Source organism: Conger conger, chromosome 1 (assembly GCF_963514075.1).
Source record: "Conger conger chromosome 1, fConCon1.1, whole genome shotgun sequence".
Taxonomy (NCBI): domain Eukaryota; kingdom Metazoa; phylum Chordata; class Actinopteri; order Anguilliformes; family Congridae; genus Conger; species Conger conger.
In genome coordinates, this window is record NC_083760.1 from 40710813 (window position 1) to 40848985 (window position 138173).

The window sequence follows — 138173 nt, forward strand, 5'->3', positions numbered from 1 at the left end:
GCGAAGCTCTCGATTTACCGGTCGATCTACGTCCCAAAGGAGCCAATTGAGGTGGTTCGGGCATCTGATCAGGATGCCTCCCGGGCGCCTCCCTTTGAAGGTTTTCCGGGCTCGTCCAACTGGGCGGAGACGCCGAGGTAGACCCACAACCCACTGGAGAGATTATATATCTCTCCTGGCCTGGGAACGCCTCGGGATCCCCCAGGAGGAGCTGGAATGTGTTGCTGGGGAGAGGGACGCCTGGAATACCCAGCTTAGCTTACTGCCACCGCGACCCGACTCCGGATAAGCGGCTGATAATGGAATGGAATGTTTTTGTTATTACTGTATTATTTTGTTATTCTATTAAATGTGCACTTCAGACACAGTCTTGATTTGTGGTCCTGTGATTCATTACTTTTTATTTTTTAACTTGGAGGGTTCATATGGGTCAGTGTTGGGGATGACAGTACTTTTGATATTTGGCTTTAATAATACAAAATGTGTATCTATTGAGAGCTTTAATGCGAGACACCACAGGCAAAACAACATTCTTCCATTCATGATCTTGCTTCTACATGTGCTTTTATTACAATAGCATAACAATGGCAAGACTATTTAATTATGCTATTTTAAATGTCTTGTTTACCTAAAGAAAAAGAGAAATTCTAGTATGTTTTTACTGGATGCTGCTCTGTGATGCTAACCACCATATTCAGACATATGTAGGGAGGGTTTATACGTCAGTGTTGATGGATAAGAGTAATTTATATATTTGTCTTTAAGAATACAAATATTTGAGGTATTTGCATCTGTTTATGATCAGATATTAGGGTAAATCATATTGGAGTTATAGCCACTTTCCAAATTAAGCTACAACCAAGCTAACCATATTGATGACATGTAAGGATATTTTACTGCATAAAAACACATTTACAACACCTTTTTACCGCATTTAAAAATAAAAAAAACTTACGTGTCATCAAATATCTTACTACTATTAGCATCGTCATTGTTATAGTTATTTCAATTTTGATCATAATGAAACATTAAGCATATTCATTCAAGTATAACTTATTTTATCATACATTCTTATTCAATTCTAGAACTTATTCAATTCTAGATTCTAGAGTCCTAGAACTGAGATCCTGTGAGTGCTATCATACTTCAGCTTCGTAGATGGCGCTATTCCAAAAGAGTGTCTAAAAACCGAGCTCCTAAAACTCGTTAAGGTCCTGTGAGCCATCACATTCCAGCTTGGTAGTTTGGCATGCCCAAAAAAGCAATAAAAAACCGCTGTCCAAGAACTGCTCTGTCCTGACAGCGCTGTGACGTCATGGTTATGTGGGGTTGTAGAAATGTGCTTCTCCCCCCCCTCCTGCATCTCGAAGTGAGATGCCTCGCCACACCTGCGTACGTTCAGTCATTCAAGTGAGTTTGCAGCGTACGCTGAGAGAAAATCTTGTTTTTGGTCGTAACAAGTCGCTATCTATCTAGCTAGGTTTATCAAACTATTTCCTTGTTTACCGAGGACGTTTCTTGAAGGAGAACGTCTTTATCAACATTCGAAAGGATTAAAGACACCGTATCCGCTTCACTAAAGTAAGTACTGTTATAACGAATTCCTTTCTATTATAAACAGGGTTAAGATATAGAATTGAGAGAATTGTGAATTGTGGTTTCAGAATAAGACGTGCTCTTTAAAACTCGTTCAGCAGGTTGCTAAATTGGATTGGCGACTTCGGTTCAACTGTAGGACTTTAAGCAACAGAAAATGTATCGAGTGTTCAATTTCCATTTCGGGTTTTTAAAGGCGACCTTTGCTAAGGAGCCTCTTTACAATTTATCACGACGTTCAATAATGTATTATTCTCTATCGAAAACTAAAATGTAAAGTTTAAGCAAACCTGTTATGCTCTCTGTTGCGCTAATGGCTCAGTTAAATGACGTCTGGGTTTAAACCATGGAATGTACCTTTCTTGAGCGTTAAATATTCATCTTCTGTGCTTAGTTATATCAAAAAACATTCAATTGCGGTCAACGGACTGGTGGGGTTATATATTATCCTCAGGTAACTAAGTGTGTTTTGTAATCCTGTTGTGTTTTTCATCAATATAATCAATTGTTTTTATCCACGTTAAATCATTGATGATCAAATCAGACCATACCAGTTAAACTCATTTGTCTAAAATGGTACATGAATGTATTAATTTATAACATTTTCTTGTTAAAACCGTGTGGGAGTTGCAAAACTTCTGCTCGTGCATCACCTTTCACCAAGCAGTCATCTTACATCTTACAGGTTTTTCTATGATGACATGTAGGTCTAAGTTTAGTTTTTTCCTAAGAAAGCAGTTCTGTAGTTGGCATTAATGGTTATTTTGTTTTCATTTTCACATGCTGTTCTTGTGAGTGATAAATGGACAATACAAGCTTTCTTTTCAGCCCCTCCCCACAATTCCTTTTTCATCCTCAACTTTGCTTTGTCGATGAAATCAACTGTAATGCATAGTAGTTGAAGTGCCCTTTCTTGCAGTGTGGCTATACTTTTCTCAGATGATTCACCTGTCCTTTTTGTCTTTACTTGTCAGCCCTGCTGCCATTTCCCCATTGTTGTCAAACCTGAACAGGTTACATTCCTGAACTGATTTGTGGAGTGTCTCAACTGAACCTGTGAAGGAATCTGAAAATGTTTAGAAGGGAAATGGCCAGAGAAAGTAGTCATCTCATACAAGACTAGCTCCAAAACTTGTGAGCCCAGCTGCTTTAATTTTAATTACATTAGCCTACACTAGCCTACTTCCTAATATATTGTGTCCCAAACAGTTGATTGTGACCATTTTGAAATCTCATAATGTAGGCTAACAACAGGAAAATGCTTAAATTGATTCATTAGCATTGAAATCAATGCTATTTGCCAGCCATCTTGAAAGATGACAACAAATGTGTTATGATAAAATTTGATTGGTGAGTACAAACAATGTGCATTTTAGACGTAACGCATCCATAATGCGATGGTGTCAAATCCATAATGTTCAGCCAAGCCTCCGAAATTACATGGATATCAGACTTTCTGCCTTAAATTCAGAGTATTTATAAAATGTATTGTCTGCATAACGCAAGTTATTTATCACATTTTTTCTGACTTAACAATATATATACGTATATTTTTAAAAAATAATTGTAATTTAAAAGCCAATTGTACCTCGTCTGATTCAATTGGAGGTAGTAGTAGTAGTATTAGATACACCGCCCGTACCCCGTCCCACGGCGGCCCGAAGGAGAACGACACGCTTTCTTCAAGCCGTCTCGTCTCATGCCCCTTGCCGTGATTCCGAGGCGCCCGAGGTGCTTGTTGTGCGGCGATCTACTAACCCTGCCAAGTCCCTCCCTCTGGAGCAGCGAGCCAATTATTGCTGCCCCACGTGAGCTGGCCAAACAGGACTGAGAATCGAACCCCGGTGCCCGGTGTGCAACTGCAGCAAACTGCGACCGCGAGTCCGCTGTGTCTTAGCCTGTTGCGCCACCACGGCTCCCCTTAACAATATTTTTTAAATAATGTTTTGGCCCTTTCCCTCAGCCACCGATGGTGTTGGTCTTTACAAAATTTCTCCCATATCCGCTTGTATGAGTCCCATATGAACACTGCAATGTCATTCAACACAGAAAAAAGGTGTTGCACTTTGCATTGTGACCTGTGTGAAGTCTGCCAACACCAGGTTAAGGATGTGTGCCACCAGATTTGACAGCACCTGATTTGACTTCTCTGATGACAATGAGGAGAAGCCCTGGTATTTGCCCTGCATGTTTAGCTCCGTCAGTGGCATTGGCAATACATTTAGTCATGTCTATTTTGACATCTTCCAGAACCTGTGCCAGTAACTTCACAAATTGTTGTTCTATTACAGTCAACGACAGCAATGTCCGTTGAGCCTGATAGTGAAGACCCCGTTTACCAATTACTTTAATAATGTTGATCACATGCCCTCACACTGGATGCCTTTTTCAGATTTGCTTTTGGTGTGCTGACATTGGCTTTGACGTCAGTAAGCTTTCAATATCTGCTTTACTTGCTCCTAAGAAATATGCATTAGCACTTTCTCTGTGCGTGGCAGTTTGTTCATGTTCCTTAATTCTCAAATACATGTGAGACCCGGTATTCATGCTACCATTAGCAAACACACTGGTGTATGAGGATTTGGAAAAGGTTGACAGTAGGTCAACCACTTGTGATTTGACCCGTACTTGTGGTGAAATGTTTTGTGAGATTTCTGCACATCGTGTTTTGGATGTAAATTTAAAAAAATGTAAAAAGCAGTCCGGTTCTTTTGAATGAGGTCGTGTAAAAAAAAAAAAAAAAAAAAAAAAAAAAATTAAAATCTGTCTCTTCATTGCCTTCTGAGGCCTTGTCTCCCTTTTTTCTCTCTCTTTTTTCTTGCCCTCTCCCTTTCTGACTCTGCATCTGAATTTTCCAGATAACCAGTAATTGGCTGTATTCAATCAGTAAGACCATATAAGAGCGAAAAACATATTTATGCTTCAGTTACTTTTAAACTCTCTTGTTCAGTGGCACTGGCTGGTCGTCACACACCCCTGTCGCTGCAAAGACTTCCTCAAAACTACAGTCCCCCTACAGTCTGACTCGGATCAGTATATATTATTCATAGAGTACTGTGCAAAGGTTTTTAGGCAGGTGTTAAAAAAAATAAAGAAAATTCAGTAAAATAAGAATGCTTTCACAATGTTAAGTTATTTTTATCAATTAACAAATTGCATGAGCAGAAGAAGTGAATGAACAGAGAAAAAATCTAAATCAAATCAATATTTGGTGTGACCACCCTTTGCCTTCAGAGCAGCATCAATTCTTCTAGGTATACTTGCACACAATTTTTGAAGGAACTCGGCAGGTAGGTTGTTCCACACATCTTGGAGAACTAGTCACAGTTCTTCTGTGGATTTAGGCAGCCTCAAATGCTTCCGTCTCTTCTTGTAAACATTTTAGCAAATTTATAAAAAAAAAAGAACCTAAGAAATCACATGTACATAAGTATTCACAGCATTTGCCGTGAAGCTCAAAATTGAGCTCAGGTGCATCCTGTTTCCACTGATCAACCTTGAGATGTTTCTACAGCTTAATTGGAGTCCACCTGTGGTAAATTCAGTTGATTGGACATGATTTGAAAAGGCACACACCTGTCTATATAAGGTCACCCAGTTGACAGTGCATTTCGGAGCACAAACCAAGCATGAAGTCAAAGGAATTTTCTGTAGACCTCCGAGACAGGATTGTCTCGAGGCACAAATCTGGGGAAGGGTACAGAAATTTATGCTGCTTTGAAGGTCCCAATGAGCACAGTGGCCTCCATCATCCGTAAATGGAAGAAGTTTGGAACCACCAGGACTCTTCCTAGAGCTGGCCGCCTGTCTAAACTGAGCAATCAGGGGAGAAGGGCCTTAGTCAGGGAGGTGACCAAGAACCCAATGGTCTCTGTCAGAGCTCCAGCGTTCCTCTGTGGAGAGAGGAGAACCTTCCAGAAGGACAACCATCTCTGCAGCAATCCACCAATCAGGCCTGTATGGTACAGTGGCCAGACGGAAGCTACTCCTTAGTAAAAGGCACATGGCAGCCCGCCTGGAGTTTGCCAAAAGGCACATGAAGGACTCTCAGACCATGAGAAACAAAATTCTCTGGTCTGATGAGACAAAGATTGAACTCTGGTGTGAATGCCAGGCATCATGTTTGGAGGAAACCAGGCACCGCTCATCACCTGGCTAATACCATCCCTACAGTGAAGCATGGTGGTGGCAGCATCATGCTGTGGGGATGTTTTTCAGCGGCAGGAAGTGGGAGACTAGTCAGGATTGAGGGAAAGATGAATGCAGCAATGTACAGAGACATCCTGGATGAAAACCTGCTCCAGAGCGCTCTTGACCTCAGACTGGGGGGACGGTTCATCTTTCAGCAGGACAACGACCCGAAGCACAGAGCCAAGATATCAAAGGAGTGGCTTCAGGACAACTCTGTGAATGTCCTTGAGTGGCCCAGCCAGAGCCCATATTAAAGTTATAAGCAATATACTTATTTTGAACTTTTCTAGAGCATGATTTATTTCCTACATGTCAAATATCCTTTTTGGGACCACACATCTTGTATCACTCATCAACATAGCTTGCGCACAAACTCAATTTTGAAACTGGTGTTACGAATGCCTCTGTGCTGGTAAAATTAAGCCTATAAAAGTGCTGGCTGAAACTGTATTGCTCCTAATTAGCCATAATTTCCTAGAGATTCCTAACCTACAGTGTCGTGTGTGCTGTGGGCTAATGGAAAAAGACAAAAAACAAAAAGGGCACAGGAGACATCCACCATTTCCACAGGTGATTCATCTCTGTTGGGAGACGGCCCCCCCTATTCCTGCCAGGGCCAGCCCAATCCTCCTGCCTTCTGCAGCAGTGTGCTCTCCTCGAAAAAACCATGCAAAACAAAATCCTCGGGCGCGGATGAGAACCGTGGGATTCTACATGTAAAAAACCTGCCTCTCAGTCTCTCCCGACATGCGGCAGCATCAAACTATTTCCCCTAAGCAATCTCAACCGGCCTTCACCCAAACCCAATCTCTTTCGCGTTTCTACTCTCTCCCACATCAATTAGGAGGCCAACTTAAATCACCTGTGGAATAGACGTGTGTCTAGCTGCCCGACGCCACAGCAGCAGATGCCGAATCAAACAAAATAAAGGGAAAAACCTAAAGAAAACAAGGAGTCTCAATATTATGTGCAGTTCCTATTCCTAACGTGTGATTAATAGATCCAGATCCAGTCTATATTGTACAGTATAGAGTGTATATTGCTATGACCTCATATAGGTTTACTGTATGTCATTCTGGATAAAAGTATAGCAGCACATATATTGCATACTTTTGCACCAGTGGCGGATACTGGCCAGAATATTTGGTGAAGGAAACCTACCATCACCCCTGGTGAAAATGGAACCCATTGTCATGCTTAACCTGTTGATATTGATATCACACAGCCAGATATTGGCAGCCTGTTAAACAGGTTTAAATTGATAACCAATCACTATGGTCATTCCATTTACATTTAACTGCCTCCTCTTAAATGATCAGCACAAAACTGAATATTTGACAAGTAGTACTCATCACATTTATTAAGATAGATGATGTCATCTCACTGTCCATCACCTATGAATTCAATAGATAAGCAAAATAATGGAACATTGTAATCAGGTGTTGTATTGTAAAACACAAACACAACTGAGAGGACACGTATTGCACATACCTGAGTGCTACAATTGAGAGAAGATGGTTGATATGGACTTCTTACCATTTGTAACAGGATGACAGCATTCGTCTCAGATCCTTATGCTTAAAGTTCTTGGTGCTTTAATAGTATAGAGGATGCTGATTTGAAGTACCAGACATGTCATCTTTCTTGGACATGTTACATCAACATGTTAAATGTTTGTTATGATTTGTTCTGGATTGGACTGGCTAACACAGGGAACACATGGATATTGAGGTTAAATGTATGCATCCATATTACCCAGTAAGAATTTCTTTGGGCCTGGGAAAAGTTCCTACGCCGCATGTTGGAAACAATATTGACAGAATTTTATCTGAATCCTACACAGTGAATATGGCAAATTTGGTTGGCATCAATTAGCAATGTAATGATATGCCTATAAACTAATGTTCCTGGGATGCTAATCTAACCAGTTTCTACCTATTCCTACTTGTGTTATAAGAATTATAAGGACACGTATGGTGTCATCCTGTTACAAATGGTAAAATCTGACTCAACACTGACCTGTTGGGATGGATCATTAAGATTGTATCCATTATTTATATGCCATTATTGATGTGATTTTTTATTGATTCTCTTATTGGTTCTTTTTCATTCCATTTTATGGAAAGAAGACACATTTTTGAACAGAATTGGCATTGCGTCCCAAAAAGAAAAATATTTATTTCTGTAGCAGCAATAGGCTACTGTTTCTTTCAGAACAAATTGGTGGATATTGCCAAACATAGAAATATAATAAAGATAATTAGTTTTTAGTCTAACATTGTTTCTGGTTCTTTTCAACTTGCATCCTTCTACAGTCTTTAAACATGCCAAACTTAACCGTAATAAACTTTCATACACTGGTCGGGTGGCTTTTATTTTTCTATGCTATGCAATTCTTTTTAAATGATAGAAGCTGTCTTTACAGAGTAGGCCTTGAAATACCAGGTAATTGCAGTGCATTGCCAGTAACCAGCCACGTAAACATTCCATAACATCAACCGTTTCAAAAAAGTAACAAAACACTGCATATTTGAAGTCACTGACATTAAAAAAGTAACAAACAAAACAATGTCCACTGAAGGGGGAACGAGGAAATAATTCAACGGAAATAGGAATCATAGAATTTTTAAATGGCATGTAGATGGGAAAGGGACATTTATAAATAAAGTTAGTCGAGTTATAGTCTAATTTAATGTTTACCAAACTATTATGGAAAGACAAAAAGCTAGGGGAGTAATGTGAACAGAAGAGCAAGTTACCTCAAAAATAAAATTGATGAAGACATAGACATGTAATGTAGACTCACCGTGTTCCAAATGCCAAGTTAGCCCATGATGTTACAAACAGTGCAACTTTCATGAAGAATAAATAAGAAATTAGCCTAATTCCAGTGACAGTGTGGTGGGAAAGCTGTTGCTGTTCAGAACACAGCGTGTCTACCTTAGCTCATTTGTTTAACTGACAACTTGGAATTCTGATGTACGCTCAGTAATCCACCGCCGGAAAGTGGCATTCTTTTATCGCCTTTTAACAGTATGTGCTCTTTACACAAGGATCTTCACTTACTCTCACAGATGTCATTTTCTTCCAGTTCCAAAATTCAAATGAAATGCATGTAGCCAAATTAGTTCGCTAATAGGCTAACATTAACGTTGAGTTAGCTAACTTAGCTCAAGTCTTTTTCTAGACTTTGAATGATCTTTGAATTTAAAAATGATAATAATCATAAAAATCTAAGCTGAACTATGTACAATAATATATACAACACAGACAACACCTCAACCAATTGCTATAATAATCACTTTAACTCACTATCTCTCTCAATCTCAATTCTCAATACGATACACAAGCCCTTTACAACCCCCCCCAAAAAAAAAAAAAAAAAAACTAAACAAATGGCGGAGCAAGTGCCGACTGTGTTGTTCTGGTTAGTTAGACTTTGTAAATCATCTTGTCGAGGATGTCCACAAGAGCGCACATGATTAGAAGACATTAGTGAAGAATGCTTCACGGGTGGGCTTAAAAATGTTTCATGAATCCACAAATATCCAATCAATGCCTTTTATGTCTACGTTCATAAAAATGAATTATACACATTGGTAGTAGCTAGACTAGTTAGGCTAGTTGAACAAGACAGACTAATTTGTCATAGTGCTAGCTACCTGGGTAACACAATTTGGATAACACTAATTATGAAATGGGACATATTAGACAATGTTAGGCTTTGCCGTTAGTGTTGGCCATATCAAGCTATAGCTAGTTTTCTAATGTAGCTAGACATGAGTTGGCCACAAAGGTCCTGTTGAAAATATAACCCCAGATCACATCCGATATGAGTTAGCTAGCTAATTTTACATTGAGCTACAGTCCATGAGACTGTCTAAAGTGGACAATACTAGCCTACTATCAGTGTCATCTACTGCCTGCTCGCGATGTTTATGTCCGTTTTATAACAATGTTCAATTATCCCAATTTGTGTTTGCATGTGTCTCTCTTAAGTATATGGGTTGAAATGTAGAATATTGAGGTCTAATAAAAATACTTGTACAGTCCTGAAATTAGTAAAAGCACATATATTTCTGAATTTCCCAGAGAATGAGTGGTCTTGTGACGGGATCTGTTGGATTGAAATTGAGTTATTTGCACAAATCATAATTGTTTAAGAGTATCCATAACAGACAAATTGCGCAACGTATCAATACCGGTAGTTGCCAAGCCTGAAATAGCATTGAGATTGGTTTTGAAACAGATGAGACATTGAGGTTCAAAATGTACTATTTTGAATGGAAGTGCCAACCAACACATACATACTCTGGCTGCTTTATTAGGTAGACCTGTACACCAGCCTTTTAATGCAAATATTTTATCAGCCAATCATGTGGCTTTAACTAAATGCACTAAAGCATGCAGGTCAAGAGGTTCAGCTGTTTTTCAGTCAGAATAGGGAAGGAATGTGATTGAAGTGACTTGATGGAATGATTGTTGGTGCCTGGTGGTTTGAGTATCCCAGATAATCTCCTGGGATTTTCATTCACAACAGTCTCTACAGTTTGCAGAAAATGGTGTGAAAAACAAAAAACATCGAGTGACCTGCAGTTCTGCAGGCAAAAACCCCTTGTTAATGAGAGTGGTTAGAGGAGAGGGGCCAGACAGGTCGAAGCTAACAGAAAGGTAATGCAAATATGCATGCATTACAACAGTGGTATGCAGAAGAAGAGCATCTCTGAACACACAGTGTATTGTCATTGCTCTTTGTGTTTTCAAATGGTACTACTGCTGGTGACAAAACAGCCAAACCTTTGTGAAATATACGCATGGTTTTCATGTCATTTTGACATTTGAGAGTCACAAGTCATCACTATCACTCATTTTCACTCTCCTTTGGTCAGATTTTCTCTCTCCCCAATCTCTGACTCTGTCTTTTTTTTCTAGGTGGTCACAGAATGTGGGCCATTTCTCCAGAGGAGAGGGACAAATATGACAAACAGTTTGGTACCCTCTCGCCAGCTCAGGGTTACGTTTTGGGTACGTACCATATTTCCAATGGGAAAACACTACATTAGGAATCACCTGGGGCAATACTTTGAATTTGCCATGCCGTTTTTGAAGTAAACTACCTATCAATATTCCATCCATCCATCCATTATCTGAACCCGCTTATCCTGATCAGGGTCGCAGGGGGGCTGGAGCCTATCCCAGCATACATTGGGCGAAAGGCAGGAATACACCCTGGACAGGTCGCCAGTCTATCTCAGGGCACACACACCATTCACTCACACACTCATACCTACGGGCAATTTAGACTCTCCAATCAGCCTAACGTGCATGTCTTTGGACTGTGGGAGGAAACCGGAGTACCCAGAGGAAACCCACGCAGACACGGGGAGAACATGCAAACTCCGCACAGAGAGGCCCCGGCCGACGGGGATTCGAACCCAGGACCTCCTTGCTGTGAGGCGGCAGTGCTACCCACTGCACCATCCGTGCCGCCCCTATCAATATTCTTAAGAGACAAATGTATTTAATTAACTTTCTACAATAATATACCTTTCACTGGCTTTCTTTACCAGCTAATCTCATATTTTCAAGCAACCTGCAAGCATTTGTCCAGATTTTCAGCAGTCTGAGGGACTTTGTGTATGTGCCCACATTTGACAGATAGGAGTGCTTTAGAGAAACTGTGATGATGCAGCTGTTCTGATGTTTTTAAACCCATGATGTCCCTGTTCCCACAGGAGACCAGGCACGCAAATTCTTCCTGCTGTCCGGCCTCCCTGCTGATGTTCTGGCCAAAATCTGGTGAACTATTTTTCTTTTTGTGCAGACACCGCCAAATTCAGGTCGCTCACTCAGGCATTCGTGCAGTTGTTCACTCGGAAGCTGTTTCATAAGTTGCTTTCAGCCAAGTGGCACTTACCGACAAGCTCCTGCTACGCGAGTACCGCACCATGTACTGGTTAGAAAAATTGCTTTTAAGGTCATTTAAATTTGCTGTAGCAGCGAGCAAGATAAATGTCACATGGCTGAACACATGTTAAATAATTAATGCCTATTTCTCAAGATGACAACCTAGACTGGAAGCAGGCCAAACTTTCTTCAGTAAATGGTGATTCCAGCAGAGACCCTCCGTTGCCAGTATCTCAACACTGGAAATTATGGATCATTTTTTCCTGGTTCTCCACATCACTCCAAAGTCATGTTGTCCCCAGTGTTGAGTTTCTGGATAATGTGATGCATTCAAAGCTTGATAAGTGCTGCAAGTTATTTTTAGCGATTTATTTATAGTTATGAAGGTAGGCAGTCAGGGGAAAGGCTACCCTGTAGCCTAAGTAGCTATTATGACCAACTAACTAACTATAGCTAACTAAGAAACACTCTTGGCATTTCACAGTGCTTCGGTTTAAACAGCAAGGCATTGAGATTTGCTTTGAGTGATGCAAAAGCCACAGAAAATAGATGGTTAATAAATATTTTACCAATTAAGTCTATCCTTAATTGGTAAAATAAAAACAATAAAATTGGCCCTGGTCCTTATCTTTGTTGTGCAGGTAGCAGTTGAAATTTCCCTCTAGGGTCTTTCTAGCGTCTGCCAAATGCCATTAATGTAATGTAAAATCCTTTGCAAAGAAACGTAGCCTATCCCTTCTCTGCGCAACTCACTGGCTTTAATGTGTTATTTTCAGATGAGAAATGTTACACAAGCACCCATATGCATTTGAATGCTATGTTAGTAACCTAAATACCAAAAATGCTGACATCTGATGAATGTGTTTTCATATTTTATACAGTTGAAGGCATACAATGAAAAATTTCACCTTTAAAATGTTATTAAACAAACATACTCAGTCATTGCTAGGGATGGGGATTGTTGCCTTGTAGCAACCCTAATATAGCAGCTGGCAAGAAGCTGTCACTAGCTTCTGAGCACCATAAGCTTCACAGCTACTTTGTCACATGCTGTTTGTTGGGAGCATGACAGTGTGTTTAGGAGTTAACTATTGTTCGCTATTATTGTACATTATGTCAGCAGAAAGTTGCAGTAGTGCAGGCGGTACAGTACCATTGCTTGGACAACGAGTTGAGTTGGTGGTAGGGTTGCCACCTGTGCTGGTTTAGCCAGGCTTGTCCTTCTTTTTAATATTTTAACCAGCAATCGGTGTGCAAAACACCAGTGTGTTTTTCCTAGATAAGCGAGGCAAATGGCGCACAAAACATGACCGTATAACTCATGTCTGAACAATCATAATAGTTTTCATAATTACTAATTTCTGACTTCTGGAATATGCAAGAAATAATGGTAGGTATCATGATGTTGTGTGCTTTTCAGGGCACTGGCAGACTTGAACAAAGATGGGAAGATGGACCGTCTGGAGTTCTCGATAGCCATGAAGTTAATCAAGCTGAAGTTGCAGGGCCACGGTTTGCCTTCTACTGTGCCACTTATCATGATGCAGTCAACCACAGTGTCCTCCACTGTGCCCTCATCACACATTAGTAAGTCACCATGTTTATGACAATGTCACCTCATGGATCATGGGAGACACAGTAGACTAGATTGGCTTGCAGTCCAAAAAAGGGCCTCACAGTCTGGCGTGAAATGCCAGCTGTGGCTGGCCGCCATGCATAGTGATCTGTAAGCCAAAGATGTTAGTTTCAGTTAGCTGGGATGATGGTGTCTCATCATGCTACAGCAGTCTTCGCTCATCAGTAAGGTGCCGCTGGTCACCTTAAGGTGATCGACCATCTCCCAACACGCAGTCTCCCAACATTGTTCTTGAATGTTTTCAGATGGAGCATAAAACCATTAAACCTTCTTTATCATAACAGAAATACAATATTTTTTAAATTCTATTTTCGGCCCTTCCCCTCAGCCAAGTATGATAATGTGTATGAACATTTTTTTATCATGCAAGAAGAGTAATTTTGTCATTTCGTGTCCAAATGTCACATCGATAATGCTGGAATTGCCCTTAACTTAATCTCTGGGTTTAAAGTCTTCTTGTGTCATCAGCTAGACACAAGCGCTGAAAATAACTGGACTCCCTCCTCATTTTTTAATATCAAAGGCAGTAGGAAAAGAGCTGGGTTATTGCCCACTGAGGCCCAGGGTAGTGTATGTGTGCTCTACACGTAGGACCTGGATCTAACCTGAGTGTGTTTATTGCTTCAGCACCACCCAACTCTTCCTCCTCCTTGCCCCTTGGGATCAATGGAACTGAGATGACCAATCTGCAGCCTCGACTGGACTTGGGGTCAAACAGGTAAGAGTCTGAGTCTTTAAGAGGGTTTTGTTGAGGATATACCTCAATTTCTTACACAGGGCACCAAATTAATTCAAGCAAGTTCAATTAAATTAATTATACATTCACAGTTTATCTTAATATCATAATAATTTCAGTTGATGCCATCTGCTATATCACAAACGTAATATTACTATAGACTACCTTAAAAAATATAAAAGCATGTTTATTGAACATAAAGTACTGAAACGCAAAGCGCAATTCACAACCATAATGTGTTTGTGTGTGTATGCTGGCATTTATGGAATTATTTAATAGCCGTCTTACGGTTTCCATCTGTAATCAAAAGAGAATCCACAAAATCTGATACAAATTATGAATAATGTTTTATATAAATAGGCCAAAAATGTACATGGTATAGCACTTTTCACTGTCACAAACACACTTTACACTTTAGTAACATAGACGATAATTTAATGTATCAGCCCTAAGCCCCCAATAGCATGTGAGGTAAATGACTTGTTTGAGAGAAAAACCCTCAAACAGTTACAAGAAAAAACTTGAAGAAATCTTGGGAGGAACCTGGCTATAGGTGCATGCCCATCCTCCGCTGAAGTTTGATGTGTGAAACTAAGAGGTCAACTAGAAAGTCCATATGGAGGGGTGTAGGGTCTGGAGTTCAGAGGGTAGGGGGATGAATTTGTAGCTCCTGGATATGTTGAAGAATGGGCTGGACCAGGGAGGAAGGCTGCCACAGTCTACAACCTTAGGGCCAATTTGAGTGGTCCATGAGCTCCGGGGGATTTGGGGAGTGGCAGGAAACAAAGAGAAACAAAGGAGGATGTGAGGCACTAAAATGTATTGGTACATAGAGTAAGATTTCCTCATGCGCAGAACAGAATACATGTACCACATGCAGCTACCTGGTGACTATGCTTGTAGTTAACCCATCTGGCACCGTTAAGGCTTACTCATTGCCACCGGTCACGTGTGGATAGTAACCATCTCATCTGGCACCCATCCCCACAACCACCCCACAAAGCTATAACTTATTATGAGCCTGATTGTAAAGGTATGTTTTTAATCTTTATTTAAATATTGAGACTGCGTCTGGCTCCCTTCTATATTTTGGAAGGGTGTTCCACAACAGTGGTGCTCTGTATGTGAGAGCTCTACCATGAAGTGACCTTGTGGGCTTATAGGGTAAAAGCAGGTTAGTTGGGTAAACTGGTGCAAGACCATGCAGAGCTTTAAAACCAGAAGGAGGATCTTGAAATCTATCCTATATTTCATAGGTAGCCAGTGCAGGGACACTATTACTGGAGTGATATGTTCATATTTCTTAGTCCTAGTCAAGATGCCTCCTGCTGCATTCAGCCTGTAGCGTAGTGGTGAAGGTAAATGACTGGGACCCGCAAGGTTGGTGGTTCGATCCCTAGTGTAGCCACAATAATATCTTTTAAGATCGTTGGTCCTTGGGCCCTTGAGCAAGGCCCTTAACTCTGCATTGCTCCAGGGGGGATTGTCTCCTGCTTAGTCTAATCAACTGTGCATCGCTCTATAAGAGTGTCTGCCAAATGCCATTAATGTAATATGTAATGTAATGTCACCAGTTGAAAAATCTAGGCTGCAGTTCTTATTCCTCCAGCCAAAGGCCATGGTGTCAAAGGTGTCTTGCAAAAAAACCTGTAACTTCTAATTCACATTGAAAGCGGTTTCATTATTGGGTCATGGATGAGCTTCAGTCATAAAGACTGCTCAACTGGCGAATGTTTCAATGTGGGACTGTGACTGAAGTGACATCTACATTTCGATCTATGGGAAACACATCAGCAAATAATGTTGAAAATTGTGGTCAAAAGCCCACATTCAATGACCGCAATGCTTGTGCATTAGTGCAATATGTAAGGAAAAACAGGAGAGCAACTCTGAGATCGTCAATGCAGGACATGATCAGACTGTGCTAGCAAAAACAGTCCATTGACAACTAGTTGAGTCTGATTTAAACTTCTGCGTCAAATCTATACTGAGGCTACAGCGTAGCCTACGTGTAGCCGCTTTCCCCAGAAATGTAGCTACGCCATAGCCTCTGCGTAGATTTGACGCAGAAGTTTAAATCAGACTCAACTAGTTGTCAATGGACTGTTTTTGCTAGTGCATAAACTCATTACATTACATTACATTACATTATTGGCATTTGGCAGACGCTCTTATCCAGAGCGACGTACAACAAAGTGCATACCCATAACCAGGGATAAGTTCGCTGAAAGACCCTAGAGGGAAGTACAATTTCAACTGCTACCTGTACAACAAAGATAAGGACAAGGGCCATTTTTTTTTATTTTTTTTTTTTTAATAAACAAACAAACAAACAAACAAACAGAGCAAAAGTGACCAAAGTTAACTATCCAAACACTGCTTACCTAGCCAACTAAAAATACCGATACACAAAGCAAGTCACAGAGACAACAATTAAGGTTCACAGGGAGGTAGGGAGGGATGGGGAGAGGTGCTGCTTGAAGAGGTGTGTCTTCAGCTTGCGCTTGAAGGTGGGGAGAGATTCTATAGTTCTGACCTCAACGGGGAGTTCGTTCCACCACCGTGGAGCCAGAACAGACAGTAGTCGTGAGCGTGAGGTGGAGGTTCTGAGAGGGGGAGGTGCCAAGCGGCCTGTGGAGGCTGAACGAAGAGGTCTGGCAGGGGTGTAGGGTCTGATGATTTTTTGCAGATAAGCTGGGGAAGACCCTTTAACTGCTTGGAAGGCTAGCACCAATGTTTTGAATTTGATGCGAGCCATGACAGGCAGCCAGTGGAGGGAAGTAAGCAAGTAAGGGGGAAGTAAGGGGGGTGACGTGTGAGTATTTGGGAAGGTTGAAGACCAGACGAGCTGCTGCATTCTGGATGAGTTGGAGGGGTCTGATGGCGGACGCTGGGAGGCCAGCCAAGAGGGAATTGCAGTAATCCAGGCGGGACCGAACCATCGCTTGGACCAGGAGCTGGGTCGAGTAGGGGGTGAGAAAGGGGCGGATTCTCCGTATGTTGTATAGGAAGAACCTGCAAGACCGTGTCACCGCCGCAATGTTCTCGGAAAGGGACAGTCCGCTGTCCATCACCACGCCGAGGTTCCTTGCACTGGGTGACGGCGTGAGTGTGGTATCCCCGAGGGAAATGGAGAGATCCAGATGGGGAGAGGTATTAGCGGGGATGAATATCATTTCAGTTTTACCTGGGTTGAGCTTTAGATGGTGGTTGTCCATCCAGCTCTGGATGTCCCTCAGGCAAGCAGAGATACGGGCTGAAACCTGCATATCAGACGGCGGGAACGAGATGAAGAGTTGGGTATCGTCCGCGTAGCAGTGGTAGGATAGCCCATGTGCAGTGATCACAGGGCCAAGGGAGCGAGTGTAAAGAGAAAAAAGAAGCGGGCCAAGGACTGAGCCCTGGGGAACTCCTGTGGCGAGGGGCCGAGGTGTCGATACCGAACCAGCCCAGGCAACCTGGAAGGAGCGACCAGAGAGGTAGGACTCAATCCAGTCCAGGGCTGTGCCACAGATGCCCGTTGCTGACAGGGCAGACAGGAGGATGGAGTGATCCACAGTGTCGAAGGCAGCAGAGAGATCTAGAAGAATGAGGACAGAGGAGAGGGAGGCTGCTCGTGCGGCATGGAGTGACTCACTGACGGAGAGGAGCGCAGTCTCTGTCGAGTGGCCCGATCTGAAGCCAGACTGATGGGGGTCTAGCAGGTTGTTGTTAGAAAAGAAGGAAGAAAGTTGAGTAGAAGCGGCTCGTTCTATAGTTTTAGAAAGGAAAGGAAGAAGAGATACCGGGCGGTAGTTCTGGATGATGGAGGAATCCAGGGTAGGCTTTTTTAGCAGCGGAGTGATGTGGGCCCTCTTGGAGGATGCCGGAAAACAGCCGGAAGACAGGGAGGAGTTGACAAGGGAGGTGACAAATGGGAGAATGTCAGGTGTGATAGTTTGGAGAAGAGAAGAGGGGATAGGGTCAAGGGCACAGGTTGTAGGGCGGTGGCAGAGCAGGAGTTGAGAAACATCAGAGTCTGTAAGGGGGGAGAAAGTGGAAAAGGAAGGGATGGGCCTAGAGGGAGGGGAAGGGCACAGTGAGGGGGGCGGTGGTTGTAAAGGATCTGCGGATGACTGTGACCTTCTCATCGAAGAAATCAGCAAAGTCATCAGCAGTGAAGGAGGACTGAGGAGGAGGAGGCGGTGCGTTGAGGAGAGAGGAGAAAATGGAGAAAAGTTTCCGGGGGTTAGAAGCGGAGTTCTGAATTTGTGTTTGATAGTATTTTGCTTTGGCGGCAGTGACATCGGAAGAGAATGCCGCCAGGAGAGACTGGTAAGTCATGAGGTCTGAAGCGTCTCTGGATTTCCCCCACTTCCTCTCCGCTGCGCGGAGGCTGGCCCTGGAGGTACGGAGGGTGTCAGATATCCAAGGACTGGGAGGGGATGTGCGAGGTGGCTTTGAGACAGGGGGACAGAGAGAGTCAAAGGCGGAGGAGAGAGATGAAAGGAGGGTGGCAGATGCAGAGTCAGCGGGGAGTTTGGAGAAGGATTCGAGAGGGGGGAGTGAGGCGGTGACAGTGCTGGCAAAGGAAGAGGGTGAGAGGGAGCGGAGGTTACGGCGGGCTGAGGAAGTGTGGGTGGGAGGAGGGGGAGGAGGATGGGGAGGAAGAGGGAGGGAGAATGAGATGAAGTGGTGATCAGATGTATGCAGAGGGGTAACCGTGAAATCGGAGCATGAGCAGTTCCTCACAAAGACAAGGTCTAGGACATTGCCCGCCTTGTGGGTTGGAGGAGAGTGTTGCAGGTAGAGGCCGAAGGAGTGGATTAGCGGTAGGAAGGCGGCAGACTGGGAGGCTTCTAGGTGGATGTTGAAGTCTCCAAGGAGAACCAGTGGGGTGCCATCCTCTGGGAAGGAGCTGAGAAGGGTGTCTAGCTCATCAAGGAAGTTTCCCAGGGGCCCTGGAGGACGGTAGATAACTGCAATGAAAAGGTTAGTAGGGTAGGATACTGCAACAGAATGGAATTCAAAAGTGGATATGGACAGGTCAGAGAGGGGGAGAACAGAGAATTTCCATGAGGGGGAAATTAAAAGACCAGTACCACCGCCATGGCCGGAAGGCCGGGGAGTGTGCGAGAAGGAGAAGGAGGATGAGAGGGCAGCGGGAGTGGCGGTGTTGTCAGGTGTGATCCAGGTCTCCGTGAGGGCAAGGAATTGTAGGGACTGGAGGGAAGCATACGCAGGGATGAAGTCAGCCTTCCGAGTGGCAGACTGGCAGTTCCATAGTCCCCCTGTGACAGCAAAGTCCTCACAGGGGGTCAGCGGGGGATAGCTGAGGTTTGAGGGGTTCCGACGCCGTGGAGGCCCACGTCGCAGGAGGGGTCTTCGAGGGAGAGAGCAGACTGGGATGGGGTGAAACATAACATCACAAACTGGGACGGAGGGACGCTAGCGTCGCTCTGACACGCCTATTTAAATGGCCTACAATTGCTCACAAGCAATACCAAATCAAAGCTAATCTACTGATAAATTCCACAGCTATTTAAGTTACTCCTCATTACAAAGACAAATGCTCCTTTGAGAGTTCCAACTAAACATAGGTAAGCATGACATTGTAGTTAATTAACTGGTTGGTTCAGGGTGTAGGCTGAGTACATTATCAGAAGTACTATTATTCAACCAAACATTAATGACACAGTTAAATGTTTGGGTCAAATCCTCAGCTGATTAACGTCCTCCCAATTTTCCTTTGTTGTAGCTCCAGCGCTTTGTCTTCTCTGACAACTAACTCACCAAAAGTGGCCTCTGTGGACTGGGCAGTGCCACAGGCATACCAGCTGAAGTACCACCAGCTCTTCGATAGCCTGGACAAACAGAAGACTGGATTCCTCTCAGGTAGGAGCCTTGTTCTCTCACTCCAGATTCGCTGTTATGGATGTGGTTATGGGGTGATTGCATGGCCCCTGCTAAACCCTATTGAAGTGAATATAACACCTCGGATTTGGTTTGTTTTACAATTCAGTGGGGATACCGCTCCTTCCACTTTTACGGTAACCTCAGTGACAGACTCATCAAAGACTTAAACCTTGCAATGTAGGCTTACTGATAGAAACGTTTGATTTCCCCTGTTGTTCAGTTTGCTACTGAATAGCGGGTCAGACACATTCCCACTATCAACACCTATTGTCAAAGCAATGTTTTAAACATCTTCTGGAATCCATGACCCAAAGAATTGAGGCCGTTTTGAGAGCAAATGGAGGCCCAACCCAGTATTTTGTTCCTAATAAAGTGCTAAGTAAGTATATTGTTGTCATGTCAATGTATCTGTTAAATGCAATATATTTAGGAAAGCTAAATATACTATAGCTGATTCCAAAGTTTTTGCAAGTGTCAAATTTTCCACGAATGCGAGGGTTGTTTGTTTTTCTGTACAATCTGATCATGCAGCATTTCAGTCTCCTTGTTACAAAATTAGCATTGTTTCACAAACTGGCAAAGAGCTGCCATAGTGATTAGTTGACTCAGTCACGACCTGAGCCCGTTGCCCAAAAGCAGTACCTCACTGCGACAACTTTGAGTTTTGGTGTGAAAAACGTTTCCTAAACAGGGGCTCTCTTTCTCTCAGAAAAGTCACTTCTTCCGATAGCAAGCAGGTAGTTATCAAATAACCTTTTCCACGCAGCAAATGTGATTCTTGCTTCACCTGGGCACCCCAGCAAAATGGCAAGAGGTTGTAAAGAAAGCAAAGCCATCTCTTCAGATGCACTGGTATCAGAACTAATTTCACTACTACTCTTGTCGCCACTTTGAGGCTCAGCCAAAAGTGTTCCTTGTAAAATTGTACACGCATCGATTTGTATAAAATTTTTTGGTTTTTAATTAATGGTAAGATTAACCAGATAATGATTTAATAGAGATTTACCTGCATAACTGAGTACAAACCTGTAGTAGTTGTGCTTCAGGTAAAAGTCTTGGTTTAAATGTACTACAAATCGCAATGTAGTTTGTTTAAACGATACCACTTTCGGGTTATGTCATGCCAACTTCCGAGTACGAGTGACAGATACGGATAATTAATTAGTTTAACAGATATGGATACGAGTAATGCAGTACTCGCTTGTAACCTTACTCCCTATGATTTCTCCGATTCATACAGACTCAACTCTGGAAGTTATGCTGCGTTACATTTGAAATTGAAATCCAGCTGAAATTTCCAACTTCCAGTCTCAAAGCGTCCCAGGTGCACGATGCCAAATGTCAACAAAAAACATGGCTGACCATGAAAAACTGGTGGTGTTTATGTGGCAAGCGTATATAACCACATGCATTCTGCATTCTGCACTGACCCAATGGCTGAAATTATACCAGTCATTAACTGTGCTCCAATCTAGCTACATTGGTAGCTAATCTACAAGAGTCAGTAAATGGTATATTTTCAAATGGTTTCACATATTTTTTTGGTATTTTTTACATTTTCCTCAATAATGTTTGTGCAGGGAAGATAACTTTCAGAGAACATTTGCCCTAACCATGCCCTCCATGGGTGCTGCCATTGTTGTGACAGACAACTGCTTCTCGGGAAGCCCCGAGTTCACAAGTACGAATTTCTGACTTTGAGTGACGTTCTATTGCACTTTTCCTCGTAGGAGGTTGGAAAAACTTGACTTCCGAGTTGTCATTAGCTATGATATTGTGATCTCTTCATTACACCGAAAAAGTACATTAAAAAAATACGTATATGATAAGACTGTTAATAAAAGTAAGTGTCAATTGTGACGGGCTAAATTAATTTATGTTGCATTACAAAGAATGAGGCTGACCTTGGGTATTGTTGGCATTGTCTGTTGCAGCTAGCTAACGTTAGCTGCTAACTTTACAGAATTTTACTTGGCTAGCTATGTAACTCATGTTAATGTTAGCTATGTAAGGTTAAAAAAAAATGTGGGTACCCCTGTGAATATGAGGGACTTGGTAACATCATTTGGAGAAAAGTGAGATGAACAAAAGACCTACTGCTTAAATGGTTTTACAATTAAGTCTTTCAATCCAATCTACTGTCATCGCTTGTTTATTATAGGAATACATGCAGACTGATACATTTTACAGCAATTTAACCTGTAAACCTAAAATGCATGGAACAACCCTTCCCAGCTCAGCACCAAATGTATTCAGACCTTGATGCGTGCGCACACTAATTGTGTGCCAGCAGAGCAATTTCTCAGGAGAGGAAGTGCATGTGATACCATTTCAGCTTATTTCCAGTCTGGTCGAAAGTGACAGTAACACAAATAACCATGCATTACAACAGTGGTATGCTGAAGAGCATCTCTGAACACACATGTCAAATGGATAGGCTACAGCAGCAGAAGACTTGAGTCTAAAAAATGTCTAATAAAGTATGTGTACTGTGTAGGTAAGTACTATGACTAAATTCAAGTATGATTCTATAACAAATGTAGTGGTAGTTTCATTCTGTAACCATGCATATGTGAATGTATTTGCATTAGGTGTGTTATTAGGCCTAGAAATTGTGTGTCTGTAACCAACTAACTTTTGGGTTGCAGGTCCCCAAGTCAGGAGTGTTTTGGCAGCCTCACACCTCACCCAAGCTCAACTCGCAACCATTTGGTAAATGCATGTATGAAATTAAGATTTACTGAAATGGCACTTATTTTGATCATCTTACTCAAAAGCAGTTCTGCTTTTTGGTAAAATGTATTCCATGTATACTGGATGATTATAAAAGACAAGTGTGATTATGCTTGTACAATATATCATTTCAAATAGTCCCAGGGTGTGTGTGTTTTCCCATCCCAGGATGTTAGTTGGGGGGCGGCTTGTAGCGTAGTGGCTAAGGTAAATGACTGGGAAAGGTCAGTGGTTCTAATCCCGATGTAGCTGCAATAAGATCCGCAGCTATTGGGCCCTTGAGCAAGGCCCTTAACCCTGCATTGCTCCAGGGGAGGATTGTCTCCTGCTTACAGTAAATCCTCAAATTGTGTCCGGGATTCTATTTGAAGCCGGGCCTCGGATAATAGCCGGGGACGTGGCTGATTCGGACAAATAAAGGCCGGCCCCCAAATACAAGCCGGGGTAATATTGCCTACCAGTAGGGCTATCAGTCCATGAGCACTAGAAGACATTGTTTCGATTTAACTCAATGAAATAAAAGAGGTCTTCTTAATATTTTATATTGTTGGTTGGTTTAATACTGTTGCCAATGAAAAGTCGTTGTACTACACCATGGGTCTCCAACACGTTGCTCTCAAGCTACCAGTCGCTTGCCACCCCCTTCTAAGTAGCTTGCCAAAGGCTGAAGCAGTAGACATTTAAACACAATTGTTGCTGTGAGGCATTCCAGCCTACGAATTTAATAAAAAGTAAATCAGGCAAAATTAAAAATTAACTCAATTCAGGCTACTTGGCTACGCAATAAGGTTTCAATGTATTTACAGCACAGCGCACGTTCAATGAATGAATGGAAGCGGCTACCTTGGCTCGCAATAAACAGACGGGTGGAAATCCCAACACTCTTTCAACGACATAAAACTTAACAGTGAACCATCAAATACCCCCCAGATTTCAGTGCCCATCAGTCCCAACATTTAGCAATTGAATCAAACAGTCCAAAAGTAAATTAAATCCCAAACCAAAGCAAAAATCTTTTGATAGCCTACCAGTATGCTGCTCCAAACGAAACGCATGTCTCACAATAAAACGCACTTTTGGAAAAAAAGATCCATAACTTGCTGTTATCTACGCTAATTTGTTATTGTTCATGAAGGCGTGTCTGGCAAGTTGTTATTTTCCGGATTCTGGACATATGATTTATTGTTTTTGAGAATATTTGCAATAAACTAACTCTGTGAAGACTGACACTATGACTTACCAAACGGTGTTTCCTGATTAGCCTACACTAATTGATTCCTGAACGGTTACATGAAGTGTTGAACAGTGTTGGCCCACTTGAGGTGTAGCCTTTTACTTTATGTCTAAGAATAAAATTCTACACCAGAAGCCTAATAAGAAATAAAGGCCTGCCTCGAATACAAGCCTGCCCGAAATAAAGGCCTGTGCTTTATGCAGCCTAAGTAAATAAAAGACCCCGGACACAATTTGAGGATTTACAGTAGTCTAATCAACTGTACGTCGCTCTGGATAAGAGTCCAAATGCCAGTAATGTAATGTAATGTGTTTTCCACAGGAACCTGGCAGACATAAACAAGGATGGGAGGCTAACGGCTGAGGAATTTATTCTTGCCATGCATCTAGTGGACATGGCAAAGATGGGCCTTTCTCTTCCTCTCACTATACCTGTGAAACTTGTACCCCCTTCTCTCAGGTACTGTACATTTACATTGGAACCTCAGTCTGCCCACAGTTCCAGGCCCTCGTTCCCCTCCCCCCACATCATTACCACTCACTCAGAACCAATGCCCTCGTCAGGTAATCAGATTGCTGACCTGACTTTATAATTATGCATAAAATAAAATAATGCAGTAATTGCATGTCAAAATGTAATATCTACTCACCTAGACATGAACTGAATGGTTAGGAGGATTTTAAAATGAGATAAAAATATAAATCCGCTATTGTAAACCCATCAAGATGACAGTTCATAGCTTACTAATGAATGCGAGTGGTGCACAATGTGGCTCACGCCTGTTTCCTCGCCTGTTATCTGGCCATTATCTTTGGGTATTATATATATATAAGACTCATCATTTTCAGAGTTTTTTTATTTATTTTTTTTAAAGAAAAAAATCTGGGAATTTTTCAGGTTTGATTTTCCATTTCAAATAAAGGGTGAAAATCTGATTTATGATAATGCAAATTTCTGTGATAAATATTTTATTTTAATTGTAAACATTATCCTTTCTTTAAACCATAGGCTTTGTTAATATAATTTCACATTTAATAGGCCTAACATTGCTGTAATGATAAAGTCATTATTATTATTATAATATAAAATACTTGGCAATCCTGTTTAATTTGTTAAACTGCATGGCCAGAGTATGTTTATTTCCATTCAATCATTTTGAACAGTGAAAGCAATAAGCCTAGTGTTTCTATTTGTATGCACTTAGTATGTTATGATACTATTGTTTTAGCAACGTTTTTTTATTTTATAACATAAAAACAAAGTAAAACAAGCATGGTGGGACCTCAACTTCTATGCATTTCAGAACTTCACAGACGACATGAATCAAACTAAAATTGGTATTCTTTTCACGGTGTTGCTTCTTCCTGCTTCTGTCTCCGAACCATAGTTGGGAGACATAGGGGAACCGAACCACTATTCCAGGGCTGAAGCTGCTAATTATATAACACCAAATTTAACAACTTAACCCTTCTATTGTGTTAGGGTCAGATTTGACCTGTTTTCAAGTTGAGGTATTATTTATTGCATATCTTGTTTTTCCGTGACCATTCTCTCGTTCAAAACGCCACACAATTTCAAATGCCACTCACTCACCCAGCGGCCTCACATACACACTGACCAATCAGAACACTCAAAACAAGTGATTCCAACATGATTCCCACTCTTAAAGCTGCATACTTTCATTTTCCAACAATGGCAATGATTCAGAGAACCAAATCCATGGTAGATTTATTTTTTGTAAACATTTGAAAGGTGGACAAACGTCAATAATAAAATCTAAAATCTGAGCGAAAATCGGTTTAATCCGAACTTTAAAAAAAAAAAAGGTTTTCAGGGGAAATTATTTCAGACCAACAATGATGAGCCTCGAATATATATTATATACTATACAGTCCCCTCAAAAAGTATTGGAACAGCAAAACCACTGTTTTGTCTGGATTTCTGACCATTCCTCCATGCAGAACCAATCATCTGTTCATATCCCCCTATAGTGGCTATAAACAACAACACTTTTACTCACTGTGGAATGTTAGGTTATCAACACACCTGTTATCTTTTTGCTTGTATCGGCTACGTAGTTTCCATGCTCGGGAGATAAACAGCGAACATACATACAGTACTGTGCAAAAGTTTTAGGCAGGTGTGAAAAAATGCTGTAAAATGCTTTCAAAAATAGAAATGTTAATACTTTTCATTTTGTTAATTAATAAAAATAAACTGAGTGAACAGAAGATTTGGTGTGACCACCCTTTGCCTTCAAACCAGCATTAATTCTTCTCGGTACTCTTGTACAAAGTAAGAGATTTTGTAGGCATATAGTCAGGTGTGTGATTACCCAATTATACCGAACAGGAGCTAAGGATCATCAATTTAATATGTAGGTTGAGACACAATCATGAACTGAAACAGAAACAGCTGTGTAGGAGGGTTAAAACTGGGTGAGGAACAGTCAAACTGCTTCCAAGGTGAGGTTTCATGTCAGTCATACACCATGGCAAGACTGAGCACAGCAACAGTGCAGCTTTGTGCAGCAGATGAAAGACACATCATGCTTACTTCCCGTCGCAATCGGAAGATGTCTATCACTGCCATCAGTTCAGAATTGGCAGAAACCAGTGGGACCCTGGTACACCCATCTACTCTGCAGAGAAATCTGGTCAGGAGTGGTCTTCATGGAAGAATTGCGCCCAAAAAGCCATATCTCCAACTTTGAGTGGAAACAAGGCCAAGCGACTCAACTATGCATGAAAACACAGGAACTGGGGTGCAGAAAAATTGGCAGCAGGTTCTCTGGACTGATGAGTCAAAATCTTAAATACTTGGCTGTAGCAGAAGGCAGTTTGTTCACCGAAGGCCTGGGGAACTGTACAAGAATGAGTGTCTGCAGGCAACAGTGAAGCATGGTGGAGGTTCCTTGCAAGTTTGGGGCTGCATTTCTGCAAATGGAGTTGGGGATTTGGTCAGAATTAATGGTCTCCTCAATGCTGAGAAGTACAGGCAGATACTTATCCATCATGCAATACCTTCAGAGAGGCATCTGATTGGCCCAAAATATATTCTGCAGCAGGACAATGACCCCTAACAATTAAAATAAAGTATCAAACAAACAAAAGGATCAATACGGATAGAATTGTCAAAGTGCTAACTGTGGTTGAAAAACTGTCTTCCCCCACATCCATTTTTGTTGGGTGTAGTCAACTGGCCAATCAAAAGGAATAATTGCTCAAAGCTCAGGTACAGGCCAAAACTATAACTCAAAAAATGGGTGTTTTCTTTTTATTTTTATCTTTCATTAGATTAATGCTTCATGATACAAACAAATGATTTGGCTCAAACATCCCCTCAGACCACAGGTTTTTCATGGGATGTAAGTCTGGAGACTGAGATGGCCATTGCAGAACATGGTTCTTGTTTTTACTTAGCAGTTCCTGTGTGGATTTTGATGTATGCTTGCAGTCATTGTCCAGCAGGACAATCTAAGTCTCAGCTAGACATGACCAGATTTTCTGCCAATATTCCCTGGTACTCCCAATGTGACAACATAAACTCACTTAGCACTTTTATTAGGAACACCTACTTATTCTTGTGGTCATCTAATCAGCCAATCATGTGGCAGCAGTGCAATGCATAAAATCATGCAGATACGAGTCAGGAGCTTCAGTTAATGTTCATATCAACCATCAGAATGGGGAAAAGATCTCAGTGATTTCAACTGAGGCATGATTGTTGGTGCCAGACGGGCTGGTTTGAGTATTTCTGTATCTGCTGATCTCCTGGGATTTTCATGCACAACAGTCTTACTCAGAATAGTGCAAAAACAAAAACATCCAGTGACCGGCAGTTCTGTGGACGGAAACATCTTTGAGGTGGAAAATGTCCAGTCTGGTTTGAGAAAAGGCTATGGTAATTCAGATAACCACTCTACAATTGTGGTGAGCAGAAACGGAATGCACAACATGTTGTACCTTGAGCACAACAGCAGAAGATCACGTCAGGTTTTACTTCTGTTTGCCAAGAACAGGAGGCTGAGGATGTAGTGGGCACAGGGTCACCAAAAATGGACAGATGGAGAATAGAAAAGCATAGTCTGACCCTACCAGCAGCATGAATCCATGGACCCAACCTGCTTTGTGTCAACAGTCCAGCCTGGTGGCGATGCTGTAATGGTGTGGGGAATGTTTTCTTGGTACACTTTGGGCCTGGTAACACCAATCAATCATCGCTTGAATGCCCCAGCCTATTTGAGTATTGTTGCTGACATGTGCATTCCTGGCGGCACGGATGGCGCAGTGGGTAGCACTGTCGCCTCACAGCAAGGAGGTCCTGGGTTCGAATCCCCGTCGGCCGGGGCCTCTCTGTGCGGAGTTTGCATGTTCTCCCCGTGTCTGCGTGGGTTTCCTCCGGGTACTCCGGTTTCCTCCCACAGTCCAAAGACATGCAGGTTAGGCTGATTGGAGAGTCTAAATTGCCCGTAGGTATGAGTGTGTGAGTGAATGGTGTGTGTGCCCTGTGATGGACTGGCGACCTGTCCAGGGTGTATTCCTGCCTTTCGCCCAATGTATGCTGGGATAGGCTCCAGCCCCCCTGCGACCCTGTTCAGGATAAGCGGGTTCAGATAATGGATGGATGGATGGATGTGCATTCCTTCATGGCCACAATGTACCCATCTTCTAATGGCTACTTCCAACATGATAATGCACCATGTCCCAAAGCAAAAGTAGTCTCAAGCTGATTTCATGAACATGACAATGAGTTCAGTGTTCTTCAGTGGCCTTCCCAGTCACTGGATCTGAATCCAATAGAACACCTTTGGGATGTGGGAGAACGGGAGAATTGCAGCATGAATGTGCAGCTCACAAATCTGCAGAAATTTTGTGATGCAATCATGTGAACGTGGAACAGAATCTAAAAGGAATGTTTTCTTATCTTGTGGGAAAGTGTAGTTTGATGCAAGGTGACTTTGCCTAGTTTTGCAATGTGGCATCCGTCAACAGCATATGCTGCTTTTCCACTTTTTCTGAACAGTGTTGTGCAATTTACACTAACCATTTCATGTTAGTCTAGCCTACTGTTTATCCATGGCGACAACATGTTTATGATTTGCTCGTCTTCTCTCCTCTTTTTCCCTTTTCCGAATCTCCTTCAGTGTCCTTCTAATATCGGTGCATTTTCCGTGCCAATGTTTACCAATTACCCCAACAACAGCCCAGGTTTGATCGCTGAGTATATAATCTTGGGGGTCTATCAGTTCAGCGTCTTCCTATTGGTATAGAATTGGTATTGAAATTCAGAACACATAGTGTTCGTCCTGGCGGCACGGATGGCGCAGTGGGTAGCACTGCCGCCTCACAGCAAGGAGGTCCTGGGTTCGAATCCCCGTCGGCCGGGGCCTCTCTGTGCGGAGTTTGCATGTTCTCCCCGTGTCTGCGTGGGTTTCCTCCGGGTACTCCGGTTTCCTCCCACAGTCCAAAGACATGCAGGTTAGGCTGATTGGAGAGTCTAAATTGCCCGTAGGTATGAGTGTGTGAGTGAATGGTGTGTGTGCCCTGCGATGGACTGGCGACCTGTCCAGGGTGTATTCCTGCCTTTCGCCCAATGTATGCTGGGATAGGCTCCAGCCCCCCTGCGACCCTGTTCAGGATAAGCGGGTTCAGATAATGGATGGATGGATGGATGGATAGTGTTCGTCCTTGTCAAGAGGCTGTGTGGACTCAGGGATGCAAGGAACAGTTGGCTCTCAGGTGTATATGATCAAGTCATTCAAGCTTATCTGCAGTTTCTTCATACTACATTGGTCTTGAATTTAGAATGCGCCAGTGGCCACTGGCTGGCAGCCCCGCAGGGCAATGCAAAATTGGCTCTAGCATCTCCAGTTACAGTTGTGTTCAAAATAATAGCAGTGTGTTTAAAAACGTGAGTAAAGCTCAAAATCCTTATAGTAGTTTTTATTTCGATGCATTGGGAACACTGCACATTATATCCTAAATCAAAACATGAAGAAAAATGTGTCAATTTTTAAATTACTTTACAGAAAATGAAGAAAAATGAATATTGGGCTGTTCAAAAAAATAGCAGTGTCTGCATTTTTCTTTACAAACTCAAATATTTACTGTATAAACTGAAAAATCTTCAGGATTTAGCATTCCTGTGAATCACTAAACTAATATTTAGTTGTATAACCACGGTTTCTGAGAACTGCTTCACATCTGTGTTGCATGGAATCGACCAACTTCTGGCACCTATGAACAGGTATTTCAGCCCACGATGATTTGACAACATTCCACAATTCCTCTGCATTTCTTGGTTTTACCTCAGAAACAGCATTTTTGATGTCAGCCCACAAGTTTTCAATTGGATTAAGGTCCGGGGATTGGGCTGGCCACTCCATAACTTTAATTTTGTTGGTCTGGAACCAAGATGCTGCTCGCTTACTGGTGTGTTTGGGGTCGTTGTCTTGTTGAAACACCCATTTCAAGGGCATTTCCTCTTCGGCATAAGGCAACATGACCTCTTCAAGTATTTTGATATAGGCAAACTGATCCATGATCCCTTGTATGCGATAAATAGGCCGACACCATAGTAAGAGAAACATCCCCATATCATGATGCTTGCACCACCATGCTTCACTGTCTTCAGAGTGTACTGTGGCTTGAATTCAGTGTTTGGTGGTCGTCTGACAAACTGCCTGTGTCCCTTGGACCCAAAAAGAACAATCTTTCATCAGTCCACAAAATGTTTCTCCATTTCTCTTTAGGCCAGTTGATGTGTTCTTTGGCAAATTGTATCCTCTTCAGCACGTGTCTTTTTTTTAACAGTGGGACTTTGCGGGGGCTTCTTGCCGATAGATTAGCTTCACACAGGCGTCTTCTAATTGTCACAGTACTCACCGGTAACTGCAGACTGTCTTTGATCACCCTGGAGCTGATCATTGGCTGAGTCTTTGCCATTCTGGCTATTCTTCGATCCATTCGAATGGTAGTCTTTCGTTTTCTTCCACGTCTCTCTGGTTTTGATTTCCATTTTAAAGCATTGGAGATCATTTTAGCCGAGCAGCCTATTATTTTCTGCACTTCTTTATACGTTTCTCCGTCTCCAATCAACGTTTTAAACAAAATACGCTGTTCTTTTGAACAATGTCTGGAACGACCCATTTTTCTCACGGTTTCAGAGAGAAATGCATGCAAACATGTGCTGGCTTCATCCTTAAATAAGGGCCACCTGATTCACACCTGTTTTTTCACAGAATGAATGACCTCACTAATTGAACTCCACACTGCTATTATTTTGAACACGCCTCTTTCAATTAATTATTCAATTACACAGACTCAGGAGCATATGTATCATGAATGTTGGGTCTGTTGGTTTTCTATGACTCTACTACACCTACTGGTAAATAATTTGCCATGTAGTAATATATTTTCTACCAAAAACAGTGATTGATCTGGTAAGTCATGTTGGACTGCTATTATTTTGAACACAACTGTATAATGAGCCATGCAATTGGCGTGAACATACCAGAATATTATTATTCACTCAGTGAGCACTTTAGTAGGTAATTATTAGACTTATTTTTTAGACTTGAATCTTCAGAGATGCTCTTATGCATACCACTGTTGTAATGTGTGCTTATTTGCATTCCTGTCACCTTCCTATGAGCTTCGACCAGTCTCGCCCTTCTCCTCTGACCCCTCTCATTAACAACGCATTTCTGCCCGCAGAACTACTGCTCACTGAATGTTTTTTGTTTTTCGCACAATTGTCTGCAAACTCTAGAGACTGTTGTGTGCGAAAATCCCAGGTGATCAGCAATTTCTCAGCTACTCAAACCACCCTGTCTGGCACCAATAATCATTCCATGGTCAAAGTCACTAGGATCACATTTCTTCCCCATTCTGAAATTTGGTCTGATAAACAGGTGAACCTCTTGACCATGTCAGCATGCTTTTCTGCTTTTAGTTGCTGCCAAATGTTTGCTTGTATATTTCCATGAGCCATAATGTTTTTGTTTTTGTTTTACAGAGGGCAGGGATCTAGTGGTGGGACAAATGGAACCACTCCCACTAACTTGGGCAATGGTACTCAAATCTATTGGTTACACCATTACAAATCCTACACCACACTGCACATTTAAACCGCATGACAAGTTGTTTTTGTAAATATTAGTAATACAATGGATTCAGAATGTATTCAGACCCCTTCATTTTTTGAACATGTTGTGTTATAGATTGTATTTAAAATGGCCATTTTTATAACATTAGGCAGCAAGTGAACAGTCAGTTCTTGAAGGTGATGTGTTGGAAGCGGGAAAAAATGGGCAAGTGTAAGGATCTGAGCGACTTTGATAATGGCCAAATTTTGATGGCTAGACGACTGGGTCAGAGCATCTCCAAAATTGCAGGTTTTGTGGGGTGTTCCCAGTATGCAGTGGTTAGTACCTACCAAAAGTGGTCCAAGGAAGGACAACCGATGAACCGGCGACAGGGACATGGGCATCCAAGGCTCATTGATGCGCATGGGGACAAAGGCTTTTTGGAAATTTTATCCATTTAAAATTAAATCTACTACAAAAAAGTAAAGTGGTCTGAATACTTTCTGAAGCCACTGTATTCTGAAATTCAAGTAAACCATACAATTCCCTGGTTGGTTTTGGACCCCTGGAATGAGTAGAACATGTCTAAAACATTTCTTGAACTAAATACTGTACCCTCTTCTGTTTCTCAATTGTGCCTTGCCCTGTCTGATACTGTACTGCACACATGCAACTGAGTTTGGCGACTTTATTTCTGCTAAAGTTGAAGAGATGTTGACAGGACACAAAGCTTGTTGTCTGGTCTTTCCCTTCATATTGCAGTGACATCTGAAGACAAACACAATAACACTGACAAGGGCCATGTGGAGCTGGAAAGGCGGAAACAAGCCCTACAAGATCAGCAGCAAAGGGAGGAGGAATGCCGGCTTCAGAAGGTGCAGGACGAGAAAGAGCGACATTTGAGGGAGGCCAGGGAGGAGGTGAGGAAGAGGCAGCTGGAGCAGGAACGGAGGCTGGAACGCCAGCGTCAAATGGAGAGGCAGAAAGAGGAGGAGAAACAAAGACAGCGAGAGAAGGAGCTGGTAAGATGTGGTCCACAACTCACTTGGATTTCAAACAGAAACCGCATAAACTATCTAAATGCAGTATTTTGCAAAAGTATTCAATTTATCTGAGCAGAATGTTTTTGTTTTATTTTTAAAAAAAATTTTGTGACAGTGTAAGAAGAAAAGTGGAATTGCTAGTTTTGTCTCCTCCAAATGTAATATTTGTCTTTTGTGGTATGCAGTAAACCCATTTATGTCAACATGGGTTTGGCGACACAACAGGTTACATGTCAGTGGAAACGTTCGGTGTTCAGTAATTTTCATAATTTCAATTTCACTTTCTTACATTCGTGCTGTTTTCAATGATGCAGTCCTAAGTCAACTTTTACAGCTTTGCACTTTTGCACAAGGAAGTGGCGTTTAAGTAAAATGTTTAATTCTAATCTGAATTACCATAGCCTTTCTAATTCTATAATTTTGTGTTTTATTTGGCGCTCCCCCATCGAGATCTGCCGGGCGAATGCAAATTTGCATGTATTTTTCCACAGTAACTACAGACGTCATCAGCATTTACTGAGATACTCAAACCACAGGGTGGTTTGCTCAAACCAATCATTCCATGGTCAAAGTCACTTAGATCACATTTCTTCCCCATTCCGACATTTGGTCTGAAAAACAGCTGAACCTCTTGACCATGTCTGCATGCTTTTATGCATTAGTTGCTGCCAAATGATTGGCAACTTTATAGCTACGAGAGCTGAGTCTTTTGCTGATTTAACTAGTCTAGTGTTTATGTAGGATGACAAAAACAACTCACTTAGATTTTCTTATTTTATTTTATTTTTCTTATCTTAATGTTTCTTTTTAAAATCTTATGTCTAAAAATGTGCATTGTTTTAAGAAGTTTGCAGAAATTATATCACCAGACTGAAACATGTGTTGAACAAGCTAATTAGAAGCCTATTACTTCACCTAACTTGATCGCAAAAAATTTTAGGTTACCCGTTTTACATTTACATTTACATTTTGGTCATATGGCAGACGCTTTTAATCCTAAGCGACTTACAAGTGCATAGGTTCTTCCACAGGTTAAAAGCATCAAATCCATAACTAGTAAAATACTCATAAAGAGCTATTCTAAATAAAGACATTCATCGTAAGTGCAATTTCTTTTTTCTTTTCTTATTTATTTTATTTATTGAGGGTTAGGGTTAGACAATAGGGATATCAGAAGGGGGGGGGAGGGGGGGAATCAGGACTAAGGTATAGTCTAAAGAGGTGTGTTTTTATTCTGCAAAATTCCAAGTCATTCCACCACTGAGGAACCAGAACGGAAAACGTGTGAACGTGCAGATCGACCGCCAGGTGCTCATAGTGAGGGAACCACAAGGCGACCAGAGCTGGCAGACCGGTGTGGTCTTTCAGGGGAGCAATAGGGAGCAATTAAAGGTTGTATGTAAAGTGGGGCAGTCATCCACGCAGATATATCAGCCAAGCAGGTAGAGATCTGTGTGGTGACCTGGGTATTGGGAGGGAATGAAAGAAAGAGTTGAGTATCATCAGCATAAGAATGGTAAGAAAAGTCATGGGAAGAGAGAACAGAACCAAGAGACATGGTATATAGAGAGAAGAGGAGGGGACCAAGAACTGAGCCCTGTGGGACTCCAGTTTGTAGGGGGGGTGGGTCAGAGGCTGAGCCCCTCCAAGTCTCCTGGTAGGAACGACCAGAGAGGTAGGAAGAAAAGCATGAGAGTGCAGATCCTGTGACACCCATCCCAGTCAGCGATGAGGGGATGAAGATCGTTCTGGAGAAGATAAGTTGACAGTTGGGAGCAGACCACACATTCCAGAGTTTTAGATGAAAGGGAAGAAGAGAGACAGGCTGGTAGTTGTTCGGAGCAGAGGGGTCAAGAGTAGGTTTTTTGAGCGGGGGAGTGACTCTGGCCCTCTTAAGCGAATAGGGTATTGTGCCGGTAGAAACGGAGGTGTTGATGAGAGAGGAGAGAAAAGGGAGATTGTCATTAGAGATGGATTTTCGAAGGGGAGAAGGGATGGGGTCAAGAGGACAGGTGGTTGGGGGGTGGAATGTGAGGAGTTTCAAAGTGTCGGAGTCAGAGAGGGGAGAAAGAGAACAGGGAGTTGGGGAAGGTAGGAGGGTCACAGATAAGAAGATAAACACTGACATAACTTTGTGACAAATTCAACAATTTAACAAGTCGTAACATGGTACTTGCCTAAACAACCACTCGCCATCCTGCATGTTGTGGAAGTGAGATGAGGCAGTCTGACAATGTATAAAACAAAGTAGGCTTCTTTGTAAAGCTTATTAAGGAATTAATTTTCCCAGTTCATTGTACATAATGAAACCTCCATAGCTCATCAGTAGTAAATCAAATTTTGAACATTGCTTGTTTTCTGTCACTTCTTATACAAACTAGCTGAACTTGACAAGAACACACGGGACTGTCACAAGCACGAAAGGAAGCGATGTTGTATTTACTTGTGGATGACTTGGAACATTCGAATTCTGTGGCGTTCCAGGGCTGCGGTTTCCATTGCTGTGCTAAATGCATGAACCACGTCACTTTATGTGCAGTGCTTTTTTATGGTGATTATACATGTATTTGCTATTGCCCAAATAGTGCCAATAATAGACGGCATCAAAAAGAAAATGTTTTTATATGAAGAAATTACACATTATACCTTTAATGTTCGGTACTGATTACCAAACACAAGTGCACAACCGTTAAAACCCTTTACAAAATGTATTTATTTGCTTTAATTCCTTATTGTCAAAATATCAATGAAATCGCCAAATTGAGTTAATTTTGCAATGCTTTTACACCATACAAATGACACAATATGTTGTGTTGCTGCAATTGTAATGGCTACCAAGGAATAAGTTTAATAACTGCGTGAAATGCATGTCACAACCACAACACAGCGGATTGGCAAATTGTAATTAGCTACAAATGTATTTTGTATAGCCTAAATGTGTTGTAGCAGACTGGACAAGATTATTTTTGCCTGCAACAAAAGCGTTCTGTAAAGCAAGAAATGCCTACATTATAAAAAAATGCTTGGATGGTTTTAGCCCAGGCTGTTGGATTGATCATTTGACCCATACATTGAGTGAAAATAATTACATTGCTAGGTTAAATCTGACCCAAACATTGGAATAGTCCACGTCTCATTGCAATCACTGCTTTTATCAAAATAAATTAAGTGATGCATACATGTAAACACAAATGCAAAAGGAGCTGGCCAAAATCTTTTTTATCTGTGTGTACAATTTCTAGACTTTAGATTTAGTTTTCGGAAAACAAATTAATTCTTATTTTCCTCAAAGTAACGCAAGCCCTTGGCAAACATAGCCCCTTAAAGCCAGATCAGAAACATTCAGTCGCGTCAATGGCTCACACTGAAAGAATACAACATTATAAATAATGTGTTGTAACTTGGCAAAGTTCCATAATGAAGGACCGACACAGTGACATTCAGAAAAGCTTTATTAAAGGATTTCACAACATGGCAGCCAGGCCCCCTTTGGATAGCAATCGGATCGAGAGCCCCACCCACGGTGGCACTTACTTACTTACTGCAGCAATACACGATTCTTGTAGCTTAGTTACATTGGTAGAGGCAATAGTTACGCTGTTGAACTAGCATTTAGTCGTTTAACTATTTTAAAAATGAGGAGTAGTCTCTCATGTACTCTGTAGAGTGTCCCATGCGCAACGCATGCCGGGAGTTTCTGACCAATTCGGCCAAAACAGCCCCCGGACGCTACAATATTAACATTATTGGGTAAAAACTAAACTTATATGAATTATATGAATTCACTGTAAACAAAACAAACAAACAAAAAAAAACATCTGGCTTTTCTGTTATAACGTTAGACTAACCGCTTGGTGAAGCTGCCCAGCTCGAGGCACTGGAACGGCAGAAGCGGGAAGAATGACCCAGCAGCTGGGTTCCGATCGACCCAGCAGCTGGGTTCCGATCAACCCAGCCACAGAGTAACGGAAATTTTGGGGGAAATCAACATTAAGTTACCCAGCGAACAGGCTAATTATAACCTAACATGTCAACCCAGCATTACATAGCCTATGGTGTATTTCAAGTTAGGCAAATAAAGCTAGTGCATCCCAGCAGAATATTTCAACAGCTCTTCTGAGTGGCAAAATGGATTGGGCGCACAGGATTACCAGTCACAACGATTGAAGATGAGGATTTTGTTCTAATGATGGAGACAGTAGATAGGAGGCTGACTGTTCCAAAGAAAACTAAAATAAGCAAATCTGATTGACAAACATTATGAAGATGAAAGACAAAAATTCTAAAAGAAACTGGCTGCTGCCCAGAGAGTATCTACTGGCATTGGCTTGTGGACAAAAAAAAAGGACTGAGCTTCATTTCTTGCTATAAGTTCATGCTACTTTTGTGTAGAACAAAATAAACCCGAACACATATTATTGAGACTTGGTTTTATATGGATTAAAATTCATGATAAATAAAGGTATGTTTCATGTAATCACAACAGTTACCTGTGTCTGTATTGCACATTCAATCCGTAATACCATTCCATAATAACAGGTGAATAGATGTTTCCTCCAGGAATATATAATGAGTTTGGAAATTCTAGAGAGATGCTTGAATAATGCATTACACCTTAACTAAACCCATTAGATTTTATTCGACTAAATCTACTGTATTTACTAAAATCTTATGATATTCGGTCGACTAAAACTAGACTAAAACTAAAACAATTCAGATGTCTAAAATATGTCAAAAACTAAATGGCATTTTATTCAAAAGACTGACAAAAACTAAATCAAAATTTGCTGTCAAAATTAACACTGGTTGAGACGGGCCTTAAGTGGCTCAAGTCAGATTCAGATACTTGTGTTTTAAGTTGACTTTGGAAAAGTATTTTTCCTAAACTAGCTTGCTAATATTAATAGTAATTTTCATTTACTATAATCATAGATATGGTGTCCAATTGTGGTTATGCACGTCTGATCGATGTTTCATTTCAGTATACAGTGCTATCTGTATGTATTTGGATAGTTTTTGTTTTTCTAGTGCAGCACATTGGATTTGAAATTAAACCATAAATGTGAGGTTGGAGTGCAGACTTTCCCCATTAATTTGCGGGTATTTACATCCATATAGTGTGATATTGTAGGAATCACATCCCTTTTTATACATATTCCCCTATATTTTATGGGACAAAAGGTAATTGGATGGTTGGTTTCTCAGCTGCTTCTGAACAGTTGGGTGTATTCAGTGCCTTCTTTAGTGCAGGTATAAGAAAGCTTTCAGTATCTAATCTAGGCTTCTAAACTTTTGGAGTCTTATTGGTGTTTGTCAACATGAGGCCCAGAGTTGTGCCAATGGAGTCAAGGAAGCCGGTCAGACATATACAAATATACTGTTTAAAACTATATTTATACTTTATACTGTTTTTTTTATTTGTTCAAGTCATGTAAAACTGTGGAAATGCCATTTATTGATCACACATTGCAAAATCCATCCATCCATCCATCCATCCATCCATCCATTTTCACCTGCTTATCCGGAGTCGGGTCGCGGTGGCAGTAGGCTAAGCTGGGTATTCCAGGTGTCCCTCTCCCCAGCAACGTATTCCAGCTCCTTGTGGGGGATCCCGAGGCGTTCCCAGGCCAGGAGAGATATATAATCTCTCCAGTGGGTTCTGGGTCTACCTCGGGGTCTCCGCCCAGTTGGACGAGCCCGGAAAACCTCCAAAGGGAGGTGCCTGGGAGGCATCCTGATCAGATGCCCGAACCACCTCAATTGGCTCCTTTCAATGCGAAGGAGCAGCGGCTCTACTCCGAGCTCCCTCCGGATGTCCGAGCTCCTCACCCTATCTCTAAGGCTCAGCCCAGCCACCCTATGGAGGAAGCTCATTTTGGCCGCTTGTATACGCAATCTCGTTCTTTCGGTCACTACCCAAAGCTCGTGACCATAGGTGAGGGTTCGGACGTAGATCGACTGGTAAATTGAGCTAGTCGGCTTAGCTCCCTCTTCACCACGACGGTCCGGTGCAACGCCCGCATTACTGCTGACACTGCACCAATCCGCCTGTCGATCTCACGCTCCCTTCTACCCTCACTCGTGAACAAGACCCCGAGATACTTGAACTCCTTCACTTGGGGCAATGACTTGTTCCCAACCCGGAGGGAGCAATCCATCGTTTTCCGGCAGAGAACCATGGCCTCGGACTTGGAGGTGCTGACTCTCATCCCGGCCGCTTCACACGGCTGCAAACCGCTCCAGTGCATGCTAAAGGTCACGGTCCGATGAAGCCAGTAGAACCACGTCACCTGCAAAAGGCAGAGATGCAATTCTGAGGTCACCAAACCGGACACTCTCCTCACCTCGGCTGCGCCTTGAGATCCTGTCCATGAATATCACAAACAGGACCGGTGACAAGGGGCAACCTTGGCGGAGTCCAACACCCACTGGAAACGTGCTTGACTTTGTGCCGAGGATGCGGACACAGCTCTCACTTTTGTTATACAGGGACCGGATGGCCCGTAAAAACGGCCCCGGTACCCCATACTCCCGCAGTACCCCCCACAGTGCTCTTTCCACCGCCCAACAACATCCCCAGTCCGGGTCAGCAGTTCTCCTCCCCTGCTGAAAACAGCCTGAGGCTTTCCCTTTCTGAGTAGTCGGATGGTTTGCCAGAACTTCCTTGAGGCCACCCGAAAGTCCTTCTCCATAGCCTCCCCGAACTCCTCCTATACTCAGGTTTTTGCTTCAGCAACTGCCGAAGCCGCAGCCCTTCTGTCCACCCGGTACCCGTCTGCTGCTTCAGGGGACCCCTGTTTGACGGCCTCCCTCACCGCTGGTGTCCACCAGTGGGTTCTTGGGTTTGCTGCCCCGACAGGCACCGATGACCTTCTGGCCACAGCTCCTGGTTGCCGCCTCTGCAATGGAGGCTTTGAACATGGCTCACTCGGACTCCATGTCCACAGTCTCCCCCGGGATGTGTGAGAACTTCCTCCGGAGGTGGGAGTTGAAGACTTCGTGGACGGGGGCCTAGGCCAGACGTTCCCAGTTCACCCTCACTACACGTTTGTGTTTACCGGGTCTGTCCGGCAGCCTCCCTGGCCATTTGATCCAATTCACCACCAGGTGGTGATCAGTTGACAGCTCTGCTCCTCTCTTCACCCGAGTGTCCAAGATGTACGGCCGCAGGTCTGATGATACGACCACAAAATCGATCATCGATCTTTGGCCTAAGGTGCTCTGGTACCAAGTACACTTATGAGTAACCCTAGGCTCGAACATGGTGTTTGTTATCGACAATCCATGACCAGCACGGAAGTCCAATAACAAGACACCACTCGGGTTAAGATCGGGCAGGCCATTCCTCACAATCACCCCCTTCCAGGTTTCTCCATCATTGCCCCCGTGAATGTTGAAGTCACCCAGCAGAACTATGGAGTTTCCGGGTGGCACCCTTTCCAGGATGCCGCCCAGAGACTCCAAGAAGGCCGGATACTCTGAACTGCCGTTTGGTGCATAAGCACAAATGACAGTCAGAGCTTTCTCCCCAGCAACACGTAGTCGCAGAGAGGCAACCCTCTCATTCCCCGGGTGGAACTCCAGCACAGTGGCGCTCAGCCGATGGCTTGTGAGTATCCCCATTCTCCCAGTCCAGCCCCTCTCCAGGAGTTTGGTTCCGGAACCAGTGCTGTGCGTGGAGGTGAGCCCAACTATATCTAGTTGGTACCGCTCCTCCCCCCACACTAGCTCCGGTTCCTTCCCCACCAGCGAGGTGACGTTCCACGTCCCCAGAACCAGTCTGCGACGCTGAGGATCAGCAAGCCCGGTTCTCCGCCTTTGCCTACTGCCCGTTGGGCAAAGCACCCGACTCGGATGCCGACCCCTGCAGGTGGTGAGCCCACAGGGCGGCACCCCACGTGACCAATTCGGGCTGTGCCCGGCCGGGCCCCATAGGATAAGGCCCGGGCACCAGACACTCGCCAACGAGCTCCCCTCCTGGGTCTGGCTCCAGAAGGGGGCCCCGGTTTCCCTTTTCCGGGCGAGGTATCTTGGTGCTTGTTGGGCCGTGTCCATTTAAAAATAGCTGAGTATAATTTTTTTTTGTGACATTTGCCGGGACCCTGTGAGAGACCCTTTTTGTTTGCCGGACAAAGAGGGAACCCTGAACCCTCACCAACCCACCTTGCTGGAATAGGTTCTGTTTTGGGTAGAAAATATATTCTGTTTAACTCGATGAAATACAAGCCACCTATCATCACCCAATCGTACAGAGAAATATTTAGAGTACAACCAAAATACAGACCAGTAACTTAAAAGGAAATTCAAACCAATTTACCAATGTCTGGAAACCTGTGCTAGATTACCTGCCAAATAAATGTTTAAATTTGATCCAGAGGTGGAGAGAAAGAGGATCCCTGAGAACTCAGTCTAGCAACGCGGTGTAAACCAGCCTTTAATCCTCTCGTTGGGGGAGCTGATTGGTTTTCCTGAGCGGCACCTCTTCCTCCTTCAGGGCAGAAGCAACCAATCCAATTATAGCTGATTGGAACGTACATACATCTATACCATTAATATATTATATTATTTCTGTTAATATTATTATTAATATTAATAATGTTTATTTTACTAAGGGAAGTAAAATTAACATTATTAGGAGCTTCTTTGTCTGCAAATGGGGACAAACAGTACCTTACCCTCCCTCCAATCCTGTATTGGTCTGTGGTGGTACCTATAGCTGCTTTGAGGAAGCCCTGAGCCATGTTGAAATGAAACAGGCTGGTCAAGCCCTCCTGAGATTACCACATCAGCCCAAGCAATATGGTGGCCTGATGGTGACTCTGGAGGTAGGCATGAGTCCTTGCAAAGGTCTTGCAGAAGCATGCCCGGATGTAGCAGCAGCAGCTAATCACCTTTGAGCAGCTCAACCACCCTGATGAGCACCATTGAAAGCACCTGTCAGTGGCAACTGAATGATGTTGTCAGTCCTGGAGGACTCTTTAGAGTCTGACTTGGTGGATGATGCCTCCCAGACTTCTGGTTCCATTCCTCTGGAGCCTTCAGTCAAGGCAGTAAACTTGGGCAGCGGGGAGTGCACAGTTGTCCCCACCAGTCTGCTCCATGTTTTGACAGACTCATGATGTCACTATCCTCTTGGGAGGCCCCTAGCGTTGGTAGCCTCCCAGGGTCACAGCTTGCCAACCTGGATGGAGCCACAACCTATGTGGTTGCCATAGCTCCACTGGTGGGAGCAAAGGCGGAAGCGAATCACATTGCGTGTGTGGGAAATACCTGGCCGCATAAGCACTAGCTAGTTGCGCTACATAGAAAGCTGAAAACAAAGAAACATGCACATCAGTCAAACAGTATCCACATGTATTACTCTACCATCAGTGTACTCTGTTCCATACTGTGCTTCTGAGCTGCATCATATTATGCCTCTCTCTTATCAAAGTGAACAGGCCAAAGTGAGTGTGCTATTGGTGCTTAGTCTAATACGGTTGCCGTTGCACTGTAGAAAGAAGAGAAAGCAGCTCCCTCTTGTTGATGTATTTGGAGGACTTGCTTGGTGCAGCAGACACTGGCCATGGCCATTCCAGCCCAGGTTTCTGCCTCCCTCTTTGTGATGAAGCCTTTGGTTTGGACCCCTTTCATCCTCCTCTCCAGAGGCAGCTAGGCTGTACATCGTCTGCTCAGTCTGGGCACTGAGGAACTACATTGCTCATATCTGCTCGATTAGACAGATGGATCAGCTTTTTGTCTGTTTTGGGAATTCAGTTTGAGCCCCCACCCCCGCCACATTCCCCTCTTGACTAATTTGCAACTACACTTCACCCATAAGGTGGGGTGTTGACCCATATGAAAATAGCACAAAGGGTTATGTCGGGAACCCAGGTTCTATCAATGAATGTGGCAAAATAGAGAATGAGCCAGCAGACTCGCACATGTATTTGTACCACGTAAACCTTTGTTTTGGTGAATATGATGCATGCAGTCATCCATGATGATTCAATGCTAGATTGAAAAAAATAAATCGGAATACACATTTGTCAAACTGATTCTGAATTTAATTCATGAGGTAATTTGATATTATACACATCAAATTCTTCTGGATTGTTTTGGCAGCCTATGGGAAACAGGGCCCAGTTTGTTTTTAGATTTATTAAAGTTAAACAGTGCGAGAATGAGAATTACTATAATCTTGACATTGTTTAACATTAGTTTGTATATCATATGGCTGGGATGCCCTGCATTTCTTGGATGTTTTTATTTCCATGTACCACATGCAATTGCCGGATGTCATGAATGCGACATGAATAGAGCTATTCAAATAAGTTATGTGTTGTTTCTTACCGTTTATGTAACAATTTGAAAGGTACTTGTTATTTATATATGAATAGTGATTTTTTTGTTTTTATCGTGTATTTTTTCAGTCGTTATACACATTCATTTAGTTTAGCTAAGACTGCATCATATTGGTTATGTGAGGTGTATCTCACAATAGTGTGTGTGTGTGTGTCTCTGTACAGGCAGTGAAGCAAGAGCTGGAAATGCAGACTAAGCTGGAGTTGGAACGGAAGAGATGGAAGGAACTGGAAAGCCACAGGAATGAGGAACTGCAGGACATTGCTCAGCTCAAGGCTAAGAGGAGGAGCCTGGAACTGGAGCTGGAAGCTATGGTGAGAATCTCTTTGGCATGCTTGAGTGCCATATGGCACGCTTGGGACTGAAAGGGTTAAAGCCTAATTACTCTCGATTGCAGGGGCATAGCTAAGGGCGGGACTGGCTGTGCGATCTCCTTAGTAACATTACTGTTATCGGTTAGAAGGACTGGCTAGCACTTATCCCTGTTCTTTGTCTACTGTCTGATTCTGAATGGCTGGTATATGCGTGCTGCAAATGTTACAATAAGCCATAAGTGAACCAACAGCTGTAGAACTACTGTAGCTTGTCGATTGCTAGTGTAGAATGTAAACCTCAATAATACGCCTGATGAATGTGCATTTATTTAAAACTGAGCTTACCATTTCAGCTTACGAAAAAAAAAAAACATTTTGTAAACGTTTGACCGTTCACGCCCCTAATTTTCAATGCTTCCAAGTTGGAGGCTACCAACGCAATGAATTTGACCCATAATTGTGGAATCTATGGGGGATAATGATGATTGATTTTAAAAGTCATACGTGTTGTCCCTGGTCGTAATTACTAACAATGTGGGCATTTCTAAATATTTCTGTCTTTGGCCTGTTCCAGGGGGCAGAGCTAAGCATATAAGAGGGGGGCTGGTGTGCTTATTAGAGTAGCAATAACAGCCCTCACTAAGACTTTTTTGCAGTGTAGGGTAGTAGCTATTGTTACTGTATATAATTAGCAAGGGTAGCCTGTAGCGTAGTGGCTAAGGTACATGACTGGGACCCGCAAACCACCTGCAAGGTCGGTGGTTCGATCCTCAGTGTCGCCACAATAAGATCCGCACAGCCATTGGGCCCTTGAGCAAGGCCCTTAACCCTGCATTTTTTTAATCATTATATAGCCAATGATATATAGCCAATATCATTGGCTTCTGGTTCACAGTCATGTAGAGGGCTCTTGGGGAAGTGTAATTTAAGTTAAATATGTATATCTGTATATTGAATGCAAGTGCGTGAGCAGTTAAAACCCTTCACTTATTCAACATGTAAAATGCAGTTCTTTTGTTTTATTTGTTAATTATTATCAAGAATATCAATATCTGCAAATTTGTTGATAGACAGGGCAACCAATGTGATCAACCTTTATGAAAATGGAGGTTGTGGAGATGTGAAGATTTGAGAAATGTGAAAGACGTGTCAGACAAGGACCAGGCAGTTGTAATCTCCACCTTCAGAAAAAAAAATTTTCTGGCTCATTTGGTGCCCAAGGCCAGTTAATTTTCCCCACAGTTTGATATCCTTCTGTGTAATAGAGAATACTGAACTGAATTAAGCATGCTTGAAAATGCAGAACCCAAACACAACCCCTTATGGATCCCTGATGTTACCATTCAGGGCAACAAGCACAAGCAGATTTCAGACTCTCTGTGGGATGTCCAAAACAAGAAAAAGATCCAGAAGACTGAGCTGGACCTGATCAACCAGAAACACAAATGCTGTGTTAATGAAATCAACACCCTTGAACAGCAGTTTGAGGTAGGATTCCCATCCTTCACTGACCAGTCCTGACACCTTTTAGAATCTGTGCGAGATGGCAAATACGTTGAGGCGTACAGGAATGACACATGGCATAGTGTAAACCAGTGAATTATGCAGGAAAAACAAATTATTAGCTTGGTTAGTTTAGTCTTGGAGGATTATTCCAAGGTCAGGATTAACTCACTCATTATGTTAGAAATTATAGCACAGTGCCACAATACACATGCACAGAGTGTTACTACTGCATAGTATTTTCAGTGCTTAAGTGGCATTAATCCCTTAAGTATCTGATGTTTTCTGAAAGTAATAGTAATTTTAAAGTATTACTAAATGAGTTAAAGAAGCTCAGACACAGTGGAAGTGGAAGATTTCTTAATCACTGAAAAGATTTTCTGTTTTTGAGTAGATACAGGTTATTGTGGCAGTGTCTGGCATGTTTAGAAACAAATTAGAGCCTCCCTTTCAGGGGACAATGTCACCAAAAATTAGTATTCTGAGTACTCTGTTTTTTCTCAGCTATGTCTTGGCAGTTTGGAGACACATGGAAACTAAATTATATTGTGGGTCTGATGTGTAAAATACTATTTTTCTTAGTGAAGTATACAACTCTTTTTATTCTCGGGAAAAAAAAGTGTTTGTTGTGTTTGCATTCACCCTCCCCCTACCTCTCCCTCTCCTTGTATAAGTACAATAATCACAATAACATCTTGTATACTAATATATTCATTGAGGTCAATTGATTGACATTTTTGTCAAATAAGCAAATTTATTATTCAAAAGCAGACTTGCTCCTTATTTATAAGCCTACTAAATAATAATACAATATTTTGAAAATGTGTTTAGATGATTACTGATATAAAATGGGGTCACGACAGTGAAAATTCACTCTATTGTGGAGCCAAAAGTGTTTTCACTGTCTTCCTCAGAAATATTCACAAGAATACTCGAGAGGCTAGATAGACGAGAGATTCCTTGAAAGTCCTCTATTTAGATGTAGGCATCGCAAATTTGTTGTAAAACGTCAACCTTTTTGGCCATAAAACGAAGTGTAACCATTTGAGCGTACGTATTGAAAATGCTACCATTTGCAGGAAAGAAATGCTGGCTTTTATGAAAGCCAAGCAAACTATACACTGTTGGAAACGTAATATCATTAGCATACCATACCACTAGCCGCTTCTAGGTTCAACTGAAGTTATACTCTATTTTTTGCTCACGGATGGGGATCACACCTTTACTGTGCAACATACTGGTCAAAGAAGTTTGTACGTGTGTTTGCAGTAGCGAAATGGACAACAATGATATTTCCTCCAGAGAAATTCTAAGTAAACAATGGAAATTCTCTCGATGTTTCTCCAAGTTTGCATATTTTTAGGATTGCATTATTATGCATTTGGTTTGCTGGACCCTTGCCGTGAAAAGGACACTACCATTACCTTATTTTGTGTAGTATATGGATTTCCAAAATGCAAGGCCCCTAACGCCTCCCACATGTTACAAAATAAGGCACTGTTGTTGCTAAAGCAATGGCATCTTAAAATAGGTTATACTGATAGAACCGTGAGTTTTAATGCTTTCAAGTGGCATATCCTGTTACCATAGTGACCATTGCACCATTAAAAGTGGAATGAAACAGGGGGCAGTGAGACTTAAGGGGTTAATTTACATCAAATTATTTGTGATCACTGTACTGTGCTGATTGTTGCTATTTCTTTTTAGGTCAGTATCTAATGTTCAATACTCTTAATTCAGGACTTTCAGAAGAAACTGAATAAGTTAGTTCCAGAACAGCAGAAGCTGAGTGAGAGACTATGCAACACAGGTTTGAGCAACCTAACCAGTAAGTACAATTTATTTGCCATTAATGCACTGTTGGGAGCAATGCTCAACTGTATAGCTGCGTGGGTGTAGGCCTGTGCATTTCTGTTATGCGCCCATAAAATACCCATCATCAATCTCTCTTTCCTAAGTCTATCATTTGTCAAGCTCACATACATCTGTAATGTCGTAAACTATTACGTTGCATTGTAATAGAGAGTAATCATTGCAAGGCTATCATTAATAAATTCAGTCATGGTTAAGCATGGTCCTATTTTTCTCCCTTCCAAATTAGATTGCCTTCTTTCAAATATAAATGATTCAGTTTCAGGCTATTAACTGTCAATCAGTGTTGTGTGCTGGAGCACATCATTTTTAGCATTCATTAAGAATAATTAATTCGGGGATTTGGAAGGAGATAAAACATTGGAATCTCTGCCTACCCCATGCTTTTGTAATATATTACATCAATGAAATTGAGTACACCAAGGCCTGAAAGAATTGCTTGGTGCTGGTGTGAAAGCAGAGCACAAAATAGTTTATTCAGTTATTTCCAGGAGGCCTGTCCTGTTATTGCTTTTAAATTAAGGCACCGCATGTCCCATGCTCAGCTTCAACGATGACCATGCTGAAGAGGAGTGTTGGAGAAAAGGACAAAGCATGTAGGAAGTTAAAGGAGCAGCTGGAAGACGTGGAGACGGTGATCAACTGTAAGCTTTTAGAGATGGACCACAACACACAGGTCATCGAGGTAAGGCAAGGGGGTAGAGCTTTGCTTATGCTAGTTTAATTATTATAGATAGCTCTTAAAGGCCCACACGCATCAGAATTATTTTACTTGGATCAGTATGGAACACAAATCAAAAGCTCAAGGATAAATAATATGCATGTGGGCCTTTATCAATAATTTTGGTAAATGTTCATTTTCACTTAAAAAATAGAGTAGTATATTGAAAATAATATTGTGACTTTCCCAGTTTCAGGATTCTGGGTGACTTTAATTCCTTTTCTTTAATATCTCAGAGCTTCTACTCCTGTACTGTTCAGGGTTGGGGGGTCATTCATGAATTGAATTAAGAATCGTAATTCCAGTTCAGTCTGCGATGGACTGGCGACCTGTCCAGGTTGTATTCCTGCCTTTCGCCCAATGTATGCTGGGATAGGCTCCAGCCCCCCTGCGACCCTGATCAGGATAAGCGGGTTAGGATAATGAATGGATGGAATTCCAGTTCAGTTCCAGGAGCTCTGTGAAAAGAGGTTGTCTTGCTAAACATTATAAATCAAATCAAATGCATTAAATCATAATGTATGTGTTATGATGACATGGTATGCAGGATCAGTTCTCATTTTTTAGGAAATAAAATGTTATTTTCTGCAGGGCCGGCCAATAATCAACCAACTAACCTTGTTGAAACATATGTGCGAGAAGGCTTGTATAAGCATACAGTGAGCACATTTTTGGTTATTTTTGTTCTGTACTCTAGTTTGTCTACCTTGTGTTTGAAAGGATATAATGGCAATGTATTCTCATCCATATTGACTCTGCAGTATGTTTCAGGTCATTGTCTTGTTGCATAATGAAATGCCGTCCAATAAGTTTGGAGACATTTGGTTTTATCTGAGCAGAAAAATCTGTAGACTTCAGAATCCGTTGTTCTACTTCTGTCTGTAGTCACATCATTGATGAAGACAACTGAGCCTGTTCCACTGGCAGCCATACAGGCCCAAGCCATAACACCCTCTCCACCATGTTTCATAGATGAGGTGGTATGCTTTGGATCATGAGCACATGAGCATTTCCTTTGTTCTCCACACTTTCCTCTTTCCATCACTCTGGTACCTGCTAATCTTTGTCTCATCTGTTCCAGAACTCTTGGGGCCCTTTTATGTGCTTTTTTAGCTAACTGTAATCTCGCCTTTATGGGGGGGAGGGGGGCGGAAGTGGCATGTACAAAAGGTGCTGCCATTTCTAAAGGGTTTATCCGATATGGAATGAAAATACCCTGAAATTAAAGCTCACAGTCTGCACTTCAACCACATTGTCATTGTATCCTTTCAAGCACAAAGAGTACAGAACCAAAATAACAAAATATGTGTTACTGTCCAATGAATTATGGTGCTCACTATATATGCATTTACACTCACCGCACACTTTATTAGGAACATTTTTACTTTATTACACCTAGTTATTCATGCAATTAATGACTAATCAGCCAATTGTGTGGCAGCAGTGCAATGTATACACTCATGTAGATACGGGTCAGTAGCTTGAGTTAATGTTCACATCAACCATCAGAATGGGGAAAATGTTTTATCTATGTGACTTTGACCGTGGAATGACTGTTGTTGGCAGACAGGGTGGTTTGAGTATCTCAGAAACTGCTGATCTCCTGGGATTTTCAAGCAGGCTAGTCTCCAGAGTTTGAAAAGAATGGTGAAAAAAAAATCCAGTCAGAATTCCAGTCAGCAGCAGTTTTCCAGACAGAAACACCTTGTTAATGAGAGATGTCAGAGGAGAATGGCTACACTGGTGAGGTGACAGTAACGCAAATAATCACACATTACAACAGTGGTATGCAGAAGAGCATCTCTCAACATACAACACATCATAACTCTTAAGTGGATAGGCTACAGCAGTAGAAGTCTAAAAAATAAGTCGGGTACCTTCATTAGGAATTTATTAGACTTATTTTATATATCCTGCTTTTTCCTCCACAATAATAGTATTATTAGTATTATAATGACATTTGCCTTTTATCTAATGGAAATAGAAAAGCATAGACACTACCTATTTGTTCAGAACTTATACGTTTCACGCTATCAGTCGAGCAAACAAGTCATCAAATAAAAAAGAACACTGCTTCATTACCAGGCCACTTCATGACAGAATAACCTGTGCTCCTAACCTGCCAGTCTGCACTGATATTAGTGCGGTAACAAGTGCAGTGACTTCGCTGCTGGGCTTAAATGACATTTTAGGCGTCATATGCCATCAAAGGGGGGAAATGCAGCATGGAAATATGTCAAATTTCAGGACTGTCATGCACAAATCAGCCTATTGTTGTAACGTTAGCTAGTGTAGGTTCCTCACGCGGGGCGCCAAATAATGTACGGATTTTACACTGTACGAAATAGTGAGGATGACTATTTGATACCTGTAAGTCTCAGGCCTCACTTGGAGTGCACAAATTGTAGGGGAAATTTAATTAACAATGAAATGTACGAATACTAATGTCTAAAAAGACTAATTTGACTCAAAGTATTACACAATGTGGTTTGTGGATTATTAACTACCAGCTACGTTAGTGAGGAGTTCTGAGTGATTGTTAAAGCTAGAGCGACTACATATGTAGCTTCACTCTATACACATGCGCAAACTGATTTACGGAAGTATACCGCTAACAGAATGCATTCTAACTATAAAACTAAAACAAATATAAAGACACAGATTCCCAATATAAGTTAAGGTTAAGCTAAACATTGGCTATGCCTGGAATGTTTGTTTAGTCTTTCATGCATTACTGGCTCCAGGAATGGTGAGGTGCTGTCCTTGTAGAAACAGCGGTTGAGCCGCGAATCAGTGTCCTTTGGGGGTGAGCAAAGCTGGGGTGTTCCCGTGTGCTGCGAGATGTCATCGGGTCCGTTCGGTCACTGAAAGATGTCCACTGGTTCTTTTTCCGTGTGGAAAGGTTTGTTAGCTGCAGTTGGACCTTTCCATGTGGTCAGCTGAGGCAGCAACGTTTCCACTTAATATAGGCCTCTAAGTTACTGTGAGGTAAGCTATGTGTATCTGTGTGGCCTAGTGGTGCGCTGTGGAGAACTCGGCCTCTGTCTGATTGTTGGAAGCAGGGTGAGATGTAGTTGCAGGGGTCGAGGCAAGAGAAAAGAGGGCAGAGAGTGGGCAACGCGATTGTCCTAGCTCTTATACTGTGAAAGGTTGCTCTCAGCATAACAGTAACTAGACGTCACGCTGGGTTGCTGTTCTAGACATCGCAGAAGTGTCCTGTGGAATCATGGGAAGTGTAGTTATGTAGTCCTTACTCTAGCTAGAGACATCAGCACACTACCGATTTTTTGTTATGCTTGTTATAAAGAAAAGGTCTATAATACATGAATGAAATGACATTAATGACATTATGATGGTTATTTTAAAAATCTTTATTAACAAAGAAAATATATTTGGGTTTTCTTTTTTTTTTTCTCTGCTCCATTCGCCTCCATCTTGCCAATGATTTGCATGGCATTTTGGGAGATTTCTCATAACACTCGGTTTGAAGTGTGCCTCTAAAAAAATTTCTGTTTGGAGGGCTATGTAAAGCTACCACTTCGCCCTACCCCTACCCCCAAAGGGAATCGTGAACGCGCAAAATGGAGGGGTAGGGCTAAGTGGTAGGGTGAATTGAGATTGGGCCCACAAGGCTTCATATATATTATGTTATATTGAAGAGAAAATTAGCTTTTGCATACATTAGGGCCTCCTACCAGCAGCAAAATGACCCTCGACTGATCCGAACGATGGCTGCCATTATTGCTATTTTTTTAGTTATAGTGTGGTGTTGGCATTTCAGTTAATTAACATTTGGATGCTTTTATAATTGTTCCTGGTGGACTTTGCAGTATTTGTAGGCAATGGGATTTTCTGAAATTATTTTGTATGTACAGTATGTATGTATGTACCCCTCATCTCCAGCTTTCATGTTCAAAACTTCTTGTTTTGACTAAGCATTTTGAGTAACGGAATTCATATGGGGTTGAGAGGTGTACAGATTTGAAGCCTGTTTTTATTTTCCTTGCAGAAGCTGAAAGAGAGCCAAAGAAGGCAGCAGTCAGCCCTGGACAAGCTCTCTACCATCAGAGAGGAAAAGCTGCAAGAGCTTGAGAGACTAAGGCAACAAGACCTGGAGAATAGGAAGAGGGAGGAGGAGGAGGCTGACAGGTGATGACACCTTTCTCTTTTAATCTATTTGTGCATTCTGTACAGCATTGCTGACCACATCTAGCATGAGGCAAAATGTCAGTGTGAGTCTTGTGATGTCTTTACTGGGATGTTTTGTGTTCAGGCATGTTATGCTGGAGCAGGAACATTGTAGGCATCAGCAGGAGCAGAGGGAGGCATCAGTGCGTGAGGAGGCACGTCAGAAAGATGAGGAGCATCAGAGAAAGGAAACTAAACAACAGAGGCAAGAACAACTGCAGAGAGAGGAGGAGGAACGTAAGAGAGAAGACGAGACTGCTAAGGAAGAGGAGGCAGAACGTCAGAGGCTAGAGAAGCTACAGAGAGATGAGGAACAGCAGGAGCAGAAGGCCAAATGGAAAGAAGCAGCAGAGGAGGAGAGGAAGCAAGAGCAACGCAAGCTAGCAGATGAGCTAAAGAGGAGACAGTTGGAGCTAGAGCAGAAACACAGAGCAGCTGAGGAAGAGCAAAAGAAGCAAGAGGAGCACAAGGTGATAGATGAAGCTAAGAGGAGACAGGAGATGGAGATGCAGAGTGATGGGGATGGAAGACAGCTGGAAGGGGAGAGAAAGGAGGAGGAGACCAGAGAGGAGGCGAGAAGACCAACGCAGAAGGAAGAAGTGCCTACGGCGAAACTGAAGGACGAGGCCGTCAGGCACCATCAACAGCCACAAGCTTCGACAAAGTCGACTATTAAGGGGAAGGTGGCTGCTCTCCTTAAAGGTATCGAGGAGCGAAAAGGTAAAGGGCATCCCTCATTTCACACTATGCATATACTTCAAAATTAAAAGGTGCATTAAATTAACACTAAAAGTCTCAAGCTGCAAGAGAATGCTGAGTGTTTTTTTAAGGGGAAACGGTTTATGTTCTTAATTTTAACAAAACTATTATTTTCCCACCATATTATTTTTAATGTATGACCAGTATTTGTAACGTAGTTTGCCTACGTCTAAATCGCGAACTAAATGGATTTCCAAGGAATCACACGTCGAAGTGAATGTTTCTGAGGAAAACCGTGGAAACACCTTTGACAACATAAGAGGGAATTTTCAGTTCTGAGACCCCATTTTATATATCGGTGAGAATCTAAATACATTCTCAAATTATTGTATTATTCAGTGCTTATAAATAAGGAACTAGTCGGCTTTTGAATAATAAAGTTTTATTATTCAAAAGCAGTTTTCCGTCGTATATATCCTGTTGATGAATGGCATTTGGCAGACACTCTTAGGCATAACAATGTACAACAAAGTGCACATAACAGAATGGTCGCAATCCACCCACCAGACATTTCTTGAAATGATTATTTTAAATAACTATTATGGCAAAAGTCTTCCTTGAGCTGGGGTTTGGAAGAGAGGAGGAAAAATGGATATATGGAATTGTAACGTCAGCGTACAGATAACAAACAACAGGCATGTATTGCTTTAATCATGGAAGTCTATTGGACCTGTCGCTTTACTGTAAGTTGTACATTGACATGTTTTTCTTTTTTTTTGTCAGCGTTAGCCACGTTGGCTATGTCCTGGAATTCTTCAGTAGCAAAAGTCATTAAGCGTTTCAAACAACTGGCTCATGTTGCCATTTTGCTAGCTCCCGATAATACATTAGCCTATATTTATTTTAAATTTTAACCTGATAATATTTGAGAAGAGAGAATTAATGCCTCAGAAGTTCAACCGAGGCTTGTGATGATGAAAAGGCAGTTGTTGTAAGTTTAGATCGTGATATCAAAAACTAAAGGAACTTTAGGTGCATGAGCTCAAAGGCCATTTGCACATTAAAAGTGGCCAATTAGCAACACAATTTGGGACGTTTAATAAAGAAAATTACTGAGCATACAACTATTATCTGTGTTTATTGTATGCAGCACTTTTTCTTCATTTTCATAAAAAAAGTGAAAGTCAGAAGTAACCATACAACATTTTTGGACTGATCAAACGGCTGCCGAGCGAAACCCCGCCATCTGGGTTAAGTCATGCACTTACGAGTACGGATACTGATATACCGTAAATCCTCAAATTTTGGCCGGGGTCTTTTATTTACTTAGGCTGCACAAAGCACAGGCCTTTATTTGGGGCAGGCTTGTATTCGAGGCAGGCCTTTATTTCTTATTAGTCTTCTGTTGTAGAATTTTATTCTTAGAAATAAAGTAAAAGGCTACATTTAAAGTGGGCGAACACTGTTCAACACTTCCTGTAACCGTTCAGAAACGCAACTTGAGTAGCTAAACCATTAATGAAAGCCAAAACAGATGCGTCTTCATAAAACACCAACTTGCCAGACACGCCTTCATGAACAATAACAAATTGGCGTAGATAACAGCAAGTTAAGGATCTCCTAAAGTGCGTTTTATTGTGAGACATGCGTTTCGTTTGGAGCAGCATACCGGTAGGCTATCAAAAGATTTTCGCTTTGGTTTGGGATTTAATTTACTTTTGGACTGTTTGATTCAATTGCTAAATGTTGGGACTGATGGGCACTGAAATCTGGGGGGTATTTGATGGTTCACTGTTAAGTTTTATGTCGTTGAAATAGTGTCGGGATTTCCACCCGTCTGTTTATTGCGAGTCAAGGCAGCCGCTTTCATTCATTCATTGAACGTGCGCTGTGCTGTAAATACATGGAAACCTTATTGCATAGCCAAGTAGCCTAAATTGAGTTAATTTTTAATTTTGCCTGATTTACTTTTTATTAAATTCGTAGGCTGGAATGCATTACATTTACATTACATTATTGGCATTTGGCAGACGCTCTTATCCAGAGCGACGTACAACAAAGTCCATACCCATAACCAGGGATAAGTTTGCTGAAACACCCTAGAGGGAAGTACAATTTGTGTATTTAATGTATACTGCTTCAGCCTTTGGCAAGCTACTCAGAAGGGGGCGGCAAGCTACTGGTAGCTTCAGAGCAACGTGTTGGAGACCCTATAGGACAACGACTTTTCATTGGCAACAGTATTAAACCAACCAACAATATAAAATATTAAGAAGAGCTCTTTTATTTCATTGAGTTAAATCGAAACAATGTCTTCTAGTGCTCATGGACTGATAGCCCTACTGGTAGGCAATATTACCCCAGCTTGTATTTGGGGGCCGGCCTTTATTTGTCCGAATCAGCCACGCCCCCGGCTATTATCCGAGGCCCGGCTTCAAATAGAATGAATGTAAAAATATAAAAAATGTAAAAATATCTCAATGTGGAAATCCGTATTCCCGTATTCTTGGCTAGCCTATATTGAGTTTTAGGTGTGCATGGTTTTGTAATAGGATCTAGCCAGCAAGCAATTAAACAGCTTATGTAGTTTGTATGTAGCCAGTTAAAGTAGCCTAATCAAGCAATAGCTCTACACATTTTTAGAATTGTGTTTTTAAGCATTTATAGGGTTAATGCTTTTATGCATATTAAAAGTTATATATATATATATATATATATATATGTATACGTATACGTATATACCTGTGTGTGTGTGTCACACACACACACTTTTCCAAGAAACTCACTAGTTATGAGCGCCATAAGCTTCACAGCTACTTTGTAACATACGGTTAGATAATGTCCGAACCACACTTGCATGCAAAACACAAAAATTGGCAGCCTCTTTGTTTCGCCATTCTGGGACCAATATACATGAAAAATCTTAAATCTTGAAATTTGAATATTTGATTGGCTATTCCAATCAATCCAGAAAATCTCATAAAAATCTGTTTGGTAGTTTTTATTAAAAAGATGAGTTAAAATATTAGCATTTTCGTAAGAGTTTTTTTGCGCTCTTCTACAAACTTTTTAAAGCGTTTTACAGTTTCTCACCCAATTAGAACATGTCCTACTTTTAAACGGACTAGTGCCTTTTCCTAAAATCGGGTTTTCATGTGCCACGGTTGTTATTAAAATTTATATTTTGAGAACGAAGCCCCGTTGAAAATGAATGGTGGAAAGTTAGTTTGTTTGTTAGCCAGTGACTCTATAATGTAAGGCATTGCGCGACTGCGAGCCACGTGCCTCACGGAACATACGGATTATACATTGTCAGAGCCATATGGACCAAAAATGTAGTGTGAATAGCAGGCAGTGTTTTTTGTGTCAATTCGCTTGTGTGTACTTCAACGGCACACATCTCACATACGCTAATTCAGTACATTAGTGAAAGGTAGCCTATGCCATATGCCGCTTCATATGTCAGTTATCACAAGTGTTCGCATTTTGTACATTCTGTAACAAATGTACAAAGTTATAATTAAGCTAGTCAACTTAAATGAAAATGTTTTTTACACCAACTAATGTGTTACTTCCCTAGCTATCTATCTATACTTCAGGCTTTTGTTGACCTGCTACTCTAGGATCTGATTTCGCAAAATATCTAAGGATCATTATGTCTGACCCTGGCTAAATGGGTAACATACTTTACACCACAAAAAACAGCATCTCTGGTTAGTCTGTAGCTATTCTAGCCATCTAATGTCTATCGGTGTTTCTTTTTGGGATAGCTGGCTAGCTCTATGCTTTTATGCTTAGCTAGCTAGTCTACTTGGTGGTAAAGTAAAGTTAATATTACTAGCTAATTGCGTTAGCTAGCAAACTGTAACATTAAATAGGATAATTTAGCTATAACGGCAACTTCTAGCTAACTAAGTTAAGTCCTGTAAAGCATATACATTAAACTCATAACAGCAGACTAGTTGTCACGGACAAGCTTACAAAACGACATTGCCTTAATGTAACGTTATCTCCGGATTTGCAGCTATCAACAGCTAGCACATCCTGGCATGTGGCATGACATCTTCTCTGTTCATTCTCTTTCACTGCCCACCACTACATTAATTACATGGATAGCTATCAGAGCTAGCAATATAGGCAGAGCTAGCTAGTAACTGTCTTCAATCATGCTGTAACGTTAGCTAGTTTGAACAGTAGAGTTAGCATATGGTTGGTTTAGTGTTTGGATAATTAACTTTGGTCACTTTTGCTCTGTTTGTTTGTTTCTTTGTTCCAAAAAAAATAAAAAATAAAAAATATTGGCCCTCGTCCTTATCTTTGTTGTACAGGTAGCAGTTGAAATTGTACTTCCCTCTAGGGTCTTTCAGCGCACTTATCCCTGGTTATGGGTATGCACTTTGTTGTACGTCACTCTGGATAAGAGCGTCTGCCAAATGCCAATAATGTAATGTAATGTAATGTTGGTTGGTCACGTGGCTAGCTAGCAAACAAATATTTAGCTAACCTGTGGAGTCAGCAGTTATTGAAATGATCTTGTGATGGAGCTCCCCAAATCCTAACCATAACTGCTAGTAAATGAAAAGACCCTCGATCACAAAATCATAATCTGGATTAGATTATGTCCTGGAGCACCTGTTAACACGTGATCATGAACACCACGTAACAACATATTTAAATAACAAAACAAGGCACCCCTCAGCCCAATGAACTTACAAGATTTCCGTTTTCATCTAAAAATGTAACTTTTGAATGCAGTTCACTTATGATTATCTGCTTATATAAGTAAAGATATCATATAATAAAATATGAACTGTTTATCGATGAGTTTATACAGTTTAAAGCATTTTTAATCATGAAAAATCTGGTTTAAGCAGATGTTTTTAATGTTGCGACTGATTAGTGTATGTAGCACACTGTATTTACTTTATATCAGTGACCCTGTGGAAATATCTGAATGTGTTTCTCCATTACATTACATTATTGGCATTTGACAGACGCTCTGGACGTACAGTTGATTAGACTAAGCAGGAGACAATCCTCGCCTGGAGCAATGCAGGGTTAATGGCCTTGCTCAAGGGCCCAACGGCTGTGCAGATCTTATTGTGGCTACACTCGGATTAGAACCACCGACCTTACGTGTCCGTCATTTACCTTATCCACTACACTTCAGGCCGCCCCAGTAAGGGCCATTATGTATTTGATGGGTAACAGTTTTAAACTACTTACGGTTCTCTATTCTTTTTAAATGGTCAAAAAATTGAATTAGTCATTCATAATTCAAGTTATTATGGCAAAATTAGCAGAGTTTATTCTGAAGGCAAAATGCAGATTTTGAAATGGTTTACTTTCTGATAACACAAGATATCATCGGTCAGGGCAACCACTGTTTATATAGATATGATTACGTTACCGTTAAAAAAAAAAAAGGCTGGAAATTCCACACAAAAACTATGTTTAAAGTGAGAGAAAATGTCATAATGGTTGGTGAAAGCCGAAAAAGACAGGAAATTCAACTCAAAAACTACGTTTTAAAGAAGAGATAATTGGCAAAAACCGAAAATCTATTTGGCTGTTGATTCAAAGAGAATATTTGATTGAATCCTCAGCAGCCTGCCCAGTGGTACATGTTGTTTGAAGTAGACCACCATAGTTGCAGTACCGATAGCAGGTATTAATGCATTGTGTGTTTGATGCTTTGTCAGTGCATAGGTCAAGATAATGTTCTTGGTGCTTTTTCGGCTTTTGCCAATCATTATCTCTTCTTTAAAACGTTGTTTTTGCGTTGAATTTGAACATTTACCATGTGTGGTGTAAAATGGGTGTAATTTGTGGTTACATGTAGACTTCCTTGTCCGCACTCAGAGAATAGGCTATTCAGGACAAAGATCTGCAATATGTAGATTTTAAACATTATTACATCATTATTGGCATTTGGCAGACGCTCTTATCCAGAGCGAAGTACAGTTGATTCGATTAAGCAGGAGACAATCCTCCCCAGGAGCAATGCAGGGTTAAGGGCCTTGCTCAAGGGCCCAACGGCTGTGCGGATCTTATTGTGGCTACGCCGGGATTAGAGCCACCTACCTTGCGTGTCCCAGTCATTTACCTTAACCACTACGCTACAGGCCGCCCCACAAACAATCTTGAAACGCTGGTTTAGTTATTGCTTAATGCAAAACGTGGTGGATAACGGCATAATCAAACATATTTTGACTGAAACTGAAAATTATTCAGGTGAAACAACCCTTGAATTCTCTACTGCTTATCTAGTGGCATTGTGGTGTTTGAGGATGGTTTGATGTGTTGACAAATGTGTTCCATACTCTATCATTTACGTCTGTAAAAGAACCTCAATAATGTGGTTGATAGGTCACAGATATCATGGCATGCAAAATGTGTGCAACCATGTACAAAACATGATTATTTTATTTTACATTGTTATTCTGTCCCAAACATTTAAATGAGGGGGCTATGTCTAGTGCTTTATTTTACCTGGTGAAAAAAAAATGTTTTATTATGTTTGTATGTTTGGTGGAGATTATGAGTGCAAAAACCAAGACCTATTTGTGAAACAAGTTTTCTTATTTGTTAACCAATTATTTTTTAAGTTTAGAAAAATATTTATAAATATCATTTTATTTGTATGTGCTTTATATTTATTACATTTTTATCATTCTTAGCTCTGTTAAGTCATTAAATCACTTGCTAAAAATTACCACTAGCCTCTTAAACTGACTGATATTCTTGTCAACCATTGCAGGTCATTGCAATAAATATTTGACTCCATCAACAACTTTTGAAATTGTGGACAACCTTGTTTGTAAGCTTTCCAATAATAAGAGAACCATACTGTTATGTTTATTGAATAAGATATGCGTTTTAGGTAGGGTGGGGTGTTGAATATGGGTTCCCTGTTTCCTGGATGGTTGGTAATTCTGGATAATCAAACCACATTCTAACACTCATGTAGGTTAACATGTATAAAGAAATGTTAAAATCTGAAATGGGTCAGAAAGTGACAAATTTCTGATGGAATGCCCCTGTTGTGATTTTAGGTGCCAAACGCGAAAACCGTAAAGGGAACAGGAAGTCAGCCACCCTGGCCATGTACAGAGGTCTCTATCCCTTCACTGCTCGGAGGCCCGAGGAGATGAGACTTGAGGCTGATGACCAGATCGAGGTATTTGTCCATATGCCCCTCTCACTGGTCCTGGGTCATTCAATTATGACGCACCCGGTGACCTTGGTTGATCTTACAATTTGATTAATTGTTTTTGTCTTGTGAGATTAAGTGTATCCCCTGCCAGTTCCTTGTTTCCAGTGGCTGAAATGTGACTGCCCAAAATTAAATTACTTTCCCCAAAATGGCATGGTCAAAGGCATAACCTCATCAAGCATTGTCCAGGTGGAGAAACATAAAGAGCTGTATGACCCACATAACCGATTGTATAAAGACAACATTTAAAAATATGCTATTTGAGTCGTTGCCATTGGAGCTATTCATATTTTTTTATGTGCCAAAGTAACATCAAAACAATAGTTGCTACAATAATTACTTTGGTTTGCATAGCCTACACAAACTACACTACTCAAAAAAATGTAAGAAACTTGTTTGTGTCATGGCTTATATGGGCTACCATAGGAGCAAGTGATATTGAACTTCCAAACAATCTTCAAATTTCTCCAGACAATCATCAACAATATAAGGTAAAATCATGCATGTCTCCAAACACTTGGACACAGGAGTGTCCATTTTCCCCTATAAAAGGTACTGATTTTGTGAACTTGTCCTCACAAGCTTTTCTTGCAAAAAATTAAGGTTCTTCTAATTCTTTTGCAAGCTGTCTAACTGCTGGTACTCAGTAGTGGTGATCATTTAACTAAAGTTGAGTTTACTAGAACTGTTCCGCTTCTTGAAGATGGCAGTAAATAGTCTGTGAAGATGCTTTCAGGAAGATGGCCTGTACACAAGGTGGCCAGGTCAAGGCAGCAGATACATGACTACCCCTTGTCAGGATCGATACCTGATGACCTTGGCATGTCCAAACTGACAAAGTACTGCTCGATCCCTTAGCGACAGACTTCCAGAGGGCAGTTGGTGTCCATGTATGCAACCAGACAGTGAGAAATCGTCTGCGTGAAGGTGGTATGAGAGCCAGGCGACCAGTCAGAGGCCCCATTTTGACCCCATGACACCGCAGAGCCCGGTTTGATTTTGCCAGAGACCATCAAGCTTGGCAGGTGGACCATTGGGTGCCATTTCTGTTCTGTTGAAGGAATCATAATCATAATCGCTATTTTTTGCAGAGCCCACACATATTCCCATAGCAATTAGAGATTGTACACATGGTCAGCCCATTTAAAGCTACAACATCGCTTGTAAATTTCAAGCAGAAGTTGCATAGCAGGATACAGTGGCCTGTAAAAACACAAATCTGACATTGATAATTGACCACTTTCAGATGTCAGCACCTTATAGACATAGATATGGGGCAGTCAGTGGGTTGCCGATTCGATCCCACCCTGGGTCTGTCGAAGTGTCCTTGAGCAAGACACCTAACCTCCAAATGCTCCTGATGAGCTGGTTGGTGCCCGTGTGGTTGTGTATATGAATGGATGAATGAGAAGCATCAACTGTCCAGCTCTTTCGACAAAAGCACTATAGAAAGGCGCTATATAAATGCCAACCATTACCATTGACCATTTAGATGGGACACTCCTGTGCCCAGGTGTTTGTAACATTGTAACAATGTGAAAATATGCTCCTGACTACTGTTTGGACAACAATTGACAACACTTGCACATAGATTTAATATCTCTTGCTGCAATGGGAGCCCATATTGGCCATGACACAAACATGTTCCTTTAATTTGAAATGAAAGCAGAATGTTTGTAAACAAAGGTTGCTAAGATACTTCCTGGTGACTCAGCCACGGAACGCAGTAATGTTACTTAAAAATCGGCTGAACCACAGCTGTGTTGAAACCGTTAGCTAGTTAACTATGCCAAAATCGTGTTGTGTTTGGGACTGTAATGTCAAATGTAATCTGGCACACAGTGGATTGAGTTTTATCTGATTCTTAAAAGGGAGGATCTCAGGTGCTTGGCACAGACAATGACAGCTGACACAGAGACGCCCAACATAAGTTTCACAGTTTCACATTAGCAAGCATCATATAAATCATATAAATAAAACAATTTTGTTCTGTTTTCATTCATTGTTTTTATATTCCAACATTGACTTTACGTATTCAGACCTTGGTTAAATGACACAGAAAACACTGCTTGCCATTCACCTTCCTCAACCTTATCCCCACGGAAGTTCTTTGCTGTTTTGACGCCATGGTGATTTCATCAATAAAGCTGTTCTGCATGTGGTGTAAAATGAGGGTATTTTTTACGGATACAGGTACGCTTCCTTATTCGCACTCACACTTGGAAAGTAGGCTATTCAGGACAAAGAGTTGCAATCTGTCGATTTTAAACAATCTTGAAGCGCTGGTTTAGTTATTGCTGATTATGCAAAAACACAGTACATATAACAGCATATTTTTTAGCATAGGCAACTTTGTGAATAAAACCTATTTTCAACTGTAAATTATTTTGGAGAAACAACCCTTGAATTTTCTGCATATCTAGTGGCAGCGTGGTGTTTGACATCCCACCAACATCCCACCAACATCCCACCAACATCCCAACATCACACAAGTTGCTGAACTCCCCCTGCTAACCCCCCAGCCTATTCCTACTACTACCTGCCTACGTGTCTCCCTGTGAATATGTTGTCCAGTTTTTATTACTGTGGCTACATGATGCAATATGTTGCTGTTCAAATGTGTGTTGCACATTTTTATCACTGTGGTTACTGTGTGTATTGGTAATATGTCTGATGTTTATCTATCCTCGGCTGGTCAGTCTCATGGGATCGTGCTTGACATCCGTTGCAGGTTTGCTTACATTTAGCTTCCGCCGCACTTTTGAAGTGGAGGAGTATGCCGGAACTATCGTTGAAACTGTGCCTTAAAAAAACATATTGGTGCATCCCTAGCTTGATGAATGTTGGCGAGCCAACTTACCCACGTTAGCTAAAGTACAATGGAGTGCAGCTCAGAATAGGTCATACCAGGCTGCTGTAAGTTCTCACTTTACTGGAACGGACGCATATTAGCATATCTAAAATTGAGTGCTTGCTGCTTTGGACAGTGTTAGCGTGGCTGGATCTGGCTGGCTGGATCTATTATGGTCAGTGGGAATCTGCTGCCTGTGATATGACACCATTGTTATTCTCATGTTGGATTGAATTTAGAATCATTCAAACTCAGAGAAGCTGGTCTGATTTAGATGTTAGCATTCTATCTTCTCATGTTAAGTCTATGGACAATTCATTGTCAAAATTGAGATTTTTCATGTCCAATTAAATGTAATAAATACTACAGCCACAAAGTATAAAGCATTCATGTCTCAAAATGACCGACTGAGCTAGGGGTCTTGTGTTCGGATCCGTTGGAGTTAAATTGAGTAATTTTTATGTTAACTTTTTATGTTGAGTTTGAATAATAATTGGATTACATATATTTACTGAAACAAATGTTTGCAAGCCCATTGCCATTGTCCTGTAAAATAGCATTGAGATTGGTTTTTGATACTAAACATTTCACTGTTCTACATAGGAGAGCTGACCAACACAGCGCGGTACTCATATCCAAGGATTCCCCATATCTGTTTTTTTCATCACTTCTGTACCAGCCTGTCCTTTTCATTTTATGCACCTTTTTTACAGACTATTTTATTGTCCAATTTCTCTCCGTAAACTTGGTCTGTATATTCCCCCCTTGTGATGATTATACAGGTGGATGAGACCAGAGAAGGGGAGAAGGGGTGGCTGTATGGCTATCTGCAGGGATCCGAGGGCTGGTTCCCAGTGAGTTATGTGGAGAAACAAATGCAACCTGAGGCCTCCCCTGCAACAAAGCAATCCATGCCACCTCAGATCATGCCTTCTGCTTCCAGGTACTCTTGAACATTCCATATCTGCTGCACCATAATTTTCCCACGGCACATTTTTGGGGGGCAGCGTAAAGTCATGCGCAGCACCCTGCCCCTTATACGCTATTACGACAAACCTTTCGGCTTTATAGTCAGGCCTACTAAAAAATTATTTCAATTTACAAAAGCCTCCGAACATGTGAAACTTGCAGTGAATGTTGTCTATTGTAAACATTAATGAAATTATTTCTGGTAGGCTACTTCCTTTGAAACCTGTATTGTCATCTTTTGCTGGGAAATGTTGTCTAATGTCTATTTATAATACTGTAATTATACAGAATTATGTAGTTGGCTCCTTTTGGCAGTGAAATTTGAATGTCTGCTAGTCAGGAAGAAAGAAGGCTACAGCCGTGGTCTACAACAAAAGTGGCCAACTTATGAAAATCGGATTGGCTTTTTATGCAGTCGCAAAACTGACAGTGACCACCAACTAACGTGACAGCAGGCTACAGCTGTAGCAGTAGTTAGAGATATATCAGTAACATTCCCTGCTCAACTGCTGTCATTCTGGACCCATTTTAGTACTGATGCCCTTTTAATTAATGAGTAGACAGTGTTTTTCAAGGGGATTGGTGTGAAGTGGGCCACTGCGCTCTAGCCTGCTGCTGCTGTGGGTAGGCTATCAAGGATTGTGTTTCGATTTTTGTGAGCAAGCCACCAGGCACAGTTTCTAAAAGTGAAATCATCTGATAATTTTCAATGTCCAAAACTAAGTAGGGTGTGTTCAGTATATCCTTTTGATCTTGAAAATTGCACGATGGATAAGAAATGGGTTGTACTGTTAGATTTGTATGACCCCCACAAACATTAGCTTACGTTATAGCAATGGCTTCCTTGGCTTTCATTAGCACAATTCTGGTCCTCATGTTCATAAACCCATAACATAACATCATAAGCCCATAACAGACTCCAAAGCCATTATCTAGCACTAGATAATGAATACAAATCAATACAAAACTGGTACATGGTACAGAAAAGGTTGGGGAGCCCGGGTCTAGATTAAGTCACGACAGTCTATCTTCTATATTTTAGCCAAATAACTAAACCCCTATTTTATACTGTCTACACCATTCTAATTTTGTATGAACAACTTTGTGCAAAAAAATAAACATTGTGTGTTAAAAGTTGTAAAAAACAAAAGCAGTACTTTCTTTTTCCAAAAACACAAGGCTGTCCACTTTGATAATGGCAAGGATTGCACTTTTTTATTTACCATATTCCCTGCCAAGGAAAACACTCTACTGTGATGCCTGGGATTCTCAGATATTTCTGCACTAGCTATGCAATGGTGCTCCATTACATGAGATGATTCTGGTACACTGGTAGTGGCCCTTGCTTCCCATAATTCTCCTTCTCTTCCTGCATGACATCAATTGGCTATGGACCAGCTGGAGAAATGGGTAATTCAGAACAAGAACTAATGTTTTGAAATCAGGAACATTTTAGACTTTCTCTATACTTAATGTGAATATATAATTCAGACATCACTGCCAAACCGATTTAGTCCCTTTAGAAATGAAACTGTAATCCTTGCCATTTTACTGTGGCCATCTGTTTGTTATCATGTGTCCTACGTTTTTCTCAGGTACAACAAGCCAGAGGATGAGTCCAGTGTTCTGGAAATGGTTCAGAATGTCCCTGATAACAATGGTAGGCCCTCTGCCCCTACCCCAGAGCCAGCCTCCACAAAGCTAGAACAGGTGGGTTAAATATGGGTCCAGAATAAAATATTTTTTCAAGCAAAATCAGGTCTGGTCTCATAATCAGAATAAAGTATTTTTATGTATTCTTACTCTATTCCTCGTAGATGCTGCATACCAGTTCAGTGCAATATCAAGAAGTGATGCAAATGAGAACAAAAGGGTATTTTTTTTCCCCCCCATTAAATGAACCTACCGTGATACTGACTGTAACGGTCAGGTTCATTTCATGGAAAAAAGAAGAAGAAAAAAGACTACCACTTTTCAGCTTGGAAATGGTTTTGCATTCTTTCAGCAAAATACAAGATATATAGCTATATAGCTCAGTGTACAGTAAACATCAACAAAAATTGCAAGGCATGAGGTCTCTGGTACATCTTGAGAATATTATATTCTCTGTGGGCCTTACCCTTTAAATTACCTTCATTCCCTCTTGACATTCAGATGCCTTGTGACAGCTCAACAAATTATTTAGTAGATGGAGTTTCCCCTTTCCCTTTTAAAAATATTTTTTAAAGATATCAGGATCTGCAAATGCCATCCCTGTTTTTTGTTTTCTACTGTGACTAGTCTTGGTGCCCCTTCACTTCTTGCATCCTGTCACCAATGTGGTTCTCAGTTGTTGAAAGACCATGCTAGACTTTCTCCTCAATTTGATGTCCCTATGTTTAAGGATGCATCAAGTCAGGTGTGTGTGTGTGTGTGTGTGTGTGTGTACAGGCACAGGCACAGGCACTATGCTCTTGGGCAGGAAATACGGAAAGCCATCTGAACTTTGCAAAGGATACGGTGATCACAGTGCTGGAGCAGCAGGAGGAATGGTGGCTGGGGGAGCTGAATGGCAAACACGGCTGGTTCCCAAAGTCCTTCGTCACTCTATTGAGTCCAGATGGGGAACACACAGAGTAAGACCCATCCCCATTTCCTGTTGCTAACAATGTAATTAGACACAGAAGGGTACTTGCTTGCCTGACCTCTTGTGACCAAGTGCTGTGGTCAGGTGGATGGAGGATCCTATCGGTTTTTGGATGCTGAGTTCTATCTTAAAAGGCTCTACACTTAGGGTCTTTACAATACTGGATGATTTGGAGAAAAAAAATCTCCTGGCTGCTAGGACAGAGAAACTTTTCATAGAAAATTAGGTCTTTCAGCCATTTTCTTGCCCTTCAGCAGGGGGTTCAAGAATTGTTTCTCCTGAACAATTCTTCCATTAAGTTCAACAGGAAAATTAGTCAGGAGAAATGTCCCTACAGCATATCTTCCAGCAGCAGGATGGTTTGATGCTCATCTGATACCTTGGACCCTCGATGACATAAAGCCCCATTTTTCCAACAAATATGTTCTATACTGTATCAGCATAATTTACAGCTGAATCTAGTCCCACCCCCCAATTCCCATAGAGATCCATTCAAATTCAAGTTATAGTATTGCTTGTAGGACAACCTGAGAACAAGATATCCAGACGCTGGTGATGTTGATAAGTCACAGACATCAGGAAGTCATGCTAGGCAATGGATATCCATCCATCCATCCATCATCACCCGCTTCTCCGGAGTCGGGTCGCGGTGGCAGTAGGCAAAGCCGGGTATTCCAGGCGTCCCTCTCCCCAGCAACACATTCTAGCTCCTCCTGGGGGATCCCGAGGCGTTCCCTGGCCAGGAGAGATATATAATCTCTCCAGCAGGCTCTGGGTCTCCCACGGGGTCTCCGCCCAGTTGGACGAGCCCGGAAAACCTCCAAAGGGAGGCGCCCGGGAGGCATCCTGATCAGATGCCCGAACCACCTCAATTGGCTCCTTTCGACGCGAAGGAGCAGCGGATCTACTCCGAGCTCCCTCCGGATGTCCGAGCTCCTCACCCTATCTCTAAGGCTGAGCCCGGCCACCCTACGGAGGAAGCTCATTTCGGCCGCTTGTATTACGCGATCTCGTTCTTTCGGTCACTACCCAATGCTCATGACCATAGGTGAGGGTTGGGACGTAGATCGACCAGTCAATCGAGAGCTTCGCCTTCCTCAGCTCCCTCTTCACCACAGCGGTCCGGCGCAACGCCCGCATTACTGCTGACGCTGCACCGATCCGCCTGTTGATCTCATGCTCCCTTCTACCCTCACTCGTGAACAAGACCCTGAGATACTTGAACTCCTTCACTTGGGGCAAAGACTCGTTCCCAACCCATAGGGAGCAATCCACCGTTTTCCGGCAGAGAACCATGGCCTCGGACTTGGAGGTGCTGACTCTCATCCCAGCCGCTTCACACTCGGCTGCAAACCGCTCCAGTGCATGCTGAAGGTCACAGTCCGATGAAGCCAACAGAACCACATCATCCGCAAAAAGCAGAGATGCGATTCTGAGGTCACCAAACCGGACACTCTCCTCACCTCGGCTGCGCCTTGAGATCCTGTCCATGAATACCACAAACAGGACCGGTGACAAGGGGCAACCTTGGCTGAGTCCAACACCCACCGGAAACGTGCTTGACTTTGTGCCGAGAATGCGGACCCAGCTCTCACTTTGGTTATACAGGGACCGGATGGCTCGTAACAACGGCCCCGGTACCCCATACTCCCGCAGTACACCCCACAGGGTTCCCCGGGGGACATGGTCGAAAGCCTTCTCCAAGTCCACAAAGCACATGTGGACTGGATGGACAAACTCCCATGGCCCCCCCAGCAACCCTGCCAAGGTAAAGAGTTGGTCCACTGTTCCACGGCCAGGACGGAAGCCACATTGCTCCTCCTGAATCCGAGGTTCGACCGTCGGTCGGAGCCTCCTTTCCAGTATCCTAGAGTAAGCTTTCCCAGGGAGGCTGAGGAGTGTGATACCCCGGTAATTGGAGCACACCCTCCGGTCCCCCTTCTTGAAAATGGGGACCACCACCCCGGTCTGCCACTCTACAGGTACTGTCCCCGATCTCCACGCGACACTGAAGAGGCGTGTCAGCCAAGACAGCCCAACAATGTCCAGAGCCTTCAGCATCTCAGGGCGAATCTCATCTACACCCGGCGACTTGCCACTGAGGAGCTTTTTGACTACCTCAGCAACTTCCACCAGGGATATAGGTGCAGATTCCCCCGAGTCTTTGGGCTCTGCCTCTTCCACAGAGGACGTGTTGTTCGGGTTCAGGAGCTCCTTGAAGTGCTCTTTCCACCGCCCGACAATATTCCCAGTCCGGGTCAGCAGTTCTCCTCCCCTCCGCCCTGCTTTCCCTTTCTGAGTCGTTGGATGGTTTGCCAGAACTTCCTCGAGGCCAACCGAAAGTCCTTCTCCATAGCCTCCCCGAACTCCTCCCATACCCGCTTGTGAGTATCCCCACACCTGCCTGGTGCCTCTTACCTTGAGCAACTCCAGAAAAGAACAGAGTCCAGCCACTCTCCAGGAGTTTGGTTCCGGAACCAGTACTGTGCGTGGAGGTGAGCCCAACTATATCTAGTTGGTACCGCTCCACCTCCCGCACTAGCTCCGGTTCCTTCCCCACCAGAGAGGTGACGTTCCACGTCCCCAGAACCAGTCTGCGACGCCGAGGATCAGCACGCCCGGATCCCCGCCTTTGCCTACTGCCCGTTGGGCAAAGCACCCGACTCCGATGCCGACCCCTGCAGGTGGTGAGCCCACAGGGCGGCGACCCCACATGACCAGTTCAGGCTGTGCCCGGCCGGGCCCCATGGGATAAGGCCAGGCCACCAGACGCTCGCCGATGAGCTCCCCTCCCGGGTCTGGCTCCGGTTTCCCTTTTCCGTGCGAGGTAACTGGGTCGTTGTGTGGCCGTATCATGGGAGTCTTTGAATCGCTCTTAGTCCGGCCCCTCCCCCGGGACCAATTTGCCTTGGGGGAGACCCTACTGGGGGCTAACAGTGCCCCCGACAACCTAGCTCCCAGGATCACCGGGACACACAAACCCCTCCACCACGTTAAGGTGGCGGAGGGGAATGGATATGCCAAATACAAAAAATTACTATTGTATTTGACATTGTTAAATTGTCTCAAACATTGAAATGGGGGGTGCCGTATAAAAAGTGCTGTAATTACTACATGGTATAACCAAAATGTATAAAAACATGGTTTAATATAATATGAGAATCTGCACTTTGACCACATATGAATTAGTGGAAAACAGTGGAAATAAAACATTAATCAAAAAATCCAGAAAAGGGCAGGGTGTGTCCAAACTTTTGACTGGTACTGTAGGTCTATAATGCTACTGGCAGACACAAATCAACAAACGACGTAGGCTAAATCATTTGCACATTTCATCATCATCATCCATTCATCATCAATCATCATCTAAATGTGCTGAAACGAGAAAATGATTAGTCTTTTTAACAAACTGCAGCAAACTGCATCAATAGTCCTATTAGGCTGGTATGAGGCAGTTCTGGCTTGTTGCTTTGAGACTGGAAATATGTAGCATAAGTAAGTATTTTGGTAAATTGCCTCAGCCAGTCAAAAAATGAAGAGAGTGAAGCAGATATTGAAACATTACATTATTCTCCCTTTTCTCTTCGCTTTTTGTGCCAGATTGATTCCTGCCTGGCTTGTAAGCTGGTAACTCTCCCTGGCTAGCATACACAGCAATGACTGGTCTCACACATTTTGGCGAGTCGATGTGAAAGATACGATAGCCCAAATTTCAGTGTAAACTCTTGCTATTGTTGTTTTTTTTTAAATCAATGTTACTTGTCAACAATCATTCAACAATGTGTTTTGAGAATGAAGCCTAAGTTAATGTTTATGTTCGGGTACTCATGGCACCCATGCTGATTCCTCTTCTGATATAGCCTACCATTGTTTCACAATCTCGTAGCTCATGTTAGCCAATGTTTAGTCTACCTTTAAGATAATACATGTTGTTGTTGTGGTGTTGTCTCAAAAAGGGTCAAGATCACAGAATTATATATGAGTTCTGTATAAGAGAACTGTACAAGAATGCAAAATGCCAGCTGTCCATGATGAAAAAGGCCAGTGCTGCCCCCTGCTGTTGGAAACCTGCAAGTATTTTAGACAGCTATGGATTAGAGTGCTCACTTTTGCCATCTGGTGGCGGTTGTGCAGGCAACAAGTAGTTCCTGTGAGAAAATAATATGTAAATTTGCCTCCACCTAGTAGATCTCTCCAGGCAGCAGTGCCAAATGAAACATGAAACCACTTAGGCCTGTGACTGAGTTGAACGTACTGCAATTCAAACTAATTCTGACTATAAGGTATAAATACAAACTTTTTTCTTTCTTTACAGACATCTGTACCCCTCAGTAGATGGATATGACACATTAGACACTACTCAGCTACAAGGTTTGTAATGTATCCATGTGTCTCCAAACCCCGTGAGAAGGGTACAAATTATTTTGGTGATATCACTATGTATATTTTCTCTTAATTGGAATCCTGAAATGCAAAGCACTTGCCATTATAAAAAGTCATGTATTCCTTCATATCTTCTGCTTTCAGACCAGTATATGTGTGCCTGGGGTTGTCATATTTTCATATTTTTGTGGGCACATCTTCCTGTAAGGAGGTATAATGTTTGCTACAACTGTTACCTAATACAGGGGAGTTAAGGTCAAGTCCTGGAGGGCCACAATGTCTGCAAGTGTTTGTGTTCTTTCAATTAGGATATGGGTTGTTTTCATATTACGGCATACATTTATACATTTATGTGTTCACAAATCATGCCAGGCGATCTTCCTAATTTCTACACTCCCCCAGCTCATCCATTGTCCTTGCTTTGCTTGTGAAGTAGCTTTCATGTACCTGTCTTCCTCCTCCTTCCTCCTCTCTGGCACTGTAGCTTTTGCCCATCATTTTCCATACATCACCTGATCCTAGCCCAGCCCTCCTCTTTTGCATGCTGGGCTGCCTCCCCTAGGTACCACTTCCTCCCTGTTGAAACTACGTGAGCAGCACTCATCACCACTGCATCCTTTGAACCCTCCAGTATCATTTCCAAACATACCTTTGCACAGTTAAATTCCCTTACATGAGTAATCACCGGCACAAATTGGAATTAAAATGAAAACGTCTTGGTTGGGTGTGATTTGTAGTGTGACATTACTATAATAGTGGGTAGGACGCCTGAGGGAAGTAAAATGACGATGGGAACTTTGTTTCCATAAAATTGTGATGTCAGTAAAAAAAAACCCATATGGAAACTCTGAAAGAGATTCAATGAAAACAGTAGTTGGTGAAACCTATAGCCACTGTGGCCTTCCAGGACTGAATGGTCCTTACCCTTGAAGCAGTCTAAGATTCTGCCTGTAACAGGCCAGGTCCCAGAGCCTAATGTTGTTTCCAATCAGAGTATGTGGCCCTGTACACCTACACAAGTCCAGAGCCAGGTGACCTGACATTTGATGAAGGGGACACTATCCTCATAATGGAACAAGGGGGAGACTGGTGGAAGGGCAGAATCGGAGACAGAACTGGAGTCTTCCCATCCAACTACGTCAAGCCAAAGGAAATGGATGTAAATACAATATACCTTAATGCAATATATTGCTATACAAATATCGATGAATTGGCAAGTATTTTATGCTTTCCTGTTCCATGTACATAACATTTTCTGTGATCTAATGATTCAACTCTCCTCTGTGTAAAGTGAATTCAGTCAATTATTTCCCTTTAACGGTCAAACCACTGTAGTCAGTGCTTTCAATTGTGAAGAAGGAAACCCTTTGAATAAGTGCATCATTCCAACCAGGTGTTCTAGTATCGCTGCAGATTTTCCTCTAGACACGGTAACGTTTGATTTTAAATTGCTAATTTGAACAGCAAGGGTTAGGGCTTGAGCCAGTTTGTTTGTCTCGATCGCGGTTAATCAGTTCTACTAGTTGCATACCTGTAGAGTGATTGAACGTTTGTCTTAAATTGCTTAAATAGCTGTGGAATTTATCAGTAGATTACCTTTTTGGTTTGATATTGCTTGTGAGCAATTGTAGGCGATTTAGATAGGCGTGTCGGAGCGACGCTAGCGTCTTCCCAGTTTGTGATGTTATGTTTCACCCCATCCCAGTCTGCTCTCTCCCTGGAAGACCCCCCCTGCGACGTGGGCCTCCACGGCGTCGGAACCCCTCGAACCTCAGCTACCCCCCGCTGACCCCCTGTGAGGACTTTGCTGTCACAGGGGGACTATGGAACTGCCAGTCTGCCACTCGGAAGGCTGACTTCATCCCTGCATATGCCTCCCTCCAGTCCCTACAATTCCTTGCCCTCACGGAGACCTGGATCACACCTGACAACACCGCCACTCCCGCTGCCCTCTCATCCTAAAACCATAGAACGAGCTGCTTCTACTCAACTTTCTTCTTTCTTTTCTAACAACAACCTGCTAGACCCCCATCAGTCTGGCTTCAGATCGGGCCACTCGACAGAGACCACGCTCCTCTCCGTCAGTGAGTCGCTCCATGCCGCACGAGCAGCCTCCCTCTCCTCTGTCCTCATTCTTCTAGATCTCTCTGCTGCCTTCGACACTGTGGATCACTCCGTCCTCCTGTCCGCCCTGTCAGCAACGGGCATCTGTGGCACAGCCCTGGACTGGATTGAGTCCTACCTCTTTGGTCGCTCCTTCCACGTTGCCAAACACTCACACGTCACCCCCCTGCTTACTTCCCTCCACTGGCTGCCTGTCATGGCTTGCATCAAATTCAAAACATTGGTGCTAGCCTTCCAAGCAGTTAAGGGGTCTTCCCCAGCTTACCTACAAAAAATCATCAGACCCTACATCCCTGCCAGACCTCTTCGTTCAGCCTCCACAGGCCGCTTGGCACCTCCCCCTCACCGAACCTCCACCTCACTCTCACGACTACTGTCTGTTCTGGCTCCACGGTGGTGGAACGAACTCCCCGTTGAGGTCAGAACTGTACAATCTCTCCCCGCCTTCAAGCGCAAACTGAAGACGCACCTCTTCAAGCAGCACCTCTCCCCATCCCTCCCTACCTCCCTGTGATCCTTAATTGTTGTCTTTGTGATTTACGTAGTGTTTCGGTATTTTTAGTTGGCTAGGTAAGCAGTATTTGGATAGTTAAGTTTGGTCACTTTTGCTTTGTTGTTTGTTTATTTGTTGTTTAAAAAAAAAATTAAAAAAAAATAAAAATAGGCCCTGGTCCTTATCTTTGTTGTACGGGTAGCAATTGAAATTGGTCTTTCAGCGCACTTAGCCCTGGTTATGGGTAAGCACTTTGTTGTACGTCGCTCTGGATAAGAGCATCTGCCAAATGGCAATAATGTAATAATGTAATGTAATGAATTGTTGGAACACATGAAGAATACTCTCCAGGTATACTGTGCATGATTCTCACCTTGAAAATATAATAAAGCAAACATGCTCAGTCATTACCATGATACACTGACAACCAGTGTCTGTGTTAACTTGTACCCAATACCTTGCTTATCTACTTGTATTTGGTATTCTAAAAACTTCTCCGGCCACTTCTGGATGATTACGCAATGGTTATGACATTTGAGAAAAGTGATCATGCTTCAATGAACACATTTGTTTTCAGTCTTTATCCTTTGCTGGACAGTTGTTGCAGTCCAACTTCATAATCTATATTGGAGTCAATAGAACTGGTAAGCGGAAGCTATCTTGTATATCTTGATGCTGGATGAGAATAGGACATTTAAAAAAGAATGGGAGGAATTATGTGCTTATGTTGAGGTAAATAACAAACCAGTCTTCCTTCTTTGCCCGAGAACAATAGCAGTGCCAAAAAATGCCGGCAGATCCGGCATGGAGTCGCTGGCTATACGGGATTGTCAGATTGCCTACCTGCTTCAACTGGAAACTGCTCCCTGGCAGTTACACTATGGACCTTCTCCACCTCTCATCTATCTTTCTTTTGGTTTATCTTCCCTCAATGCTGGCATGGATTCATGCGTTTTGTGGAAAAGGTTACTGACACGGATGTTACATTATGTTTGCCCGGCTAGCTAACCGGTTCCTGGACTGTCTTTTGTCATTCAGGTAATGACAATCTATAGTGTTTCCCTTGCTCCTATTCTACTGCACATCCGGTTATTGAACCTGTGTATTCTTAAATTTCCAGGGATCCTTTGCCTACTGCCAGACTATATTTCTAAAACACACGTTGCACACACAGGCTCCTGCTATGGCTTTAACTTTAGCTTCATAACCACAACAACACTGTCCATCGTAGTTGGACACCGGGCAAGCTAAAAAACGCGGAGTGGATTCCATTGCTTTACATCTGCTATAGAGCCTAATTGCAGCTCCAGTTCCAACCTCAGATCCTCCATCTTTGAATTTGGAACTTTTAAATGTGCAGTCTCCAGAAATAACCGTTCTTCTCATATCACTCTAACCAATATTTTGGTCCTCTGGGATTCCAATATTCATGTTGACGCCTTCATGTCATTCTCTGGAGTTTCTGAGCCTCCTTGAATGCCTTGACCTGAAACCACATGTCACAGTCCCTACTCATGCTTTTGTTTACTACATTTGTACTACAATACACCACTTAGTCAGGTCCATAAATATTGGGACATCGACACAATTCTCTTTTTGGCGCTATACACCACCACAATGGATTTGAAATGAAACGAACAAGATATGCTTTAACTGACAGCTCTTTGGATCTCATATTGAGAGTTGACAGCAACAGATTCCAAATGCAAATAGCACACTTGAAATGAACTCTAGACCTTTTATCTGCTCCTTGTAAATGAGGTAATGAGGGAATAACACACACCTGGCCATGGAACAGCTGAGCAGCCAATTGTCCCATTACTTTTGGTCCCTTAAAAAGTGGGAGGCACATAAACAAACTGTTGTAATTCCTACACTGTTCACCTGATTTGGATGTAAATACCCTCAAATTAAAGCTGAAAGTCTGCAGTTAAAGCACATCTTGTTAGTTTCATTTCAAATCCATTGTGGTGGTGTATAGAGCCAAAAAGATGAGAATTGTGTCAATGTCCCAATATTTATGGACCTGACTGTACTTGGTCCCCAATCATATCCTACTACTCAGGCAACCGAGGAGCAGTGTAATAGTTGACTTTTGCAACTCTAAATAAACAATATCAGATCTCTTATCAGCAGCTGAACTACTACATCTCCTCTTATCCTTGACCCTCCAGCACTACCCCAGCCTCTCCCGTGCTTTGCTGTAGTCTCCCAAGGGGAAATCGAGGCCTTAATCCGTCAGATGAAACAGTCTTCATGCGTCCTGGATCGTATATTCAATGAAAACCACATAATAAATTTGATTATTACTAGCATTACTCAGAAACGATGGTGTAGTTCCTGACTCTTGCCTATCACTGCATTCTTCATCAGGAAAAGCTTTGTTTCAAGCTTAAGGGCGGTGAACTGAAAACAATGATGGGTGAAGTAGAAGTCTTGCATTGAAGCATCGACAATTCCGAACCTTAGTCGAAGAATAAGAGACGCATTATCAAGACCTGACTTGACCTGACTTCCGATGGTTTGGATGAGTCTCCAGATTTCTTTCATCAGAGACAGCAGACTACATTAGTTATTACAAATTTGCACTTGATGCGGCTTTCCTGGTGGACGAAGCTGAGGACTTCCCTAATTTGAAGCTTCAAGGAAATGACTGAATGCTGCCGACCTTGCTGTGCTGAATGGTGAAGCTCTCTCTTTTTTACCCACTTTCCGAAATTGGCTGTGCAGCTTGTGCATCCAATTCAACCAGCCGATTGTGAAGCAAGGTTTGGTGTTTCACAGGAAAGATTTGCAGAGGAGCTGATTGAATTGAAGAAAAAATTATTTTGGAATCAGAAACATGAAGTTGAATCCTTTGTGGATTTCTGGCTGCATTAATTGCCGGACAAATCATACTGCACTGTCACTCTGTGTGAAGGCCTGACCTGTTTCGGATCAACATGTTCATGCAGAAGTGCCTTTTCATCAATGCCAATCATGTCAAAGCAACGCAATTCTCTCAGTGATTAGCCATGTGGACTAGCACCTCACCGATTGTCTCTGCACAGCAACATGCACATACCAGCCAAAGATGATTAGTGGAAAGAATTGTGACTTGGTTGTCGCATTAAGTAACTATAGCCTACTTGGAACCATAAAAATGTTTGTATTTTTCCTGAAAAGATTACAGTAGCCTAATATGGCACAAATATTGAGAAAGAATGTCACTTTTTGTGATTTTTGTTTCTTGACTGTATTACAAGGCCTGGATGAGCAGCATGTCAGTCAAGCCATATAGTTCACGCCAATCTCTTGTATATCTTTCAGTTTATCTGTTTTTATTTATTTTGTCCCAGACAGGAAAAGAGATATCCTGAATTGAAATCAGAGCATCCTATCTCAGGATATTGCAACAGCAATCTAACACATTTTGTGAAAAAAGCAGAAAAATTATGGTGGTGACAGTAAATATTGCTCTTTGGCCCCTGAGCTATGTGAAGTTGAGTACATGAGAATAGACTGTATGTAGTACATAATACAAATCTGTTTAGCATCAGCTGGATATATGGGGCGGCCTGTAGCGTAGTGGTTAAGGTACATGACTGGGACCTGCAAAGTCGGTGGTTCGATCCCTGTTGTAGCCACAATAAGATCCACACAGCCATTGGGCCCTTAAGCAAGGCCCTTAACCCTGCATTGCTCCAGGGGAGGATTGTCTCCTGCTTAGTCTAATCAACTGTATGTCACTCTGGATAAGAGCATCTGTCAACTGCCATTAATGTAATGTAATATATTCCATAATTATGATTATGAGATGGATCTCTTTCACCCAGGGAGGGGGTGAGAAGCAGCAGAAAGGTCAGTTCCCTTCCTCCCACGTTGAGCTCCTGGGCTCGGATGGAGAGAGGTCCACACTGGCGCCTGTCCAAAGTAAGTGTTCACTAACTCTGCAGGACACCAGCTCCAGTAAGACCTTGGAGTTTCCCTCATTCCTTTATTTAGATCAACTTACTGAGCAAAGTAGCTACAGAGCTGCACTCAAATGCAGCAGTGCTGTATAAAAATGTTTCTGTGATTAGGTTTCAAGGGAGCATTCCTTCTGAAATCAATCACTTTCTGACATTACCCTTTTACCCATTTTCTTTTTTAAAAACCTACAGTGCCCTCCATAATGTTTTGGACATTAATGTTTATTTATTTGCCTCTGCACTCCACGAACAAAATAGAATAGTTAAAATACTTTGTCAACATGAGGACCAGAGTTGCACGAATGCCTGTCACAGAAGCCATTATGAGGCTGAGAAATAAGAAAAAAACAGTCAGATGTATTCCAAACAATATGCCCACAAAAAAAGTTTGGAACCTCATTAAGAGGAAAGAGAGCACTGGTGAGCTCAGTAATTGCAATGGGGCTCGTAGGCCAAGGAAGACCTCTGCAGTTTGTGACAGAAGAATTCTCACCATAATGAAGAAAAAACCCAGAATGCATGTCTGACAAATCAGAAACACTGTTCAGGAGACAGACATGGATGTGTCTGGCATAGACAAAAACAGATCTTCAGCGGCTACACTGCAAGATGCAAACCACCAGGATGCAAAGATGCAAAAACAGGATGGCCAGGTTACAGGCAATTCATTTGATAAGTAGTCCCTAAAAGAGCCTGCATAGTTCTGGAAAAAGGATTTGTAAACCAATGAGACTGACTTGGGTGTGGGGGTGTTTTAGTTAGGGCATGTATGGATGCCACAGGTGCTGGCTCGCCGCCATAATGCTGATAGCAGCAGCAGAATGAATCCTGAATCCTGTACAAAATTATCTGCTCAAGGTCAGTCAAATGCCTCTAATCTCATTGGTCAGTACTTCATTCCACAGCAAGGCAATGATACAACATTTCGCCAAACATGCACCGATCTCTTTTTCTTATTGATGTTCCAGACCATTTGTTTCAGTAAGCCTATTGTTTGGCCTTTGTCTCTGACTGTTTTTTCTTATCCCTCAGCCTCATATAATGGTTTCCTTCCATTAGCACCAACTCTGGTCCGCATGTTGACCAATGGCAATAACAGATGCCAAATGCGATCAAAAGCCAAGAATAAAGACGAGATACTGAAATTTTTCTTATACAGTAACTGCACAAAGGAAGCGATTGAATACACCTGACTAATCAGAAGCCACTGAAGCCAACTGTCAAATTACTTTTGGCCCCCTAAAATGGGGGGACTATCAAAAGGGATGCAATTCCTGCACTGATCACCTGATATGGATGTGAATGATCGTCTCAACTTGAACCTCAAATGCATTATTTAATTTCAAATTTAATGTGCTGGAGTACAGAGCTGAAAGAACAGAAACCACTGTCCAAATACACATGGACTGCACTGTAGGAGCTGAGGGAATTCTGACTTAAGGTAACTGTGATCTGCTGCACAACTGGTTATGCAAATATGAGAAAATGTTTTGCGATGCGTAAAACGTGTGAATTGTGTTTCGCGATTTGCGAAATGCATGTAAATGATACTGCCACTAAATTCACTCCATATTTGTACTGTATTACAGAATTAATAATCCTTTGTATCCTGTGCTACTTCTACTGGAGACGTTGTCCCTGTGTCTGGAACATCCTACTACTGAGCAACCCTGATTGTTAATTTAGACATTCTTCATTCTTCGTTTTCATTTGCATTACTTGACATTGACATTACTTCCACCATGACATTACTTCCACTGTTCTTAACATGTATTTGAAGTGGTCTATAGCAAGTAGTATAACCAGGTGTAATTATAGAATAGTCAGCCATATCTATTATTAAATGAGGTACTAAGATTGTGCAAGAAAAGTATGTTGCATTGAGCATCTTGGGTACCATGTGAAGAGTGAAGAGTTTGTTTTCTGATTTGAGTCAGAAGGCAGTGAGATTATCTCTACAGCTGTAATCCCCATGAGAACCTCACTCCATCATTCTAGCCCTTTCTCAAGCTTGCATGCTTTATCTCTCTTTTCCTTTTCTTTCTCTCCACTCCTCTCTTCTGCAGCCCTAGGTTGCCAAGTTGTGGCCATGTATGACTATCAGGCAGAAAACCAGGATGAGATTAGCTTCTCTAATGGTCAGCTGATAAATGTACTGGAGAAGATTGACCATGATTGGTGGAAAGGAGAAATCAATGACATCAAGGGCCTCTTTCCTGCCAACTATGTCAAAATGACGACTGACACAGACACAAGTCAGCAATGTAAGTCTGAATTATAACTACATACTGGTGGACCAGTATCTTCCCTCTGGTCAAATAAACCCAATTGCCCTATGGCAAGAGGATACTCAATCTTACCCAGAGGGGGCCAGTATTGGTGCAGGCCTTTGTTCCCACCAAGCAGTTGCACACCTGATTCTGCCAATCAAGGTCCTTAGCAAAGACTAATGATTGATTTGTAGAATCTGGCATGGAACTTGGTTGGAACAAAAGCCTGATGGAAAGATTGAGTATCCCTGCCCTAGAGATACTTACATCAGTCAGAAAGAACAGGACTTCCTCCTATTTTTGGAATTTGTCTTTATTTAATATAATAAGACGTTGAGGAAACTGCAACAGATTTTGTTAATGCCTTATTAGCAGAAATGTGTGTAATAAGTAAAAACCACAACCATGTTCTGCGATGGCCATCTCAGTCTCCAGACTTAACTCCCATGAAAACCTGTCGTCTGAACTGAAGGGGGGTATCCCAAGGATATTAATGATTCTGTAGGGAGGAAAATTTGGCCAAAAATCTACCAAATCTTGTTGAAAAAATGCCATAACCTTATCACAAACCATAGGAAAAGACTCATGACTGTCATCTTTGCCAGGGGTCTTAAATCAGGGGTGTGTAGGGGATGCACATACATAATTCCCACACCGCAACTCAACCACAAGACACATTGGCTTATGTCCCTTTAAGAGATGTCAGCACATCGTGTAACGTTATAACGCTCCTTCTGTAACTAGGGTTGCTGATTCTGAAGTTGAAGAGTAAAGACGGCTGCTGCCGATTTCTGCGTACAACAAGCTGCCTCGTTGTTTATTTAGCATGCGCTAAAGGTGCCAATAATTGGGGAACCTGATTTTTGGGGAATTTATTTATTTATTTATTTTTTTTGGAAAAATAAGACTGGCTGGTTCCATTGAATCATTAATAAAGCACACTACTTTACACATGTTGGAAAATAAAGCTTATGTTAATAACTATAATTTATTTAGTTTACGGCACTTTTTATGCATATTTATCAAGGGTGCCAATAATTCTGGAGCCCACTGTATTACTCTCCCTGAGTCCATCCCAGAGCAAATCCAAACAATGAGTAATAAGCACATACAAATGGGTAACACTAAGATCTTATTCAAATGTGGCAATTAATTGAACCTCTGGTTTGGTACATTTGATTCTAGAAACCGTTAGAAAATTAAACAGACTCTGGAATCACACTAAAACAGAATTAATTGGTGTCACCAATCACCACGTAAGACACTTCTTAATTTGTTATTATTTTTGCAAAAAAGCTGTCTTAATGGCACTTTTAACTGGTTAAGCCAAAGCAGTTCAAAGTGCCATTGATTTTCCCAGGGAAAGGGAAAATCTATGTCCACTGCCATGGTTTCAGCACCCTTTGTTCCCAGTGGGTTTAACAGATTAATTAATTACATAGTTAACAAGCTAATTACAGCATTCTTCATCATCACATTATTAAAACTGGACACTTGACAAAAATATTCACAGGCTTGACTGACATGGAAGCCATGGGTCCACAGGAGAAAAAGAGGCAGGACTACATCCAAGAACTCATTGAATCAGAGGAGCGTCACCTGGAGGACCTACAAGTGGCTCTGGAGGTAAAGGACCCGTCATGCACTTTGCCTATTTTTATTAACAACTGTACCAAAACACTCGCCAGAGGGAAACAGACATTTGAATCATGGTTATGTTTTGTTTTTTTATTTATACACAACTCAGATAAGTTTTGAACATGGATTTCTTTGTAAAGGGTGTCTCTTTTTCTTAGAATGCGGACAACCCTTTTGGAAAATAGAAAACGGTGTCTTTAGCACAAACCTGCAAAACCTAGGTTCTAGTTTCATTTAGGAGGAGTGCATGTACGTAGTCTATATAAACAACCTGGTGAAATCACTCCCAGACAGCAGAAATTAGCCATGTTTGTAAGAATAGCAATTTTTCAGAACAACAAGAACTTTGAGCACCTCCGATTTAGTCATGAGGGAATCCGTTACCTTCGTTGACTCGAGGGAGAACATTATTCAATGGGTTTGACACCCGATTTCGCTGAGCTAACTCAGTAATCCTACTTCATGATATAGCCCCTGGACAACTGGCTAGGAAATAACTGGAATTATTGTGAAATTGGTCAGATCCAGCTAAAATATACAGCTGGCTAGCAATGAACAAAATAAATGCATAGCCTGCTTAGTGTAGGGCATTTTACACCGCTGTCTTGTGACTCTTTATTTGATCTGTTGTTTTCATGTCAACCCTAATATGAATGGCTATACTTGAATTCATATTACTCCTTTCCACATTGACATTCTATTTCTGCATTCCGCGCTATTTAATAAATTGTATTCATTTTAACCTGTATCCTCTTGACTTGCACCATTGCACACATTGCAGTTTTAACAGACATAGACAACATATACCTATGGATACCTGTATCCCATTGTCACTGTCCTATACATTAGTGCCCTGACAAGATACATAATTGTTTCATTGTAGGCTGTACAGGCCAGAGTCAAGTCAGCGATGACACGCTATAGATAGTGATCATATAGAACCACACTCTTGGTGGGCATTTGCGGTTCCTTTTATTGAACTGTTAGAACAGAGGAGCAGTTAAACTATCTTTTGGAGAAAGATTCAAACAAGAGCATTTAATTAACCCTGTTCCAGTAGCACTTCAGATGTTTCTTTCACCTCTCAAATACTTATGATTTTGGTGTATTTGGGGGGTTCCTACAGTTGGTTTTCATCCGTGTCAGACCTGTGTCATCTATGGGAGTCCTAATGTAACTTAGCTTTAGGATTGATTTGAATTGCTAATTTAGCATTAGCACTGCCATTGTTAGACACACATATTAAAATGGCAGGCTAGATATTTAGTACTGAGGTCTTAAGAGTCTGAGCAAGGGGACCATGAGATTACCACAGAGGTAAACCGCCAAATGAAATATGAAGCCACTGTAAAGTTCCTAGAGTGTATGATGGCAACATACACACCAGTTTCATGTCAATTCCGTACTCCATTCACCAAACATCATATTCAAAAAGGTTAAAAAAAGTTTTACATCATGGTTATTTTTCAGCTACTGTCATGTCAAATCATAACGTCTACCATTTTAAACCACAATATGTGGGCTATCAGTAGATATTCTTATTGACTGTGAAAGTTGTTGTCAAGCCAGCATGACCCAGTAAATCATGGCTCCGTAGGCAGAGTAAATTTTTCCACGTACGTTGTTGCCATACAGATGCTTGACATGTGCATGTCATCAAGTAAAAACACACATACAAACTAAAACAATATACAGTAATTACTGTACACACCAGCTAGAAAAAGCACATTGGGTTGTACCATTTCCATTTACTCAGACCCCGCTAGCCATTTTTAAAAGGGCAATGAACCCTAATTAAAAATTTTTATATAGAACATTAGTCATATTTAAATGACGATGGACGTGCCACTCCACGTTGTGCAAAAAAAGAGCCATGAGTTATAATCTAGAGATATGTCAGACGGACTGAACATGCAGCTTGTCTTTTGTAAATAGTTATCACCGTTTTTGAGTAGTACAAACCCTCGCCCAAAGCCTAGGTGGTGGTAGTAGCACATTGTCTTCTTGCAGGTTAAAGTCATTCTTTTTTGTTGTCCTTGAAAATGCTTTTTTTCATGAGTAACTGTGCTAATGTGGCTCTGGTGAAAAAATGACTAATTGAAATGCTTTATTCATTTTTGGAGAGGTTTTTGGGTGCATCCTTATCCATTCCCGTATGATGATGGAATGATGACAATTGGCCCACTTGAAAAGGATGCTAAGGTGAAAACAGTTGGACTATAGTGAAATGTATTTGATTTAAGGCCCGGACACACCAAACCGACGGTCGGCCGCGGAGCGCCAACAAAGATCGCCTCGCGTCGATACGCGTCCTTAATGTTGGCTGTGCCGAACACACCGCAACAACAGTCCGCCGATGGCCGAGTTGCACGTACGTTCTGCGCCTGCGTGAGAGGTAATAACTCTCCACACCAGCAGGTGGCGGTAGTCTGTATTTGTCTTTCAAAAAATGGAAACCGGAAGACCGAGGAATGCGTTTGCATTGCGTTGGCCCTAGAAGCAGCCATTGTCTCGCTCACAACAAACAGTTTGCAGCAATTTCCTTGTTCTCTCGCTATTTAGTAATACTAATCGAAAATTATGTCTGGTAGTGATAGTAACTTTGGAATAGCTTGCTTTCGTCGCTTCCATTTCTCTTCTCGTGCACTGATTCGCTAGCTGGACAGCCAATCAGAGAGCTCTCTCTCATCGATGGCTCCGGGGGCTCGGAGCCCTCCAAAACACGCCGACAGAGTGTTGGCGTGCGGGACACACCGGAAAGACTCGGCCGACAGGGCGCCACCTACATCCGACGGCCGACCATCGGTTTGGTGTGTCCGGGCCTTTACAGCCGTGCACCAGATTTTGAACACCTGTGAGCAAGGAGTTTATGATTTAGGAAATGTATACATTTACCCATTTTACCATTGTGACTCAGTATTTCATTGCAAACTAAAGAACAACTTAATTTGTGCCCACATTGTTTTGCATTTATATCACTTTATTTGTCCCTAAATGATTAAAATAAATGAAGTTAGTATTGTAAATGTTGCTTCATTGAAGCCGTTTTTTATGTCTCTGTGATGCTCACCTATGAAGTTATACAGTGTTTTTTTCTACCCTTTTCTGGAATTCCATGATTTTCAACGACTTGCTGTGGCTACTTTGTGACTTCAGTGAATATTTTCTGGAAAATGTCCAGCCTTTTGTATGACCTCAGTCTACCCATCTTCTGATAATGTGTTCTCCTGCTGGAATGTCACAAAGCACACATCATTTCATGCTGGTTCCAGGAACATGACAATGTGTTCAGTTTATAATGACCTCTACAATCACCAGGTCACAATCCAATAGAGCACCTTTTGGATGTGGTGGAATGGGAGATATGCATATGAACATGCAGCTGTTAAATCTGCAGCAACTGTGTGATGCTGTCATGTCAACTGGATCAGAATCTCTAAAGAATGTTTCTAGCACCTTGTTGACTATTCTGGGGGAAAAGGGAGGTAGTACCTAGTACTACAAAGGTGTACCTAATAGTGTGGTCACTCAGTGTAAATAATACACAATGTTTTGTGAAACAAGTATAGAATAATCCATAAATATTGGTGTCATATAGCTAGCTACTGTACATATAGCAAGCTAGAACTGTAAAATATGCTATAACAATCTTAAAGTAATTACATACTGTGCCGGAGAGTGAGAATAGGGAGAGGCAAGATTAATTCCAAGATTAATTCTTGAATCCAAGAACAGGTGGGTCTTATGTCCTAAATTCTATATCCCGTTCAGATGCAGTTATGTTCACCATTTCAATAAATTGCTTTCATTGTTACTAGCTGGCCTGGAGCCGGTTGCACCAGCTGGACGTAAAAATGTTGGTCTTAAGTTGGTTGTTAAGTCGGTCGTACGAACGTCCAATGGAGTGTTCCAATATTTACACTTGTTGCACAATCTAAAAATATGACTAGGCGCCGCTACATCCAGCCTGGACAATGCATGTTCACGTTGATACATTATGTAATGCGAATGTGTGTTGCTTGGCTATAATATTTCTACTGCTTGATTTGTGGACACGGCGACACGGATGGCGCAGTGGGTAGCACTGCCGCCTCACAGCAAGGAGGTCCTGGGTTCGAATCCCCGTCGGCCGGGGCCTCTCTGTGCGGAGTTTGCATGTTCTCCCCGTGTCTGCGTGGGTTTCCTCCGGGTACTCCGGTTTCCTCCCACAGTCCAAAGACATGCAGGTTAGGCTGATTGGAGAGTCTAAATTGCCCGTAGGTATGAGTGTGTGAGTGAATGGTGTGTGTGCCCTGCGATGGACTGGCGACCTGTCCAGGGTGTATTCCTGCCTTTCGCCCAATGTATGCTGGGATAGGCTCCAGCTCCCCTGCGACCCTGTTCAGGATAAGCGGGTTCAGATAATGGATGGATGGATGGATGGATTTGTGGACATTAATTGTGTCCCCTAGTATTCTGAAAAGCAGAATTTGTGTCCAATTTTAGTACTGCTATATGGCCAAGACAGCACACCCTTCCAGGGTATATCACAAAGCAGGATTAACTTGGTTTGCTGGATAAGTTCGCAAATGGCCAAAAAGTAGAAGATAAACTGAAGTGGCTGTTCTGGATTTTACTCGGTGAACTCCCATACATGTGGGGAGGATTTGTTGGGTCTAACATTTTCTCATGTCTAAAAACACTGGTTGTGCAATTTATAAAGGAGACATGGGGGCGACCTGGCTCAGGCAGTAAGAGCAGTCGTCTGGCAGTTGGAGGATTGCCGGTTCGATCCCCCGCCCGGGCTGTGTCGAAGCGTCCCTGAGCAAGACACCCAACCCCCATTTGCTCCTGACGAGCTGGTCGGTGCCTTGCATGGCAGCCAATCGCCGTTGGTGTGTGAATGTGTGTATGAATGGGTGAATGAGAAGCATCAATTGTACAGCGGTTTGGATAAAGGTGCTATATAAATGCCAACCATTTACCATTTACATGTACCATATTCAGAAGTTGTTGTTGCTATTGCTTTAATTTAGCAAAGAGCATTACCCTGGAGAATAGTCTGAAAGCTTCACTCACACCTACCCCATAGTAGCTGTAGAATTTACACCCTGACGTAGCGCTACTCCCTGTAGGTGCAAAAGGTATAAGTCTGACTTTGTGCACATTCTATATTGGACATAACGGTAAGACCAGGCGAACGTCCAGTTGGTGAAACCAGCCCCAAATGTCTGTGATAACTTATGAACTGACTCGATTTTGCTACTTCACATGATTATTTTGAGCAGGAACCTTGATCTTGTAAGGGTTGAAATAATTGATTTATTGCCATATATATGCGTTTCTGTGTCTGTGATGTGTACATCTGTGTCTTATTGTGTGTTTGTTCATCGTAAATATCTAATAGCTGTTTTGGTGACTAACCATTTTGTGTCCAGGTCTTTCACAAGCTAATGTCTGAATCAGGTCGGCTGACGGAGCTGGAGCTCAGCACGATCTTCCTCAACTGGGATGAACTCATTGTGTCCAGCAATAAGCTGATCAAGTGCGTGGTCCCATTTTTCTCTGGTTGAACCCTTACCACTGTCAGAAACAGTCAGATATACAGTGGCTTCAGAAAGTATTCAGACCCCTTCAGTTTTTGCACACTTTGTGTTGTAGAAATTGTGGGACCTTATATACACAGGTGTGTGTCTTTCCAAACTGCGTCCAATCAATTAAATTTGCCACAGTAGTACGCCAATCAGAAATTAGATACATCTCAAGGATAATTAAAGCAAACAAGATGCAACTGACTACAATGTAAATGAGATTTCAGTTTTTGATTTGTAATAAATGTGCAAAAATCTCTAAAAATATGTTTTCACTTTGTCATTATGAGTTATTGAGATATTATGTAGATTGATGGGCAAAAATGCCCACTAAATCCATTTAAAATTAAATCTATAATGCAATAAAGTGTGCAAAAAGTGAGGGGATCTGAATACTTTCTGAAGCTACTGTACCTTCTCTGTTCATATACCAGAGAGGCAGTGATTAAACCGATCATTTCTCTACAGTACTTTATATTGAAAGTCTGTAACTTTATGAAACTACATCACTGTATTTTGGTAAAACTTTTTATGTAGAGAATAGAACTGGGAAGCAGTGTTTTGTCTTCTGGAATTTATAGGTTGTCATGAAAATGATATGACTTTACCTACAGCATGCCTGAGACGAGAACTGGGAATCACAGTGTTCCATATTCTGGAATTTATAGATTGTCATGAAAATTATACAGATGCAGTCAAATTAAATGTACATTGTCTGCCCTTAGCTACAATTCAAAAGACCGTTTGATTCATTAGTTGGTTTTTGCTGTTTGGGTTGGAGACTTTGTACAAAGACAGACCTTCCTTCGTGCTAGGCAGGTAGCTAGCTGTCAATGTGTGTGAAAGGCATTTTGTTAAGTAAGCTGTTGTAGACAAAGCTGAGCAAAGCATGTTATAGCTAACCAGCTAGCAAGCTGTGTATTTTAGCTGGGTCTGAACAATTTCCAGATAATTGATAATGCATACAGCTAGCCAGTGTAGTTTACATTTCTAAAAGCTATAATTAAGCTATAATTAATGGTGTATTGCTTAACTCGTGTCTCAGTGGCCGGTTGCGCAAAGCATCTTAGCTTGAGATTTTCCTTAAAAGTTAACTTGAGATTTACTTAGAATGTTTTTTGCAACTCATTTTATTTTAGGTTCTTGCCCTAAGGCAGTTTACTTAAATATGTTTTTCTACTAATCTTGAATTTAGGGCTTAAGGGATTTCTTATCTGTTAGGTGTTGCACAAAAGTCCTTAGCCACCAAAATAAGGATAAAACTTATGATGCCTCAAACTTGACCTAAACCATATTCAGAGGATGAATCTGTCCCGAAAAAGTGACACATTCAAAAAACAGAGAACATCTTTCGGACTCTTTAAGTGGTGAACAATTAATCATGGGTTATTGTTTTGTTCTACCGGCAGTGATCCAACTTGTGATTCCTTTGAGGTTTTTTGCCTCTGGATCATTTCAGTCTGTCATAAGTGATGTGAATCAACCTCTGTCCAATTGGGTCTTCGTTTTCTTCATTCTTTATTGGCCATTGCCTTTTTAAAATGTCGATTTTTTTATATTTACAGTTTACTAGCTTAGCCTCCTGTAAGATTCTCTAATCTAAGAAATAGATTTTAGATGTTATGTGCCACAACCTTTAAGGAAATACTAAGGTTAGAAAAAAATTTGACCTTAAGAGACATCCTAATAAAAAACAACTTTGATGCTTTGTGCCATCGGCCACTAATATGTTTATTTAATCAGTTTGAGTCTAGATGCCACATACATAGGGATAGAATTGGCCATGTGAGAGTTGGTAGCCTATGCTACATTGCCATTTCCAAAGCCTGTAGTATTAGGCACAGAACATGCAGTTTGCAGTAAATTTATGGTAGGCATGTGGCATAGCTTGTTTGCTATTATAGGGGTTCAGGACTGGGGTTTACTTTTCTGCTATTCAGCTAAGCGTCTTTGTGACAGTCTTTTGTAAAAAAAATACTAGTAAATAGAAAGCAGCCCAAGTGTGCCTTTTGGCATTCTTTGAGGAAGCTGGCAAATGTTTTGATTGATGTTTTGAACTTAATAAGATGGCACATGAGACTCAAAATGAAACCGTATAAGTTACAGGAGGTATTTAAAAATGGTTTTGGATGGCTACATGGTAGAATATGGAAGTAGGAGGGATTGTATCTGAGACTGTGGACTGTGGTACTGTGGAAAGTCCCTTAAGGATTGGTGCTGGAACCACTACTGCCCCTTATTTACATAAACAACCATGACAGAGACACAAAGTGCATTTGTTAAATTTGCAGATGATACAAAACTGGTAGGATTAGTTTTGTCTTTGTTGAAGGACATTGGAAACTAATGGGATTGTGTTTATATGTTTGGTGGTGTTAGGGCCCTGCAGGAGAGGAAGAAAAAGAGTGGGGAGAATGTACCTGTACAGAAGATCGGGGATGTGCTTGCCTCTGAGCTCTCCAACATGCAGGCCTACATTTTCTTTTGTTCCTCCCAGCTCAAAGGCGCTGCCCTCCTGCAGCAGAAGACAGACCAAGAGCCTGAATTTAAGGAGTTCCTCAAGGTGAGAAGGAAAACCCAAAAACAGGGAACACAATGGGGAAGGAGTTTACAAGGTGAAAGTTTTTGTCATATTGTGAATGGGTTCTGCCAAATGTCTGCACATGAGGGCTACTCTTTTGGTCACCCAAGAGGGGAAGGGTTTTCTGTAGTGTCACCTAGTTAGGGATCGATAAATGAGACAAAGGAATATAAAGATGAAATGTGTTTGATGGATGAGTACATTAGTGGAATAAAAAGATAAATCCATGCATAAGCACATAGCTGTGCTCTTCTTGTGCACCTACCAGTGATGGGGGGGTATGCTTATCAGTGCCTCTTTGTCACACAGAAAATAGCCACAGACTACCGCTGTAAAGGGATGCCGCTGTCAAGCTTCATGCTCAAGCCTATGCAGAGGATCACCCGCTACCCTCTCATTATCAAGAATGTGAGTCACCAGTCTTTATTTTATTTGGTGCAATATGTCTAACCTAATTTGCTAAGTAGTCCAGAAGCAACAATTACACTATTGCTGGGGTTGACTGCACTCTTGTGTCTGTCTTCATCACTCAGGATTGTCATCCGCCACTTTTATCACTTAAGGTAATAAATTGTTTGTCACTCAACGTTTCCCCAAAAGCTTTATACACACAGCTTTATATTTTGTTAAAATTTGTAACATGGCTCTGCTGTCCCTTAACCCTTTGATGCACAACATGGATCAAATGCGACCCGACTGAGTTCTTATTTTCTGTATCTTTGCATGTACATCAAAGGGTTAAAAACGGAAAACCGTACCAGTGAAATTGGCAATTATATTAGTCCACGAGCTTGGTGTCATTTTTTTTATTTTTTTTATTTTTTTTAGCTCCACCTAAAGTTCCAACAATATTTCTATTAAAGAAATATTGCTAAAATGTAATCTGTTCTATTACAGAGCAAGTTATCCATGCTTTTATCTCTTCACATATAGACTATTGCAACTCAACTGTTGCAACTGCCTTAGTGGCTCAGCCATGTTGTGACTTCCTGCAGCCAGATTTGGCTAAAACCAATCGTAGGTCCCATGTGACTCATATTTTAGCTTCTTTACACTGGCTGCCAGTGAATTTTAGAACAGATTAAAACATTTTACTCATCTTTTAAATCACTGCATGGTTGGGGTCCAAGTTATATTTTAGAGTTAAAATACCTAGGAGGGATTTACAAAATACATCCCTACTAGGGCACTTGGATCCACCGGCAAGGGTTTTTTAGTTGTACCTCACTCCAAACTCTCAAAGGGCGATTATGCATTTGCCATCCGAGCACCCACCCTCTCAAATAACCTCCCATTATTCATTAGATTTGATGATTCTGTCCCACAAAAACTCCTGAAGTCCCACTTTGTAGCATTTCTTCATTTGTGCTTTTTATGTTTGCTTTTATTCAATGTATTTAATTTTACTATTATTATTTTACTATTATTTTAATTTTATTTGAATAGCCCCTTTGTTTTTACCTTGTTTTTTATGTCTGTCTCTGTGAAGCACTTTAACTTTTGTGTGGATATAAATAAAAATGTTTTATTATTATTTATTATTTGCAACAACCAAATTTTGGATAATGCGGTGCTTGTTATTTTATATTAAGACAACAGATTCTGGTTGCCGATGAAAATGTAATGATTGTGTGTTCTCAACAAGCCATTATTGCAATTTAGGTTTTATGCTTTAAAATATAAGCATCTACCAAAACTCTATGTTTTTGGCAGATGCTCTTATCCAACTTCACTTCCCTAACTATTATTAGGGCTTCAGTTTACTTTGATTGCTTTATGATGATGGCTTTATAAAATTGGACTGATCATTGAAATTATTTGAATAAAGATGATTCTAACATGAGAGACCAGTAGATTATATTTTTACAATTCAAGTTCACAAACCAAATTATTATTTGTCACACAGGTGCATTCTATTGCAAATTAATGTAATATTTGAAGGATTGACCATTTTTAATAGAATAATGTGTTTTCAATCTGTTTTCCAAACTGATAATAAGTTCAGGGTGAGCGCTACATTACTATGCAGAAGTCTTAGGCACCCTAGACTTTATTATATACGTATATGTTTTTGGTGTGTGTTAGCATAAAAGAACACATTCGAGATTTCCAAAATTTATTAAATTTTACAGAGACATTATTTATTTATTTATCCTTTTTTTAAGTAACGTATTACTGTAAGCAATTTACTATTTTTACATAAAAACTTGATCAAGGCTGTCTGAGATCAGAAGCAAGGAGCCAACCAAAGTCTGCAGAAGAACTGTGGCAAGTTCTCCAACATGCTTAGAACAACCTCCCTGCTCATTGTCTTAGCCAACGCTGTCCTGCAGTTCTATATCTCAAAGAAGTGATGCAGTTTTAACGACGAAGGGTGGTCACAAAAAATATTGATTTGATTCAGTTTAACTATTCTGCCAAATTACTAATGTCATGTAAAATGTATAGTACGTTTATTTAGGACCTTTCATTTTATTGTTTTTTCAAGAATCTTGTACGAAATGTTATACAGGTGCCTAAGACTTTTGCACAGTACTGTATATTACATTATTGAAACACTTGCAAGACGTTGTGGATGACATTTTTTAATTCTTAAAGAACACGAGGGTTAGGGAATGCATAGTGCAGGAGAATGAACTGAGAGGAGGAAGAGATATAAGAAGTTGGACAATCCAAAAGAATAGTCATGCACCAGTGTGTAATTTTGTGAAAAAAAAGTTAACAATCAATAATTAAATCACTGCTATGCACAATAGTCAAGCAAAATACAACACAAAAGAGAACAAGATCCGTGTTGAGGCAAAAATGACTTCCACATCATCCACATGCTATTTATATGCTGCAGCATAGATATGGCATTAGTGTGTCATCACAAGAAGGCAAAGATGCACGAATCTTGATCGCTTTCCATGCGGTGTTTCTGCTCTGATGGGTCTAAGGTTGGACCGACTGTGTGACTTGGGGTAACACTTTTGAATTATGAAGAAATTCAAAATTATAGAGAATAAATTACATGGAAGAAAGCATTTTTTTAAAAAGCTTTCTTGGAAGGCAAAATTTAGCCCCTGCTATCCCATTCACATCAGAAGCATTGTGCTGATCTTATCCTTGTCAATTCATTCAAATTGGTTTAAAAGTCTTTCCTTCCCTCAGGTATTAGAAAGCACCCCTGAAATGCACGTAGACAACATTCTGTTGCGGAGAGCCCTCGAGACAGCCGAGAAACTGTGCTCGCAGGTCAACGAGGGGGTCAGGCAGAAGGAGAATGAGGAACGGCTGGAGTGGCTTCAAAGTCATTTGCAGAGTGATAGTGTCATCGAGGTAAGCATATCTGCCAGAACAGGTCTACAGGGGCAGGAAACCCAGTGTTCTTTTGTCTTCTTTTGGTTGCATGAAAAATGCAAGAAGACCAGTTTAATTGTACACTGTGTCAGGGAACAAATTCCTAATTCACCTTTTTGACAATAGAAAACGTAAACGGGCCAGCTCACAGTGGTCTGCCGATGAGAGAAGGAGCAGAAACTGGGGGGTTGGCCATCTGAGGTTGAAATGTGTATAATAATGACTCCTTACCGGTCAACTTCACATATTCCAGACTGAAATCAGGAACACTGGAGCACGGGAAGCTCAGTGTAAAATGCACTGTTTAATGCAACGGGGGAAAACTGACATTTCCACGTCAGTCTTTCCCCGTTGTGAAGAGTGCAAATACAGGTACCACACCAGGAGGTATATATAAACCCTCTCTCATCCATTATGCAATTAAGGTGCGCATTATGTGTGTACTTGTGCACGTTTTTTCAAAGCTTACGGATACGGAGGAAACGGAGCAGAGAGAGAGACTTTGAAAAAATGGTAATAATATGGGAAATAATTATGTTGCGATGTATTTAATGCTGTCTCCGCTTTTGCCTATTTTAAGGTACATTATTGACTGGTGTTAAATAAAGCGGTCTGCTGGCCCGTTGGCTCTCCTTCCTGCCTCGTCTGTCTCTGTCTCCCGCGGACCCGGAAGTAGCGAGCCTGGCTGCTACAGTCTGTTATATTACGAAAATAGTTAACTGAAATGTGTTTCTGAAAACATTTGAAGCGAGAAATAAGCCATACAGTTGCTGAATCTGTCTTCATTTTAGATCGACAACAGTTCCTTTAAAAGTAGCCGGCTCCTACCCAGACGTTGTCTCTCTCCCTTGAGAAGAGCAAGCACGGAAAACAGTATAGCCTGCTATTGCTAGCTGAGCCACAAAGCCACTCTCTTCTTTCATACCACTCCTGATGGAAGGAGCGCACAATTTTCTGTCCCTTGCGTTGATGAAGTTCGGGAAGTGCTGGTGTTGGTCTGCCTTTTTTAATTAAATCCAACTTACTAAAGTTGTGAAATTGTTGCATCGACATGTTTCTGACTGTGTTGTAGGTTCTAAGCACCTTGTGGTTTTGCGCCGTTATGGCTGGAAGCCTTGCGCAGATGACACATATGATATGACACAGGTGACACGTCATCCAGGGTAGGCTTGCCTACTGTAAGCTACTGTAAAACACGCAAACCAGGCAATACGCATGCGCGGATTCTGAAGTCTCCTGAATGAATGAATCCTCAGCAGGTTCGGCAGAAGAGCTCTTGCCTACCCTGCCATTGAAAGTAATGAGAGGCGGGGACGCGCGTGTTCCACTGAGAGTAACGAGAGGCGGGGACGCGCGTCTTCCACTGCAATGAAACGGAGTGCTGCAGCATATTCCTGTACAGCCTAGCGCCTCACAACATATTTTAACGCCGTTTTAGACATTTTGGGAATTTTGAGCAAAAAGAACAGGACCAATAAAACACATGAAATATTAGAAAAACTATTTACATTTACATGTAAAACATTTATTTTTATTTTTGTTTTGTTTAGTAATTTTGATTGGATTACCTGCCTACCCTGACCGCACGTCCATGCTTGTAATAACATATGACACATACAAATCTTACATTAGATGGGGTAAAGAAAATAAAATGAATTAAAAATACGAGAAATAATACGGCAGAATTTCTCCAAAAATAACCATAATGGGCCAAGCTTAAACCGTAACAAAACTTAAGGTTAAGAATGATCAAATAAAACATGCAAGATTAAGAGACTTGTTAAGCCTATGAGGTTCAACACTATTAAGAGTGTGAATCCAAAAAGCCTCTCTGCTCACTTTTTCTATACCCCAGAATATTAAATATGGACTTTATTAGTCTGACCTATGTAGAAATTGGACCAATGCTTTTCATTATGTATATTGCATGGGTGGTATTGCAATTCATGAAATCTTTGAAGAACACTTTGCCTTTTGCATGAAAAAATGTGATTCAGCGTTCCTTATTTTGGGCTAGTCCCTGTGAAGTCGTCCGGGTAAGAAGTCCTTATTACTTTATTGTCCTGGCTGTTGAGCACCTTATAGTCCTAGAATGTTTAACCGGCTTCAAGTGTGTTAGGGCTCTCCCCTTTTTGCATGTGTATGTGTGTCTGTCTCAATGAGGGTAGCCTAACAAACCTCATGCTGTTTCAACATGGTAAATGGTTGGCATTTATATAGCACCTTATATGGCACCAACCAGCTCGTCAGGAGCATTTTGGGGGTAGGTGTCAGGCAACTGCTCTTACTTCTCTTATATTTCATCTGTGGTCTTTAGGAATATTTGCCTGTCTTCTGGTTTTTGAGTTCGAGTACATTTTGATGAAGGTTGATCCAGCAGGTTTCTCTGCCTATCACTGAATTTGGTGATTTAATTGGTTTGCAAGAGATGACTTTGATTTAAATAGTTTCGACAGGTCTGTTAAGATTCATGCAACATTTTGTGCAACCATGCAATTAAGCATGTTAAGAAATGTGTGAATTGAGCATTTAATTGATGAAGGTGTCAGTATCCAATTGGCAAAGCATAACGAAACTGTGCAGAAAACCTGTGCAATTTTCAGGAGGTTGATTGATGCGATTTCATTCTTGGGTAGCCAGGAGCTGGCATTTTGGGGGCATAACGACAAAAACTATGTTTAAAGTGAGAGATCATGTCATAATGGTTGGTAAAAGCCGAAAAAGACTGGAAATTCAAGCCAAAAACTTAGTTTTAACGAAGAGATAATGATTGGCAAAAGCCGAAAAAGACAGGAAATTCACAGAAGCACCGAGAACATTATCTTGACCGATGCACTGACAAGGCTCCAACACACAATACATTAATACCTGTTATGCGTACTGTAACTATGGTGGTCTACTTCAAACAACATGTACCACTGGGCAGGCTGCTGAGGATTAAATCAAATATTCTCTTTGAATCAACCAAATAGATTATTTTCAGAGGAGTTGATGATTAATTTCTGATTTTCTCAAAACCAATTAGGTGCGTATTTCCTTGCTATGTGTACTTAAAATGTACCAATTGTGTCTTCTTGCTTTCTAGTAATTAATGCTCTGTAAAATAAATTTAAAAAGGTAGTCAGTGTCAGTGGCTTCAAGACTAGGCAATATTCCTTCAGGAACTGATATTCTCATTCGATTTGGCATTTGATTCCTAGTTGGATGCAAAGATTGTTTAGCTCTGCATTTGGTATTTCGCTGACATGGGACAGGGCTGCATGGAATGAGGTCCATGGTGTTGCTGTAGGCACTATGAGCTTCCTCTTGCCAGCATCCTCAAGGATGGACTTAGTGTTGTACTTGTTAACCATTTCTCCACATCCTTACTAATTAAGTTTAATATATGGGAGGCACACCTCAAGTGAGGAGGAACTTTTGCAAGCTATAGTGGCTTTTTCACAATGAAAAGTACACCTGTCTATCCAGTGTGCCGTCATTCCGATGAAGCTCTTGTTGCAGCTTGTCCAAATGTCAGCTGTTATGCACAAGTTGTCGATCCTTGCAAAAGTAGATTTCAGATTTGATTGCATGGTTGCATAGCACTGGTCTAAATAATTGCCAAATGACTTTGTCTGTGAACACATTTCTGACAGTCTTGGTCGTGGGAATTTTACTCAGTATACGCCGAAAAGCTGGCGATGCTACAGCAGAAAGAGGTAGCATTTCCTCTACAACATACTCTCCGATAAGTTTTCTAAGTTCGCTTTCGGTTACCTTCTTCTGCTGCACCTTTGAGAAACTCAGCCTGACCTGTTTTGGTGGAGTTGGGGCAGTCTCTCCTTCAGGTAGCATGGTGAGGATCTCCCGCTAAAAGTTTCTCCCGGGGATGTTGGCGTATCAAATGTTTGGAGAGATTGCTTGTGGAGTTTAGTGAAGTTGAGAGGTACTTAACCTTAGGGCATATCTTGCATTTCACCGTTATATTGTTATCTTTCTGTGATACAAAATTAAAATAATGGGAGTATTTCCATCTATCGAAACACCCGTGGTTGTTGGTCCCCGTTTCGCTGTATCGTCTGCCATGATACAATTTTTTTAATTTGTGAAATTGTGTAGCCTACTCGCTTATCAGTTCATCCACAACTGCAGGACCATGCACGCACATATCAACCAAATGAAAGGGGGTTCACGTTATCTAGCTAGCTAGTTTCTAGGCTATATTGGTTAGCTATTGGTGTCATTGCAGCTAGCAAAAACGGCATGCTGCAACCAGTCAGTCAGCTAGCAAACTCATTCATCACATTTTCTAGTTCCATACATTTATAGCATCATTTTCCATGAATCGTGGAACACAATTCGCGCAGTGCCCCCACCCCCCTCCTCCAAACCTAGGTGGTCACTGGCTACTTGCCACGTAAACTACCTAAATGCACTGTCCCACAGAAATTCAAATACCAATAGAATTCAAGATCAAATTCATTTTATTTTAATTGCACAGAGTACAGGTACAGATCACAATGAAATCCACAACACAAGTTTAAAATCACAATCCCTATAGCTAGCTAGTAGCTACAGGTCGTAGTGCATGTAATAAAATGATTATCTATAAAACGCTGAATTAGCAACGTGTATTCAAGGGCTCTTGTTTCCTGGTTTCGGTCATGTTTAGAACTGTAGCTAGCGAGTGGTGAGTCTAGCGATGGTCATCTGATCTGTCCCACCAGACAGGCAACACACAAGTGCAAGACGCCTGGAACTGGAAGGCAATGACCCAATCAAAGAGAGACCAGGAGCCTTCCCACAACCGCCAGTGAAAAAAATAATAATAATCTTGCGAAAAGCACTGGCAGTCTGAAAGCAGCACAGAAACTGCATTGTTAGGTCAGTAACTGTAATCCAATTACTAAAAATGAAAAGGTAATCCCTTACATTACTTTGTTACAGCAAAAGGTAATCTGATTACAATAAGCATTACTACCCAACACTTCTAGAAAGTAACAAGACACATAATTGGTACATTTTAATTAGATATAGCAACAAAATACTTACCTAATTCATTTCTAGAAACTAATCAACTCCTGCATTCCTCTGAAAATAATCTATTTGGTTGTTGATTCAAAGAGAATATTTGATTGAATCCTCAGCAGCCTGCCCTCTGGTACATGTTGTTTGAAGTAGACCACCATAGTTACAGTACCCATAGCAGGTATTAATGCATTGTGTGTTGGAAGTGCAAAGGTCAAGATAATGTTCTCGGTGCTTCTGTGGATTTCCTGTCTTTTTCTGCTTTTGCCAACCATTATGAGATTATCTCTCACTTTAAACATAGTTTTTGTGTTGAATTATACTTAAGCTTTATGCATAGATGGTAACACCGTCTGTCATTTACAGCTTTGATCCTAGGGTTGGGGGTATAAGCGGTGAGAGGTCTGGTACGGAAGGGAAGTGGGAGATGCAGGACTGTTAAACGGATAATAGATGCATTTGAGGTTTACTCAAATAAGGTGTTGTATGCATTTAGAGAGAGGACTACACAGAAACAAATTACCATACAAAATAAATTAAATGGTCATTTTAAAAAATGTGTTTTGTGTTTACTTGGCTAACGTTCTGAAGCCATTCTGCATTTAAAAAAATGCATTAATAGAGGAAATCAGGAATGGCACTGTGTTAATTCCATTTCAAGTGTGTTTCTTGTTTGTGTATCCTGTCTGTAATGTTTCCACCTAGAATTTTGTCTTCAACTCCCTTACCAACTGCCTGGGGCCACGCAAGCTTTTGCACAGTGGGAAACTTCACAACAAGAGCAAAGTAAACAAGGAGCTGTATGTCTTCCTTTTCAATGACTTCCTTCTCCTCACCCATACTGGCAAGCAGTTTTCCTCATCAGGAGGGGACAAGCTCTTCAGCCCAAAGTGCAACATGCAGTTGAAGATATACAAAATGGTGAGACTATCTAAACCCTGCTATTTTCCATTTTTGTTATACATGTGAATATATGTGGGAGTATAATCATGGATCCCAAAACAAAATAAAAGGTCTGCAGGTGGAAAAATATAAAAACCCTTTATTCAAGTGGCTACATAGTTAAAAACCAGCTACCAAACATGTATTGACCTAGGGTTTTCATCAGGGTCAAAGTACTATTGAGCACACAAAGCATCTATGACCCAATTTACACTTGGTTGTTTCATGTGACTAGATAGTATCCGGATAAGATTTAACCGCATTGTATTCACACTTGGTAGTCAGATGCGTCTCTGGCTCACCAGATTGAAATCCAATGGCTATTTTATGCGTAAAATGCAAGACCTACTTCCTATTTTATACCGCCCATCGCAGAGCAATTATGGTAACTGTGAGAAAAATAACAAGTTTGAATTGCATATTTCAGTTTCTTAATGTAAAATGACAATGTACCAACAGAAGACTGCTGTGTTGAGACTGCTGAATATAGCAGTGACCCCGGTTACAGCCGTAGCAAAAATGGTTCCATTTCTTTATCTACTCTGTATTGCTAGTAAGCAGTTTAGTTTTAGTTTTGCAAATATGTGTCCCCTTCGTGCTTGTTGATATTGTGAATTTACATCACCTTTTTTTTTTTTTCAGCATTTTCGCTTTCTTATGATCTAGTTCTTTTGATGGTTTTTATGTGAACATGGTGAAATACTACATTCTTACGTCACATCTTTCTATAACGCTCCAGGAAAATTATTTTTATTATATTACGGTGAAACCTTCTTGAAAGGAAGTTTTGGAAAAGTGGCGAGATTTGGTGCCGTTTGTCTACCTTGGAGGAAATTTTCATAATCTTTCAGGGGTTTGTGAATGAGGTTTTGTTTTACTTTTTTTCTAGCCTACAGCCTTCACTTTTTGCTGTTTGGTAGAGAATGTCATTTTCCTGTTTCTAAAACCAGAATCAAACTATTTGGATTACGAATATGGCCTACCACTTTTGCAAGTTCCCCAAGCGCACCATTTTATCATGTCTGGGATTACAATAAACTGATCACTGGCTAGCTAATGAGAAAGTTATGCGTTATAGATACTCTATGAAACTAAAGAGTGGGTGCACCACTGCATGACATACTTTGGGAGGAGTTTCAGTTGTCCTATACATCCTGGCGAGACAGTGCATTTACACTTACAATTGAGACGGGTGTTATACATCTCACCACCTCCTGTAGTTTGGCTGATCAGATTTTAATCTGTTTGTAATGCATCTTGGGTGCATTTACACCTGCATATTATCTGCATATATTCAAGACGCATGAAACAACCATGTGTAAATGAGTCTATGAATGTGAAATAACAATAATACATCACAAAGGCTACATCAGTCAGTGGATGTGATTTTTAGAAGAAAAAAATATATATATAAATTATGCACCACACCACACCACAAGTGAAATCACAAATTGAGGAGGATTATCTTAATTCTCCAGAGAAGATGAAGTCAGCTGTGCTTTAGGTAAATAATGCTCAATCAAGTCAAGTTAAAAAGATGAACCTTATTTTCAAAGATGTTATTCCAAATATCTGTAGGCTTATCTAATAAATGGAATAGATGCTTTCTTAAATTGAAGGAAAGGATTAAAATATCAGGGTTCTCCCCAACACAGTTATGCTCAGGCCCTTGTGTGTTTGAAGCGGACGCACTGGCAAAGGAGGCATGGTTGGCCTTTCGGCCTTAAGTAACTCCCTGCTTTCTGGGGCATTAAAGCCACCAAAAAAAGAAACCTTCAAACAATGAGGGTTTAAAAATAATGATCAAAGTACTAGTAATCTTTGTAATCGGTTCAGAGAAAATTTAATTGGGCTACAATTACAACCCTGGCGCAAATGAGGGCACAGACTGGCACACCGTCACTGATAAATTCTTTGGGGAGAACCCTATTTTTTTTTTTTCAATATTCATTTTCTTGAACTGCATTTGAAAAGGAAAAAAAAACAAATGTGTTCACCTTGTCATAGTTTTATCCATAGCAATGTGTGCAAAGTATTTTCAGTGACTCCTGAAATAGGTACATAAAAACAAAGACATGCTTAAGATTAATGAAAAATATTGCTAACCCTGTAAATTCCTGAAATTCCCTCAATTTCAGAAAAAGGGAAATTTTCCTGTATTTTTTCAGCCCAACCCCCCTAATTTTTGGTAATTTTCTTCTTTTTTTCCCCCATATCCACTGATTGGTGTAGCCATTGTGATGTAATTGTCAATTATCCAATTATGCTTGTTCTCACATTCATAAACTGTGTGTGCTCATTAGCACTTTCACCTTGATAAAGATCAGTCCTTGGTCTATACACATTGGTGCTGGTTTTTAATTATGTAGGCACTTTAATAAAGGCTTCTTATATTTTCCAATATGCAGACAGAGGGCCTTGGTGTTTTGATTTGGGATGCATGCTTATACTCCCCCACAAATTTTTACATTGTTGGCAATGGATATCTCTAGTATTTTCTTGTACCCGCCTACCAAAGAGCATCTGTTCCTCTGTCCATCACTAGCTCAGGTACAAGTAGCGCTTCTTTCCTGTTCTTTCTTATTTTATTTAAAAATGTTTTCACTTCATTATGGGGTACTGTGTGGAGACTAATGGCAAAACATTAAATGTCTATAAGACTACAAAATGTGGAAAAGGTTAAGGGGTCCAAAAACTTTCTCAGGCCACTGTGCCAACGCTAATTGACTAATTGACTAATACAAATTATATGTTGTACATTCGAGAACATAATTTTATCTGTTAAAATCAGCAGCTGATATGCTACCTTCACCCTCATCTTTAAAATCAAGCTAAAATATTATTCAACTTGTATTTTTTATTTTTACAACACATTCGCTTATACCAATGTTTACCAATGTAAACATAGCTTATACTAATGTTTATCTGAACATCCACAGCATGGTTAATCAGTGTGCTCATGCAAGCATGTCAATAGAATGATCTTTCAGCAGCATTACAATTTGAGGTAAATTGCAATAAAGTATTTTTGCATGGCAAGAGTATAAAGTGTATATTCTCTTCTATGGGTTATGTACAGTACTGTACAAAAGTCTTAGGCACATGTAAAAAGAAAAACATAAACATCAAAACATTTACGATAAAGAGCAGTATCAATATTTGTTGTGACCACACTTCACACATAAAAATGCATCACTTCTCTTGGGTACACTGTCCTGCAGCTTTATCAGAAAATCAGCTGGTCGATGTAACAAATTGGCCCTAATTCTTCTGTCCATCTTGCTAGTTTCTGGCCATCCGGGTAATCCCAGACAGCCTTAATCATGTTTTTATCTAACAAGTGGCATATTACTCAATATGTTACTTTATTTAAGGAAATTATAAAATGTCACTGTTACATTGAATTTCTTGGAAAATGTTTGAAAATCTCACATTTGCTCTTTTCTACTGACACACAAATGCAGAAAACTATCTAATACCAAATTTATATTAAAACATCTTGGGTGAGTAAGCCTTTTGCACAGTACTGTACATGTTTCAAGATGAAAAACATAGATTTAAAATGTGTCTGTAGTTTGTACAGTACTCTCCAAGTAAAAAAGTAAATTTTGAAGCCTGCATTAATGCTGTTTACAGGTATGTGTCTTGAGGCAGACAAATACACATGCTCTTTGGCTGTAGCTTCTAACCTCTTCTGTTTTGTCCTCCATCCAGCCGGTGTTTTTGAACAAGGTTGTCATCAAATTGCCTTCTGACCCCTCAAGCGAAGAGCCAGTTTTCCATATTTTACACATCGACCGTGTTTACACACTCAAGACTGAAAGCATCAATGAGAGGTGAGTCAGACAACGGGCCCCGGAGTGGCTGGGGAACCAGAGTTTTGTTGGAAATCAACATGGTAAAATAAGGCATCCCAGCTTTTTACTCTGCTGGTAAACTTAATGGTCTCGGCAATGAAAAACAAAAGCATAAAATGTTCAGCACACTGAATACTGAACATAAGTGGTATTTCACACTCGAACCCCTCGCTTAACCCCAATTACCCCCTTTTTTTTTTACTCAAGCTTGAAAATTACATACCCAAAATAAAATAATTACTATTCTTGAGCCCTTTTGACTACAGGTGTAAGTCTCTTTTGAAAGGCAACCCTAGGGATGTTTTGTTTTCCAGGAGTCCAGCTCAAACACAGTGGAAGTGAAAGCTTTTTTCCTCATTTGAAAAATAGTTTCTGTTTTTGAGTGGATACAGAATGCTTATGGCTGCGTCTGGGGGGCTTGGAAATGCAATGAAGCCACAGCCACAACACTGGACTCATTCACTTTCTAATTTTAATTCATTCTGCATTGCTTTTTCTAAGCTATGTCTTGGCAGGTTTCAGAAAATGCCATTTGGACACTCCAAAAGGACACATGTTAACCAAGTGATTTTTATGGGTCTTATCAGGAGTAAAATACAATCTATACTTGCCAAGAACTTTATTAAGGACATTACTTATTCATGATATTATCTAATCAGCTAATTGTGTGGCAGCAGTACAATGCAAAGCAGTGTGATACAGGTCAGGAGCTTCAGTTAATGTTCACATCAACCATCAGAATGGGGAAAAAAGTTACTTTGACCGTGGAATGATTGTTGGTGGCAGACCGGGTGGTTTGAGTATCTCAGAAACTACTGATCTCCTGGGATTTTCACACACACTAGTCTTTATGGTTTGCAAAGAATGGTGCCAAAAACTAGAAAAAAAAATATATATATAGAGTGAGCGGCAGTTCTGCAGACAGAAATGCCTTGTTAATGAGAGACGTCAGAGGAGTATGGCTCGACTGGTCAACGCTGACGGTAACTCAAATAACCGTGGTATGCAGAAGAGCATTTCTGAACACACAAGGCATCTCTAAGTGGATAGGGTACAGCAGTAGAATTCTAATACATACCTAATAAAGTGCTTGTTGAGCGTATTATAGACATGAAATAATTATTCTTGCTTCCCTCCAACTTGTCACCCCTTTCCTCTCAGCCTCCCTCTCCTTGCTCTCCCGTCTGCAAGCAACAGATTGTAAAACTACAATAATTAAAATGATAACATTTAGTATACTAATATATTGATTGAGGTACACTGATTGACAAATACCCACCCCCCATCCACAAGTCAAACACATCCCACAAATTCACATACCATAATAGCATAATATAACATAATAGCATTCGTATGTACAAATATGCAAAATAGACAACAATGATAATTACTCCTGTAGACAGTGGACATTCTATTGATGTTTCTTTCTAAAAACTATGTTGGATTTGCTTCACTGGACCCTTGCTTTGCTGAAATAATAATAATACCATCTTTACCCTGATTCTTCTTTTCTGTGGATTTCCAAAGTGCATAGAAGGTGAGGATCCCCCAAGCTTGTTTTGATCAGACTTGCTACCTTCAAGATACACACTAATAACACCTGTTTCAAGCTCAATGCAGAAGCAAGTTTGTATGTGTAGAACTGCAACTTAAACATATACTTCATTCTAGTAACTATTATGATGGTTTAGGAGGTGTGTTAGGATATTTTGCCCTTCTCTGTAGCACAGTTGTGCCTCTGTTAGATAATAACCACACTTGCATGCAAAACACGAAAATTGGCAGCCTCGTCGTTATGCCATTCTGGGACCAATATACATGAAACATATTTTGGAAAGGTAAACGTGCTATTCCAATGAATCCTGAAAAGTTTTTTTGCGCTCTTCTACAAACTTTTTAAAGCGTTGTACAGTTTCTCACCCAATTAGAACACATCCTACTTTTAAATGCACGAGTGCCTTTTCCTAAAAGAGGGTTTTCATGTGCTACGGTTGTTGTTAAAATTGATATTTTCAGAATGAGGCCCCGTTGAAAATGAATGGTGAAAAGTTAGCTTGTCTGTTAGCCAGTGACACCAAACCACGCACCTCACGGAATATACGGATTATACATTGGCAGAGCTATATGGCGCCAAAATGGCATCGTCACTCCAGCAAAGAACTTAACGGCTCTGCTGCCGTTGTCAGTTATCGCAAGTGTTCGCAGTGGAAAAACAATTATTTCCCTCTGTAACATCTGTAAAAATGTATTGGTAATAAATGTGCCATTTGGAAACAGTTAGTTGAATAAATGCATCCATGCATGTTTACATCGGCTACTTAAATAACTGTAGCTGCCCTGCTTGTCAATACCTAGGAAATGTTCAATTTTAATGGGAAAATGACAGATTAGTGAGATTACTGATCATTAATGCTGAGTAGTCAAGCAAGATCATGCGCATAATTAACAATAACAACTTGCACAACTGTAGCAACAGTAGGCTAACAAGTGCTTGAATTTGAATTTGAGTTTTCAGGTCCCCTTGCAAAAGAGTTTTCGACCTCAATTGGGTATTCCTGGTTAAATAAAGGTAGAAAAAAGTAAATAATTGCACAGCTGGGGCTGAGGGGATGTCCGCTACGCCAGTGGTTACAACCAAATACATAAACCCACTCCCCTGTTGCGGAATTTGTTTGTCGCATATGACCCACAGAAACAAACTGACTTCACAATCTGGCTATCATGATATGCGTGATAATAACGACACAAAAATGTGGCTAAATATTTTTTTAAGTGTTAATAGTTTTCAATAAGATTGCAATTTAATCAATTATGCAAATAATTAAGTTCTTGTAATTATTTGTGTATTCATACAACACCTGATTCCATATTTTACTCTGTAAGCTATAATTTACTATGTTCCATTGTACCATTTTTAAATAAAAAAATGAAATTTGAACTGAAAATGATTGTCCCAATTTACCTGAACATGCAATCAGCGTGAGAAAAGGGCCATTTAAAGGTCAGTACTTTCTAAACAAGTATACTTTACAACGTAATTTCAAAACAGAAATATTGCAGAGATTCATGATAAGTGACATAACAGACATAGCCTAGACAACATAGGATACCTGTAGCTACCCCATAGTAACTCGCGTATACATGAGTGCCGTCACAATTATTTCCCACATTAACATCTGTAACAAATCTATTGGTAATAAATATGCTATTTGGAAATGGTTGGTTGAAAAAATTCCATGCACGTTTACGTAGGCGAGTGAAATAACTGAAGCTGTCCTGCTTGTTAACCAGCTTGTTATGCTGGTTTAATGTAGCCTACAACCAAATACATAAACCCACTTCCATGTTTTAAATTGCATTTGTTGTCAGATATGACCCACACAAAAAAAACAAGTTCAAGTTCCCTCCCATCTCCACTTTCTGGATGTGGACAGTTCCAGATTTTGTGTGGGTGTGAGCATGAGGAAGTCAGTCAGGAATGTGAAAAAACTTCCGCTGAAACATACATCGTTGTACACTACTCTGGGGGAGTGGAGGAGGGCAGGGTTTTTTTCTGTTTTGTTCCTTCACTTCGGAAAATGGAACAGTGGAGGGAGGGAGTCCACAAAGATCGGTTTCCAGGGCACGGAGTGGAGGAGGGTGACACTTTGGTCTTGCTTTATAAAAAAAAAAAAAAGAATATACAGTATGTGAATAAACTACACATAAAGGTTATTTCACTTTACATTTTTTATCAAAACATCTTTTAAAATTTGCGATATTGACACTTTTATAGGACTAGTACAAAATAGGTGGAAATCGCCCTTTATGGGGACAAAGTTGAAAGGATGAATGCATTATGTCTGCCATTTTGATTGAGTTCTCTGTCTCCCTAGGGCAACCTGGGTCCAGAAGATTACAACTGCCTCAGAGGAGTTCATGGAGATGGAGAAGAAGCAGCTAGAAAAGACATACCAGGGTAAGGCTTACAAAAGTTACTCACTTTTTGTCACCTTTGATGGCAAGAACTGCAGTGGGTTTCCCAAATGCCTGTTAAATAACCTCTTTAAATGCCCACTTATAATCACTGTTAAAATAACATGGGCTTCCCAAGCAAGTTCCCAAAAGTCTCTTTAGTTAATTCTTAGGAGCAGTCTAGATCATGTGATCTCTTGAAGATCCCACTCACAGCTGTCCACACTGGTAGTGCATACAATGTGCAAGCGCTTTTGATGCATGCTTACAATCACCAGCCTACCAGTGTAGTAGCCTCATCATCTATTTTTCATGTAGCAGCCAGTATATTGAGAGTAAATGTTGTAAACGTATACAATGTATACCCATAAAATAAAAACTATGGAACGACGGTATATTGAATTAAATTGAACATGATAACGTCTCATTGATAACTTGATAAATCTTCATCCAAATAATGACATTATAAAACACATCAACTATTCATGCTTTAGCAGGAATGCACTTTGCAAAGAAGCACTAAGTTCCTCTTAAGTGTCCATCTAAGAAAACAAAACAAAATGTATTTTATTTTCAAGAAAACTATTGGGAAATACTAATGTCTGCATTCATACATTCCAGGATACCCAAATTGAAACCCATCCATCCATCCATTATCTTAACCCGCTTATCCTGAACAGGGTCGCAGGGGGGCTGGAGCCTATCCCAGCATACATTGGGCGAAAGGCAGGAATACACCCTGGACAGGTCGCCAGAACATCACAGGGCACACACACCATTCACTCACACACTCATACCTACGGGCAATTTTAGACTCTCCAATCAGCCTAACCTGCATGTCTTTGGACTGTGGGAGGAAACCGGAGTACCCGGAGGAAACCCACGCAGACATGGGGAGAACATGCAAACTCCGCACAGAGAGGCCTCGGCCAACGGGGATTCGAACACTTTTTCTCAGTGTTGTGCATCTGTAGAATTGTCGCGGACACAGTTATACTTTATTGACAGTCAGATAGAACACTGAAATTCATTGTCATGGATAGGATCCACCAGGTTCTGCCATATTTTCAAAAATCTAAACATCAGCTCTTTGGCATCTTGTTACCATCAACAGAACCATAGTCGCAGACCTTTATGAAGTATAAGTGCAAAACATTGTGCGACACTTTTTTTTTTTGTCATACGGCACTTGTCGCAAGGGTCGTGCAACTACATATAAATCAGGCTTAAGCCGAATCACAGCACAATCTCACATTTGCACGCTTGGTAAGATCACCTTATGTTTGCAAGCTAGCTCACATTAGACAGCAGATTCTACAGAAGGTATCTACTTTGTGGTATTAGCAAGCTTGTAAACAAAACACTCAACCCACCGGAGGTTTTCTGGGAACAGTGACATCATATCCGCTGTCCATAAAAAACTGTTTGAAACAGTCTATAGGGGCTCCTGGCACTCCTGGAAAGTATGTCTTGTAAGTTAAAAGCTAAAATTACATTCTTGTACAGAATTAAAGCATGTTTCTCTCCTGTCAATAGAAAAACCATTGTACAATCAACTGTCTTGTCAGTATTTGATTATGGAGACCCCTATAGCAGTGCCAAGATGCAGTGTATCATAGTGCATTGTGTCTTATCACAGGGAATGCATTTCTTACACATAATTTATATGAAAAAGTAGGATGGTGCTCCTTAGGGAAAAGAAGGGAATTGCCTTCTATCTCTTAGGACTTTCTAGTTTAGGGACTTTTTAATGTTAGATACACCACAGGTAAACACTGCTTTGGGGCGAAACAGGTTTTAAGTACTATGCCCCTTACAGATGGAATAAATTGCAAACAAACATGAAATTATAATCTCTTGTCCCTTAGAAACATTTAAGGTATTATACATGAATTTTTTTATGTACTTGCCTTCACTAATCACTGTAGAGACTTTAAGGTTATGGTCCACCAAAAAAGCATCTTTGGTCTTCCAGATCATTTCAGAGGTACATACTTCAATTATCATGAGGTATGGACTTGAAAAGATAAATAACAAAATATATAATTAGTTCATTTGCAGACTATTCAAGATTGAGGAAATTACTCATTTGAACATATTTGTAGCTGTCTATAATCTGGACCAAGTAAGATATCATTATAATTCTTCCAGATTCTTTTTTTGAAGATGAACAAGATGAACAAGACAATAATTGGCTCAAAATACTCCCCTGAATATGGAGTAAAGGTTTTAAAAGGTTTCATGATTATAAGATAACAATGCATTGAGAAAAATGGTCCTATAATATAGTCCAAAATCAGGTTTTTATAAAATCTACTCCACAGATAGAAATGGTAAGTAATTATACCAATTTCACCATACACATGGTGTAATCATTCCAAAGGTAGTATTATCCTGAAAGTTGAATTGTTGAGGGTTGATTTGTGGCAGCGAACGGAAAAGGGTAAATTTTACAGAAAATGTGATTTTATTTTATTTTTTTCAGTGGAACCGTGCCGTAATATATATATATATATGCTGAATGTGTGATTGAATTGTACTTTTATATGTGTTTTTTATATGTGATTTATTTGGAGCTCAGTGAGACTACCTGTATAAATAAAGGATAAATAAAATAAATACAAATCTGTGTTTGGGCTTGTGAAAACAGGAGAACGCTGGTTGCTTCAGAACCTTGTAAACACTTGTTAATCGGGAAACCCACCCTTGAATAGTAGTTTATTTATTTGAACTTGATAGACTATGCTGGCTAATGCAGTGGTTCCCAAACTCTGTTCTGGGGCCCCCCTGTTTATGCTGGTTATCGTTCCAACCACAACCCCAGATTTTTAATGAGATGTACATTTTTCATGGGCTAATGAGTGCATTTCCATGGCTCTAGGGCGCTCTCAGAAGGGCAGTGAAATTGGCCGACTGCTTGTAACAGTCCTGGAAGCCACTGATCTCCAGCCCTGCAAGGCCAACGGTGAGTTTCAAGACACAACCTTACACTATTTTACTCTCTTTTTTTATTATGTTTTTATTTTTTATTTGTTAATCCAAAATATGAAAATGTTAATGAAAAAGCAAATTTTCATCTGCAGTACCTAGGTTTCCACAGTTTTTAGTCCGTCTAATGTTAAAGGGATGGTTTGCATTTTTTTCAGACCCTTGAGTTTCTCATGACAAATTAAGTCGTAAATTGGGGACCTGTAAAGAGCACTCCTACATCAATTTTTTAAGCAGCAGGATGAATTCAGAGGTGTACAAAAACATTCTGTCTGCCAACTTACGGAGAAATGCATCCAAACTAATTGGAAGGAACTTCATCGTGCAGCAAGACAATGACACAAAACACACAGTCAGCACAACAGAGGTTTGATCATGGCCTAGTCAATCACCAGACCTTAACCCCACTGAGCATGCATTTCACCTCCGGAAGGGAAAATCCCCCGGAACAAACAACTGAAAGAGTAAAAGCCTGGAAAAACATCACAAAAGCAGAATGCACCAGTTTGGTCATGTCAATGGGTCGCAGGCTTGATGCAGTTATTGCAAACAAGGCATATGCTACCAAATAATAAGTGTTATTTACTGTTCCAACACTTGCTTACCTAAAAATTTGGTGGTCTGATACAATCTTCTAAATTTAGTAGTGTAACATATCTAGGTGTAAACAATATTTACAATATGGGATTTAATATTTTTGAAGGGATGCCATAAAAGCATATGCCAGGCTGCTACTTCCTATTACAATATCATTCACATTACACGTGCAGAAGTTTTAGCTACCGTCAGAATATTTTCAACGCTTATAGACTCTTTAGTGATTTATTTTGATCACTGGTGGGTTTACCGTGACGTGATGCATTGCAATTTGTAATTATATCGTTTACCTGCTTTCTGTCACTGTGTAGTTAGCTAATTTCGACAACCCACAGTCTAAAGTTCATATGGACTTGTTAGTATTTTTTTTTTCTCCTGTTGAGAAGTGCGAACATCCACATAAACAAATAAATGCTTACATCATAATAAATGTAATACAGTAAGTAGTCAATATTATATCAACATAAAACAAATATGATGACATAATTGCCACTTGTGTTCAGTAAACAATCATAACTCATACTATTATGTTTTGGTTCATACCAACATCATTGTTCAGTCTTATGTATCTTACTGTTAAGAGAACTAAACCGTTTTCTGCCTGTACTGTATGCTCAAGCTACACACATTAATTGCATTAGTTATCTCCTCTGTAGCTATTTTACCATCATCCAGTTGTGCTTAATATCAAAGAGACTGAAAAGCAATGAGCCATTCTTTTTTTTGGTCTGGTGGGCAGGCTATGTCATTAGGAAGCATGAAAATAAAGTTAAAGACAAAAAAGACAAGCTGTTTAATTGAGCAGGTACAACTTAGATGCCTCTGGAGACCCTGTGAGGAGGAGGATGAAATGGGTCGAAAGCCAAAGGTTTCACGACAAAGGTGTGAAGTAGCTGGAATACAGCATTAGGGATGAGAGAGATCGTTGAGCCTTCACCTCCTAACTGTAAAACCCTAACCCAGAGGGAAGGAGGGAAAACCATATAGAAGGGCCCAAGGCCATATGTACGCAAGGGCATCCACCCCCAACATCCCTCTGAGACCCACCATTGAATAACCACCAGGGGAAATTAGTTGTTTCCTGAGAGGCAAAGGGGTCCCCCTGACCAAAACTGCTCCAGATGGGCTGCACAGTATCTAGGTGGAGCTACCATTCCCCAGGGGGCCTCCCCTGAACAGAAGATAAGCTACCACATTGTCCTTCCCTGGCAGGTGTACAGCCTGCAATGACACCCCAGAAGTATATGCCTACAGTAGAAGCTTGCAAGCCCTCCTGTGAAGCGATAGAGAGAGCATCCCATCTTGGGAGTTGATGTATGAACTGTATCTCCAGATGAGGTTAGGCAGGAAGTACACCAAAGCCCGAAATACCACCTCTAACTCGAGCCGGTTCACATGAACCCCTCTCCAGGAGGGTCTCTACAGACCCCAGACTGAGTGGTTCTGGCACACGGCACCCCTGCCCCTTTCTGAGGTGTCTGTGTTACCGTGACTCAGGAACAGCATGGAACTTGGAAACACCCCCTTGAAGGCCTGGAGTGGTAAGCCACCATTCTACAGATGACTAGCAATCTGGTCCCAGTGAGAGAAGCCGCTGGCCAGTCAGAGAGGCTCTCATGACAGTCAATCCGAGATAATACGCCTTTCTCAAAGGAGTAAGGCAGATTCACGATGGGCTGGAAACCCCCATCCTTTTTTGCTATCAGGAAATAGGCTGAATAAAATGACTGTCCTATCATCTCCGAGGGCAGGATTGTTGTATTTCCTTATATTTCCAAAGCTGCCTCAGATACTGCCCAATACTGCATCACGGATCAAAATAAGTTTCCTCAAGCTGCTGTAGACAACGCCACAGACAGACATGGGGTTGGAGGGATGGCTAGGTAGTGTTAGGGAAAACACTGTCAATATCAATATAATATAATAGTATATGTGTAAATACACGTTATGTAAATATACTTGCATATAAATAATATTATATAGCCAAATATAGTAATATGATAGCCAATCCAATTAGTACAGCGGCAGCCAAAACGGTCGCTCTCGCACTGATGGGGGAAATCTGCAGCTCAGTTCCAATCGGCCATAGCTGACACGGTTACTTTCACCCTGACTGGGGAAGAGGTGCCGCTCAGCAAAACCAATCCACTCACACAAAGAGAGGATTAACACTTATAAATCAGTTGCATTCCTGTGTCGTCAGCGCTTAAACAACAAAGCTATCACCCTGATTCTTCTGGGAGTAGAGGCTTTACCTGGTGTCGCAATGCAAAACATGTTATGGCATGAAATACGATTTTTAGAGTTCAATAACTGAGTAAGAAAAAGCCCTAAATCTGTGCATCTGCTTTCGTTCAGGAGATATTTGGCTCTAGAAATGCACTTATAAACATAGGATTATCTATCTTCTTCTATCTTCATACATCTTCACATACCTGTAACACCCCTATTGTCTAAAAAGTCTGATTGCAGTTACCAGTATAGCCACTCTGGACTATTCCACTTTTTAAATGGGGTGTAATCTATTACTGCATGCATCCTTGATCAATTTAAACAAAATAATCTTTTAATTGGGTTTTATTGTTTTGGTATCACTCCGAATGCGACTACACACATATGTAAGGAATTATCTGTAACAATGCAAAGGTGAAGAACCACCTGCCACAAGTAATTCTGCAAGGTGCATTAAAACCCTTTAATGACAATGGATTATTCTGCTTATACCATGGTCTTTTAACAAAGATTAAAATATGTAACCCTCAAAATAAAACTTTAAGCCATTAAGGGGTCTACATCATGTTGCTATGGTTACATTTATGTTCGTTAAGTTCTGCTCAAAATTGAGAAGCTAGCCATCTAAAGTTATGGCTATATAGATTGAATCCATTGTCAGACTGATCTACAAGGCCCAACTTTGTTGTATTCTTAGCATTTGAAACTACTTCCCACTAGGGTCTTTCAGTGCACTTGTCCCTGGTTATGGGCATGCACTTTGCTGTACTTCGCTCTGGATAAGAGCGTCTCCCAGGATGAATGAATGATTGATTGATGTTTAAACTTGCAACATATTAATATTTTACAATGAAAGTAATGTATTGATGCTGTGATTTGAAATGAGGCCTTCTCAGTAAATCCCTTTTTTCGAAACGATACTCTATTAACAGATCATTTTTTAAAGTTGATCAAGGATGAATTCAGTAATGGATTAAACCCTATTTAAAAGGTGGAATAATCCAAAGTGGCTATACTGGTAATGACAATTGGACTCCTCCATTCTAGATTATAGGAGTGTTACAGGTATGTAAACATGAATGAAGTTAGGATAGTTGGAAGGGTTGAATGAATAAAACCCACTGGGTACCAAAGCTGATTCTTTCTAGAAAAGTTGACTAAGGATGTAACTTCAACATATCTGAAGAGGGTGACATTTTTGACACTGCTTTCCGTATGGGTCTAAATGTGTCAAAAATGGCCAAATGAAATATTTCATGGGTCATATCTCAGCTAATGTTATTAGTTTCATGTTCATCTTTACTCAAATGGCTCACATTTACAAATAAAATTACATTAAAACTATGTTTACTGGAAATATGACCCCCCCCAAATTTGGTCCCTGGTGAAAAAAGTTTTTAGGGCAGATGGACGATCAATCTCCAAAAAAAAAGAAGATTATTTTTTTCTGAGGTTAGATGTGAATTCTACATAGATACAAAAATATCCCTACATACAAATTTACAAAGATTTATGGATTTTCACAAAGTTATGGAGAACTCTAAATATCGGCCTCCCGTTGTTCATTTCAAATTTAGAAAGATTCAAACTTGGAGACGCATGCAGTTCACTACAACCATGTCTCAAATTGACTAACGGAACGAGTGGTCTTGTGTGAGTATCCGTTGGATGGTATAACATAGCAATACCAAATTTGTATTTGGTGACCCTGTGGAGATTGTAGTCCACATGTGAAATGACATTCATACTGGATTTGAAACGGTGGTGAAATCCAGGTTCAATATCTGTTATTGCGTTCAGTATATAAAAAAAATTGTTCACAAAACATTGATGCTTTTACTCTTTGACTTATTTAAACTGCTACATCTCTTCATTTTTCTGCAGGAAAGGGCAACCCATACTGCGAGGTGACCATGGGTGAGCAGTACTACACCTCTCGTACCCTGAATGACACCCTCAACCCAAAGTGGAACTTCAACTGCCAGTTCTTTCTCAAAGACCTGCACAAGGATGTCCTCTGTATTACAATACGAGAGAGGGATCAATTCTCCCCCGACGGTCAGAACCGCATTCAATATATATTTCGCTTGATCTGGTTAAGGGGGTATCATTGCACAGCTCTCAACATTACGGGATGCTCAAGTACACTCATATTTGATATCAAAAATGAGATGAGCACAGATCTGGAATCTTGAAATACTCAACTAATATTTAGCTATAAATCCATTATGTGTCACATTGTGCAAATATCAACAAAAAATTTAAAGTATAAAATCTAGCTGAGTCTGGATGCTTTTGCTGATGGTCCGCCACATTCCACTTCACTCAAAAAGAATTGGGTGGGATTAGTTATTGTGGGTAAAGCTGTGGCTAGCACTACAAAAGCTGTCACTTATCGTTGGCAGGTTGCCGTTTTCTTTTTTCTTTTACATCATCATCAACCAGACTCCAATTCAAACAATGTCTTAGCAAGTCTGAGGGTAGAGAACACTTCATCATGGACCTGGCATTCAGGCTGCATGAAATTGACATTACATCAAAGGCAGAGGCAGAGGCAGCGGCTGCAGCTATAAGGGTGTTACAGTGGTTTTGTTTCATTTCGTGTTTTGCTTCTGCAGTAAAAATTCTGCCGGCTGGAAAAAAAATAATTGCGAGGTTCCGACAGTAGGGGCTGTCACATTGCATTTTGGCCTCTAACTGGTGGAGAGGTCATTTGTAGCAAGATTGCCCATAATATATAGTGGTTTATGGTTTGTCTATTTTTTTTACTTCTACTACTGTAGCCTATCCACTTGGAGTTATGATGCGTTGTGTGTTCAGAGATGCTCTTCTGAATACCACTGTTGTAATGTGTGGTTATTTGTGTTACTGTCACCCAGAGATGTTCACAAGTCATCAAATGCAAGTCCGAGTCAAGTCTCTGAGCTCTGAGTCCAAGTCCAGTCCAAGTGTGTGACAACTGAAAAAAGCAGTATTATCAGGGGTGCACAAAAAGATAGTGGTTATTTAATTCACTAATTTGTATATCAATGAACTACCATGCCTGAGCCAACGTTTTGGAAACATCTTTCTCTGGAGAAAGGCTTTGCCAAAACCTCAGGTCTGGTGTGGTAGATAATTGATATATCAATAAATAACATTAAATAACCATTCTATTTTTTAAGAACTCTGTGTAACTCATGCGACACTATGTAAGCATTACCATTGGCCTGTGATATAAGATGAGGGTCAATAACAAAAAAGGGGCCGGTTACATGGACATTCATTTTCATTCATTTTAATGCTGGACTAAAGGCAGCTTTGTATGGATCTAATCTCCAATTAAATTTAGTCTAGGACTAGGTTTAATCTACATCTGCAACTTAATAATAATAATTATAATTTTATTTGTAAACAAAGTTACAAAGTATTGAAATTTGGATCACCTTGCAGTATTGGTTAATTATTATACTCTTACTTTTACATTTTTGAATGAAAGGTAACTGTTAAGCATTTACACAAAATCAAATGAGGCTAGATATTGTTTATGCAAGAAATCGGGAGCTATGATTTTGGGACTACGTATATAGGAAAACTTTGAATCCTAAGGAATGCCATTAACCAATGCATAGTAAAATCAGAAAACATTTCAAAACTGCATGCAACTACACTATATGCCAAACTCAGGTTCGAAGGTAGCTTTTAATGTTAACATCAAATAAAAACAAGCTCTCTCAAACAATGTCCGCGCAACTAGTATGTAACGTCATCTGACAAGACATTCAAAATCACTTTCTGTCCTGCTTGCATATCGATCTTAAAACCCATACTGAAAGGTTTTTAAGATAGTGCAAGCCTTGGTCAGGCTTGCTTAGCTTTTTCAAGATCAACCATTTGAAATGGTAGCCAACATCACTACAACTTGGCAGTCAACAAAATAAGAAAATATATCCATAAATGTCCAATTGATGACTTTTATGCCTTATACTTTCATACTAACACACATTATTGTTTTTTTATGACCGTATACAACATATTACGTTGTTTTTTTGTTACCTTATTTTCTTGTTTTCGTGTTTGCTTTTTTCTTGTTTTCATGTTACGTCCTTTGTTTTTTAAATTATGTGCAAATAAACAACACTAAACAAACTAGTCATAACTCCCACCTTATCCACAGGTTTCCTGGGCCGTACAGAGGTTCTCCTAGAAACCATCAAGAAGGAGCTGAAGAACAAAGGACCAACAAACCGGAGGCTGCTACTGCATGAGGTGGAGGCCGGTGAGGTGTGGGTCCAACTAGACCTGCAGCTGTTTGAGAATAAATAAACTCTATGGGGGTCACACTCCCCTGAGGGACACACTGCCTGGAGGAAAAATGCACACAAACCTATACACAGACACACGCATGCACCTGTCTACATCACACACTAATGAGCTGATAATGTGATTATTGGTATCCACCGCTTGCCCTACCAAAGGCATCACTCCAACCTAGACTGCAGTGGACCACTGTGAACCCAGCATTGCAGGGTGAAGCATCCCAAGGCTTTCTCTTCACCTACTACTCTTTTAAACCTGAAACTGGACTTTACCAAACTGTTTGTACTGTTTTTCTAGGTCATTATAAGGTCCACAAGATAAATTTGCAGGAATTATTTCATAGTCTTATTACTAGTATTTATCTTAGGGATTTTCTGGAAATGTGTATAATGGTGAAATGAAAGGGTATCTGAGAAGTTGATCTGTGAAGTTTCTCTGATATTCCATTCTGACTTTTTAAATAAAGATGAATAAAAATGAACTAAAAGCAATGTTTAAATGCCTTTGCTATAGTGACTTATTTTGGGGGACAAGGGGGTAGCAAAAATGAGTGGATTCCGGTTTTTCTGCAGTGTCATAGTTTTATGTGACTGGATAATTTCAAAAACTGTAGGTTTGACAATTAATTGAGTCTGTACTTCTGGAAGTTCCAAAGTTTATAAACAAGCATTGTCCCTTCTTGGATAATATTTGGACAGCTCTGCTCCACAAGGATGCAGTGGTATTTTTACAAATCTGAAATTCACAAATGGACATTCTTTTAAATTATAATGTGTCAAGAGTATGCAAGTACAATCAATTTGCTTGTAAGAATGTTTTGTATGAATTGTATGATTTTATTCATACAAGCAGTGTTTTCATAATAATTTAGTGAATTTGAATGAATGGAATCTGAAATAAATAAGAAATCTCTCAATTAATTTGGGTAACTTATTTTGATTATTGACTTTGAGGCCCAGACAAATGTTTGTAAATTATTTTAGCAAACTTGCATTGTCTACGAAAGCAGCCTGCTCTTTTAATCATCGGGAATGCTGTTTGCTATAACTGCCCCCCCCCCACCCCCTCCCCAAAAACTATGCTGAGAGTTTATTACTTTATGGCTTGGGAAGAATAGCACACACCATCCTGATTTTAAGTGAAGACATCCAACTGAAATCATTGATTGAAAGCTGATACAGATCATGGTTGTTGAATCCTGACTGTTAAAATCTGCATTTTTAAAAGCAATTCCAGTTAATGTTCACATCAACAAAAAAAAGAAAAGCTGTGATCTAAGTGACTTTCACTGTGGAATGAGTGTTGTTGGTAGACAGGTTGGTTTGAGTATCTCAGAAACTGCTGATCTCCTGGGATTTTCATACACACTAGTCTCTAGAGTTTGCAACGAATGATGCAAAAAACAAAACAAAAAAAAAAGACAGAAATGCCTTGTTCATGAGACGTGAGAGGAGAATGGCCAGACCGGTCAAAGCTGATAGGAAGGTGACAGTAATGCAAATAACCATACATTACAACAGTGGTATGCAGTGAACACACACCGCATCGTAACTCTAAAGGATAGGCTACAGCAGTAGAAGTCTAAAAAATAAGTCTAAAATACCTAATAAAGTGCTCACTGAGTGTGTGTTTCTTGAAGGTGCAGGTTGCAACTGACTATATCAGTATCACCTATGCATAACAATGCAAACCTTTTCCACACTGACACTTTCAGGGGGTCATAGAGATAGTGGACATTTTGGGGGGGGTTGATATCTGCTGTTGGTGTACACAAAGGATTCTGTCTTGCAGCTGCTCTGGCAATTTTCACATTTTTTAATCGCTGATTTCAGGAAGAAGACAGCTGCCTTCTGGTCTTTGGACTTTAATTTTAGTTTTGTGGGACTGTTTTGGGAGACATGCTGGGGTTTGGCACTTTCTTTCATTCTTTTCCTTTCGGACTGTCCATGTGTCGTGTCTAGGAAACGACAGAGTCCAAATCTTCAATTTGTCGAAAAACATCTTCGCGAGGGAAAAGATGACACCAGGCAGCAAGATCTTCAGGAAAATCAGACTTTAGCCGGATAAGCTCTCAGAACTGAACCCCGACTGTCATTTTTACACCCATATTATACAGTTACTCCACCTACAACCCCTCCTCAAACCTCATTCTGGCAAATCACCCACACTGTTCTTATCGTAACTCCTCCCAACGCTCCTCCCACTACGTCATTGTGGCAAATTGCCAACGGTCCTTATGCTCTGTGCAAAGTTCAGGGTGTTCTGCCAACTAGAACAAAGTTCAGGACTCCCCCTGTCCTCACTTCACCCCGCACCTGCTCTTGGCAAACTACCAGACCTCATAAAGTTCTGGATGCCCTCCCTCTAACACGTCATCCATACACGTCACTCTGTATCTTTCGCTTTTATAAGACGAACTAAGCAGCAGTAATCATTGAAAATATACAAACTAAACATTTCATTAATATTCACTTCTAATATACTTTTCTAATATACAGACATACTAAATATTTGATTAATTATTCTCTTCTAAGGGAGTAAATGTACGTAGCATTCTTTGCTCTCATTTCAACAGTTTTCACTGTGGTTTCTTGCGTTTTCATAAGCTCAGCTATAATTAATGTTCTAGGTCAAATAGATACAATTCTGGCATAAAACATCGAGAGTCCCGGAGAAATCAGCTGTAAAGTCATATCTCGCTCTGTGTCCTTGGATACACAGTTTGAGACGCCTCCCCCCCCAGCTGGCTGGCTCACTGTGTAATCCTAGCACAATTTAGCAGTTAATCAGTTTGAAACTATACAGGGTACATATCATACTTTAATATGGATATATTGATACACTTTTAGCATACATCGTTGAGCGCTTTGGAGGAACCAGCCTGCTCATTCAGGTGGAGTCTGATTTTGACTAGTGATTGTTTATCATGCTTTTAGTTCTTTTGTTCTGTGAATTTTCCCCTACACACGTGGTTTACATTTTTAGACTTAGACGTAGGTTGTTCTGTAACTTAAAATTCTTAATTTTCTTCATTGTGAGCTGTGCATTTTGATAAACATTGATCCAACAGGTTGCTATCAAATAATTTACCAATTAATTTTGATAAATGATATTGTTCAGTAATAATGAACATGAAATTGAATACATTTTATTTTACATCTTGGAAAAGTGAAGGTTTTTACAGTTGATGTGCTTTGTGTTCGATGCCAAACTTTAAACAAGGGATTGTTAAAACTGCTGGATTCGTAAATTAACCATATTTCACTTCTCCGACACTTTTTACATGCAAATGGACAATCTCACTCACAATTTTGGCCAAATAGCTAATTTCTTGTTTAATCTGACCACATAACTTTCCTCTAGAAGGCCTATTCTTTGTCCATGTGATCAGCAGCAAATTTCAGTCGAGCCTTAAGGTGCCGCTTCTGAAGCACGGTCTTCCTTCTTGCATGGCAGTCTCTCAGCCCATGGCAATGTAAAACACATCACTCACAAGTTAAGAGGCCATGCTACAAAGCAAATTTTATTAACATAACTTTCTACCTCATCGAAATTGATCATTCAAGTTGCTGTATGTATATTTTTGACCCAGCAGATTCTGTCATATTTCCAGAAGACCTATAATAAATGTATAAAAGAAGCAAAATGCATGAATGTTTTTTGTGACAAACACGTATGTGTTCAAATCATTCCATCAAGGAAAAATAAGAGTTGTAGAAATCATTGGAAACTCAAGACTGCCATCATATACATGTTCCTTAAAAGTGTATGTAAAATTTTAAGAACTAAAACTAAAAACTAAAAGTTTTAACCACAAGTGAAGACTTCCTTCCAAAGCTCTCCTCATCTTTTTTACAATATATTCCTTTAAAACACATTTTCCTCAAATTAAACTTGTGCTGTTTTAGAACTATAAGTATTGTTGCCCTCACTGTGGTTATCTGACCTGCATTCATGTCTACCACAAGCAGCAGAGCTAAAACCACCAACAAGCCAGCACAAACCTCACCATCTAAACCACGGGTGAGCAGGCTAACAACGGGCACTGCTAGCTTAGAGCTGACACAGGTATTGAAGGAGTTGAGAGAGGGTGTCAAAGTGGTGGTGAAGGAGGAAATACCAGCAGAGTTACGTTCTTCGGTTTTAGCCCTTCAAGTTGATACGGCTCTGCAGGCAGAGAACACCAAACTCCACACCAGGGTGACTGGTGACTGGAAAATCAAAGGTAACCACCCCTCTGCCTTCCTGGAAAAGCTTCTTACCAAAGTGTTTGTGGAAGACTGCTTTACTGTGGTGGACCACAGCACCCTGACATTGCCGCAACCGACATGTCCTCCACAAGCTATAGTGGTCCGTATGCATTATTACGAGGCTAAAGAGCAGATCCTGCAGATGTTATGGGAGAGAGGACAGCTAAGTTTCTACCCCGATCTCAGTGCTGATTTGTTGCAACAACTTTGAGAGGTAGGAGTGAAATACTCCCTTCTACACCCAGCTAAACTGCGATTCATTTTCAACTAAACAAAGCGCATATTTCAAATCCCGAAGGAAGCGTCTGCTTTTGTTGAGACCAAGATTCTGCCGGAAGCGAAAAGGAACACGCTAGGAAATGACAGCACGATGCTATGTGGTATTAAACCGGTAATAACTGGTGGGCTTATTGCTGTGTAGGGTTTGTTTCCTACCTCACATTTCCTCTATACCTTAAGGCATAAGATCAGAAAATCTGCTTTCTGGTGTTGTTCTTTTAGTTGACTCACTTATTCTTTGTTACTGTTTACCTGATGGTGTATGTCAGGATACAGCACAATAAAAATAAGCACATCGGAAACAAACATGGCACAAACTAACCATATTTAGTCAAAACTTGTTTTATTAATCAATAATCTGCTAAGCAAGGAGGGCTAAGTTGCATCTTAAGATGCATTGGAAATGTATCTTATAGTCTCAGAAATTCTATTTCTTGACACACCAAGGCCAGGCAGCAGACCCTGTCTTACACAGATTTCTACTTGTTCCCAAGAACTGCTGCCCAGGTTTCATACTATTGAGATAGTGTCTGTACCCCAACCTAAATTAAGCCTTGCTAAAAAGCCCATGAAGGGTGTTCGTATGGCTAATCAAAAAAAATATATCAGACCCTGTCATTCTACTTATAATATGGCTAACCAAACTGAGCTAAAAATTGGATTGATGAATATCAGATCACAAGCTCCTAAAGCAACTCTTGTAAATGAATGAATTACCGATCATCAAATTGAAATCCTATGTTTTACTGAAACTTGGCTTAAAACTGATGAATATATTTCCCAAAATGAATCCACCCCTCCTGGTTACAGTTATTACTCAGGTTCCCTGTCTGACAGGTCGTGGAGGAGGCTTTGATTTAAACTTTTTTGAAGTGCTTGTTCTTAGTTTTGCACATCCGGACAAAAAAGCAGTCAGTTTTGTCCTTGTAAGTGTATACAGGCCACCAGGGCCATACAGTGGTTTCTTACTTGAGTTTGCCGATTTCCTTTCCAGCCTCGCTGTTAATTCAGATAAAGTAGTAATTGCAGGGGATTTTAATATTCACATGGATAGTGAAGGTGATCATCTCAGATCAGCATTCCTGTCTACCATTGAATCTATTGGCTTTCATCAACATATACATCAGTCCACACATTCCCATAACCATAGTCTCGATCTGGTCTTAACTTATGACACAGAAATAGCAAATATAGCAGTCATGCCTAATAATCCTGTTTTATCAGACCATTATTGAATTACTTTTCAAATTTCACCAGATCCTACTTTCTACTTTAGCCATAAGCTTTCCTCCAGGACTGTGGGGATTTCCTTGGCTCAAGCCAAAATGCATACACAACTAGCATTAACTCAATTGATCAGCTGACTGACAACATGAATAATATACTTTGCAGAACCCTGGATACTATCGCACCTCTTAAAAAGAGAAGTTTGCCATAAGAAATTAGCACCTTGGTATAACGACCATACTCGTGCTCACAAGCAAGCTTCACGCCAACCTGAGCGCAAATGGCGCTCTACGAAATTGCAGGTATTCCTCCATGCCTGGAAAGACAACCTACTAACCTATAAACATGCCCTCTCCACAGCACGTTCATCATATTTCTCTACCTTAATTGATGAAAATAGAAACAATCCTAGGCATCTGTTTAAAACTGTTGCCAGATTGAAGAATCATGTTGATCCCTGTGTCTCAATATCCTTTAGTAGCAATTAATTTCTTTGATGACAAAATGATAAAAATCAGAGACAAGATTCAAAGTTCTTCTGCCAACCCGTCCTATAGAGTCCTTCCATCCACATAACACATAGATGCAGAATCCTCGGAAGGGCCGATGGCCTATCTGAACTCTTTGACTCCAATAGAGTTAATTGAGTTTAATACCATAGTTAATTCTTCAAAATCTTCTACTTGTCTTCTAGACCCTATCCCAACAAAGCTTTTGAAGGAGCTACTACCAGTGATTGGAGCACCACTCTTACATATTGTCAATGCTTCTTCAGCATCTGGACACATACCACAGACTCTTAAACTTGCAGTCATCAAACCACTTCTTAAGAAGCCAAACTTAGATGTGAATGATTTGTCCAACTACAAGCCCACTTCGAACCTCCCGTTCCGGTCTAAAGTACGAGAAAAGGTCATTTCAAAACAACTTTGTTCATTTCTGCACCCCAATCATGTATTGGAAGTTTTTCAATCTGATTTTAGACCCTTCCACAGCACTGAACAGCCCTGGTCAAAGTACTCAATGACCTACTCCTCGCTTCTGACAGTGGCTGCATCTCTGTACTTGTGCTTCAAGATTTAAGCACAGCATTCGACACAGTTGATCACCTTATCCTGTTGGATAGACTTGAAAATCTTGGAGGCCTCTGTGGACAGGCTCTCTCTTGGTTTAGATCATACCTATCAGACTGATATCAATTTGTGCATTTTAACAATGAGTCCTCATATCAATCCAGGGTTAGATATGAAGTACCACAAGGATCTGTGCTTGGGCCCTTGCTTTTCTCTTTCTATATGCTTCCCCTGGGACAAGTTATTCGCAAACATGGCATTAACTCCCACTGCTATGCTGGCAACACACAGTTGTATCAATCAGTCAAACCTGAGGAAGTTGTCCAGCTGTCAAAAATGGAAGCTTGTCTTAAAGACATAAAGAAATGGATGAATCATAACTTTCTTTTGCTAAACTCAGATAAGACTGAGATAATGGTAGTGGGGCCCAAGTCCTTGAGATGTAAATTATCTTACGATATGCCAAACATTGATGGAATTTCCATCACTTCAAGTGCTGTCATTCAAAGACCTTACTTTTGATCCAGATCTTGCATTTGATGCACATATTAAAAAAATCTCTCGGGTTGCTTTTTATCACTTGAGGAATATCTCCAAAATTCGGAAGATACTGTCCCTAAATGAAGCAGAAAAGCTAGTCCATGCTTTTGTTAGCTCAAGATTAGATTACTACAATGCTCTTTTGTCTGGATGTGCAAATTCCTCTCTGAAAGGGCTCCAGCTAATTCAAAATGCAGCAGCTCGTATTCTTACTAGAACAAGGAGATTTGAGCACATCAGCCCAGTGTTAGCTTCACTTCACTGGCTGTCTGTTAAATTCCGAATAGATTAAAAAATACTACTTCTCACTTTTAAAGCCTTACATGGGCTTGCCCCTCTGTATTTAAACAATTTACTTCATCCTTATACTTCCTAACGAATATTCTATCCGTAGGGTGCAGGCCTCCTTGTTATTCCTAGAATAACTAAAAGTTCCATAGGTGGCAGAGCCTTTTCCTATCGTGCTCCTTTCCTATGGAAGAAATTGCCTGCTCATGTTCGGGGTGCAGACACTCTCACCTTATTTAAAGCTAGGCTAAACACTTATCTCTTTAGTCTGTCCTATAGTTGAGGGGCAGGAGTGGGTGGCTGGCATAAGCTATAGTCTCTGGTGGACTTGCTGTCAGTGGATCATTGCTGGTAGTGCATAACCAGTCATGGTCTGGTGGTGACCGTCTCAAGCCTGCCCTCATGGCTGTGTTGGCCACTGCCTATGTTTCCCTTAGCTATGCTGCCATAGCCTTATTCTCCTTATCGGACGCAGGCACCTCTCTCCTGCTGTGATTGACCAATAACTATCTGGAACCCCTAACAATGTTACTTTCCTCTTCTCCCCACTCTGGGCACCTGCCCGATGCTCTAGCCAAACTTTTCCTGCGCACCCCCTCCTGGCCCGGAGCTCCAGCCCAAGACCAGCCGTACAACTCCCTCCTGCCCATTGCTACCCATTGGTGTTCCTGCCACCCCTCTATCTCTGCTTCAACTTTACAATTGGACATTTATGTACTTTTATTAATCTGGATTTCTGTTTAAAACCATTATTTCTACAAATCAGTGTCAACCAGGGGCAGATGGGTTCCCCTACTGAGCCAGATTCTGCTCAAGTTTTCTTCCTGTTGCCAGGGAGTTTTTCCTTGCCACTGTCGCCCTAGGCGTACTCTTGGGGCCCGGTTTCTCTGTAAAGCTGCTTTGTGACAAAGGCCCTTTGTTAAAAGCGCTACACAAATTAAAATTGATTGATTGATTGATAAGTGTGGGGGAGGGGGAGGGGGAAGCATTCTCCTGAATTCTTTGTCCTTTTTTTGTTTCTTTTTGTATTATTTGTATCTTTTTTCTTTTCCAGGTTTCCTTTTTGTGATTTTATCCCTATAACTGTATTCATGCCTTCTATTTTAATACTCTCTTTGTACTGCATAGTATCCTGTACCCTGGTATCTTGCCCTGTATTTTACTGTGGGGACCACATAACTACACTTCCCATGATTCCACAGGACACTTTCATGACGTGTACAACACCACCCCAGCATTACATCTAGTCACTGTTAAGCCAGTACTGTAATGGCGGGAGCAATACACTTTCACAATATAAGAGCTAGGTCAATCACATTGCCCAGCCTCTTCACCCTCTCCTATTCACTCTCCCCTCCTCTCTCTCTTGCCTCTTGCTCCTGCAACTACATCTTGTCCTGCTCCCGACAATCAGACTGATTTCTTCACAACACACCACTAGGCCTCACAGACACACCTAGCTTACCTTGCGGTAAGTTAAAGTGGCCTATATTAAGTGGAGACTGGTGTATGCAAATGGTGTACGCAAATCAGCTCACCACTAGAAACTGCAGCGAACAAACTTTTTCCACACAGAAAAAGGACCAATGGACATCTTTCAGCGACCGAACAGATCAGACGACATAGCGCAGCACACAGGAACACCCCAGCTTTGCGCATCTTACCAGGATACAGACTCAGCTCCACCGCCCTTCTATAAGGACAGCACTTCACCATTCCTGGAACCAGCAATGCGTGTAGACTCTAAGACTAAACAAACATTCCAGGCATAGCCAATGTTTAGCTTAATCTTAACTGATATTGTTTTTCTATAGTGTCATGATCCTGAGTTTTGTCTGTTAGGTTATTATCATGTCTGGTTTTCTGTTGACATTCATTTTCATTGCCCTCGTCTTCCCCTGTGATGTCTGTGTCTATGTAGTTCTGAGCCCGAATCACTTCCCTGTCTGCATGATTCACTATTTGGGTGGTTTCAGAATTTTACGGTTCCCCACAATTCCTTCTTAGTCTCGTTTTCTCTTACTTCCTGCTTTTTCTCCATTCATGTTTGTAGATATCACTAATCTACTAAACTACTAACATAGATTATGTACAGTATTAAATTATATCAACACACTAATTGTCTGTCTAAGTAACTAACAGTCACTAGTTTTGGGTAGTTGTAATTTAATCACGTAAACTAACAGACTATCTACTTCTATACTGCTCTATAAACTCTGCCTCCCTGTTCTATCCCTAAATTTCTTGCCTGATTCAGCAAAGTGTTCGTACCTGCTCTCCCCTATCACTATGTTCCTTAACTCTGTGCAATTATGCACTCCCTAGTCCGGAGCCGTTTGTATTTCATGTGTCTTTGTGAATCCAAGCGTCTTCATGCATCCCTTGTTATTGTATTATTGCCCTTTCATGTTTCTCACCTGAAGTATTTGTTAGACTGCCCTCACTCCAATGCCCCACCTACGTTGTCTCATTCCTGTGTATTAATACCTGTCCTTTTCAGTTTCACTTTGCTAGTTCATCTCTTCCTGTTTCTGAGTTTCTGCCCTTGTATTTCTTTCCCCTGGTTCTAGCATCCTCTTCTCCGTACCTCTGCCCCGTGTCTGGTTTTGCTCTTTTTTGATTTTTCTGGTCATTGAACTGTTTTCAATTACGCTCTGCCTGCCTCGCATGTACCTGCCTGCCTGGATTTCGACCATCGCCTGTCCCTAGATTACGTTTTGGATTTGCACGTTTACTTCATTAAACCTTCCATTTTTCTCATACCCGAGTCTGTGATTGGTTCCTCTGTCCTCCATACCTGACAATTTGTTGTTGTTTTACCATTTGAATGCATTCAGTTAGCTGTATGTGTGTTACGTGAATAGGTTTGCGGTCTCTCATGCGTGTATCGAGTGAAGCTACACATGTAGTCTCGCTCCTCGCTAACTTTAACACTCTCAGTCAGAACTCAGAACTAACCAACGTAACTGGTAGTTGTGAATAACCCACTAACCATGTATTGTAATACTTTGAGTTTAAGCTACGCTTCTGTCTTTGTTGAGTGATACAGGTAGTGTTAGTTTATTTAGTCACACAGGCCCTAGGAAATCATGAATATGATTAGGAATAGAAGCAGAAAGGTAATTTATTTGAGGATACAAAGTGCTGGCACATCTAGATGGGGGTGGGAGTAGCCTTCCTTCAAGAGACACGCTTATGTAGAGCATAATTCAGAGAAGCTGGGTAAGTTTTTCATTCCCAGGCCAGGGGCACAGCTATTCTTATACACAAAAGTATTTATTTTGCAGACCTATTTCTTTTGCAGATTTATTATTGTCACAGATCAGCTTTTCAATAAGCGGGTTGTCCTTGCCAGTGTATATGCTCCCCAACTGGGATGATTGTGCTTTGGTCCACAGCTACTTTATTACATTCAACAATATGAAATGGTAGATCCATGGCGTTTAACTCTTCATCTCGTTCCCACCATCTGATACACAGGTTTCTGCCCGTATCTCTGCTTGCCTGAGTGACATCCAGAGCTGGATGGATAACCACTATCTAAAGCTCAACCCAGGCAAGACTGAAATGATATTCATCCCTGCTAATACCTCTCCCCACCTGGATCTCTCCATTTCCCTCGGGGATACCACACTCACACCATCACCCAGTGCAAGGAACCTCGGCGTGGTGATGGACAGCAGACTGTCCCTTTCCGAGAACATTGCAGCGGTGACTCGGTCATGCAGGTTCTTCCTATACAACATACGGAGAATCCGCCCCTTTCTCACCCCCTACTCGACCCAGCTCCTGGTCCAAGCGATGGTTCTGTCCCGCCTGGACTACTGCAATTCCCTCTTGGCTGGCCTCCCAGCATCCGCCATCAGACCCCTCCAACTTATCCAGAATGCAGCAGCTCGTCTGGTCTTCAACCTTCCCAAATACTCACACGTCACCCCCCTGCTTACTTCCCTCCACTGGCTGCCTGTCATGGCTTGCATCAAATTCAACATTGGTGCTAGCCTTCCAAGCAGTTAAGGGGTCTTCCCCAGCTTACCTACAAAAAATCATCAGACCCTACACCCCTGCCAGACCTCTTCGTTCAGCCTCCACAGGCCGCTTGGCACCTCCCCCTCTCCGAACCTCCACATCACGCTCACGACTACTGTCTGTTCTGGCTCCACGGTGGTGGAACAAACTCCCCGTTGAGGTCAGAACTGTAGAATCTCTCCCCACCTTCAAGCGCAAGCTGAAGACACACCTCTTCAAGCAGCACCTCTCCCCATCCCTCCCTACCTCCCTGTGAACCTATATTGTTGTCTCTGTGACTTGCTTTGTGTATTGTTTTTTTTAGTTGGCTAGGTAAGCAGTGTTTGGATAGTTAAGTTTGGTCACTTTTGCTCTGTTGTTTGTTTGTAAAAATTTTTTTTAAAATAAATTAACAAATTTAAAAATAATAATTAGGCCTGGTCCTTATCTTTGTTGTATGGGTAGCAATTGAAATTGTACTTCCCTCTAGGGTCTTTCAGCGCACTTAGCCCTGGTTATGGGTATGCACTTTGTTGTACGTCGCTCTGGATAAGAGCGTCTGCCAAATGCCAATAATGTAATGTAATGTAATGTTTACATTTCCCTACAGGTCTTTGCACAGGGGTACTAGGCAAGGATGCCCGCTCTCTCCATCTTTATTAGCAATATTCATTCAATCACTTGCAGCAGCCGTCCGTCAAAAAACAAACATCACAGGAATCCAAAAAAAACCACCATAACATCAGCCTTTATCCAGACAATATTCTACTTTACCTACAAAATCCTTCCTCTTCAGTACCCAAAACCATCTGCCTCATGAACACTTTCTCTAAAATCTCAGACTACACTGGTCTGAATCCACCATTCTCCCACCCAGCCCTATTAGCTCTCTCTCTGCAAACTGGTAATATCACATTTCCTCTAGGCTGTCAGAGTTAGTCCATTTCAAGTTCAACCCACTTCTCAAAACAGTAGATGAAAACCTTTAACATTAATCTAAAACCCCAACCATAACTAAAACTCTTGGTGGGAAATTTTACCAAATAACTAACACCACAATCTCACTGACCAAACACACTCCCCTCTGGAACAATCCTGACTTTATAATCAACAGAAAACCATTAAATGTTTCATCATGGATTAGTATCACACACCTCAAACATATCTTCCATAATAACAATTTGGTCTCATTTCCTTATTTGGTTCAGAAGTACGGCATTGGGGAGAATCACTTGTTAGAATTCCTCCAGATCAAATCTTCTATTCAGACCAACATTAGACCTGATCAACATCACTACTAGAAAAAACACCTTCAAATTCCTCCCGGTGCCGACTTCTGGACCCAAATCTGTGATTATATCCACCAACACGAAATTAATTCAATACAAGATTATTCATAGACTACATTACACAGGGAAAAGGATGTTTAAAATGGGTTTTCATAGGCTCTGATATTTGTCCACACTGCACACAAAACACCACAGACATCTATATGCATGACACATGGGATTGCACACCAATTTAACATGACAACCTCTCCCTTCTTTTGGGCTGCCACATCCCACTCTCCCCTCCACTCTGCTTTCTTGGAGAGACATATCCAACATTACATTTTTTTTACATTTTCGTAATTTGTAAATCGCTTTTAATCCAAAGCGATTAACAAGTGCATAGGTTCTTCCACAAGTTAAAGCATCACATCCATAACTAGTAAAATACACGTGAAGGGCTGTTCTAAACAAAAATACAGTCATCGTAAGTGCAATTATTTTTTTCTTTTTGGGTTAGACAACAGGGAAATCAGAAAAGGGGGTGGGGGGAGGAAATCAGGTGGGAAATCAGGAGGGAGGACTAAGGTATAGTTTGAAAAGGTGTGTTTTTAGTCTGCGTCGAAATAGGGGGGGGAGATTGTACTGTCCTGACAGTGGTATTCAAGTCATTCCACCACTGAGGAACCAGAACGGAAAACAGGTGTGAATGTGCAGCTCGACCACCAGGTGCTCGTAGTGAGGGAACCATAAGACGACCAGAGCTGGCAGAGTGGAGTAGTCATGCAGGGGAGTAGGGAGTGATTAAGGATTGTATGTAAGGTGGAGTACTCCCCTTAGCAGCCTAAAACACCAACACTAGGGCCTTGAAGCGGATGCGTGCGGCAATAGGAAGCCAATGGAGGCCAATGAGGAGTGGGGTGACATGAGCCGACCAGGGCTGACTGGTGATCAGGTGGGCTGCAGCATTCTGGACCAGCTAGAGGGGCTTGATGGCACAAGCTGGGAGACCGGCTAGGAGGGAGTTGCAGTAATCTAGGCGGGAAATGACGAGCACCTGGAATAGGAGCTTGGTGGCTTCCTCCGTCAGGAGATGACGGATACGGCGTATATTGTAGAGGAAGAACCTGCAGGTTCTGGCAGTGGAGGATATATGTGGAGCAAGGGTGAGGTGGTTATCAAGAGTCACCACAAGATTCTTGGCCATATGGGAGGAGGATACTACAAAGTCCTCGATGATAAGTGAGAGGAGAGGATTGTTGGAGAGGACTTAGCAGGGAGGTAGAGAAGCTCAGTCTTGGCAAGGTTAAGCTTCAGGTGGTGGGAAGTCATCCATGCAGAGATATCAGCCAAGCAGGCTGACCTGCTATTGGGGGGGAAGGAAAGAAAGAGTTGAGTGTCATCGGCGTAAGAATGGTAAGAAAAGCCATGGGAAGAGATAACAGAACCAAGAACCAAGAACCAAGGACCAAGAACGGAGCCCTGCAGGACTCCAGTTTGTAGGGGGTGAGGGTCAAAGACTGAGCCCCTCCAAGTCATCTGGTAGGAACGATCGGATAGGTAGGAGGAAAACCATGTGAGTGCAGATCCTGTGACACCCATCCCAGTCAGAGATAAGAGCAGAATCTCATGGTTGACTGTATCGAAGGCGGCCGACAGGTCGAGGAAAATGAGGACAGAGGAGAGGGATTTGGCTTTAGCAGAGTGGACTGCCTCAGTGACCGCGAGCAGGGCGGTCTCAGTGGAGTGGCCACTCTTGAAGCCGGACTGGTTGGGATCGTGGAGATTGTTCTGGAGAAGATAAGTAGATAGTTGGGAGCAGACCAGAGATTTAGATAGAAAGGAAAGAAGAGAGGCAGGCCGGTAGTTGTTCAGAGCAGAGGGGTCAAGAGTAGGTTTTTTTAAGCAGGGGAGTGACTCTGGCCCTCTTCAGGGAAGAGGGCATGGTGCCGGAAGAGAGGGAGGTGTTGATTAGAGAGGAGAGAAAAGGGAGAATGTCATTACAGATGGATTGTAGAAGGGGAGAAGGGATAGGGTCAAGAGGACAGGTGGTTGGGCGGTGGGATGTGAGGAGTTTCAAAGTGTCAGAGTCAGAGAGGGGAGAAAAGGAGGATAGGGAATGGCATCTACGAGGTTGGTTGTTGTGCAGCTCCTTGTGAAGACCAGGTCCAGAAGGTTGCCTGCTTTGTGGGTAGGAGGGGAAAGTATGAGGGTAAGGTCAAAAGAAAAAAGGAGGGAGAAAAAGGTAGACTGGGTGGACTCTGAGTTCAGGTTGAAGTCACCCAGGAGGATCAGGGGAGTGCCACTGTCTGGTGAGGAGCTAAGGAGGATGTCCCTCTCATCCAGGAAGCTCCCCAGAGGACCTGGGGGGCGATAGACAACAATAATAAAGGGTTTGCATGGGAAAGTAACAGAAACCGCATGAAATTCAAAAGAGGATGAGGAGAAGACACTAGATCTCCATGAGGATGAGATGAGGAGACTTTTTTTCACTTTTTTGTATTAGCTATTGTATTGCTGTACTCGGGGTATTCTAACTGCCAACTGTGGTATGCTAGTTTGGAAGTTGATGTATTCTTCAAGGGTTCCGATTGTATCTGTATGGTTACACTAGGACTCAGAACTGTACTGTCCTCTCAGGTCCTCTTCGCACTTGTACTTGTGTTTGATCTGCACTTTGTTGTACATCGCGTTCAGATTTTTGTTCTGTTGAGCAGGCAGAGTAAACGGGTCCGATTCAAGCAGTCAAAGTCGGAGGGCGATAACCAAAAAGGCCAGAGTAAAATCAAGATCTGTGAATAGAGAGAACAAACTTGAATAATTCTACTTTGAAAATAGATTAATTTGAATTTGATTACAGTTGGTGTTAGTTGTCCATAAAAGGACTAGCAATTTGCATTATAACTGAGGTTATTTAAGCGAAATTAAACTCCAAATTTGATTGTTGATTTTGAATGTCCCATTTGTGCCAGCGAGAAGTCAAGTTTGGACATTTAAAATTACATGGAACTAGCTAAACTGAGGTATCTGACCGAGCGTTAGCTATCGAACCAAACACTGCATCGTTTGGTTGTAGCAAACATAGCTAAAATATTCACAGGTTAGCGTGTACCCTGGGTAGCCAGATCAGCTAGCCTGGAAAAGCTGTTGTCTGTGCCCCGGCATCGCTGAGATCATACCATGCGATTGCCTTATAAAGAACTCTTTAAATCATATTACCAGGCCTGCAACTGGGGAGGGAATTGTTTTGTTTTTAATTATATTGTTTTGTTTATGTGTTATGTAACCTATATGCAATTATTTTCTTGAATAATTGTAAATATCCTATGTGAGCATTGTTATTTGTGCTTTTGGTTCAAATGCTAAATTGCATCTATGTAATTGATCTTTAATTTAATGGTTGTATGTATCTTCACTGGGCATGGTGATTGAAGCGTGTTCTTGCATTTAAATCTCTGCATTTAATCTTCATTCTCAGTGCTTGAAGCTACGTATGCTAACCTATAACTCGCCGTTGCACAAAAGACAGTCTCTGTGCTTTAACAGAATACTTAACTTTCTCCATTATTAATATAACATGCTTGTTTGTTAATGAAGTGTTAATGAATTTATAGTTTCCCATCTGCTGCACTGCATAATTGCTTACACCGTTAACTTAGTAGCCAGTTCGCCAGCCAATTTCATTTTGACGGTAGCTGAAAGATAGAACTATCGCTTTTATTCCATGATTCATGCAACACTGTTTTAGCCTCAGTCTCTGATTTGAGTTGGAATGATGTCATACACCCACCTCTAGTCTCCGAAATAAAGAAACACTACGTAGTAGTATCAGTGATCGCTATTTGTTTTGGTTTATTAAATAAGCTTCAGTTGAGCTGTCTTTTGTATCCGCAGCGCTATATAGGCATAATTAGTTGCATAATTGCATTTCAATCAGGGACTGTCCACAGTTAACACCTGTTTATTTTATTTTTGTGGGAATTGGCAACATTCTGCCAAAAGAGATTTAAACCTATAACGGTTTTTGATTTAAAGCAACATTTAAATTGAATTATTTATAATACGAAACTAACTAAAACTTTTCACTAACTATTCAGTTGTTTTACTCCAGGTAAACTACTGAGTGATCCAAAGTCATTAAAAATGATTTTATTAAATTAATTGAAAATGACCAATTATCCGTGTATGCAATTTGGCATGAATAAATTGTTTTCTTATTTTTAACTAATTCCTGCCTTCCAAATGTTTCATTCACTTATTCAACTCTTATCCCCTCCTGTGAACCGAATTTAGAGCTTTTGATACTAGTCCAATACTCATTGATATTGATACTAACCCTGTTTTTGATCTTTTTCATATTTTGAAGCAGGGGTTGGTTACAAATGGCTTTGAAGAAATGGATAAAAGAGAGTGCTAAATAGGACCGAATGACGTAAACTTGGAGTTAACACATCACCAGTTCATCAAAAAACTAAGAAACGTTACTTTTATGTTATGCTTTTATGATTTGTTAATAACTCTTGATGAAGTTTTCAAATTGTCCTACCACTCACAGATGCTATAATACCAACCTGGTCTCACAACCCATTCGTAACTATGGTACGAATTAGAGCTGGGCGGATCGATCTCAAAATATCGATACTGCGATACTATGTCTAGTCTTTTGAAGATCGATTCTAGTATGAAAAGATCGATATTCCAGTTCTCTCTTTTTGTTGTGCCTAGCCAATCCTAGCCTAACAATTTGGCTGACCATAACCAATCAACAATCCTAATGCGTAAACCTAAGCCAATAAGAGGCAGAGTAGGGCGGGTCATCCCCGGATTATCCTGGAGGGGGAGAGAGCTGCCTGCCCACACTTGCCTGCCTGTCAGTCAGAACGGACGGTCGACGCCAATCAATCATGGCTGAAAAGAAACGAAGCATGGTGTGGGGCTATTTCACGCCTGCGAACAACAATGTCGCACACTGCGACATCTGTCGGAAGGCAGTTCGGTATTGTGGAAACACAACCAATTTATATAAGCACATTCGAAACATCCACAAGACAGAGAATGAGGAACTGGAAAAGAAAAGACGTGAGGAGGAGGGCGGAGCCGGAGGGGATGCATCAGAAAGCCCCCGCCCATTGCCAACACAGAGACAGAGTTCACTGACAGAGGCTTTTCAGGGAGGACATGTATATCCAGGTACAATATAGGGTAGATTAGCCTACTATTTTAGTCAAATCGGATCTACAGCATTGGTTTTTATTCAAACTGTAGGCTAAATGGGTATCATTAGATTTTAGCAGACAGACTGGTTAAATATAGCTTAGACTATATTGAGACATTGAAATAACATATTCCACCTATGGAAACTTGACATATAATTTATTATTTTAACAACAACAATAATAATACAATATTAAATAATAATGTTATTGTGTGCTGCGCATTGCAATACAAAGCAGAGCTTTGTAGTGCAAAAGCACACACCTTAATATTCTCCGCCATACTTCATAATTTTATTTCATTTTAATTTTATTTGTGTGCTGCGCATTGCAATACAAAGCAGAGCTTTGTAGTGCAAAAGCACACACCTTAATATTCTCAGCCATACTTCATAATTTTATTTATTTAATTTTCTTCCTTCAAAAGTTCGGCATGCTACTCCTCCCACAGCTTTGAGAAATCCCAGGCAAGATATATATCAAAACGACCGGAATCGATGGGAAAGACTTTTCTCAAGTCTGCGACATCTCGTTTTCTTCCAAAATCCGAAAAACCAACCGATTTCGTAAAAAAAAATCTCACAAATTGATCAAACCCACCCCTCTTTGGAGCCACACCACTTCGTCATACTTTGTCGCAGAAACGTGATTAAATGTTTAAACGGGTCACAAGACTTTGAACTGTGTTGGTCTAAAGACACTTTTTGATATCTTCTACGGTTTTTACAAAATCACAGTTTATGTTTTATGAAATTTTTGAGATTTTCAGATTTTCAGCGTGGCTTTAGAGTGCGGTGACATCACCCACTCTAGCATTCAGCCCTTCTAAATTGTATCAAAAATATTCAAGACATTCTCATCTTACTCCCACAGCTTCTACACTACAACAACAATTTATACATCAAAATGTAGAGAAACTTGTCCTCTCTCATTCAATGTTACTTCCATTGAGATAGGACTCACGGTTTTTTAATAAATCGCCCAAAAGTGCAGAGAGTGCCGGATCCAGCTCTCATTGACTCCAATGTTATCTGAAGCGTCAACTGCCGCGTAAAGTAGGCACAATATGGTGATTTATAAACTGTCACCGCTCCTGCATTTTAAATCCTACAGACACATCTCATAGATCGAAATCGCCATTGAAGTCTTGGGTCGCTCAAAATACAAAAATTAATTCGATCTGACTTATACTTTTGAAGATACATGGATTTGTTCGGCACCAGCGCCAGTTAGCTTCACCACTAGCATTCAGGCCGTAAGCAGTTAAACATTTACACAAAGTTGTACGCACAAACTGCCGCTACTCCTTCAATTTTCTCAGTACCTTGACATATTATATATAAAATATGTTCATATTTTCACCCTGTCACTCACATTCAAATATCTAAGAGATATGACGTATAGTTTTGGAAAGAGAAGTGTTAAACCCGAGCATTTCAGAAAAAAAAGTTAGTTCCTAGATCTCTAACCGACAGAGACTCACACACACACAGAACATGCACGAGCCCAGCACACTCAGCTCACTCAACCGCCCATCCCTCTCTCTCTCTCTCTCTCGCTGGTTACGAATCACCAGAGACACACGTGCGTGCTGGTTGCCTTAGCAACGGCCCTGACACATAGCAGGCTGCAACATGCTTGTATGTTCAGGCGAGGCTAGCCGAGGCTAGCCCTAGCTTCGACCACAACATAAATATGAAGTCTAAAACTGACACAAGTAAGCACAATACATGTAGTATCACTCGTTTTAACCGCAGCATTCACAGCCTGTGACCGGAATAGAACCGGAAGTAGAAGAAGCTAGCGCTAGCCTTGGCTAGCTTCCCATGTTATCTGAGTAGTAAACTGCAGAGTAAAATAAATAAAATATGGCGATTTTTAAACTGCCACAACTCCTGCATTCTAAATCCTACCGACACATCTCATAGATCGATCTCGCCACTGAAGTCTCGGTTCACTCAAAATGATTTTTTTTTAAATGTGAGTTACAGTTTTCAAGATACAGCGATTTGTTTGACGTTAGCTTCGGTGCTAGCTTTCGTTAGCTTCGTTGCGCTAGCTTGCGTTAGCTTCGGCGCTAGCTTCGTCGCGCTAGTTAGCGTTAGCTTCGGCGCTAGCTAGCTTAACTAACTAACTGACGGTCTGACTAACTGATTAACTAAGTGACTGTTACTAACTGATTAACAAACTAACAAGTTAGCTGACTGACTGACTAAGTAACTAGCTAGCTGACTGGCTAACTAGTTAGCTGACTGACTAACTAACTAACTAGCTAGCTAGCTGACTGGCTAACTATTCAGCTGACTGGCTAACTAAGCTCAGCTGATTAGTGAACTGTCACTGTAATTCATATTTACCAAAACTAATGCAGTGTAATATTCTATAAAGTTTTTATTATTTTAGAGAGGTGTTGATTTGGTTGTTTGTTATCTGTAGTTTGTGATGCTGTTGAACTGTATGTATGTTCTGCCTCTGCCTAACACGTCTAACTAAGTAATTAATAAGAATAATTAACTAAATAACTAGCTAACTGACTGACTCCATCCTGTCCACATTATATGAAAATACCGAGGTTTTTAACTGTTTTATTTCTATGTCCATGTCTTAATGGTTATTCTAACTGTAACAGGAGGGTGGGTGTGGTTGAGCAACCCATACTTAGCCAGACAACGCCACCTTGGGAATTGTACCCTTATACTGCCCAGACCACCCTAGCAACCGCCTAGAACACCTTAGCAACCGCCCAGAACACCCTAGCAACTGCCCAGAACATGTGTATAGATGAGGATGTCTATTTTTGTGAGGACCAAATTTTGTTTTAGATCTGTGTGTGTGTGTGTGTGTGTGTGTGTGTGGCCTATGAACTTATCATAAGGGCAAATACACACACACACACACACAAGTGTATAGATGAGGTTCTCCATTTTTGTGAGGACCAAATTGTGGGTTACATCTGTGTTTGTACGAGGGATGGGCACCAGCAGCAGCACACTTAAAATTTCCCTGGAATTTTTTCTAGTTATTATTATTATTATTATTATTATTATATAGGCTATAGCCTAGGTTACCTCAAACATGAAATGTGAAAATGGCTCTAACAATTTTCTGTAACTCTAAAAAGTATAGGCAGTTTATAGGCTATAGACCTAATTATACTGTTATTTCATCTAGGTGCTTCCCCAAGAGCTGTCCGTATCACCAGGACCCTTACTGAAATGATTGTGAAGGACATGCAACCAGTTTCTGTAGTTGAAAATGAGGGTTTCAGAAAGTTTGTCAAGACACTTGAGCCACGCTACAAGATTCCAAGTAGGAAAACTATTATGGAAAAAAATATACCACAAATGTTTGAAGAATGCCGAACAAAAGTGCAGAAATCTTTGGATGGTGCAGACCATGTTGTACTCACAACAGACATGTGGACGTCCAGAAATCAA

The 138173-nt window shown here is 41.1% G+C and overlaps 1 protein-coding gene across 3 annotated transcripts; it reads left to right on the forward strand.

Moving 5' to 3' along the window:
- The first annotated feature begins 1301 nt into the window (after window positions 1–1301).
- Window positions 1302–117089, forward strand: LOC133124295 (intersectin-2-like). Of its 3 annotated transcripts, none has more exons than XM_061235386.1 (36): window positions 1302–1410; window positions 1525–1581; window positions 10720–10812; window positions 11523–11586; window positions 13115–13281; window positions 13958–14048; window positions 19804–19940; window positions 22610–22673; window positions 24250–24387; window positions 31948–32003; window positions 32780–33039; window positions 43569–43718; window positions 45066–45206; window positions 46962–47049; window positions 47639–47778; window positions 51824–51963; window positions 52088–52722; window positions 59757–59881; window positions 63551–63711; window positions 65333–65447; window positions 66174–66352; window positions 70679–70734; window positions 71739–71905; window positions 77179–77275; window positions 79380–79577; window positions 81097–81209; window positions 86639–86745; window positions 89171–89354; window positions 89682–89780; window positions 92526–92693; window positions 98427–98642; window positions 102378–102499; window positions 106396–106478; window positions 109356–109439; window positions 114176–114349; window positions 116448–117089. In XM_061235386.1, the coding sequence occupies exons 3-36, from the start codon at window positions 10731–10733 to the stop codon at window positions 116594–116596; spliced, it is 4950 nt and encodes a 1649-aa protein (XP_061091370.1). In that variant the 5' UTR covers window positions 1302–1410; window positions 1525–1581; window positions 10720–10730; the 3' UTR covers window positions 116597–117089. The 3 variants fall into 3 exon arrangements, with proteins under 3 accessions (XP_061091370.1, XP_061091361.1, XP_061091351.1); XM_061235377.1 differs by having other exon boundaries at window positions 1345–1410; window positions 1511–1581; XM_061235367.1 differs by having other exon boundaries at window positions 1357–1581.
- Window positions 117090–138173: the final 21084 nt, after the last annotated feature.

What these genes read in the sequence shown, in the direction of transcription:
- LOC133124295 (XM_061235386.1), top strand. Translation starts at nt 10,731, where the DNA reads ATGTGGGCCATTTCTCCAGAGGAGAGGGACAAATATGACAAACAGTTT. An exon ending in AGGTATCGAGGAGCGAAAAG is followed by an intron (nt 52,723 to 59,756) that starts GTAAAGGGCATC and finishes TTGTGATTTTAG; the next exon opens with GTGCCAAACGCGAAAACCGT. An exon ending in AGTTGAAGATATACAAAATG is followed by an intron (nt 98,643 to 102,377) that starts GTGAGACTATCT and finishes TCCTCCATCCAG; the next exon opens with CCGGTGTTTTTGAACAAGGT.